The 144,179-nt window shown below is 42.1% G+C and overlaps 4 protein-coding genes across 12 annotated transcripts in view; 1 reads left to right on the forward strand and 3 right to left on the reverse strand.

Moving 5' to 3' along the window:
- Positions 1 to 337: 337 nt before the first annotated feature.
- Positions 338 to 17,863, reverse strand: PLA2G4F (phospholipase A2 group IVF). 2 transcript variants are annotated; one of them, XM_019968591.2, is made up of 20 exons: positions 15,670 to 17,863; positions 13,807 to 13,879; positions 13,097 to 13,233; positions 12,879 to 13,007; positions 12,417 to 12,457; positions 12,161 to 12,203; positions 11,627 to 11,693; positions 8,969 to 9,135; positions 8,769 to 8,873; positions 8,539 to 8,576; positions 8,214 to 8,349; positions 6,488 to 6,624; positions 6,042 to 6,264; positions 5,198 to 5,312; positions 4,835 to 4,972; positions 4,636 to 4,743; positions 3,469 to 3,663; positions 3,035 to 3,201; positions 2,328 to 2,514; positions 338 to 2,034 (listed from the first exon to the last, which is right to left on the reverse strand). In XM_019968591.2, the coding sequence occupies exons 1-20, from the start codon at positions 15,778 to 15,780 to the stop codon at positions 1,814 to 1,816; spliced, it is 2,538 nt and encodes an 845-aa protein (XP_019824150.2). In that variant the 5' UTR covers positions 15,781 to 17,863; the 3' UTR covers positions 338 to 1,813. The 2 variants fall into 2 exon arrangements, with proteins under 2 accessions (XP_019824150.2, XP_070653446.1); XM_070797345.1 differs by lacking the exon at positions 338 to 2,034 and having other exon boundaries at positions 2,372 to 2,514; positions 3,469 to 3,598.
- Positions 17,864 to 18,018: 155 nt separating this feature from the next.
- Positions 18,019 to 64,975, reverse strand: VPS39 (VPS39 subunit of HOPS complex). The gene is made up of 25 exons (XM_019968592.2): positions 64,756 to 64,975; positions 56,734 to 56,799; positions 48,013 to 48,077; positions 47,679 to 47,721; positions 46,194 to 46,288; positions 45,138 to 45,236; positions 44,455 to 44,547; positions 41,864 to 42,047; positions 36,511 to 36,631; positions 36,278 to 36,398; positions 31,693 to 31,822; positions 30,273 to 30,415; positions 27,668 to 27,811; positions 27,063 to 27,204; positions 26,308 to 26,394; positions 25,905 to 25,978; positions 25,485 to 25,583; positions 24,780 to 24,897; positions 24,143 to 24,271; positions 23,427 to 23,529; positions 23,174 to 23,219; positions 21,924 to 22,073; positions 21,625 to 21,759; positions 21,280 to 21,371; positions 18,019 to 20,067 (listed from the first exon to the last, which is right to left on the reverse strand). The coding sequence occupies exons 1-25, from the start codon at positions 64,826 to 64,828 to the stop codon at positions 19,992 to 19,994; spliced, it is 2,628 nt and encodes an 875-aa protein (XP_019824151.1). The 5' UTR covers positions 64,829 to 64,975; the 3' UTR covers positions 18,019 to 19,991.
- Positions 64,976 to 67,409: 2,434 nt separating this feature from the next.
- TMEM87A (transmembrane protein 87A) lies at positions 67,410 to 105,476 on the reverse strand. 2 transcript variants are annotated; one of them, XM_070797348.1, is made up of 20 exons: positions 105,333 to 105,476; positions 103,986 to 104,046; positions 101,408 to 101,493; positions 99,021 to 99,134; positions 96,906 to 96,959; positions 96,778 to 96,822; positions 93,874 to 93,991; positions 90,234 to 90,295; positions 89,289 to 89,472; positions 87,948 to 88,047; positions 83,771 to 83,864; positions 82,246 to 82,318; positions 80,379 to 80,483; positions 79,394 to 79,452; positions 78,549 to 78,652; positions 72,634 to 72,707; positions 72,141 to 72,202; positions 70,555 to 70,610; positions 70,026 to 70,056; positions 67,410 to 67,962 (listed from the first exon to the last, which is right to left on the reverse strand). In XM_070797348.1, the coding sequence occupies exons 1-20, from the start codon at positions 105,474 to 105,476 to the stop codon at positions 67,921 to 67,923; spliced, it is 1,668 nt and encodes a 555-aa protein (XP_070653449.1). In that variant the 3' UTR covers positions 67,410 to 67,920. The 2 variants fall into 2 exon arrangements, with proteins under 2 accessions (XP_070653449.1, XP_070653448.1); XM_070797347.1 differs by lacking the exon at positions 82,246 to 82,318 and adding an exon at positions 82,937 to 83,012.
- The window catches only part of GANC (glucosidase alpha, neutral C), a 66,711-nt gene continuing 27,923 nt past the window's right edge, over positions 105,392 to 144,179 (forward strand). The window contains exons 1-15 of one of the 7 annotated variants that reach the window (XM_070797342.1): positions 105,659 to 105,882; positions 106,539 to 106,847; positions 108,126 to 108,188; positions 108,513 to 108,616; positions 110,097 to 110,205; positions 117,843 to 117,970; positions 123,658 to 123,840; positions 129,301 to 129,346; positions 131,354 to 131,420; positions 133,154 to 133,250; positions 134,554 to 134,734; positions 134,962 to 135,115; positions 138,833 to 139,068; positions 142,160 to 142,286; positions 143,157 to 143,236. In XM_070797342.1, coding sequence (XP_070653443.1) covers positions 108,528 to 108,616; positions 110,097 to 110,205; positions 117,843 to 117,970; positions 123,658 to 123,840; positions 129,301 to 129,346; positions 131,354 to 131,420; positions 133,154 to 133,250; positions 134,554 to 134,734; positions 134,962 to 135,115; positions 138,833 to 139,068; positions 142,160 to 142,286; positions 143,157 to 143,236 — 1,497 coding nt within the window. In that variant the 5' untranslated portion in view covers positions 105,659 to 105,882; positions 106,539 to 106,847; positions 108,126 to 108,188; positions 108,513 to 108,527. The other 6 variants (XM_070797341.1, XM_019968594.2, XM_019968596.2 and 3 more) reach the window with 6 other exon arrangements.

The raw sequence follows: 144,179 nt of genomic DNA on the forward strand, positions 1-144,179 counted from the left end.
GAATAGTGACTTGGGCCCTGGACAGCATGCCTATCTGTGCATGTGTGATTGAGGGAGAGAGAGAAGGGGAGAGAGAGAGACAGATCTAGGCAGAGGCAATAGCCAAAGTGAGCAGTCCTGGCAGCAGGGGATTGTTGAATGAGCAGTGAGTACAGTAAATCCCCAACGTACGAACAAGTTCCATTCCGAGAGCATGTTTGTAAGTCCAATTTGAACGTTAAATCCAACAGAGTTAGCCTAAGATACCCACCTAACACAATTGGCTATATAACACTGTACTCTAATAGGTTTATAATACTTTTCATACAAATAATACATAATAAACAAACATAACAAATAAAGAAAACCTTTTTAATCTTACAGTACAGTACCTTAAAAAGTACATGACAAAAGCTGGCATACAGGGGTGGGCATTGAGTGAACAGGCAAAATGAGTTACTGACTGGATGAGGAAAAGGAGGTGAGAGACAGTGGAGCAGAAGGATGGTCAGCACTAGGAGATGGAAGGCAAGCTGCAGTTTCACTAGGGCCTGATGCTGATGGAACGCACATTCGTATCTTTGAAAGTTCACAACTGGAAAGTTCGTGTGTCGGGGACTTACTGTATGGCAGCTGGGCCATGGAAGGGCCCCAGGCGGCTCAGCACTGGGTGGGACAGCAGGAGGAGAAAGAGGCCACAGAGGCCCTGGCCAGAGGGAGAGGGCCTGAAGACCCCCACACCAAGCCCAGTCATTGTGGATCTCCTCTCCACAGACCAGAAATCTGCCAGTGCTAGAGAGGCTTCGGGTGTTTGGAGGGTCCCTTGTGGGTCAGAAGAAATGATAAGCAGAGGGAGAGGGAAGTAGATGGCCCAGATGGCAGGACACACCTGTGGAAAAGGTGGGAACTCAGGCTCTGAGTTCTCAACTAGGCTCTCTCTGCCCCTGCCCATCCCTGGCAGCTGACAGGCGCTCACAGGCCAGAGCCACAGGCAAGTTCATGTTTGCTCTGCCCCGATAAGTGGGTATGCCCTCTAGACATACTCATTTAACTTCTGGGAATGGTGAGACTATTTGCTCAAGGTAGCAGCTGTACACCTGATAAGAGGATGTGACCCAAGTTTAAAGAGCAAAGATGGGGAATTAGCATGGGGAACCTCCAGCTGGAGCCCAGCCAGGAGCGGAGATCATCCCACAACCTTCAGGAGGCTGAGCACAGAAGGGTGGGGAGCCATGGGGCAGGCAGAGGAGGCTAGAGGTGAAGAGGGATTAACAGACAGGACCCTGGGGTGAGTGACCCAGATGGGCAACCAATGTGGTCCCCCTTTATTCTGGATGCCGTTAGCATCCAGATGCAGTGGGGCATGGAGGGATGGTTAGGGCTGGGGCTGTTTGCAGGAAGTGTGGATTGGATGGACACATCTTTGCTTCTGGTGTCAGTTCAGGGCAGTAACCTGCACTCAGCTCTCACAGTGCCCCTTCTGTTGAGGGTCTAAAGACCTGGTTCCTGTGAAGTCCTGTGTTTGGTGTGCGTTCTGGGCCACGATGGTTGCCCGAGTCCCTCCACACACTCCAATGTCAGATGAGAACTGTTCATGTCTGCCATACATCCCCTCCCCGACACACTACCTCCTCCCAGAAACACAGGGGAGAAGGGACCCCCAAAAGTCCAGGTTGCACCTGGAGGAACATCCCGAGGTCCTGGGGACCTCAGTGCAGGTTCCAAAGAGATGAGAAGCAGAAGCCCCGCAGGGTCCGCTGCCCCTCCCCCTACCAAGCCCTGGTCTGGAGCCCAGGGTCCCTCCTCTGTCCCAGTCCGCCAGCTCCAGCCTGGGTCAGCCTCCAGTCCTGTCCCCAGTCTGTCGCCGGTCTAGAGCCAGCTGGAGGGCCTTCCGCACTGTCTCCACATTGTTCAGGACATTGTATCGACTCAGGGCCACCAGCTGCTCAAACTCTTGGGGCTCAAAGGTGAAGTTCATCATGCCATAGGGAGTGTCTGGCCCATTGATGACAAAGTCCCCACCAGCCTTCTCCTCAGCCGTTTTTCGCTCCACACCTGTGATGGGACATGGAGAGAGGCTGGGCTAGGGTACTCTGTGGCTAGGAGTTGCCAATCCAAAAGCCCACCTCCCCAGGACATCCAGCTGGTTCCATAGGTTCTGCTTGGGCCCCCATCTCAGCTCTCTCACCCACCAGGAGGAGCCGGGCCAATGTGCATGCTGAGTCCAGGAAGCAGAGGCCAGATCGGGACCTCCAAGAGAAAGGTTTTCATACGTTGTCCTGGGGACAGCATCCCCCTCACCAGCCCAGGGCTCTGTGGACCAGACCCAGACCCCAGGCTCCCCTCACCTGGGGCCAGGTGTGTGCGGAAGGTACGGTTGACCAGGGGGAAGTGCAGTATGATGGGTGAGCTTGGGTCCTCAGCCTTGGCAAACAGGTAGCACTCGTGGGGTTCCTTCATGTCCTCCGGGGACACCTCAATCCTGGGGAAGGAGATGCCTCGGTCCAGGCAGTACTTCTCTGTCATCTGTAAGACCTGAGTAGGGATGCTGACTTGTGCACTTCTGACCCTCCCTGAGGCCCCCTGGACTCACACAGGCCCAGGCTTCGACGCCAGCTCTGCCTCCCACCAGCCAAGTGACTTCAGGCAACACAAACAGATCCTACCTCCAAAACCCCACACGGCTGGAGGGAGCCGCTGACCGAGACTCCCTGGGGGGGGGCCCTGCTGGCTCTGTGGTTACCATTGTAACCAAGGGACAGCACACCAAGACCCAGGCCCAGACAGGAGCAGGGAATCCATCAGAAACAGCATGGGCCAGAGCAGCAGTCTCCTCTTTACCCGGATAAAGGCTCCCGAGGACTCTTTTTGGCCGCCTCTCCTGACTCTCACTCTTCCCCATCACCTTCCAGATGGGGAGACCAGAACTGCTAACAGTGTTCACAAAGGTGCTCACCCACAGCTCAGAACCCAGGCCCTCCTTAAAGGGCGATCGCTCAACGCCCAGCCAGGCTGCTGTAGCAAAGACCCATCCCCCACCCGCCCTGCACTTTACCTCAAAAGGGGCATCCAAGGAATAGTCGAAGGACAGAATGAGGTCCACAGCTCTTTGTGGCTGCAGGCTCAGCAGGAATGGGGAGTTGATGGCAAAGCCTCCGTCCACCAGGTATAGACAGTCTCTCATGGGAGTGAGCTGGTTGGGGAAGGCGTCTGGATGCAAATCTGCACAAAGACGAATGCTTGCGTTTGCAGCACCCCTCTTCTCTTCGCCCCTCTCTGTCGAGAGCTCTCCTCTCTGACAGCCACGGGGTCTCCCATCTCAGCTCCCAGCCCTGCCTCCCCAGCACAGTCATCACAGTCCTTCCCCTGCCAGCCCCTCGGGGCAGCCAGAGCTCCACCCCAACCCTCATCATGGTCAAAAGGCAGAACTGGCCTCAGAGAGCCACAGGCACAGGCAGTAGGTGGGACCCTGCCCAGAGCAGCACCCACCTTTCCAGGCCACAAACTCCCTGCCAGACACATAGTCCTCGTGCAGGTAGAGGCCCCGGGTGAAGTTGGAGTTCTCGGCTGAGGTCAACCGGGAGGTGCATATGTCCAGCACAGCCTGATAGAAGGGTCCCTGAGGGGTAAAGAGCCTGGTTCTCAGCCGCCCTGGATCGTGAAGCTGGAGCTCTTGGGAGCCATCTAGGTGGAGGTGGGAGGGTGAAATACAGTGAGAAGTGGTGCCCTCCTTTGCCCAGTGGTCCTTGTGCTTCATAGAAGCCCGCTTCATCTCCCCATACCCTTCCTCTTCCCCAACCCCAACTCCCAGGCCTCTGACCACGGCTTCCCAAACTTAAATGACTTTTTCTTTCATGGTCCCCACATTTTGAAAGTTGCCTATGACACAGCATGTATTAAATACCACCTACCCTTGAAGCTGCATATGCAACTTCCGGTTAGAATTTCACCCTGCTGAGCAATTATCACATGTCATGCTGGCCACTGTGCCAGGCACGGGTTTGCAGAGGTGGACAGGCCCAGCCCTGGCCCTCCAGGGCTCACAGCGTACCAAGGGAGAGTCACATAAAGAGGTCATAATGGTGACAGTGCCCTGAGATCAGGACCACATGGGATGTGCGTACAGTTCTACGGGACTCTGGCAGTCAGACCCTTTATCAACCTGGGGGGATGCAGGGGAACAGAGATGCCTCCTGACAAAATAATGTCTGAGCCGAACTTTTAGAACAGGGCAAAAGTTACCCAGGAAAGAAAGGTGGGGAAGGTATTCTACATAGCAGGAAGCTCATGGGCCATTTAAGGAGTGGGCTGAAGGGGAACCCTGAGGTGGGTGAGCAGAGGATCAGCCAGCTGCCTAGTAGCCCCAGATTGATCTAATTGAAGCTCAAATGGAGAATTTTAAAGGCATAGGCTTATCACAGAGCACTCACAGCTCCCACTCCATTTTCTGACATGGGCCCCCCATCCTCCAGCCTCTTTATAGACCTCTGGGCATCCAGAGACCCTAAGCTAGAAGATATCTTCTCAGTACTTCTCTGAACTGAATGGGACATCCAAGTCCTTCTCCCTCATTCCTTAGGCCTCTGCCAGGGTCCTTTGCTGGAAAGAGGTATTGGGGGCTGGGGGTGGGCTTGGTTGGGGGATCTCTGTCCTCACCTGTGATGTTCACACTGTCTTTGAGCCAGTCTAGGAAGCTGAGGCCCCGGCCAGAGGTCTTTAGGAAGATCTCATCCAGGCTGGCTGCAAAGGCGCTGCCCCACATACCTAGGGAGAAAGGCAAGGCCCCAGGCCCTTACAACACCTCCACCCACTTCACAGAGCCTGCCCTGTCCCCAGCCCTCCCACCTAGACGTACCCTGCAGGTAGCAGATCCGGGACTCGGGCCGGAGCTGCAGCAGGTGCCCCATGAAGAAATCTGAGCCAAAGAGCTCGGTGGGAACATACGTGCCGTACTTGGGGAAGCCGACCTCATAGGGGGTGAACTCGCACCACTCTGGGAGCCAAAGTGAAGGGAATGTCACTAGGGGCTTCTGACTAGGAGCCCATGGTTCCCCACCTCCCTTGTGCCAGAGCAGGAATCTTTGCCTTGTCCAGAGCAGGGTGCAGGAGGCCCACTGTGCTGCTCCAAGGCACCCACCTGTACACCAAGAACCCTGGCCTCTTACACCCGACCCCACCATTGCCTCTACCTGCTCCCTAGGTCCCCACACCCTGGCACCTGCAAAGTCCTCCCCACTGATGTTGCTGCGGACGTTGATGCTGGCGTAGATGGGGTAAGGGTTCTGGCCCCGGCTGACTGCCTCCTTCTGGTCAGACAGCTTGGCAGGATTTTCCTGGTCGGGAAAGAAGGGAGACCGCTTGGCCTTTTTGGAGTTCCCTTCCCACACCCCGTGCCACCCTGCACAGTATGGTGTGACCCCAAGACTTCGCTTGCTAAGGGCTGTAATCTAGGGACAACTCTGGAAAGGACAAGCTTTGGGGTGCAGCAGAGCAGAGGCCACTGTGGACTTTGTGTGGTTCCAGGGCCTGTGGGAACATCCTCCCCCTTTCTTCCCATTCAAGAAAGCACATCAGAACCCAAGGGAGTCAAGTGACATTTTTAAAGGAACAACTGAAAATCCACTCTACTTTCTTTTAAAAAGTAAATCACTAGAAAACATGTATTCCTTTCTTAAAAATAAGATATCACTTTCACAACTAACAGCCACACAGCACTGGGCCAGGACCCATAGGTCCCCAGGGTCCTAAGAACTTCACTCAGCTCTCATCTCACTTCCTAGTGTCTGCTGGGCCTGCAGTTCCAGGAGAAATCCCCAGGTGATGTGCATCATGCCTGTTTGGCCAGTGGGCTGGAGTGGCATTCTTCCTCAACAGCAGGTTGGAATCATTTGGGACACTTTCAAAGCAGATCTGAACTAGGGCTTGACAACTCACCAACCAAAACCACCGTCTCTGGAAGTGAGGCTTAGGCACTAAGTTTTTGGAAAGCTTTAGTGGAACTAAGTGCTGATGGGGTAAGGTGGACAGGAGCCACATTCATTTATTACCTACTCATCTCTTACCTCCTGGTACAGGAAATATTCAATGAGAAGGCCCCAGAGGTCAACGAGGGAAGTGCTGTGGCCGTGGCTTTCCCGGATCCCCAGTTCCTGGGCGTAGTACTGCAGGCGCTCCGTGGACATTGCCCCCATCTTACTGCTGCACACCCGAGCCTGGGCACGCTCAATAGGGCCCTGCAAGGCCACCTGGGACCAGGCGGGGTCCTGGTAGAGTGTGGAGATGCACCTGGGTATGGAGGGAATTAGGGACAGGGAGGCACAGCAAGGGGTTAGAGAGATGCAGGTGTCTGTGAGTCACCCCCTCCCCCATCCCTTGCACTGACCTGCACCACCCACTCAGAGGGCCCTGTGGACTCTGTCCCTTTCTGCTCCTCCTCACCAGATCACCAGGTCATGCCCCTGCCCCTTCAGAGCTCTCCTTTATTTTGCCCTGCCCCTACCTCACTTACCAGGTGGACCCAGAGACCCCGCTCAGGTAGGTCACAGTGTCCAAGAGGCCGAGCTCCTGTAGCCCAGCCAGGCTGCCATACAAAGACGACATGGCTCGGGTTCCACCTCCTGAACCCAGCACGGCCACCACCGGCACCTGGGCACAATGATAGTCATGATACCGTCTACTCCCACTATTGCTCGTCTGTTATTGCTTTAGCGTATCAGACACTGGTCTAAAAGTCTTGTGTTATCTCACCGAATCTTCAAAGCAACCCAATGGCATCCCCACTTTACAGATGAGGAAACTGAGGCTCAGGATGTTTAGATACTGTGTCCACAATCATACCAATAGTAAGTACTAGGCTATCAAACTGATGCAGTAGAGCCTCAGAGATGGCTCTTAACATTATACCAGGAAAGTATGTACCTGAGAGGGATATTGGATTTGCTCAAAACAGCAAGATCAAGGTTTCTCAACTTTGGTACTGTTGGTGATTTTGGGCCAGATCATTCTTTGTTGTAAGGAACTTATCCTGTGTGTTATAGGATGTTGAGCAACATTTCTGGCCGTTACCCAGCAGATGCCAGTAGCATCCCCCTCCCCTCCCCCAGTGGTGGTGACAAATGTCCCCTAGATGGGTGGGACATGAAGTTACCCCCAGCTGAGAATAAGAACTGAAGTGACAAAGGCAAGCATGCGGCTTGGACCTGGACCAGACACAAGAGGTGCCCAGATGTCTTTTTAGGATCAGAGGGGCCTGGTGGGATCAGACTAGAAACTTTTTGGCTCCTCAAATTTTCCAGGAAGGTCTGGTTCATTCCATCCCAGGCTTCTGGTTCCTTTCACTGTTTTTCCTTTCTTCTCCTGTCTTGAAAGAAATGCTCTGTGACTGCATTCCAACAAGGTCACTGTGCCTTCAGAGGGCTGGAGGAGGCAGAAGGCCTGTTGGCAGGCCTGTGCCCTTTCTACCCTCTGCCCACAGAATGGAGACCAGGTGCAGGGCAGGCATTACCAAACCAGAAGTCTAGGCTTGCTCAGCTTGTCAGCGCCAGGCACAGGAGGAAGCCACTGCTCATTCCTAATCTACCCCAGGTCTCCCCCTCAGCACTGCCTTTCCCCTGCCTCCCAGACACAGGCTCCCACGGAGCCTCCGCTTCCAAATCTCTTTGTCTACTCTTACAGACTGCATTGTGTCCTTGCCCCCCATCTCCATCTCCCGCGGAGATGAGGGGGAGGCCCAACAAGGAGGTAATATAGATTATGTGAGGTGATAAGGGTGGGACCTTCATCGCATAGGACTGGTGTCCTTGTAAGAGGAAGAGAGAGAGACTCCCCCAAACCCTTGCACATACACAGGGGAGAGGCCATGTGAGGGCCCAGCCAGAAGGTCTGCAGTCAGCAAGAGCAGCCTCATCAGATGCCAACCCTGATGGCTCCTTGATCTGAACTTCCAGCCTCCAGGCTAGATAATAAATGTCCATTTTTTGAGCCACCAGTCTGGGGTGTTTTGTTATAGCAGCCGGAGCAGACTAATAGAGCCCCCTCAGCTCCCATTATGTACGGGGTCCTGACTCCCCCGAGCATGCCCGTCAGCTCAGGCAAACAGGCCGGCTGCCTTCCTCCGCTGGTCCCCACGCTTCCTCAATGCTTCCTGTCACCTCCTAGCCACACAGTCAGTCCTCTCAAGGAAGAAGTTGGAATTGGTCCCAGCCACTCTGGGGCCCAGCGCCTCCATTCCATACCTGGCTACTATCGGGAGCGTGGCTCAACCCCAAAGCCTGCTGAAGGGCCTTGGACACGAGCCGCTTCCTCTTCTCCAGAAACTCCTTCTCCCCATCACAGAGGTCGAAGCCAAGACGCAGGTCAAGGTCTCCAGAGCTGCCTCAGATGAAGTCGGGGGTGGGGTATTGGGTGACGGTTCAGTGGAGGAGAGCTTCCAGCCAAACCCATTTTCACAGGAGCAGACAGATGCACACTCCAGGGAACCTCTCAGGAAGACCCCACAGGAACCAGACACCCCCAACCCCCAGCTGAGCTGAGTCAGCAGAATAGCCCCCACTGCCTCACCTCATCTCTGCCTTCACACTCATGGCCACCTCCTGGCCCTGGAAGAGACAACGGCCCATCACCAGAGCACTGAGTGGGACTCACAACACTGGTTGCTCTGGTAACTATGGCCCGGATGTGGACACTATGACTGAGCCCCAGGCTGGCCTTATCTTGACCTCCTCCCCCTGACCCTTTTTGGTGGTGACAGAGCAGGCAGGGATCCCTCAGGCACCTGGACAGGGCCTTACCTCCCCCAGGGCCACGACACACTGCTGCTCCTGGCCTAGGGCCAGAGATGAGAGCAGGATGCCAGGCTTGCTGGTCTGGGACTCCTCCTTGGCCCTCGGGTCGCCCTGCAGAGAAGAAAACACTCAGAGTGGAGGGAAAGGGGCCTCGTCCAGACTAGACTGATTTTGTCATTCGCTCCTTCCCAGGCCACGTCACTCACCTGGACCATGAGCTTCTCTCCTAGGCCCACCTCCAGCTTGGAGCTGAGTACTGGATTCACGTGGAAGGTGAACATGGCTGGGACGCCCATCTCCGTGGGAGGCTGCAAGGGCAAGAGCTGGGGCTTCTCGTAGGCTCCAGGCACTGCCAGCTGAATCTGCCTAGGGCCTGAGAGCAGAGGGCCCAGGTGAGTGCCAGGCGAGGGGGTGAGGGTGGGGTGTGTGTGGCTCATGATGGCGGCACCCCAGCAGCAACTCCCCTTTTCTTCCCCTTGGAAATGTCAGCTCGTCACCCTGCTCACTCTCTGACACGGTGTCCCACAGACAAGGTATCACAAAAGACACTCAGGGTCCTATAACCTGTCCTAGTCAGAACTGGGAGCTGTCATTGAGTGCAGAGCTCCTGCTCAGGGCTTATGGGGCTGATGATTTTGAGATTATCGTATTAAGTATATAACATGCTGCTGCTGCTGCTAAGTCACTTCAGTCGTGGCCGACTCTGTGTGACCCCATAGACGGCAGCCCACCAGGCTCCCCCGTCCCTGGGATTCTCCAGGCAAGAAAACTGGAGTGGGTTGCCATTTCCTTCTCCAATGGATGAACGTGAAAAGTGAAAGGTAAGTCGCTCAGTCGTGTCCAACTCTCAGCGACCCCATGGACTGCAGCCTACCAGGCTCCTCAGTCCACGGGATTTTCCAGGCAAGAGTACTGGAGTGGGGTGCCATCGCCTTCTCCGATATAACATGAGTGCATGCTAAGTTACTTCAGTTGTGTCCGACTCTTTTGCAACCTCATAGACTATAGCCCAGCTGACTCCTCTCTCCACAGAATTCTCCAGGAAAGAATACTGGAGTGGGTTGCCAATTCCTCCTCCGAGGAATCTTCCTGACCCAGGGATTGAACCCAAGTCTCTTATGTGTCCTGCATTGGCAGGTGAGTTCTTTACCACCGCCACCTCGGAAGCCTGGTATAAAACACATATTTTTAAAATATATATATGGGATCATATTATAATGCTGCTGCTGCTAAGTCGCTTCAGTCATGTCCAACTCTGTGCAACAGCCCACCAGGCTCCTCCTGGGATTCTCCAGGCAAGAGTACTGGAGTGGGTTGCCATTGCCTTCTCCTCATAATGATCCTATATTAATTATTACATTAATTACCAGTTTTCAACAGGTACTTTCCCCTCTGTTGCCCTATTCAAGCCCTGTTGACTGTTTTGGGGCAGGTTTGTGGCCAGAGAGAAAGCAAATAAAGCTTCATATTGTTTCTGAAGCATAAGACCTTGTGAGAACAGAGAGGGTTTGCAGGGGAGGTAGGAGGAGGACGTGGGTTCATGGCACAGAGAGGACAGGATTGGGGAAGCAGAGGAGAGCTGGCCCTGCCTGGGTGAGGCCAGCCCGGGAGGAGGCAGGGAGAGGCCTGGAGGCCCAGGAGCAGCAGGGCCTGCCCTCGACTCTGCAGCTTTCTGGAGAGCAAGCGAGACCCCAGACAGAAAGAGCTACAAATGACAACCATGAAGAAGGGACCAGACAGACCCACAAAAGAGCCCCAGATCCCAAACACTCAGGAGCAGAGGTCCAAATGGAATCCCTTTCCCTATTTGCCTTCTTTGGCACCAAATGAGACCTGAGACTTGACATGAGCAGGGGTGGAAGGAAATTAAAGAATAAGCGATACTTCTATTCACACCACAGTTTTCAGGCTGAGACTAACATGGACTATTCACAGAAAGAAACAATAAAAGCTGTGGTGGGGGGAGCATACAGGTCCTGGGCCCGGGTCTGCTCCATCACTTATTGACTGTGTGACTTTAAGCAAGCTTCTTTGAGCCTCCGTCTCATGAATTAAAAGAGAGTAATGACTGTACCTATTTTGCAAGGTTGCTCTGAGGATTCAAAAATAAAACACTATAAAATGCTTAGCCCAGTGCCTGACTCATAGAAAGTGCCCGATGTTACCTGGGCAGCACTTGGCCCGGAGGCCCAGACTCCCAGCGTCGGAGTGACCTTACTGCCACACAGGCTCCGCTCCCTTCCCACACCTGGGCCCCCTCCTGAGTGCCTGCCTTCTGTGACCGACTGCAATGGCCCCAGTTCTTCACTTCTAGAGGTCTCACTCTTTGCCATGTGACCTCAATTCCTCCCACTAAAGAAGCCACTGTATTCTTTGCCCTCCAACTTAGAATCAGCCTTGTGCTTGTTTTGGCTAACAAAATGTTAGTGAGTGGCTGTGATGTAACCAAAGACTCGAAAAGCTCTTGCTCATCTGGACTTGCTCTCTTGCACCTCTGCAGATGTCTTCAGGACATGCCCAGGCTTGTCCACTGGTCACAGAAGGCAGACGAGGGACATGGGAGCCGAGCCAGGTCACCCCACCAAGTCCAGCCTAGATCAGCCCTGCCCCAGCTGACCTCCAGATGTGTCTGCCACTGAGATTTTATGGGTATTTTTTGTACATCAGTAGTTGAACAGATACAGCCACAATACTTGAATATTCCCAGAGATTCACTACTTTCAGAGGCAATCCATTTCATCCTTGGTCAGCTTTAAGCAATGAAAGATTAAGGATTTTCTGCCTAAGACCCATTTTCTTGAAACCAGCAGCCTCCAATCCCCCAGGAGAGAAGGCAAGACCCCCAGGCCCCTGGGCAGACTCACCGTGCCCTAGATGTGGGGCTGTCCCATCGCCCCTGAGGGTGCCCTGGATTCTCAAACACGGCTGAGCCTGAGGAAAGCAGAGGGCTGTGGGAGCCAGAGCATCTATGGGGCCCTGAACAGGGCCTCAACCAGGAGAGAGGGATGGAGGGCTCTCTGGGGAAAGGTTGAGCTGACATCCTTCCCAGGGCCTGTGCCTTATGAGCAGGGGTCTTCTGTCACAACCCCCTCCCAGGACTCAGAGGCAGTGGCCCCTGGAAGGAAAGCAGGAGGAGAGGAGGGACCCCGGCCAGTGGCTCCTTGGCAGTCTCAGAAGCCAGGGGCCTGAGTGAGCAGAGTGCTGTGCCCAGGAGGGAAGGCTGGCTTCTGGGCTATTCCCTCAGGTGGAGGCAAGGTGCCCCCTTGTCCCTGGAGATGCCTCCCCCACATGTCTCCCCTTGAGTGCCCTTCAGGCAAGTGGGCATGATGGGCTCAGTCATGGACTCCTCAAAGCGCCCCCAAGCCCTGAAGATCCCCCAACTGGTCTCCCCTACTCACCACCAGGACCCCATTAGTGATGACTTCAGGTGCGGGCACCTGGCTGCAAGGAACACATGAATCCCTCAAGATGGCTGTTATTATAATAATGTAACCAAAGCAGTTGAAGAACTTAGGGAGCAGGGCAGGTCTGGGGTAGGGGTGGGTGTCAGGATCAGGACCTCCCCTCTAAAGCCAGGTCAGTGCAGGACCTGGTAATCGGGAGCTGGGAGGGTCTCAGCCTATATGGGAGGGTATGGGCTCCACTGGAACTCACCTCTTCTCCAAAACAAATTCCACCTGCAGCTCGTGTGACTCCTACATGGAGGGAGCAAGGGAGCACCAGTTTTCGAAGTACTCCCAGAGCTTCAGGACCTTCCCGCTACCCCCAGTCCTACTCAGCTCCAGGGACTAGAAGGGAGACTGCTGTCGTGGCTGCTCATGGGCCCTGGGGTAGTGGCATCACCACCAGGAGCTCCATCCATTCAAGGCTGTGGGCAGGTATGTTCTAGACACTGAGGATTCATGACTGACAGAGACACACAGAGTCCATCCCCTCGAGGAGCCCACGTATCAGCTTCACTCAGGGAAGGAGTGTTTGCAGGAAAGCTTTGTGGGACCAGGGCTGCAGGATGGAGGAGGTTTGTCCTGGAGGCCTGGCCCATGCTGACCTGGAGATCCCTATGCCCAGCTCCTCATCTCCTCGGGCTGAGCCCACTGCCCAGGTGGGGTGGCTCACCTGCTGGCTGAGGGGGAAGGTGTGTGTGTGTGGTTGGCCTGGCTTGAGGCTCCTCAGATCAAACAGCAGCAGGGAGAGCTGGTCATTGTCCAGGATGTCCTTGTCATAGAGGGTGAGCTCCAGGACGTTCTGGGGACAGTGTCAAAAGGGGGGACCTGAGACGGGGCAGAGGGCAAGCATCTGGGAGGAGACCTCCCCCTCCGCAGCCCAGCCCTCACCTTCACGGCACCATGGATCCGGTAGTGAAAGGTCTCATTCCACTCAGGGTCGCTGCAGTTGGCCACCACTCTGGTCCGGGAGGGGCTGGGGGATGCCGAGGGCAGCCACAGTTGCACATAGCAGTCAGCTTTGGATACTGTTGGTAGGATGGACAGGGGTCCTCAGCCTCTAGCTTACGGCAGGAAAGGTTTCCTGGAGGAAGCTGGGGCTGGGTAGGAAGGGCAGAGAGGGGAGGGGAGGCTGCCCATGGAGCAGGCTGGGGTGGGGAGATGGGGAGAGCCCGTGTCTTTGACTTTGAGTCCATCTCCACCAGGGAGACTCCTCCCATTAAACAGGATGGAGATTCTGTGGAGACCAGTTGAAGAGATTATGTGACAGCACAGCCCATGGGGTAATTCCCAGAAAGGGCCTGATCCAGGCCTTGGAATGGAAACCCCTAGAGAGCAGACAGTGACTTCTGGCAGCAGCGGGCCTCACATGCTCACCCAGGCTGGCATTGCTCCATGTGCTAGACTCAGGGAGGAGTCAGTGGTCTGCATATTCCCCTCCCCTCCAGCTCCTGGCTGCCTGACCCTTGGGCTCCCTCACCAGACAGACCTCCATCCACTAGACTCTAAATACACATGTGCACTTCTGACCAGCCCCTGTTGAGCTCTGGGGAGGCCCCAGGGAGAGGAAGGGAGAAAGCGTGGCATTAGGGGTCACTCACGAAGGTCTGTGCCCTGGATATTTTTGGCCCTCAGCACCTTCACCTGGAGGTCATAGAAGGGGTGGGTCTCCCGCTGAAAGGACAGAAAGACTCAGTTCCAGGAAGCCAGCTGTGGGGCCCACCTCAGGTTTCCCTCATCCCATCACAGAGCGTCAGGCAGCCTGGCCCAGGGTCACTGATGTCCCTGCACCAGGAACCCAGGAGGCCTTGGCAGGTGAAGCACTGGGAGCTGAGCACATTGGTGATGAATGTGACCTTGAAATCAGTCGGGCCAGGATCAAAATGAAGCTGCACTACGGACTAGCTAAATGACCTTGGGCAAGTAACTTCATTTCCCTGCTCTTTAGTTTCCCTGTCTCTAAAGTGAGTGTTATCAGAATGGCTGCGATCCAAAAGTCTACAAGCAATAAATGCTGGAGAGGGTGTGGAGAAAAGGGAACTCTCTTACACTGTTGGTGGGAATGCAAACTAGTACAGCCACTATGGAGAACAGTGTGGAGATTCCTTAAAAAACTGGAAATAGAACTGCCTTATGATCCAGCAATCCCACTGCTGGGCATACACACTGAGGAAACCAGAAGGGAAAGAGACACGTGTACCCCAATGTTCATCGCAGTACTGTTTATAATAGCCAGGACATAGAAGCAACCTAGATGCCCATCAGCAGATGAATGGATAAGAAAGCTGTGGTACATATACACAATGGAGTATTACTCAGCCATTAAAAAGAATACATTTGAATCAGTTCTAATGAGATGGATGAAACTGGAACCTATTATACAGAGTGAAGTAAGCCAGAAAGAAAAACACCAATACAGTATACTAACGCATATATATGGAATTTAGAAAGATGGTAACAATAACCCTGTGTACAAGACAGCAAAAGAGACACTGATGTATAGATCAGTCTTATGGACTCTGTGGGAGAGGGAGAAGGTGGGGAGATTTGGGAGAATGGCATTGAAACATGTATAATATCATGTATGAAACGAGTCGCCAGTCCAGGTTTGATGCATGATACTGGATGCTTGGGGCTGGTGCACTGGGACGATCCAGAGGGAGGGTATGGGGAGGGAGGAGGGAGGAGGGTTCAGGATGGGGAACACAGGTATACCTGTGGCGGATTCATTTCGATATTTGGCAAAACTAATACAATATTGTAAAGTTAAAAAAAAAAAAAAAAAGATGATAATCTCATAGGGTTATAGTGAGTTTTAAATGAGAAGTCATACAAAGTGCCCAGCATACGTGCTTAATACATTAACTAATTATGTTTATTGTGCATCACAAGCGTGCAGCTCCCCTGACTATAGTACCGCTGCTATAGCTGAACAGCTGAAGTGAAACCTCGAGTGAAGTGTTTAGGAGATTATCAAAAGAGAAAACTGTGATGAGCTGCACCCGCCAGCTCCTGACAAAGGCTAAACGATGGCCCAAGAAGGGGTGGGAGGTGAAGGGAAACCTAGAGTCATGCAACTGGTACTGGTCTGACAAGTCACTAAGGAGACTTGGGCAGCTTGGGCTCAGGAAAGCAGACTGCAGCCTCCCAGGAGTGAGAATCTCCTCCAGACCCCAGCGAGCCCCTCACTCTCACCACCCCCTCAACCACCAACCCCGCAACTCTACAGCCAGGCTAACCCAACCAGCTGCGAGTGTCACATCACCTCGCCCTCCTCTTCCTAAGCAGATGGGACTATTTTCAGATTATTGTTTGGCCAGGTTCTCTAAGCTCTACCAGGTAATATGGAGCGAATTGGTCCTGGCCCAGATCCAAATGCATTCCCAGGGTTGGCCCCAGTCTCCACAGCGGACTGGGCTCCCAGAACTTCTGTCCACACCCCCAGGGAAGATCAGGTACTTTACCCGCCACTGCTCGCACTGAGGTCCCCTCTTCTCTCGCTTCTGTAGCTGCACCGCACCCAGGAGGGGCAGCCCCTTGCTTGTCAGCCACCTGGGCCAGAGCACCCAGGGCATGGCCAGGCAGCCCAATTCCTGGCAGGAAACGCTGCCTGCACTCTGGCCACACTGGCTGCTGGCTTAAGTCTGACAGGTAGCTGGGGTGGGGAGGGTGGAGCTGGCTGCTCCACTGAGCACTCTTAACTGGGGCTGGAGGTGGGGTTTGACATGCTCCAGGAAGTGCCTGGAGCCCAGTTTCCTGTCAGAAGGGACTTCGGACCCTTTCCAAGAGGATGCAGAACGGGCAATCTGGTTCCCAGTCCCAGCAGCCCCTGGTTATCAGGGGGCTGCTTATGGAAAATAGATGCCTGAGCCCTAGCCCCAGATGACTTGATTTAGTGGGTATGGATAGAACCCAGGTGTTTGCATTTCCAACAAGCCTTTGAGATGATGCCAACACAGGTGGTCCAGGGAAGAGCAGCCAGAAAGTGCTGCATTAGGGGCCCAGTCTCCACCAAGCCACCAGAAAATCCTAAAACCAACACCTTTCAAGTCCCACCTTCCACGCAGCACTTAAGCAGAAACTTGGAAATCTCTGGTGTCATGTTTCATCTGAACTCAAAGTATTTCTAATCTCTCAAGGTCCCCCTCACTTGTTCTTCAGACCCTGAGGGGGCACTGCACTAGGCCCTGGTCCAAAGGTGAAGAGGGCCCGACGTCATCCTGGACAAACTCAGACTCCTGACTCCCTGTGGCTTCTGCCCAGGTGCCCTTCCTGAATCAGTGGAAATGCCTGGATGGTCCAGGGACAGAAGCAGGCACATAGCCAGGTGGTATGGATAAGGGCAGGCCAAAACCGGTCCGCTTGTCCTTAAGCTACTGGAGATAAAGAGGCTTCAGAGTCCCCTCTGACCATCGTGAGCCTGAGGCTGCAGATGGTGTGTGATGTCCCCCTTTCCGTGGACCACAACCACCGAGGTGTCCAAGATAGGCACCTTTTCTGGACGAAAGGATCTCTAGGGCAGTGAGTTGTTGGGAGATACATTTCTCTTCCTCAACCAAGATCATCTCCTCTCTCTTTCCCGTGGCACAAGTTGGAGACTGAAAAAATGACATTCCAAATGAAGTGATTCAACTCCAAAATGAAACCCACAGGCAAGTGCTGACCAGAAACTCCCAGAACGGCTATTGGCCAGGTCCCAAAGCGGAGTGCCTGTTTCTGCTCAATTGGAGCATGAGGTCAAGAACCTATGCTGGGATCTCAGAAATGGTGTCCCACCCTCTTGGTGATCTGTACACAGCAGGGGAGACTGAAGAGGGCAGGGGGGATGGAGCTAGCTGGGGGCAGAGTCAGCCAGGCCTGGCAGCCAGGGCTCCTGACAGATTTTCTAGGCTGTTACCACACCTTCTCCTGGAAGCCATTGGCCCCATGCCTCAAGAAAGTCAAACCTCTTAGTCCCAGATGTTTTTCGACAGAACTCAGGGTGGCCAGAGATGGCTCTCAAGGACACAGAAAGAACAGACTGCTTTGTTTTGAAGCTGGTCAAAGGGGACCCACACTTCACTTCTCAAACATCCCTCAGTCCCTTACTCCCACCAACTCCACACCCACCATGCACTTCCCAGTCATTCTCAGCTGCAGGAAGAGGCATGAGGCCGTAACATGTGAAGTGAAGGGGAAACAGTTTGGATCAGCTACAGCTGCGCTGTGTCTGACACTTTGTGATGAGATGTTCTCCATGCATAGAACGGCAAGCCACTCCAGTGCTCTTGCCTGGAGAACCTGATGGGCTGCTAATGGGGTCGCAGAGTCGGACACAACTGAAGCGACTCAGCAGCAGCAGCAGTTCTCCATGCATGCTGTCAACGCAGCAGCTACACACTAGCTGAACTGGACAACACAGATCAAGACAGTGTTACACTGATTTTTTTTCCTTAGTCACTAATCGGATTAGTCTTTCCAATTCTTTTTAAAATAATTTTTTAAGCTATAGTTTCTTAATTAAAAAAATTATTTATTCACGGCTGCACTGGGTCTTCACTGCTACTCTAGTTGTGGTGTGTGGGCTTCTCTTGCGACGCTCAGGCTTCAGTAGTTGCAGCGCGTGAGCTCAGCAGTTTCAGCACATGGGCTATTTCATACTCCACAGCATGTGGGATCTTCCTGGACCAAAGATCAAACCTGTGTTCTCTGCATTGTCAGGCGGGTTTTAAACTAATGGACCACCAAGATTTTGATTGTTAAGTTGGCATTTCATTGTTATTTTCATCAAATCCCACAGGAAAGGGGTTGGGGGAGAAGAGACCCAGACAGGCTTGGTTTCTTACTTAATGATGTTTATTATGAGAGCTCTGCCAGTCCTCACTGTAGTGCGTTTATCTCCAGCCTTCGCCACACCTCCGTGGAGGGCAGAGTGTCTAGGGCAGGAGAATGGAGTTCGGGAAAACTGGGTTGTTTATATACTCCAGCAGGGAAGGAAACACGTTTTTTATTCTATTGCTTCAAACACGTGTGCTGCACAGGTGGTGGGAATGGAAGGTGCACACGGAGGCCAGGAAGGCAGGGCGTGTGGGCTGGGGCCAGTTTCAGCTGCTGCTCCAGAGGAAACTCAGCCTGGTGCTCAGAACTGGTGCAAATAGGGCCCAGGGCGGCCCTGCTTCTTAGCAGGGGCATGGCCAGTGGGATGTGGATCTTGTGATGTGCTGTTTGGCCTCCCAAACCTGAGCAGGGTCCCCCATCTCTGTGAACAACGTTGATGGCTCTTACTCTTGTCCCTTCAGACCCTCCATGGAGGGTGGGCCTGTAAGGAGCCTCGTCTACACCACCAGCAAGTCAGGCTACAACACAGGCCCCAAACAGCACGATGCTGTGGTTTAAAAAGGATCTCAGCGTATCAAGGACAGGCCACCAGAGCAGTGTCAGTATCGGGCACTGTCACCTACCCTCAAAACTGTTGGACTCTGGGGTCATGGTGAGTGTCTAGGCCCCCAGCGAGGACAGGACAGGGTGCGCTCCCTGTGCGTCTTCAGCCTGCAGTGCTGGGGACTCCGCCCGTGGGCTCTGGGGCCCTACGGGAGGCGGGGTCTCCCCTGAACAAGGGCTCCCCCAAGTTTGGCGGTGAGTTTTGTCAGGAGCTCCTGCACTCCAGCAGCATTCTCGGCTCTCCCCAAGCCCCCTACAAGCACACCCAACGTTATCATTGTCAGTTTCTGATCTGATCGTTTCCTGTGTGCAGCAGGGATCCCCCTACCATCCATGTCCCAGCGCAATCCTCCAACCCTTGCAAAACAAAGCTGAAGAACAATGGTCAGGCCAAAGTGGGTGGATGACATGGGCTGGAAAGAGAAAGGCGCCCAAAGCACGAAGCACTCTGCTCAGCAAGCCTAAACCAACCTGCCCTGGGGGGGCTGGAGGATGAACCTGGAGCAGGAGCCTCTGCAGACATCTGCCAAGAGGCAGATACCCAGGGCAGCCCACCCTGAAAGCTACTGTCATACTCTGCCCTGAGAGCGATGCTCTTCTAAGCTTCTGGGCATGGAGTGTACAGTCCAAGGAGGTTCTATTTACAACACATGTGACAGTCAGTTATCAATGTATTCCTAGAAATCAGGAATTCCTCTTGCTTCTCATTTTACCTTGTTCAAAATTCCTGGTATCAGGAGAATGGGAGAGAAAGCCTGGGTGGAGCAGTGAGGGGAGAGATAAAGGAAGAAAATAAATAGAAAGAGAAGGAGACTGAAAAATCAAGAGCTGATGGAGGACACTGGTGAGGGGATGCAGGGTCAGCAACTACAAAGTGACCAGCGTTACCTAGAGGGCGGACCCATCCGGCCTCTGCAGTCAGAGGGGCTCTGGGGCTTCTCTGCTCAAGGGACTCCAGGCAGCCAAGCTGAAGGCTCCTGTGAAGTCCTATGCACATCCTAACAGAAAACTGAATAAACAACCCCCAGGAGGGTTACAGACACTTGACAGTTTCCATATTTGGGTGACTGGAATGCAAACGCAGGATGGTGCCTTTCCCATCTCTTCCTGTCCAAGCAGGTATCCAATTCTCTGAAATTGCCTGCAACATAATGGTATAAAAGGTGTAACTAATTTCTTTTTCTATCAAAAATCTGGCAACATCAGAACACAAGTCTGAATAATTCAGAAATGTTCCAGGGCTCAAGGTAGCCAGCGTCCAAACAGGGAGACTCCCAGCGGTGGCAGCAGTCCCGATTCCCAAGGCCGGGGCTCTCCCCTCTGGGGTAGCCGAGCTGTCCGCTGCTCAGTCCTCGGCCTGCTGGGCTCAGGTGTCAGCCGGGTTGACCTCTTTGGAGCAGAAGTAATGCACGACCACCCCATTGGGGTATCTTGCAAATGCGCTGCAGGGAAGGAAAATGACCTGGGAGTGAGGGCTGCCTCTAAGAGAATACAAGTTCTTACTGGAAAAGGCACCTTACCAGGAGCCACCCCAGAAGCTACCTACTCTAACCATAAAGAGCAGTGTGGCCACCATCTCGGTCACATATCCAAACAGAGGATGAGGTCCACGCCGTTCAATTGCATGGGGATTTTTTTTTTAATTTATTAAATTAAAAAATAATTTACTGAAATATAGTTAATTTATAATGTACCCATCTCTGCTGTATAGCAAAGTGACTAAGCTATGCACATATACACCTTCTTCTTTTATATTCTTTTCCATTATGGTTTATGCCAGGAAACTGGATATAGCTCACTGTGCCATACGCGAGGACCTTGTTTATCCATCCTGAATATAATAGTTTGCATTTACCAACCCTAAACTCCAGTCCATCTCACTCCCCCCCACCGCCCTCTGGTGGCCACAAGCCTGATCTCTGTGTCTGTGGGTCTATTTCTGTCTTGTAGGTAAGTTCATTTGTGTCAGATTTTCGATTCCACGTTTAAGTGGCACTTGGCTTTCTCTTTCTGACTTCCTCCACTTGGCATGACACTCTAGTAGCAGGGGATATTTCCTACTGCCATCAGTGTGTAATACACAGCCAGACAGGGCAACGCACCAGCCTGGCTCAGCAGCAGTTTACTGAGCGCCAACTGCCCTTCAGAACAAATTTTGGGCTAACTCTAACAATGGGCAGTGGGTCTTTCTGAAGGGAAGCATTCTTCCAGCCATAGAAGTAAAAGGACAAATCACTCTTCCTTGGAGGAAGGGGCACTAACTAGAGTATATGCCTTAAAACAGAATGATGCTGCTTTAGGATTTTACTCAGATCATGAGGCAGCAGGTTGAAAGACCTTTTTCTTCTTTCAGAGGTGTATCCTTAAAAGATAAGAACCTCCTGGCCACATACAGCTCTCACACACCCCGTGGTACATGTCACTGTTAAGCAGCCAGAGGGAAAGGGCTTTATGAGCAAGAAGTCAAGAGCCCCATGCTACACATTTCAGGCCTTTAAATTCTCAAAGCACCCCACCCCACAGATACACCAGAAAACATGGCCTGCCCTCTGGAGGCTCAAGTACTAAAAGCGGCCCAGATAGCCCTCAGCTGCTCTCTCCTCTGGGGTTAAGGGGCTGAAATCTACCCTGAGCAAGCTATGGGTGAGGCTCACCTGTTCCCAATCTTCTTCTTACACACCATGCACACCTTCTCCTCTGTGATGATGCACTTCACCTGCTGGTGCAGGATGCGCTCTTCCTGGACCTGGGAGCAGAGAGATTGGGGGGGAGGTCCCACTGTCTGGCAGGCAGGACAGGAGGAGGGGCCGGCACTGCCTCACCTCCCAGCCCACAGGGGCTCCCTAACTGAAACACCCATAGCTACGTGCCCAGCTGGTTACCGATCAGTTTGAGCCACAGAGTTAAAAAGCACCAAGCTCTGCCTCTGTCTCAGGGGACATGGTAATGGCCTCACACTGAAAAGTACAAGCCTTCACTCGCATCTGGAAGGCTCATACCCTCAGGAACTCTGCATGGAGAAGGTTCTTGAGCACTTGGTTGAACCGTTTCTTCTGTGCATTCTCTTCTAAGACCTTTTCCAGAAAGATGCGTATGTCGTTAATCTGAGTGTTCGCGGGCAACAGGTTGATGGCCTGGGGACGGGAAGAGAGACGGGAACAGGGAAAGGTGGGACAGGAGTGAGACAGAAAACGCCTGACGTCGCGGAGCCCTCAAACCCCCGTCCCTCCTGCCAGCCCCTCCTGTGGTTCCACGCTCCCCACATGCGCCCTCCATCTCTGCGAGGAGAGCTGCTGACCTTGGTGGTGTCCAGCTTGCTGTGGTGCAGCTCTAGGACCTGCAGGGCGGCCTGGAGGTTGGCTTGTGGCTCCAGCAGTTCCAGCTTGATCGGCCCCAGGCAGTGCACGCTGGGGGGCGACAGGTACATCCGGAGCAGGGACAGATACACCTGTCTCATACACAACAAGCCATGCACGCATCAGGCCGGCAGCAACCCTCCCCAAACCCTCAGCGTGACCACACCTAAAGGCAAGAGGGCTGGTCTGGAGGAACTTTAAAACGCAGCATTTTTCACCTTTTAATAAATTTTGTAAAGTCCGTTGACTGAAGATGTCAAAAATTAAAGATTGTGTGGGACCTCCTGGGTGGTCCAGTGGCTAAGACGCCAAACTCCCAATGCAGAGGGCCCAAGTTTGATCCCTGGTCAGGGAACTAGGTCACACATGCTGCAACTAAGAGTTCATAAGAAACAACAAAAGATCCTGCATGCTGCAGTGAAGATCAAAGATCCCAAGTGCAACAACTAAGACCCGGTGCAGTCAGATAAAGAGAAATAAAATATTTTAAAAGTTAAGGATCGTGTTCTTTCTGAGAGGAAAAAAAAATCAAATGCCTTGTATTGTTTAGCATTATACTGCTAACAAAATGACTCCAAGAGACTCCTCATTTCCTTTGGCTTTGAAGGCTGAGACCTTGCCATGTATAAGCCGATGCAGATGAGCCCGAGATGAGATGCTGCATCTCCTACTGGACCCACACTAGTGTTTCTCAACATTCTGGGCTGTGCTGTACATCGATAAGCAGCAACTCTGGCCTCTACCTCCTAGATTCGGGTAGCAAACCCCACCCCCCCAACCACTGCCAAACAATGGCCATCAAAAATCTCTCTACACATTGACAGATCCACACGGAATTTATGCAGAGCACACATGGGCACACTGTAAGAACCATCAGATGTTCCCTCTCAACAGGCTGGCCAGGAAATTTATTGTACAAGTTGAGACTGTTTTAAGAATAAAGTGGCAGGGGCACTACAAATAATCACACGGATGACAACAGACCAAGCCAGAACCACCCCGAGCAAACCAAGACTGCGGTCACCTTGCCGCTCTCTCAGCACGTGTGCGCAAAATCCATCAGGGCCCTAACCCATGCCCTGTCTTATGTCAGCAATTCCTGCCAGTGCACCTGTGGCCCAAACCAGAGGGCGCTGGCTATGCTAAGAGGGGCAGTGCAATGCCCGTGTGCGCCCTGGGGCCGACTACTTACATCTTTGTTGCCATCTTTGTTTTGGTCATAATGCTTGTGGCAGTACCTGTAAGGGAGAGAGTGATCAGACAAGCTCACATGTAGAGGGCATGGATGCTGCCTGAGTGAGCAGCCTAATGACAGCACAATCGGGGGCCAGCACACGAGGTGACCTCGCTTCAGCTGCAAGTGTAGGGGCGGCTTTCTCAGCCTCTCATCTCTCTGCAGCGCCTCTTTTACACCCCTGGGAGGTGGGACGGCAGGGTCAACGTACTCTTCAGCCATCCTCGTGTCTTTCAGGACGTGGACGTAAATGAAGAGAGCTTGTTCATGTTTCCCCATGCGTCCCAGCAGGAGGGCACGTTCTTCCAAGAGGCCTGTGGGGGGAAAAGAGTGGAAGAAACCATCATCATGACCAGGCAAGCCCAAGGCCAGGGGCTAAGCTATTAGAGGAATGACAGGGATTCTTTTCAAGGAGGAAATTACTAAAATTTTTAAAAGTGAGGAGGAATAGGACTATTTTAGGTGGTACTTTATCTCATCTTTTCCTGTGATCATTTATAAATGGGAGAACAATACTTGATGATCAGCTAAATGCATAATAAGCACCTACAATGTGCCAGGCGCTTCAGCTAAGGGAAGCAGACACCTGGTCTCGGCTCTCATGGAGCTTATACATCAGGCAGATGTGTCTTTTTCAGACAAATTATTCCAGATTACAGAAATTGCTAAACAAGGAACTTGGCCAAGAACATGTACTGAAGCAACGAATAGGTTTCAACCTGGCTAACAATTAGCATGTGGTTCACACCCAAAAGAGACTTCTCATAATCATGGTTCAAAAGTGAGTCTTCAGAGAGGACAGAATAGGAGCACAGGCCTGAAACACATGGTTTTTCCCAGGCCCAACTTTTGGGAGGATTGGGGAACTGGTATAAGGGAAGGATCCATTTTGCATTATCTTTTGCTAAAGTGGCTAAAGATACCCACCATCAAAAGGAAAATCACAGATGAGCCGGCCTGGGTCATAGTAGCTGGAAATTTCCAGGAACATAAGGAGCTTCCGTCGGTATTCTCCCAGTTCTCCTTCCTCCTCACCAGCAGGGACTGGAGCTTTGCCTTTAAAAGAAACCATGCTCAACATGAAAGGATGCTGTTGGGCAGCAATGTGTGGTGTCATCAAGAAAAAACGAAGGGGATGGGGTTCAATGATGTCACCACCATGATTAGAAAGAGCCTCCGTGATGCTTTCCAGTTGGCCTTCTCTTAGTTTATGGTCTCTGTATGGCCCCAAAACATCAGCTTGAGAAAAAAAAACCCACCAAGCTGCTTAGAGAAGCATTCTGATAGACAAATCTGTTCCTTACCAGCACAGCTGTCACTCTGCATACAGATCTACTCCCCCTCCTCCATAGGTGATGCCCAGGGAGGCTCAGAGATGCCCAGATCCAGACACCAGCCCCCAAATCTCACCTGTGGGGTCACTTAGCTGCCTTGGTGCCTCTGAGGCTCTTCCTGCCCACCTGGGCCTGCAGAGAAAGTCTGCTTCTCTACCCCACCCATGGCCCCCTCGGGTCCCAGCTCACCTCTAAGGCCTGGGGCCACCCCGCATGCTGAAAACTGGTACCTGCAGGGAAGGACAGGAGATACTCCTTCATCAGACCTTGCACCTTCTCGCAGTACAACTGGATCAGGCAGTTGTGGAACCGAGAGCCAGTCTCCTCCCAAACGTGGATGACATGTTCCTGGGGCGAGAATGGTCTGCCTGGTGCCCTCCATGCTGTGGCATGGCGCGGCCCAGCCCATTCGCCCAGGCACCCTCACATCTTTAAGGCCCAAAAGGTCCCATCCAGACTGTCCCCTAATTAAGATTACCATGGGACAGTTCTACAACCCAGCAATATCACGAATTAGCATCTCAATTTCCAATCTAAGCTCCTTTATTAATTCTGTCTCATAATCATCCAAATCAGCCCATGTAATTAAGGTTAAATATTTACATTTTGGTACTTAGGACTGATTTGGTCATCCTGTGGTCACAGTCAAGTCTGGCTGTACAAATGTGGCTCTGGTATGTTTTTCTCCAACATGTTCTCTCCTCTTTTATCTCTCTGTACGTCACCTAGGTTTAGAAGGTAGCATCAAAAAGTGCCATCTCCAGCTTGGTCTACTGGGCTGTCTTCAGAGGAGACTAAAAGAACCCTCTTCTTTACAGTCCTTCCAATCCCCAAGGGACACAAACCCTAATCTGAACTGGCTAATCACTGTCTCTTATAGTCATAGATCCTGGGTTTGATCGAAACTTATTAGTTCAGATCAAAAAATATCTTACCAGATATGGAATAGCCAGACCCTTAAAATTCTCCACTAAGAAGCCCAGCACTCGGTCTCGTGGCAGAGACTCCACCTCTGGGAGGTCCTCAGTAAATATCTGTTGGAATAAAACCTGAGTTCCAGCAGCAGAACCACCTGATGGCAATCCTTCCAAACATACATGCACACAAGCGTAGGGTCACATGGACAGACAACGAGGCGGGAAGAGCACCTGTGGCCAGTCGGTGTGGGGCAGACTAGGTCTCCTGGCGTCCGCACCAGGCTCTTTCTACTGCACTCCACTGCTGTCCCATGTGTTCCAGTCTTGGAAACACCAGAGAAGTGCACAAACCCTTCCTAGCCCTCCACCCACAACTGTCTAAAATAAAGTCAGAACCAACCGTGGTACCCAATAAATCCAAGGGGCTCCGTGATCTACCTTCAGACCATCCTCTGGGAAGTCTCTCAGCACCCACACCGAGTAGGAAAAAATTAGATGCAGATTTTCTGTGCCTAGAGGGAAAAGGAAGACTTGTCAGCAGGTGAAGTCCACCCACTCTGCCCACAGGACCAGGAAGGCAGGTACCCAGGTTGCCCAGGATTTATCATCCAGTGAAGTTAGCTCTGTCCAGTCACTCAGAGATGCTTGGACCTACCAGACTGGCTACACACCAAGGGGCTGTTGTGGTTCCACCACTGGGGGTACTTTCACCCCAGGAGGAACCCAGCTGGGTGAACACAAGGAAGGGAGGGGACTGACCAGCCAGAATCAGGAAGGGAGAGAGGTCAGGTTCACTTGAACACAATCCCCTCCCCTTGCCCCTTCCTCGAGCTGGACTCACCCAGATGTTGCAGGTACTGCACTGTCCGCTCATGGCCTTTCAGAGGGGAATTTGCTTTTTTGGACTGGTCCACCAGCACCTGCAGAGCTGGCCATGAAGCCCAAGAATAAGGTCATGAGCCCCTTCCAGAAGGTATATCTCCTTGGAGAGTCATCACACTGTACACAGTTTTCAGCGGGAAAGAGGTCTTTGCAGCAGGCCCCTTTGTCTTGTCACTAATGTTAAACCAGGCACCTATACGCTTACTTATCTCCAGCCCTCGCCCACCTTTCAAATCTTGTGATCACAAAGTACTTTGCCTAACTTGTTTCTTTCAAAGAAGTAGAAATGAAGACTAAGTAAAAACAGATGACCAGATCTCCTCCCTAGCTTCCCCTTCAGTAACCCTGTGAACAAGATGGTAGCTAAAGAAAAATCACAAGAAGTCGACAAGCCCACACACAGTAGGGGATAGGGGGGACTCTGACTCCCTATCCCAACGAGTAACCGATTACATCCCTTTTTCCTTTTAAAAGCTTTCATGGCTGAGCTTTGAAAATCTTCACATGTGGTTTTTGGGGCACTCCACCATCTCCCCAGATTGCCAGCATTCTCATTAAAAGCAACTTTCCTTTGTAACATTTGCCTCTCTCTCGTGTATTGATTTTTCAAGCGGTGAGCAGCCAGACGTGATTCCACAACAAACACCTCAGTAGGCTTCCCCCAGACAAAATACAAGAGACCCTCTAATCACGGATGACCCCTGCCCCGGTCACCTTTCTCGTGGAGCCCCTTCTTCTCGTACAGGATGATCAGCTCGCTGTACTTGTGAGCCTTCTTCAGCACGTGCTCGCTCTCTTCGATGTGGCAGTGATTGTTCTCCAGACGCAGCAAGGGGGCCACCAGGGCCACGTTCGTCTGCAGGAGAGGCAGGACTTCAGCAGGAACTACTTCCTGGGGAGGCCCTTCCTCCCTCAGCCCAGGCCTGCTTCAGGCTGAAACACCAGGCATGCTACACAAGCGAGAGAGAGCACACAACCTTTCCAGGACTACAGGTAGGAGCTTTCATAGCCTTTATGCTCTTTCACACAACATTCTGTAAGAGTGTGGGGTGGGGGAGGGGGAAGAGGGGAAAGAAAGGGGAGATTTTCTTTGGGGCACTGTCCCTATTCACCTTGTAGCACCAACCCCAGTCTTGGCAGAGAAGACCAGCCCACTCTAAGACTCTGGGTCAACATCTCGTCTTAAGCCCTCAATTCTAAGAAGCTCAGGTCAAGAGTAGGTGGTTCCTAAGAGCAAATACTTCACTCTTACTAGTGGCAGGGACCCCGGGCTAGGGAAGAGAGAGGATGGCAGGGAGCCGAGTGCTGGGAAAACTCACATGAAGGTAGCACTTGAGCAGGGTGGTGTCAATGATCTGCAGCAGCTTTTTCTTGGATTTGATGGTAGGAGTCCCTTCCATGAGAGGGGAGGTGCTAGACTGGTGATCAGAGTCATTCAGCTTCTTTACCAATTGGCTGCGTTTCTGCCAAGGGCAAAAATGCAGGGTCAAGGCCAGGCTTAAAACTTCCTTTATCATCTGAGCTATCAGGCACTTCAAAATACCTTCAAATCAGCTCACACCTATCCACCCTGATCCCACATTGGCATTTATCAGGGATCAAAAATAAGATGCCTACCAAATCACCAGATACAGTAACAATGATCTACTATTTACTACACACCAGGCACTGTGTGTAGTGAGTGTATTTTAAATCTAAAACAAATACAGGTATTATTAGCCCCATTTTATAAGCGAAGAACCCAAGGCACAGATGTTAGCTACCTCATTAGTAACAGAGGCTGACTTCAAATTAGGGTCGGATTCCAAAGGGCTTGTTTTTATTTTTTTTTAATCAACTTTATTGAGGTATGAGTTATATACAATAAAATGTACCCCTGAAAAGTATACTATCAGATGCACTTTGACAGATATATACATGCATGTAGCCACCACCCCAATCAAGGAACAAAACATTTCTACTACCCTTTAAAGTTCCCTTGTGCTCCTCCCAAAGAATCTCACCCACTCCCTATATAACTGATCTGATTTCTATCACTAATGATTACTCTTTCTCTATTTTAGAACTTCAAATGGGCTTTCCAGGTGGCTCAGTGGTAGAGAATCCACCTGCCAATGCAGGAGACACAGGTTTGATCCCTGAGTTGGGAAGATCCCTTGGAGGAGGGCTCACTCCAGTATTCTTGCCTGGAAAATCCCATGAGCAGAGGAACCTGGTGAGCTACAGTCCATGGGATGGCAAAGAGTCAGACTGACTTAGCGACTGAGAATGCATGCTTTCTAGAACTGCATATAATGGAATCATTCAATTTGTACTATTTTGTGTCTGGAATGCCAATGGTCTTATTTATTCTACCATCTCTCTGGCACAAGGCTGATGTCAATTACCTCCACACATTCCAAACTCAGTGGAGAAGGTCGGGGAAGACTGTGCTTGGGGTCCTAAAGCTAAGATATTGGAAATAGAGGGTCTTCTGTGATGCTACATGCTTGGGACACTTTCTGCCCCAGGAACCTTTTTCACTTGGCTCATGGACTGTGCAGTGTGCAGAGAGAGGCAAGCTGGTGTGCTCTTTGCAGGCTGCCAGCCAACCATGGAGCCCAATGTCAAGCAAGTGCCAAGATGACAGATGCCTGAGTGGACCTGTGGGACACCCACTGACCCAGAAGCAGGTAGTGGGTAGCTGGCTTACAGTTTTCCTAGCAATACTTATGCTCCTCCAGGACACCCCTTACAAGTCTGCAGAACACTTATGGGAAAAAATTTTAATAAGTTCTCTGACTCTGAGTCAGAAAGGATGACATGGTTAGATAGCATCACCAACTCAGTGGACATGAATTTGAGCAAACTCCAGGAGATAGTGAAGGACAAGGAAGCCTGGCATGCTGCAGTCCACACGGTTGCAAAGAGTAGGACATGACTTAGAGACTGAATAACAACTGACTCTGAATGGGTGCATAGGAAAGAAATAACAGCCTTAAGCACAGAAATTTAGGGTTCAGAGACTTCAATGGAGATATTAGTTTTAGTGCTGATCTGAAAATTTCACTTATCTGCCTGTAACAGTAAAGTGAAAATAATTTAAGTCTAAGTACTCCCTCTAAAAAAACATGTTATAGAAGAATACTTAATGACATGGAAGGACTTTCCTAATATATGGCTAAATGCTTTAAAAGTAAGCTATAAAACAGTATATATCTTGATATCCATTTGCAATTTAAAAAATCGGATAAATAAATAAACAAAAATTATTCACAAGTACATATTAAACTCTAGAAGGACAACACTAAAATGTTAATTACTTTTCTCTGGGTGGTAGAGCAATAAGCGATTTTTTATTTTTATTTTATACTTTTCTGTGTTTCCCAAGTTTTCTGCATAGAGCAGGTATTTTTTTCCCTAAAATATAACTTTTCCCCCAAAGTTTCTTTAAAACGCTTATTCTTTTCAATCAATTAAACTTTTCTCTTTTTAGTTCCTATAAGAGCTTAGTGTGAATCTACCAGGAACTGAGTATGCTTCCTGGTACTAGGATTTGGCAAAAAAGAGCTCTAATCTATTGTTATAACCCAACAGCCAATACAGGAGACCTAAGAGACACGGGTTCAATCCCTGGCCTGGAAAGATCTGTGGAGGAAGAAATGGCAACCCAGTCCAGTATTCTTGCCTGGAGAATTCCATGGACAGAGGAGCCTGGCAGGCTACAGTCCTTGGGGCTGCAAAGACTTAAGTGACTTAGCAAAATGTGCATTCTACAGTTAAGCAAGGAGGTGAAACAGAAAAAATGCACCCCCCTCAGACTTCTACAGTGTTCACTTCTGGAACATCTGTGGCGTTAAAGAAGCCTCCCCCTTCCCTGCCATAGAGAAGCAGGTACTGAAACTCCCAGGTGAACTCTTCCATATGCTTTGGGATCACACCTACCTGTGTCAGGTAGTCAATTAGAGCTAAGTGAGCCTTCTCCAGCTCAGCCCCAGACAGCACAGGCAGTGGGTTAGGATACTGCAGCTGCTTCCTGTAGTCTGTGGGCAGCAGGTCTGGGTACAGGCCCATCACATGGGTAGGATCTACATGGAAGGTGAACATGATTCCCCAGATAGAAGCACAGCAATTTAGAGAGAAACTAAAACAAGACTATCACTACAGCAAAATAAGTTCCAGATTGACTTTTTTTTTAAATGACTCTTAAGTTTACAAAAACTCAAGCTATACACATATATTTTGAACACTAAACATTATAATGATTGCACGACGCTATTCTAAGACATATATAGAATTAAAAATGAAAATTCATTAACTCACTAAAAGTAAAGAAGTAAAAGGAAAACCTGATAAGACAGTGAAGCTGAAAAGATCACTAGACTTAAAAAATAAGAAGTGTGTGTGTGTGTGTGTGTGTGTATAAAGGAATATTAGTAAAACAAAAACACCAGGCAATAGGCTATGGAATACACTGGTAGCATATATGGCAGAAGATAATAGGTTGATTATATAAAATTAATTCACACAGATTGGTTTAAAAAAACATAGGATTTCATTTGATTAATGGGCAACAGACATGATGACAAGAGAATAATATAAATAAAGGGGAAAAATCTAATCCTGGCCAATCAGATTCCTTTGATCTTGAGAAACAGATTTAAGGATGACAAGCAGTATGGCACACACCAACATATACTCAATCTGACACGCTTCTTTTACGTAATGTTGATACTCCTCCACCATGAGGTTCCCTTGTGTGTTCCCTTGCCCTAACTTGGAAAGCCCTTGTACATCAACGGAACATGGGAAGAAGTGATCACCCTAAAAGGCACTAAGACTTCTGGCTAGGTCTCTTGGATCACCAACTCCAGGAAAAGCCAGTCACTCTGCATAAGGACATTCAAGCAGCCCTAGAGAAGCCTGTGTGCTGCAACTAGAAGAAGCCTGCACACCACAACAAAGACCCAGCGTAGCCAAAAAAAAAAAAAAAAACCTACTGTTGTATCCTACTAAGCTCAGGTCAGTGACTTTTGTCTAGAACTGCAGTCAATAATCTGATTACTAGATGACAAAATACACGTCTGTTGTCTCCAGTGACTTTCTGTTACCTTCCTCTAATGGCAAGGGCAAAGCATCCTGGAAAACTGGAAGTCTGTGTATGTGAATGAAACCAGAGTCATAAGATCAGGGCTGTAAATATATAGTCACATGGCCACCCACAGGATCCTGTTAAGTACAAAGACCAATCTAGATGAGGTTAACTTTCCGCATTCTCAGAAGTCTGATATCATTTCTCCCCATTCTTTCCAGTTTCCCCTCCCTGAGTGTAGTTCCTCATCCCGAGGCCATACCCGCTTGTTACCTGTGCCAAGTTTAGCAAAGACCTGCATGGACTCATCAAAACGCTTCTGGCAGAAGAGGTTGAAGGCATACAAGTTCTTGATGTGATGGATCTGTTGCTGCTTTTCACTGTCGGAATCATCTTTCATTTCCTAAAAAGAGAGTAGAATAGGGAGGCGCTCACTCACTCAACCAACATTTTTTTAGTATCTACCAGGTATCAGACGATATGCTGGAACATGTATATGCCAGAGGGTACAAAGCAGTCACGTGGCTCTGACCCACAGATTGCCCTTACAGTCTAATCATAAGTAACTATGCAATGAAAACACATTAGGACTTCTACAAAATACCTGACCAGTACTCCTGAAAACTGTCAGGATCATGAAAAACAAGGGAAAACTAAGAAATTTCCACAGGTCAGAGGACACTAAGAATGTGTGACACCTAAATCCCTGTGATTTCTGGATTTGAACCTGGAACAGAAAAGGGGACAATTAATGGGAAAACTTAGTGAAATCTGAATGAAGTTTAGGGTTTAGAGAAGAAAAACTGAAACAAAGCAGAGTGAGTGACGATAGAACCACGTGGGCGGGGTGTTCAGGTCAGCCCAGTGTGAACAGTGGGTTCAGGAAGGTTCCCAGGAGGAATGTAAGCTGAGACACAAAGGACGAGCTGGAGCTGGCCAGGTGAGGGTGGCAGGTGACAGATGGGGAGGGGAGGGCATCTGAGGCCAAGAGGACAGCACATGTGCAAGACCCTAAAATGACAGAGAGCATGGCGTGCTCACAGGACAGAAGATGTTGACCATAGCTGGCATGATGTTCACAGTCCTGTTCACAGTATAAGCCAAATATCTCTGTTTCTTCCTTTAACCTTCCCCCTCTTCTATCCTTCTTAGCCTCTTCTATCCTTCTTAGCCAATCTTTACCACATTTAACTTCTTCCTTCAAAATGTCTCTCCACGTTTTCCCTTCCTTTCTTTTCCTCTTCTGTTGCTGTCATCCTAATCCAGGCCATCATCAGCACGTGGCTGTGCTTGGGCTAAGCTCTTCTGTTTGGTGCTTTAAAGGCTCTCAAAGCCTGGCACAGTCTCCTTACCTAGGTTATTCCCGTGCCAGTCAGAATGGGCTCCAAGTGTCCTAGAAATACTCGTTTCCACACTTGTTTTCACTTCTAACTTCCCCAGGCTCTGTAACTCTCCCTGTTTCAAGCTCCTGGTCTGACCTATCTTTAAAGAGTCCAACCTTAGGATTCTTTTTCTGGCCTAATAGCAAAGTTCAGTATGTAACTGCCCTCTGAAAGTTTCGTGTATGTCCTCTGATTAATTTAAATGAAAGGTTCCTCAAGAGCCAAGATGACATCAAGCAACCTTCTTTTGTCATAGAGCAGAACACCTAGTAAGTACAGGCCTAGAGAAGAGAAGGGAAAAAAGGAAACCCACTTTCTTCTTCTCTGTTTCATCCGAAGATGAAACAGACAACCAGCAGCAGAAAGAACACTGAGAAGACATTCCTGTTAAGAAAAACGGATGCTAAAAAAGCCATGTGCTACATAATACCCTTTTCATAAAGCTCAAAAACTAGACACATACTCAAGCACACAAATATTTGTAAAATACTATCAAAAAAAATTTAAGGGCATGATAAACACAAAGGTTCACTTAAGAAGACTTTCTTCTCTCTCCTTGCTATTCTCTGGATCTCTGCATTCTGTTGGGTATACCTTTCCCTTTCTCCTTTGCCTTTGCTTCTCTTCTCTTCTCAGCTACTCGTAAGGCTTCCTGAGACAACCACTTTGCCTTCCTGCATTTCTTTTTCTTGGGAATGGTTTTGGTTACCACCTCCTGTGCAATGTTATGAATCCCCGTCCATAGTTCTTCAGGCACTCTTATCTACCAGATCTAGTCCCTTAACTCTAGTCATCACCTCCACTGTATAATCATAAGGGATTTGATTTAGGTCATACCTAAATGGCCTAGTGGTTTTCCCTACTTTCTTCAATTTGAGCCTGAATTTTGCAATAAGGAGCTGATGATCTGAGCCACAGTCAGCCCCAGGTCTTGTTTTTGCTGACTGTATGGAGCTTCTCCATCTTTGGCTGCAAAGAATATAATCAATCTGATTTTGGTATGGACCATCTGGTGATGTCCATGTGTAGAGCTGTCGCTTGTGTTGTTGAAAGAGGATGTTTCATATGACCATTTTGCATTCTCTTGGCAAAACTCTGTTAGCCTTTGCCCTGCTTCACTTTATACTCCAAGGCCAAACTGGTCTGTTACTCCAGGTATCTCTTGACTTCCTACCTTTGCATTCCAGTCCCCTATGATGAAAAGGACATCTTTTTTGATATTAATTCTAAGAGGTCTTATAGGTCTTCACAGAACCGTTCAATTTCATCTTCTTTGGCATTAGTGGTTGGGGCACAGACTTGGATTACTGTGATGCTGAATGGTTTGCTTTGGAAACGAACCGAGATCATTCTGTCATTTTTGGGACTGCAATCAAGTACTGTATTTCAGATTCTTTTGTTGACAATGAGGGCTACTCCATTCCTTCTAAGGGATTCTTGCCCACAGTAGTATAGTGGTCATCTGAATTAAATTCACCCATTCCCGTTGTTGGACACAACTGAGCGACTAACATTCCTGTCCATTTTAGTTCACTGATTCCTAAAATGTTGATGTTCACTATTGCCATTTCCTGTTTGACCACATCTAATTTACTTTGATTTATGGACCTAACATTCCAGGTTCCTATGCAATACTGTTCTTTACAGGACTGGACTTAACTTTCACCAAGAGATATAACCACAACTGGGCATCATTTCCGATTTGGCTCAGCCTCTTCATTCTTTCTGGAGCAATTTCTCTGCTCTTCCTCAGTAGTATACTGGACATCTACTGACCTGGGGGGTTCATCTTTCAGTGTCATATCTTTTTGCCTTTTCATACTGTTCATGGGGTTTTCAAGGCAAGAATACTGAAGCAGTTTGCTATTCCTTTCTCCATTAGTCATGTATGGGTGTAAGAGTTGGACCATAAAGAAGGTTGAGCACCCAAGAATTGATGCTTTCGAACTATGGTGCTGGAGAAGATTCTTGAAGGTTCCTTGGACAGCAAGGAGATCAGTCAATCCTAAAGGAAACCAACCCTGAATATTCATTGGAAGGACTGGTGTTGAAGCTGAAGCTCCAATACTCTGGTGACCTGATGCGAAGAGCCAACTCATTGGAAAAGACCCTGATGTTGGGAAAGACTGAGGGCAGGAGGAGAAGGGGACGACAGGATGAGATGGTTGGATGGCATCATTGACTCAATGGACATGAATCTGAGCCAACTCAGGGAGATGGTGAAGGACAGGGAAGCCTGGCGTGCTGCAGTTCATGAGGTCTCAAAGAGTTGGACATGACTTAGCGATAGAACAACAAAAAAACACAAAAGTTAGGATAATGGCTGTGTCTGGAGCATAGCCAGAGGGATGGGATGGGGAGGGATGTACCGGTTACAGAAGTTATTTTGGGGGGGGTTAGGTGGTGGGTTTATGGGTATTCATTATTTTAAAAATGAAAAATAATTTAGGGCAATAAATGAGTGGGGAAAAAAACAGTAAGATGCTAAAATTAAATGGCGCAAGAAAGAAACAATCTATGGGATAGTAAATGTGTCTAAGTAATTAAGACTGGATTTTTGTTTTCAGTCTAGAACTTATACACCCAAAATAAAAGTTCCTCTTCAAAAGTATCCACCACATATGATTATAATCATTGTATTCCAAAATTTATGATCACTGTTTCCCTTTCAGAAATAATTTATAAGATACTCTAAAAACTGAGTTTTCCTACTATTACCTTCATAACAATTGCTTCTCTTAGTAAATTAGCACTGTCTGGTATTAATGCCTAAGTGAGGCTCAAGATGACTTTCAGTTGTTTCAATAAATTCAAATCCACTCTTTCGAGATGACAATAATCACCACTAGGGATGTTTTAAAGAATAAGGCAAGACTTGAAAGTCAATCTTCAAGAAGCATGTTGGCAATAAGAGCACCACTGAAACAAGAGCACGGTCACTACTCAGCCAAGAGCGCGAGTAGCATCCCATGTGAACATTCAAGCGGAGTGACAGCCTGAGGACTGGGGCCCTGCCGCAGGCAGCAACCTGAGGCGGGTTCAGAGTCCCTCAGGAAGGCCTGCTTATCCAAGCCCAGGAGCCTACTTGTGAAAGGGACTCGGGGAGGCTTTGGAGCTGTTGCATTCAACCAAACTGTAACCTCGACAGTTACGATTGTTATTTTGCTGTCTGTCTTTAATTTTTCAAGGCCATACCACATCTATTCAATTATTGCACTGTCCTATTAATTCTATGAAATACTATTAGTATAATTGGCATTCATTCTACATTTGATAGAGACAGTGAGATTACTTAGAGTTACATAACATAGATACTTTTATGGCAGGGTCTGATCCTGAATCCAAGCCCTCTGACTTTCAGTTCTGTGCTTATTCCACCAGTCCAAGCAAAACATGAACATCTAAACCAAAATCACCTGCCTTGAAGAGTGATGAGGAAGGCAAACTCACACCCAAATCTCAGAAACAAGACTTACTGCGAGCTGCAGAGCCAATTCAAACTGCTTGTCCTGGAGAAGCTGTTGGATTTGGGTCGCCATGGGGACTGGAATGAGTCTCCAGACAAAGTGATTACTGGCCACATAGATAATGTTTGATCTGGAGACAGGGGTAAGAGGATTAGCAAGAGAGGGCCAGTTTTATGATGACCCAGATGACTTTAAAATTTTGGAACAAGATGGCAGCTACAGTAAAGAAAGGAATTCCTTACCCGCCCGAAGTAATGAAACGGGGTCTTTGCAGTTCAATGCTCTGGACCAGAAGCCTCGGCTCAAATGTCCGGATTTCCACATATCGAGGCAACACTGCAATGATGTAGGGAGGCTGGTGCTCTGCGCGAGAGAGAACATGTTGAGTTGAGGTTCTCTCTAAGGCTTTAGATTATAGATGTTTCAGCTTCTCATTTCTAAGCTGCACTTGGATCTCCAAGTGGTCCACTAGTCAAATACCAAGCCAGGATCCTGTACTGTGATATACAAAAAAAAAAAAAAAAAAAAACTGCTTGTCTCAGTGACGCTAAGAGAAATCTCCTGCACAAAAAGGATGCATCTTAGCTTTGCTCAGAGTGACCGGACTCCATTTCTACCGTTTCCCTGAGAGGACTGGGTGAAAGTCAGCGGCTCCTTTCTCATCAGTCACGAAGCCAGGCCAAACCAAGGCCAGTGGCAGCTCCCCTAACGAGTCAGTTGGAGAACAAGGTGACATAACTTCTTTTCATCCTCTTAGGAAAGGCAAGAGGAGGGCAACTTCTTTTAATTTTTTCCTGAAAATTATTCTAAAGAGAAAAATCCACATTTCTGGTCTATGCTATCTCTGCTTGAGATCATCACATTGAAAAGATGCAAAACTCCACGTGATGCTCAATGGATCACAGAGAAGGCAGCTGGATGGCATTCTCAGTATAACCATTTTCTTACAGGAGGTAATGAGTGTGTCAAATTCATAGGAACAGAAAGTAGTATGGTGCCAGGGCAGGGGGAGAGGAAATGGGTTGATGTTTAATAGGTATAGTTTTAGTTTCACAAGAGGAAAGGCTTTGAAATCTGCACGACAATGTAAAGTAAAGTGAAGTCGCTCAGTCGTGTCCAACTCTTTGTGACCCCATGGACTGTAGCCTACCAGGCTTCTCTGTCCATTTTCCAGGCAAGAGTACTGGAGTGGGTTGCCATTTCCTTCTCCAGGGGATCTTCCTGACCCAGGGCTTGAACCCAGGTCTTCCACATTGCAAGCAGATGCTTTACCCTCTGAGTCATCAGGGAAGCTCAGCACGACAATATAAATATACATAATTCTACTGAACTGTGCACTTAAAAATGGTTATAGTGACAGATTTTATGCTATGTGCTTTTTCTAGCTACAATTAATTTTAAATTAGTAAAAAAAAAAAAATGAACCTCTAGTTGGGCTCCAAAATCACTGCAGATGGTGACTGCAGCCATGAAATTAAAAGATGCTTAGTCCTTGGAAGGAAAGTTATGACCAACCTAGATAGCATATTCAAAAGCAGAGACATTACTTTGCCAACAAAGGTTCGTTTAGTCAAGGCTATGGTTTTTTCTGTGGTCATATAGATGTGAGAGTTGGACTGTGAAGAAGGCTGAGCGCTGAAGAATTGATACTTTTGAACTGTGGTGTTGGAGAAGACTCTTGAGAATCCCTTGGACTGCAAGGAGATCCAACCAGTCCATTCTGAAGGAGATCAGCCCTGGGATTTCTTTAGAAGGAATGATGCTAAAGCTGAAACTCCAGTACTTTGGCCACCTCATGCGAAGAGTTGACTCATTGGAAAAGACTCTGATGCTGGGAGGGATTGGGGGCAGGAGAAGAAGGGGATGACAGAGGATGAGATGGCTGGATGGCATCACTGACTCGATGGACATGAGTCTGAGTGAACTCCGGGAGTTGGTGATGGATAGGGAGGCCTGGCGTGCTTCGATTCATGGGGTCACAAAGAGTCGGTCACGACTGAGCAACTGAACTGAACTAGATGGCATAACTATTATATAAAAATTTAACTTCAAAGAATATATCTATAAGAATAGCTTCTTGGTGTGATTAACTTGCTATAAATTTACTTTCTTGTCATTTACTTTCAGATAAAAGGCCTTTCATATTATACATGCTATTCATACTCTAAATGAATAGTACAATAAAAGTTCAAAACCAGAAAGGAACTCAGAAATGAGGAAACTGAGGCCTTAGTAATTCCTTCATCAGTTGAAATGCTAGTTATTATGTTGATATCTTTCATCTCACCAAAAAACAGAATTAAATAACATATTTTCCTTTTTTAATGCTGGCCTCATCTTAAAAAGCTATTACAATTTTCAGCAATTATCCTTCAAATAAAAAATAAATAAAAAATTTTAAAAAGCTATTATAATTTTTTTTCATGTTAATTTATGTAACTATGTAAAACTTCTGTCCTTGTAAAATCTGGCCTACTTTAATGGGGTCTAATTTAACAAAAGAAGCAATCTATTACAGAAACCCTTTTGGTTGTCACATTATGTCATTCATTCAGAGATGGTTTGAATCTGAGTCGTCAAACAGGGCAGACTGGTTGGCATCCAGAAGGCACATGATGAAGGGCGGACAACAACAGTGACTCTTCTGACAGCAACCACTTACTAAGAGGCTAGGATGTTTCAGGCACTGCTCATAGGGAACCAAGACATGAGCACAGAGCTCACAGAGCTCCCACAGGAACAGAGGAGACAGACAACTCATTGCATCCAGTGGGACATGCAGCTCGCATGACAGAGAAACCCGAAGGGATGGTAGGAGCGCCCAGGGGGAAGTGACTAATTCCGCCTGCGGGTCGGAGAGGACCTCTGAGAGGAAGTGTCACTGAGCAGGGGACTTGTCATAAGAGCAGGATGCTGCTGGGCAAAGAAAGGAAGAGGCAACAACCAGACGAAAGCACAGGAATGGGGAGTCTTTTCCAAATGACTGGAGCAATTAGGAAGGAAATCCAAAAAGCAGGGGATGTATGTCTACATATGCGATTTGAGTTGGGAAAGAATCTGCCTGCAATGCAGGAGACCTGGGTTCGATTCCAGGGTTGGGAAGATCCTCTGGAGAAGGAAACGGCAACCCACTCCAGTACTCTTGCTTCTTGCCTGGAGAATCTCATGAACAGAGGAACCTGGCAGGCTACAGTCCAGGGGGTTACAAGAGTCAGACACGACAGCGACTAAACCACCACCATGGCTGATTCCCTTTACTGTACAACAGAAACTAACACAACACTGTACAGCAACTACATGCCAATAAAAATTAAAATTAATTAATAAGATAGTACAATAAAAAAGAATGACTGGAGCCAAGGTACAGCAGTGAAGAGGAGAGCAGAAATACAATCCAAGTTAAAATGGACTCCATTCAGGATGAACGGAGAAATATGTACATCAACATATATATACTATCAGGTATAAGATGGATGATAGCCGGTGAGAAGCTGCTGTGAAGCACAGGGAACCCAGTCTGGTACTCTGTGATGACCTGGAGGGAAGGGATGGGGGGAAGAGAGGGAGGGAATATATGTATAATTAAGGCTGATTTGCCTTGTTATGGCACAAATCAATACAAAAATTAAAAAGAAACAAAAAAATATGTACTCTATTCAGAAAGCTAAGTCTTCTTCCTGTTGAAGGGTATTCTCTCACCCTACCTAGGAAGAATGTGTCCTCCCTGCTCATGTTAAGCCCCTAAACTTGTGAATATACATAACCTTTTTGTTGTTCAGTCACAGTCGTGTCTGACTCTTTGTGATTCCATGAACTACAGCGTGCCAGGCTTTCTTGTCTGTCGCCTATCCCAGAGTTTGCTCTAACTTATGTCCATTGCGTCAGTGACGCTCTCCAACCATCTCATCCTCTGTCTTCCCCTTCTCTTCTCGCCCTTGATCTTTACTAGCATCAGGGTCTTTTCAAATGAGTTGGCTCCTTGCATCAGGTGGCCAAAGTGTTGAAGCTTCAGCATCAGTCCTTTCAGTGAGTCCCATAAAATACTGACCTTTTGCTTTATCTTCCTTCTGGTCTGTTCATCTCTAGTCAGCACCAGAATAACCGCTGACGCTTTTATGAATTGTACCATTTAGAAATCTACTGGCCTCTTGGACCTGCGCGTGGACCCCTAACAACTGGCCCCCTCCTCATCCCTCCATAATCTACCCCACCTGTTCCATCAGGTCAGTTTCTGGATGCCTGCTCACAAACCAGCATGTCTTCTGCATTTATGCTCATTTTTTCCTGCTTAAAATGAAAGAAATTTTCCTTCAAGCTAGATCTTAAACTCCCTGCCTAGTCTAGTCCAATTTTAACAAAAATTCTTACTGACTAATTGAACAGTGAACTTCCCCTTTCTCAACTACCAAACCTCAACTCATCCGATTTCATACCCGAAGCAGCGTCTCATTTTGTCTCTTTTCCCAAGATGTAATCCTGGCCTCACGAGCGAGGGCCCTTAAAGACAGCAGGCTGGTATGCCCCTCCACAGCAGTAACTAAAATATTTAATATTCACTCTCCCAACTAAAAATGAATTGCTGCGAGCGCGGTCATGGGCTTCTAGGCAGTATCACTGCATAGTGCTGGGAGCCTGAGGCAGGCACAGGAGCAGAAACACCTGATGTGTGGGGCAGACATACTTTGAATACAATCTGTAGCCTCTAAGCTACAAAAACAAAAGCAGCAATAACCACCACATCAAAAACCTTTTAATGCTGTTATACATACCATAGGACTAAATAATTTCCAATAGTTTACAAGCTTAGTCTATTTGGCAGCAGACAAAATAAAACCATTAAAAAAGAAGGCAGGGTTCCCTGGGGGCTCAGTGGTAAAGAATCTGCTTGCCAATGCAAGAGACACGGGTTCAATCCCTGGTCCAGGAAGATCCGACATGCTGTGAAGCAAATACACCTGTATGTTACAGCTACTGACCCTGTGCTCTAGAGCCTGGGAACCACAACTACTGAAGCCTCTGGACCTAGAGACCCTGCTCTGCAACAAGAGAAGCCATGGAAATGAGAAGTCCACGCACAACTAGAGAATAGCTCCTGCTTGCTGCAACTAGAGAAAGAAAAAAAAGCCTGCATAGCAGAGAAGCCCCAGCACGACCAAAAATAAAAAATACATAAAAAATTTTTTTAATGAATGTAAAAGAAAAGGAAGTAAAAGATAAAAATAGCAGTGGACAATCACTTCCTAAAATGTGCAATTCTGTCTACATTTTCCCCCCTTTAGTCAGAAGTTGGCAAAACCCAGCTTCCTACAAAAGCCACAACAGTCTCCTTTTTTTGTGGGGGGGCCACACCGTGTAGCATGTGGGGCCTTAGCTCTCCGACTGGAGATCAAACCTGTGTCCCCTGCAGCAGAAGCATGGAAGTCCCCAGAATATCCCATTTTTAATAACCCAGAAACCCTTTTCTACTTACAAGAAGGGGAACTGAGAGCAAGTGACGCTGGAAACCAGTCTGCTAAAACTCTGAGTGGAGCCCCAATCTGCGAAAGTGGCATGGCCCCAGCCCAAAGTGGGAAACAGCAGCCATGCAGGTCTTACCCATGGCCACTGGGATGTCTGTCCAGTTCAGGGCACACTTCTGCGTGCAGATCCCCTCCTCATTGAGCACCACAGTGAGATCATCCTGACCCACAGCTACTTTTCCATCCGCCAGAGGTGCAACTAAGGGTTCCAGCTGTTTTCCTGTTGGGAAGAGCTCTTTGTTGGCCCCCTTTCCATCCACCTACAGGAAGACACAAGTGAGTCACCCAGCATTCTCCAGCCAGAGGTATGAACAAGGAGGGACGGCCTAGAAAAATCAAGTTAAAACCCCAAACCTACAGAGGCCAATAATAGTCCTTATTTGGCATAAAGAAATATTATAGTCTGTTATGACAATTTTTGAACCAGTTCTTTTTTTCTCTAACATGGAGACAAGCATCTAGCTCGGCAGCTAACAGTGTCAAGTGCTAAAGTAACTGGAACTCTCATACGATGCTGGTGAGAACACAAAATGGTATAGTAGCTTCGGCTGTTGGCTTCTTATAAAATTAAATATACACTTACCGTGGGACCCGACAATCCCATTCCTAGGCATTTGCTCAGGAGAATTGAAAAACCCATGTTTACATAAAAATCTGTGTGCAAATGTTTATAGTGGCTTTGTTTATAATGGCTAAAAATTGTAAACAACTTTGTCCTTCCATGCAATGGAAGTCATAAGAATATACTGACCCACACACAACACAGATGGATGTCAACCGCATTATGCTAAGTGAAAGAAGCCAGGCTCAAAAGGCTACATACTGTATGATACTATTTATAAGACATTCTGGAAAAGGCAAACTATAAGAGAAGAATAGATCAGTGGTGACTAGAGGTGGGGGTGTGGGAGGAAGGCTGATGTCAGAGGGAGAACATGAGGAAATTTCTTGAGGTGATGGAACTGTTCTGAATATTTTTTTTGGCTTCAAGGTATGCAGGATCTTAGTCACTCCCTCGATCAGGGATTGAACCTGAACCCCCTGCAGTGGAAGCGTGAAGCCCTAACCACTGGGCCACCAGGGAAGTCCCCAGTTCTGAACCTTGATTGTGGTGGTAGTTACACAACACTAGGCATCTGCCAAAACTCAGAACCACATATCCAAAAGAATGTTACTGTATGTAAATAAAGGAAGTAGTTTTGAATAAACTGGTCCTAAAGCAAGATTCCTCACCCTCAAAACACTCCACTCTCAAGAAGGAGACAGCACACCTAAGGCAGTCAGAGGAATGAGAGCCCTCCTCCAACTTCGGCTCCGGTCCCCCAGCCCGCACAGACTCCTCTCCGGAGCCTGTCTGCCCAGGTGCTATATACTGAGTTACAAAGCACTAACTCACCTGGTGGTGGCGGTTTAGTCACTAAGTCATATCTGACTCTTGCAACCCCGTGGACTATAGCCTGACAGGCTCCTCTGTCCATGGGATTTCCCAGGCAAGAATACTGGAGTAGGTGGTCATTCCCTTCTCCAGGGGATCTTCCCAACCAAGGGATAGAATCCACATATCCTGTATTGCAGGCAGATTCTTTACCATCTGAGCCACCAGAGAAGCCCAGTAACTACCTAGGAGCTTGCAGTTCTGATGCTGATAAAATGAGGCCAGCCCAAGAACATAAATATGGAATGAATACATTCACTAGATAAACAATGAAGAGCGAACACAGCCGAAGTAGGGAAGTAGGAGGTGGGGAGAATCTAGGATTGATTGCCAAGTCTAGATTACGAGAGGGGTATGAAGATAAGGAATTTATATTATTCTATAAAATGAACAGTATACCAACCTGGTCTACATACATATGCACACTGGAGGGAAAAAAACCAGTGTTGTGGATATTTACCACATAGGTTAAGAGAAAAAGCAGGTTACAAAACAATGTGTATAAAATGATATTTTTTGTAAACATGGAAGATGCCCATTACTAAAAGGTTAACAGTGAGTGGGAGAATTATAGATGACTTACACTTCCTTTACTGTCCTTATCTATTTTCTTATTTTCTATAATAAAAACAAAAGGCTTCCGAAATTAAAAAAAAAAAAAAATGAAAACAATTTTTACAACAAATATACTATAAGATTTGGGAAGGCAAGAAACTCAAAGTCTCAAAAATACTTAAGTTACTATTAAAATCAGGGCGTTTCCTGGTGGTCTAGTTGTTAGGATTCAGTGCTTTCTCTGCTGTGGTTTGGGTTCAATCACTGGTTGGGGAACTGAGATCCTGCAAACCAGGCAATGCAGCCAAAATTTTTAAAAAACTAAAATTAGTATATAATTCCTAACACGGAAGCCTCAAGACAGCAGCCCATGCTAATGCTACTGGACAGAGCCAAGCAGTCCTAATTATCTAGATACAGCATGTGGATAATTCACTATGTAGAGAACTGAGAGTTGATGCTGTCTGGCTTAAGATACATAGACATCTTATTTGCAAAAGACATTTAGAGCATGGAAAAGAATCAAACATACAAACATAAACCCTGTTACAGCAAAACTCTACCTAACACAGTCTCTCTACCTGCAGTTCAGAAGCATATAATCATCTCCCCCAGGTAAATTCACAGTCAACTTCCCCAAAGTAAACTGACGATATTTGCAAAATGGTAAGGTTTACCCTTATTAGGTAGTAGTCTCTCTTGAAGCCCACACAGATAGAATTTTCGCACCATGCCATGGACTTGGGCACATCCGGTACACTAAAGTCCCCCTGGAGAAGAAGAGCAAGTGTTCAACTGGAAAGATGTTAAAGGGGAAAAAAAAACAGGTGACCTTCCTGTTATTCTACTCCCATTCTGCAAAATCACCCTCACCCTCCTCTGAATACAATTCTGTTAGCACAAGACCAGGAAAGCACCCATAATAAAATATGATGAAATGGACAAGGTGCATTTAAGAAGGCTGGTGCACTGGGATGACCCAGAGGATGGTATGGGGAGGGAGGTGGGAGGGGGGTTCAGGATGGGGAACACGTGTACACCTGTGGCAGATTCATGTTGATGTATGGCAAAACCCATACAATATTGTAATTAGCCTCTAATTAAAATAAAAAAAGGTGAAAACCCATTTTGATATAAATCAATCTGTAGAGATGTAGGGCTGTGCTTCCCTTGCCTCTGAAGACCAGGAGACTGACAAATGTGCACGAGTAACTCTTAGGTATTCAGAGCGGAGCATTCATCTGGGGAGAACACTGGGTTCCTGGGCTTCAAAGGAACTGAACAGCCAATCTTTCAAGCTGTGGGTCAACTTAGCAGCAGCTCCAACCCAACCCACAGACCAGGTAACCGTGGACTTTACCTGCAACTCATGAAATTCCCTGTCTTTCCAGAAATAGAGCTGCAGCTTCTTTTTCACGGCAACACACATCCGCAACACCTCGTCCCCAGTCTCTGCGTGCTGGGAAGAGATACCCAGAGCAAATGAGGATGCGTACACTGATGACTCCAGAACGCGGGGGCGACTGATTCAGAGATTTTCTACCTTGAAATGGCTACTCATCTGAACATTCCTGTCATACAAACTCACGCTGCCAGAGAAGCTGAGCACAGCGCACACCATTCTCTCAAGATGGACTCACACCCAGCGTGCTGAGGAGCGTGTCCTCCCCATGGGCTGCTAGTGAGAGACACCGGCCCCAGCAAACCTCACAGACAGAAGTGGTTTAGAGAAGAAAATCTACACAACTGCTTCCTCCTTTTTTCCTTAAATGTTTCTTGCTCATGGCTGTCAATACCCGCAGGGGCAGGGATCAGCCTGTGGCAGTGACGGCAGGCCCGTTTTCAATCCTTTAAAGGAGCTGGGGTGGGGGGGATAGAAAATGCCTACATAAAGCAAACCGTGCAGTGTCAGTGTAGACCATAAGTGTTAATAAGTGATCAAAGCTGAGTTAGAGGGGTGAGGCAGATTGTGAAGAAGCTAAGAATGATGAGCTGGCAAAAATCGGGAGAAATGTCTTTTCTAAACAGCGAAAACTCCCTAATGACGAAGACTACAATGATACATTTAAAATATGAGTCAATTAATGCCACAGAGCTATGTTCATGTACTGTCACAGTCCTGATTCCTCACTAATGGTTTGTCCATGGCAAGTGTTTTCGGCTTTGGCTAGCTGCCTCCTGAAATACAGCGGTCCGTTGCTAATTAGCACACAGCCAGGGAATACGAATATTCTAGCATCAGGTCACATACTAAGGGGGAGGTTTCTCTAATATGATCCAAAATCAAATAGTCTCTTTGGAGCCTCTGCTGAGTTTGGATATCAATATTACATTCTTCCCATCTGCTGGGAGGGATGGTGAGGAAAGACTGTATTGATCAAAGCACAAAGTCAAATTTTATCTTCCTTGCACTTACCTGAAGGTCACATGTGAACAATGATGCTCCCTTTGCCTTGGAAACCGTAGTGATTTGTTGAAATGTCAACAGGTCATGGACGTAAATATTATTTTCTGTTTGGTAGGAGATAAAAACACCACTATAAATTATCACAATTCTCTAGGATAGCCAACTTCAAGACAAAAAAAAAAAGAACTAAATGGCAAATGTTGGTTCAAGACATTATCTTCAGTTTCACTAACATGACTTATTCTGGTCCATGAACAGGTCAAAAAAACAGGTAAGAGGTCACTTAGTCTTCTAAACTTGGATATTTTGTTTCTTTCAATTTGGGCTAGCTTGAGTAAAAGAGCTCTTTAATTTCCAAACAGCACTCTTACACTTGGTCTTTCTCAAATCTGGAAACTCCGGATGTAATATTTGTACAAAAAATTCCTTTTAAAACTACTCACGTTAGGAGGCTCCAATAAGAGAAAGGAAACACCCTATGGATTCTGTAAAAATACATGGCGAGAATTTTTTTTCCTAGCAAAGCAAGCACAATAATTTCACTTGGGCCTTCTAGCTAGTTTTAGGTACTTTAAATGTTTCTCTCTTGACTAGAAACTAAGTTTAAAAGGATTCTACTATTCAGGCCCTGGGCTGAACAAACAGCATGAGGCAAGTTTCTTCTGCTTGTCAAGAAAAGGCCTTTCTGGCCACCTCCCATGAAACTGTGGCTTTTCAAACAAGGCCTTTAATAGTCTGGCCCTGATCTCTCACCTGTCTCTAGCCACTCTCCACCATATACCTGAAGTTTGGCCACATCTCAGGGCCTTTGCTGAAGCTGTCTCCTCTGCCTTTAATGCTCTGCTGACCTCTGTCTTCCTGCTAAAAATTCTAATCACCCACTAGACACTGCTGCCCCTCCTGTTATTAAGACCCTGTACTTTTTATAAATTTTCACTGGGGCTTGTGTGCCTGCATGCTCAGTTGCTTAGTCATGTCCGACTCTCTGCAACCCTATGAACTGTAGCATGCCAGACTCCTCTGTCCATGGGATTCTCCAGGCAAGATACTTGAGTGAGTTGCCATGCCCTCCTCCAGGGGATCTTCCCAACCCAGGAATCAAACCTGGATCTCCTGCATTGCAGGTAGAATCCTCTGTTAAGTCACTGGGGAAGCTCGACTGTAACTTATCACACTGTAATATGAGTACTTTCTGTCATTTTGGTCTCAGAATCAGAACCTAAGTTTTAAAGATGGAAACCGTGTCTCATTAAATTTATCTCCCATGTCTAGAGTAAGGCACAATATATACTGAATGAATGAAATGACACTTCTTGGAGAACAGAGCTCAAGATATGGAGGATGTACTTTACCACCTGTGTACCCTGCTGTATCTGGTGAGGAATGTGTCAGTTTCACTGTTAAATAACAACTATCAAATTAACCATGAAAAGGTTAATCAGCACAGTTTCTGTTTCTTGCTATATGAAATACAAATGCAACCCCTTTTCTTACCTAACAAGCTGACCAGAATCTTAAACTGGGAGACCACATGGATCTGGAAAAGAGCAAATCGTTAGATTCAGTTAAACATTTCTGACAAGGTTCAGCGAATGTTCATTTTAACTAAAACTAAAAAGGGACTAAAAAGCCAACATCAATGGCAAGGATCTGACTTATATGCAATCACAATTTCTGCTCATGAAAGAGGATTTCAGGTATGTGATGGATGGACAGATATCCCTGCAGAAATAGGAGGACAGACAGCAGAGGATTCAAAGACGAGTAAATAATTTTACCCAAGTTCTAGCTTTGATCAGGCCTCTTAGACGTCAATATCATGACTTACCTGCTGAATCTTTTTGGAGAAGTTCTTATTGGATTTCTCTAATGTCACTTCAAACCTGTTGCAACCTATGGAAAAGAAACAAACACAGGAATACCTATAAAAAGAACCATGACAAAAAAATGCTGCTCCATGCTGCTCTCCTACATGAATCATAAAACAAAAAAAAAAAATCCTGAAAGAACAGAAGTTGGAGATCTAAAAGAGACAGTTGTCTTTACTGAGGATAGTAAGTTGCTTTTAGCTCCAATTTTAGAACAAAAGGTTTCATGCACCTCTTCCTGGCATTAGCAGAAAGGACCACACCACAGTTTACTGAAGCTGCAAGGTACTTATGAGGATTTTATCCCACATAATAGTACCTTGGCAAAGTATTTCATCAAAAGAGTGTAAAAAGTAACAGTCAAATATGGGAGCCCAAGCAATGAATCCCAGCCCAAAGTGTTCTTAGATCTAACTAACTCCCAGCAGCTACCATATGTCCTGCATCAAAGGACAGAGCAAATACCACCCCCGGAGCTAAAACAATTTAATGCTTCTACACTTACTGCCACTCTCGGGTGATGCTACACCTGCTGACACTGTTACAAAAAAAGCGGGGGAAAGTTATAGGCCTTAAAAACACGTGAAGCCCATCTTGCTGGGGTGACCAAAACACTTAGCGTCAAAAACCACCAAAGGGTCAAAAGGAATAACTATCACAGCGATAATAGCAGCTATGATTAACTAAGCAACAACTCTAGATTTTAAAATTTATGTGTATTCTCTGTGACCTCATGACCACCCCAAGAAGGAGGATTATTCCAATTTCATCTCTGAGAGACCTGACAGGTCAAGCAGTTAGAGAGCAGCTGGTGAGAGACCGCCCAGAGGCAAACTCAGGGCTGACTTTCCGTGGAGCCTGAGTAAAGCCTGCACCCTGTCACCTGCCTCCCAGCTAGAGGAGAGATTATGTACATTGCTGACCGTGCAAGTCAAGTCAGTGGAGATTCTCTGAGCAGCCACAAAGGCCCACGCCACCAAAGCCGCTCTTACTTCCTCCACATGTCCCTAAGAAGAGGAGATGAAGACGGGGCCCTGAAGTTGTGGGCGATTCAGAAACCTACTCTGTATTACGTCATTACATTTCACAAGGGAAAAAAAATCAGCCATTACTGCTTGATAAAGAGTTCTGTATTTGAAAAGGACATTATTACCTCTAACAATTCTCTTTCTAGGCAGAATTATCTAGGACAGAGAATCTCACACTTTTTGATCTCAGGACCCATTCATCTTAAAAATTACTGAGGATCAAACTTCTACATAGATTACAGCTATCAGTGTTCACTACATCAGAAATTAAAACTGAGAAATTCTAAGAACATGTATTTTGGTGGGGAGGGGTGCTATCCTGCGTCTTTGTAGCTGCACAGGTTTTTCTCTAGTTGCGGTGGGTAGGGGCTAATCTCTAGTTGTGCTGTGCCAGCTTCTCATTGTGGTGGCTTCTCTTCTTGCTGAGCACAGGCTCTAGGTAGGTGGGCTTTGTAGTCGCAATTTCCAGGCTCTAGAGCACAGGCTCAATAGTTGTGTTGCAAGGGCTTAGTTGCTCCCCAGCATGTGGGATCTTCCCAGGTCAGGGATTGAATCTGTCTCCTGCACTGGCAGGCGGATTCTTTACCACTGAAACACTGAGGGAAGCCCCTCAAAAACATGCATTAACTGACTTATAACAGTAATAAGTTCATTACATATTAGCATAAATAACATATTTTTATGAATAACAACTATTTTTCCAAATTTAAAAGAAAAGTATTGTTTTACACTTTTGTAAATCTCTTTAAGGTCTGGCAGGAGACCCTGGTTCAATTCCTGGGTTGGGAAGATCTGCTGGAGTAGGGGTAGGCTACCCACTCCAGTATTCTTGGGCTTCCCGGTGGCTCAGCTGGTAAAGAATCCACCTGCAATGTGGGAGACCTGGGTTCGATCCTGGGTTGGGAGGATCCCCTGGAGAAGGGAAAGGCTACCCACTCTAGTATTCTGGCCTCGAGAATTCCATCGACTGTATAGTCCATGGAGTCACAAAGAGTTGGACACGACTGAGTGACTTTCACTCCACTAACATAAGATAGCTGGCTCTCACATTTGTTTCTGCATTTAATCTGTTTTGCTACACTGTATGGTTAAGGTATATGACAAAAATCTGTCCTCATGTGGACATGTAGTTGAAAAAGGGAGGAATAGCTTTTTAATAGCTTTTTCAGATAATTGTGGATCTTTGATGCTAGACCAAAACTTGACAAATGGAGATTCTTGCAATCTGGAATCTGAAACCTATTAATGAACTTTTCTGTTACAGTCCATTGGTGTATTTTACATTTTGAATGGCTCTTTTATTCATGCTTTGTTTAGAAAATATTGGTTCACATAGTTATGCAGATTTTCCAAATGTTGACACATTTTGTTACAAGATTGAGAAAAAAAAAAAATCACGCTCAGTGCCCCAGTCTCATCGGAAAAAGCTTTCAGTACTGAGAAGCTGTCAAGTTCATGGGGTTGGATACAATTTTTCCACAATTCTGATTTTCTCTTGAAAGCTCTAACTTTATCATCAGTAACACTACTGCCAGTTGTTTTCTTTGAAGTGAGAGACTGTTCCATTTTTGAGAAAACATCTACCAAACACCCAAATGCTCTGAAAAACCACAATCTATCTGTTAGTCATTCTGATGCTCCATTAAATAGACGGTCAGCTCAGCTCATTTCTCCCAACAATCACATGAGAACTCTTCCATGAGATGGTCACTGGGCTGCATACCTTGCATGCAGCAGAAGTGCTTACTTGTACTTCCCATTACACCACAGAGATTATTGAAGAGGTGTTCTCAACGGCAAGATATAATAAAACTAATACTTTTTACTGCCCCTCACAGAACATGTATGCTTAGTCGCTCAGTCATGTTCAACTCTTTGCAACCCCATGGACTGCAACCCACCAGGCTCCTCTGTCCATGGGGATTCTCCAGGCAAGAATACTGGAGTGGGTTGCCATGCCCTCCTCAGTACTGGAGTGGGTTGCCATGCCCTCCTGCAGGGGATCTTCCCAACCCAGGGATCAAACCCAGGTCTCCCACATTGCAGGCAGATTCTTAACCATCTGAGTCACCAGGGGTGAAACTGGCAAAAGAAAAAAACCACTGTGAGCATACACGGGGGAGAAATACAACTGCTAGGTCAGTGTGGTGCCCCAGTTTTTTTGACACACTGTCATGAACTTGTTTTAAGGGGCAGCAGTTTTAGCTGCCGCTACTTTTAGACCATCAGTGCAAATGTCAATAAACGTCAATGAAAAAATGATAATGCTTTAGTGTTACGGTGTGAACTTAAGTTTTGACATTGTGGATCCTCTGAAAGGATTGTGGGAAACCTCCTGGGGTCTGGAAACTGTCGACTGAAAAAAAATGCACAACCTAAAAGTTGAGAATTATATTTTATTCTGTACACTTGCTCAGGACCTCAGGAAGAGCCAGGATATATAGGCGTTCAGACCGAAAACAAAACAAAACCAGGTGGTCAAACATCAAAAGAACTGCTATTTAAGAAAACCAGACTTCTCAAATTTAGTGCTTTTCTATGTATGGGAAGATACAAGAGTCTGCTGCTAAGTCGCTACAGTCATGTCCGACTCTGTGAGACCCCACAGACGGCAGCCCGCCAGGCTCCCCCGTCCCTGGGATTCTCCAGGCAAGAACACTGGAGTGGGTTGCCATTTCCTTCTCCAATGATGCATGAAAGTGAAAAGTGAAAGTGAAGTCGCTCAGTCATGTCCAACTCTTAGCAACCCCAAGGACTGCAGCCTACCAGGCTCCTCCATCCATGGGATTTTTCAGGCAAGAGTACTGGAGCGGGGAGCCATCGCCTTCTCCAAGTGTCTGGACTCACTGAAATCATTCCTCTGATATGCACCTTAACCATTTAGGGCCAGTATACTGTTTTTCAGGCTTCCCAAGTGGTGCTAGTGGTAAAGAACTCACCTGCCGATGCAGGGGACATAAGAGACGTGGGTCGATCCCTGGGTTTGGAAGATACCCTGGAGGAGGGCATGGCAACCCACTCCAGTATTCTTGCATGGAGAATCCCATAGACAGAGGAGCCTGGCAGGCTACAGTCCAAGGGGTTGCAAAGAGTCAGAAATGACACAACTGAAGCGATTGAGCACGCAAACACATATACTGTTTTCCTCCCTTCTGAATCCCCTCAGGGTGCACAGTTTGAGGCTGCAGTGGCTGATGGCTTGAGGGTCACACATCCTTTGTCCACTGTTATGGCACGTAACATTTTTCCTTCACAAGACCAAACTGTGCAAACTACTGCTCTAGGGTGAAGCATCACTGAAGTAAACATAAAATTGTTAAGACCTTAGATGAGAAGTAATCTAAAGCCTCTGTTTAAGATACCAGTAGACTGAAGTTTCTGAGTCGACTGAAGCCGAGAGATGTTTGTGAACTCACAGGATGGGGAGGGCTCAGATCAGATTGGAGTCCAAGTCCCGTTCATCCCAGTCTTTCCAGGAAATCTTATTACCCACTCTGTCCCTTTCCTCAGAAAGATAGTCTAGTTGAAAACTTATCAAGGGTTTGATAGGGAGAGAGTAAAGGGACAAACTAGGTAATTCAATAGTTAATCCCAGTAGGGGACTGTGAGTAAAGAAAAAAGTATGGGAGACCCCCGTGTAAACTAAAGACCATGCAAGAAAGCAGGTTTGTTTAAGCACATGTGTGTTAAGCCCCCTCAGTCATGTCCAACTGTTTGCAACCCCATGACTGTAGCCTGCCAGGCTCCTCTGTCCAAGGGATTTTCCAGGCAAGAATATTGGAATGGGTTGCAATGTCCTACTCCAGGGGATCTTTCTGACCTAGAGATCAAACCATGGTCTCTTATGTCTCCTGCATCTGCAGGCGGGTTTTTTACCACTAGCACCACCTGGGAACCACAAAATCACCCAAGAGAAACAGGAAACATGCCTCCAAACAATAAAACAATGGTGCATGAGACACACATCTTGCCCAGTGAGCTCAATGAATTAATGATTCCTAGGTCACACTCCTCTGCAAATACTAAAAACAAAAATATGAGGAAAAAGTGACATTATATTGAAACCTCAGATATGTTGCCATTTTTAGCATATGTTATTGCCTATTTTGTTCCCTTCTATCGCTCCATGATAGTCCCAGTTTGACCACAAAGGACAAGAAAACTCCCCGACCTGGCGTGGAGGAAGAGCAGATGACGGAAGTGTGAGATCTGCTCAAGAATGAGAAAGAAGGTGGCTTTTTCCCCTCTCCCCACTTTTCCTTTGATTAGAGAACTGTAGCCCACTAAGTTCTTAAGGTACAGCACCCTCTTGCCCACCCGACTGTAAGTCTCACAGGTGTCCTATTCTAATAAATCACTCCCTATTTTTTACTGTGCTTCTCGCTGAATTCCTTCTGTGCTGAGATATAAAGGACTGGAACTCCCAAAAAATGCCAACTAGTGGTTTTAGTTTGGAATATCTCAAATGTAGAAATGCAGCTAGTTCCATGGCTGATTCATAGAGGCCCAGGTCTATTTCTGGCTGATAAACAGAACAGAAGTGGCTTAGAACTGAGCTGTTCTCTAAGGGTATACGGAGAAGTGAGGCTTCTAATTAGAGTTTGATTTCCTAACTAAGGTAAGTTAATATTGCTATCCCAGTGACCTGTGGGGAAACTGAGGAAAAGTAACTAACCTGTCAAGGGTTACATGATGAATTGGGGAAGGAACAATCACCACCAGGGTTCCAAGTCAGATTAACATTAACATTACCAGTTTGAGCCTATACTATGTTGAAAAGTTTACTTTTAGAGTCCAGTTTTCAATTCCTCATCACTTATACAGAAATGATATATTAAACAAGTTACTTTATCAGAATGATGGCACAAAGAAGTGATTATCTTTTGGGATAAGAATATTAGATTCTCTTATCTCCCTGCCTTGTACATCATCTGAGCCCACAGTAAAGGGTCAAAACAGAGTTGCTTAATGTTGAATAAAATCAAAGGCAGGTTTAATGTTTAAATTATAGACTGGGTTGGTATCACAGAATACAAATATTCTGGCTTTGAAAAATGTAAAGCAAGGGCCAACAAAGTACTGTCTGGGGGTCAAACCTAGTCCTCCATATGTTTCTATAAATAAAGCTTTGCTGGCACACAGCCACATCCATGCTCTTTTGCTACAGTAGCAGAATAACAATGACAGAGACCTTATGACCTGAAAAGCCCCAAATATTTACTATTTCTGTAAGTAGATAAGATAGGGGCTCCCAGAGAAAGAGAATCAGTCATGGTTTTCTTGACATAAAAGAAGCCATTTTTCTTCCCCTAAGCCATTGTGTAATGTAAACCTGACCACAGTGCTTGTCCCTGCCAGGTCTCAGTAATAATGGTCTTAAGGGAACAAAAGAACAAACCTTTATCAGGCAAGAAAAGTCACAACAGCAAAAACAACAAGCAGGTATCAAGACTCCCAGTTCTGTTTCAATGGTAAAGATTAGCCTACTTTCTTGAGATTTTGCAGAATTTAACACCTGTCCCCACTACCCCTCACCCCAAAAGGATAATGATATTGATCTTCTCAGACCCTCTTGACTTCACTCAACTAAAGCTTCAACTCTCAGCTACCCAAGTCCCTTAACTTAAAAAAACTTTCCCAATTTTGCTGCTTGGGGATATGCTGCTTTGGGAAAGATCTCCTGTGTTCTCCTTAGTTGCAACAAGTAATAAATCCTTCCTTCTTCCACTCTCTTTCTTGCTTGTGTCTTTTTGCTCAACACCCACCAAGAGGCGAACCCAGTTTTGGGGTAACATTTAGTCCTTTTTTGGGAACAAGTTGGCAGACTATTGATTTAAAGTTAAAAAACTTGAAATATAGGATGTCTCCTACATACGAACATTCAAGTTGTGAACTTTCAAAGATGCAAACGTGCGTTCCATCAGCGTCAGGTTGTGCTGAAATTGCAGCCTGTGCCCTCCAATTGTGTTAGTTGGGTACCCAGGCCAACTTTGTTGGTCTTACAAACAAACAGGACTTACGAACGTGCTCTTGGAATAGAACTCGTTCATGTGTAGGGGCCTATTTTGATCTTCTGGTTTCCTTTCCTACCCCACCACTGAACTTGACTACCATCCTCCTTCCCTATTATACCAGTGAAGGGAAGCAGAATATACCACCCTGACATATGCTTCTCTGACACAAAGATTATTTTGAGCTGAAGGTAACTGAGGTGCAGCAGATACAAGAAAAGCTCTCTACCCTCCCCCATCTGCCAAAGAGCAAGACATAAATTTACAAAGGTCCCTTCTCTCCCCTCTCTACCAAGGGCAACATTTAATTTAGAGACAACTCTAGACCCTTATCAGCCTAGAGACTACACCAGAGCAATCTACCAACAACTTTATCTCCAGCTAGTTTCCCCATATATTTGCCTTCCCATAATTTGCCACTCTAGAAACTCAAAGTCCTCTTCCTTTGTCTTGGTGCTTCTCTGATTTACAGCTCCTCATCCAGTCAACCTAAGATGGGTAAGAGTAAAAAAGAATTCTTTCCTCCCTTACACCCGGTAAGATGCTCTTTTTCTCCAATATGTTACCCTTGTTACAAGCTCCAAAGAGAATGCTCTATTTCCACTCTTACAGTAAGCTATTTACTATGGAAAGTTATATACCAGGTTGAAAGCCATGAAATTCTGTTTCTTCGAATATAGCCAAATAATGACAATTTTATATGGTTCAACCTACTCTGGCTTTAACAGCTTATTCCTATAGTATGTATCTCCAGGGTATAATATACAAACATAAATTTTCTACAAACAGAACAGAAATAAAATTAGGAAAAGGGAGTGAGATGCTTCTTCCCCACTAGAGGGCACTCTAACAGAATAAACTTCAAATACTTTTAGAGGCTTCCCTGATAGCTCAGTTGGTAAAAGATTCTGCCTGCAATTCAGGAGACCCTGATTCAATTTCTGGGTTGGGAAGTTCCCCTGGAGAAGGGAAAGGCTACCCATCCCAGTATTCTGGCCTGGAGAATTCCGTGGACTGTATAGTCCATGGGGTCGCAAAGAGTTGGACACAACTGAGCGACTTTCACTTTCTACATTTTTACTGACAGAAATATTCAATTAAAGTTTTAGATTTCCAAGTCCTTGCATCCGACCCCAGGAATTTTGTGAGATACTTTATAGAAGAGGAAACTGACCGCGGAAAGGACCTACTCAGAGTCACATGTCAGAGAAGTAAAGCCTGACTAAACCCAGGTCCTCTCTGCCCTAGCCTGCCCCGAAGAAGTTTAATAAGATCTTTAAAATCAACAGCTCCTAACTTTTCTTCCCCTTCTATCACACCATTTACACAAGAATTCTATTCCTGTAATATTTCTTATTTCTGGCCTGAGTCTCCAACAAGTGAGAAGGGAAAACACATCCAGCCCCACCTCCCAGAAGGTGATATGGGAACATAGTCTGAAAAAAAGAGAAAACCCTTGAGAGTCTCACAAGTTTCTCCCCACTCCCCGCTCTTCCACTGTGCTACCACCAACCCCCACTCACCTTTTCAATGGTCCAGTAATCATTGATTTCACAGCTGTATACCAGTTGACTACCTTTTTTTTTTTTTTAACTTGAGTAGTAAGCCACTTCCTACTTGGTTCTGAAAAGTTGCCACTTACCAACGTCTTTCCGAATCCTATAGAGAAGAAGATGACCTTGTTTTGTTCCAACAAGCAGCCATTCCTCTGAAAAAGAAAAGGACCATCAGCTTTAGTAAGACCCTGTTTCCTTAGTTGGGGCTTATAATCAGAAATCAAAGGGTTGAGAAAATGAGTTGGCTTTGATAATATGTGTTTTGCAAAACTAAGAAATGTTTATATTCAAGAAATGTTTGAGAATCAAATAATTGAAAACAATATTTATTGAAGTAGGTGAGACATATCAGAGAATGAAAAATGCCGCCAGCTTCATTGTTTCAAAATGAAACTGACTAAAAATATGATAGAAGTTTATAAAATCATCAAATGGGTAGCATAAACATAAGACGAGGTATGTTTCCCTGTGCCATAGCACATGAAGCTTACAGGACTATCTCAAAAGATGGTCTAACAGATAGTATCAAGTGTGACAAAGATGTGAAGAAACTAGAATGTTCATACATTGTTCACAGGAAAATAAAATTGCAGCCCTATGGAAAACAATCTCACAGTTTCATAAAAGACTAAACACAGAGTTACTGTATGACCCAGCAATTCCAAAACCCATGGGTATACACATCATAGAAACGAAAACATATGTTCCCACAAAAAATTGTACATAAGTGTTCATAGCAGTGTTATTCACAATAGCCAAAAGGTGGAAACAGCCTAAGTATCCACCAACAGATGGGTGGATAAACAAAATGTGGCATATCCAATCAATGGAATATTCCAGTCATTAAAAGAAATGAAGTGGTGACATATGCTACAATGCGGAAGGATCTGACAATATTATACTAAATGAAAGAAGCTAGACAAAAAAGGCTACATGTTGCATGCTTCTATTATATTACATGAAATGTCCAGGATAGGCAAATCGAGAGACAGTAAGATTAGTGGTTGCCTAGAGCTGGTGGGCTTAAGAAGAATGGGGCTAGTGGGCTTGGGGAAAAAGAAATGGGATTTCTTTTCAGGGTTACAAAAACGTTTTGAAACTGACTGTGGTGATATTTGCACAACTCTGTGAATGTACTGACAACCACCAAATTGTACACTTTAAATGGGTGAGGTGTATGGTATATGAATTATATTCAATAAAGCTCTTACTGAAAAAAAAAAAAAAAGAAAGAAAAGATGGGCTTGGTTACTGGTTCTTAAATTTTGATGTGCATCAGAATTATTTGAGGATTTATTAAAATAGATTAGTAGCCCTTGCCCTCAGTTTCTGATTCAGTAGGTCTGGAAGTGGGCCTGGGGATCTGCATTTCTAATAAGTCCCCAGGCAATGCTTATAATGTTTGTCTAGAGATAGCATTTTGGGAGACACTGGTCTTGGCTAAAAGTCAAAAGGTTCTAAAAGGACTTAAATAATTACCCTGATAGATTTATATTAAATAATTAAGCTAAATTAAGCATGTGCAGATATTTCCTTGGCTTTTTGATGTTGTAACATAAAGGTCACTCATTCCCTTCATAAACTTCTAGATCCTTTGTAAAAGAAAATATTGGATAATGGCATAGACAAATTTTACTGAGGATGCATTGTATTCCGGGAAATGCTAAGCACTTATCACATGCTATAACAACTATCCTTTGAAGTATGCCTTTTTCTTTTTTAAAAGAACTTTTGGCCATACTACATGTGGGATCTTAGTTCCCCAACCAGGGAACTGGTTCCCCTTGCAGAAGAAGCATGGAGTCTTAACCACTGGACCGCCAGGGAAGTTTCAGTATGTCCTTAACTTAAATCTCTATTTTATAGATGAGGAAGTTGAGGCCTAGGGAATAAGTAACTTGTCCAGAGTCACACATTTAGTAAGACATGTGTAGCAGAGACAGGATCCCAACCCCAATTTGTCTTACCCTTAGCCATATGCTGAAAGTTGCTCAGTCGTGTCCAGCTCTTTGCGACCCCATGGACTTTCCATGGGATTTTCCAGGCCAGAATACTGGAGTGGGTAGCCTTTCCCTTCTCCAGGGGATCTTCCCAACCCAGGAATCAAACCCAGGTCTCCCACATTGCAGGCAGACTCTTTACCAGCTGAGCCACAAGAAAAGTCCAAGAACACTGGAGTGGGTGGCCTATCCCTTCTCCAGGGGATCTTCCCGACCCAGGAATCAAACCAGGGAGATTTGCAGGCAGATTCTTCACCAACTGAGCTATCAGGGAAGCCCTGATATGAAGCACATGTTATGATGCACTTATTAAGGCATCTCATCTCAAAACAATGGGTGTTAGCCACAGGCTATCTGAAAAGTACGGTTATGTTTATAAAACAGGTCTGGAGCCACTCCAGGTTGATGTCCTTAGTCTTCCAGAAAAAGATAATGACTCTGTCCTCTTTTAGGTTTTAAAGTAAAGGCAGGACACAGAAAGTAAGATAGTGTGCTCTCAATGACGTAAGTGGAAACGAGAAATAACACTAGCTCCAGTGGAACACTGGTGATGTATGTCAGAGCAGAACATGGGGCAAAAACGAGTGCAGTTCACAAGGCCTGCTTTGAAAAATGCATTACGTTTAGAACTTTACTTACATTAATAGATATCACTGTACCGAGCAGTTGATAATATTAAAGTTGATTTTCAGGACACCCACTAATATTTCAAATACAAATAAAACAAAATTTTTTAAAAATTCACTTACACACAAAAACCTACAGCAAACAGGGCAACATAACGTTCACCATCTTCCCCATCCTCTCCACTGTGACCCCCAAACACCTGCCAGTGTCCGTTTTTCTTTACCTCTTTCAACAGGTGCATCAACTACCCAGGTCTGCAAGGCCTATCAACTCTACCTCTACAAGGTACCTGGCAGCAGCCGTCTCCCAGAGTCCCCGGGGACCCCTCGGCCGGTCTCATGCTGTGTGTCCTTCCGTGTTTGCTGTCTCGGACCTTAAAGCACATCTCCAATGCTGTCAGATCGGGGTTTAAAAAATCCTCATGAAGTTGGACTGCCAAAATATGAAGCCAAACTCCTAAGCATGGTTTCCAAGGGTGTGTTTTCCATTTGTACTGAAATGTTTATTTGCCAATAGACATTTCTATCAAATGTCTACTCTACTGGTGATTAAACGGAATCAAATGCATTTATTGAAAAATTAAAAAAAATTTTAATTGAGGGACTTCCTTGGTGGTCCAGTGGTTAAGAATCTGCTTTGCAAGGTAGAGGACAAGGCTTTGATCCCTGGATGAGGAACTAGGACCCCACATGCCTTGGAGCCTGAGAGCTGCAACGGGAATCCCACATGCAGCAACTAAGACCCAATGCAGCCAAATAAAATAAATATTAAGAGAAAAAACTTCTTAAAAAAATTTTTAATTGAAATTTTATTTGACCCTTCTCAATTATTCCTCTGGAGATGCTGACGAAAATGCATTGATCATACATGCAACGTATTGAAACACTTTCTTTTAACTAGTAAAAGCACCACACACATATTCATTTCTAATATTCAAAGTCAAGGAAAACGAGTGCATCATCCAGACATAACAATGGCATAGAGCTCTGACGAGGCCTGATTTGGTTACAGAAGTCAACAGGGGTTCTGGTGGCCAGAGAACCAACTCAAGGCCAGAGGACCAACCCAGGCTCAGGTGACCAGAGGACCAACCCACGCATGCTCTATGTCACCAGACAACATAGCCGTGCGTGCAAAACACTGAACGTGAAAAGCCTGCAGGGCAGGCAGAGCATGGGGTAGGTGGACAGTCTCTTCTGGGACTCAACACTGCACGTCAGAAAGTGGAACACACTACACAAACGGGCAACACAGGCAAAAACAAAGGAGAGTCAGCCCTAGAAAACTCCCAATGGCCTAATCCTGAGCCACAGGATCACAGACACCATTCCTCCTGGGAGGGAAGGTGGAGCCCTATAGCTCACAATTACCCTAGCAAAGCTCCCCATTCAATAGTGCTGCTGCTGCTGCTGCTAAGTTGCTTCAGTTGTGTCCGACTCTGTGCAACCCCATAGATGGCAGCCCACCAGGCTCCCCCGTCCCTGAGATTCTCCAGGCAAGAACACTGGAGTGGGTTGCCATTTCCTTCTCCAATGCATGACAATGAAAAGTGAAAGTGAAGTCGCTCAGTCGTGTCTGGCTCTTTGAGACCCCATGGACTGCAGCCCACCAGGCTCCTCCATCCATGGGATTTTCCAGGCAAGAGTACTGGAGTGGGGTGCCATTGCCTTCTCTGATCCAACAGTGCCGCTCAGTCCAAATGCATGCGATAAACCCCCACTGCTGAACATGGCAGGGAGTACAGAGATGAACAGGGTAGTGCTCACTTCCCTTCTTTGAGTCACAGGGCAAAGAACAGTGTTTCTCAAAGCAGCAGCCCCTAATTCGCAGTGTCAGAATCACTTGGACTTATTAAAAATGCCCAGTCCTGAGCCAAGCTCCCAGAGATTCTGATGCAGTGATTCTGCAGTGGTGCCCTGAAATTTGCATTTTTAAATTTTTTCATTATATGAGAAATTTACCTAATTCCAAAGCTAAAACTATGAAAAGTCCATCCTGTCCACTTCACCTTGTTCTCTTCCTTCTGCTGTAAGTAACCATTTTAATCAACCTTGACTTATTTTTCCATTGTTTCTTTGGAAAACAAATACAAATGATTTGGTATACACACATACAGATACACACACACATACCTACATTTTTTTTATAGGCTCTTAATATACATTAAAGTTTGAGAACCAAGCTCTAGAATCAGATATGATTTACTGAATTTACCTTGGAAAAACTACTTAAATTTTCAGGTTCTTCCTCTGGAAAATGGAGTTGTTATTAGTACTCAACAATGAAAGCCCTTACTATTAGTCAATTAAACAAATATTTAATAAGTATCCATTATGAGTCAGGAACTCTTCTAGGCACAGTAAATAAACCTATGTACAAAATGAAGTTGTTGCTCTGAAGGAACTTATACTCTAATATGGAATGACAGAGACAATAATAACATAAAATAGCAGTAAGAGGCTTCTATGATAAGAAGATAAGGCTGAGCAAAAGAGTAGCACATTGATGGATGTGGCATTTTCTTTTATACACAATAGCTCGGGAAGGTCTTGCTGATTTATGTGATATCTCAGCAAACAAAATGAGGGATGAGCCATATATCTAGGACAAGAGACTGTCAGGCAGAGGAAGCAGCAAGTGCAAAGGCCCTGAGATAGTTACATGCTTTTTGTGTTCATGGAACAAGAACGACCATGTAACTAGTAGCAGAGAGGAGCAAGGGATAAGACCACAGGGAAAAACCAGGAACATAACTAGAGGCCTGATCATGACAGGTGTTGCCAGTCATGTTAAGGACTTTGGAACTTATTCCAATTGTGATGTGAAGCTACTGGAGGGTTTTGAGCAGAGGAGAGATGCAAATAGATGACGTTTTCAAAGGATCTCTCTACCTCTATGTGGATAGAAGACTGCAAACAGCACAATGGCAAACCCAGGGTGATGAGTCAGAAGACTATTATAGTCATTCAGATGGGAAAGACTGGTGCCTTCATCAACAGCAGTGAACAGTAGAGATGGAGAGAAGCAACTGGATTGTAGAATTTCTCAGGAGGTGGAACAGATAAGATTTGCTGATGGATTGGATGTGGTGTATAAGAGATTAAGAGAAGTCAAGGATAATTCCAAGGCTTTGGGGTTTAGCCAAATGGGTAAACAGAAATGCCATTTCTGTTTGGAGAGATAATGGGATACAGGGGGACGGGCACGTTTTGAAGTCAGGAACTGTTTTGGCCATGCAACCAGATATCCAAATGAAGATGCTGAAGAGGCAGCTGGATTCTACAACTCTGGAGTTTGTACGGATTCTACAACTCAGGAGAAGTCTTCCTCCTCCTCCTCATCACCATCAGTATCTTCCTCACTTCCATGTCCCAGAAGATGGGATTATGGTGGCTCTATGACATCATCCAGCTCAAATACTGTCTGGCCCTCCAGAAGCCTGGAGGTTCCTGGATGAACTTTCCACCTAAGGTCACAATGTAGACAGAAGGGGTAAAAACTAGAAACAGCACTATTTACTGCGGCTAAAGCCTGAAAATAAAGTAGTTTTGAGGCACAAGGCAGTAAATGGCCTCTCACAGCCCAATACCTAGGGCATCAATCTCGTAGGCAACAGGTGTTTCTCCTGTTTTGCTGGAGTTTAGACAGGCCAAAAGCTACCTACCATTTCAAAAGCTGTTTCTGGAAAGCACAGGTACAGAAAATCTTTATGGTAACAAACTGCAGTTGGTAAAAGAGCCTGAAATATGTGGACTACTAGTCCCACAGGGTATCAGGGTCAAGGATTCTGACAAGCTAAGTGGAGTGTGGCAAGCGGCTGTATCCATCCTTTTCAGAAACATATGTCCGAGGCTGAGTGGATTAGCCTTCCCTCCATGATCACATATTAGGCAGCATAAGTCTCTGTTATCATTTATCTTGTATTGTAATCTGTTCACATTTCTTTGTCTGCCACTGTGTGTCCCAGGAGCACAGGCACTGTTTCTTACTCATCTTTGGGTTCCTCTTTCTAGCAGAGAGACTGGCCCATGCAGGCACTTAATACACACTTGACAAAGAAACAGGGGAGTGATCCCCTTTGTGCTGAGTGTCAGATCTTTCATTTTTTCAATTTCTTTTTTTTTTCCTCCTCTACTTATTTTAAATTTTTACTGAGAGCATTTAATGACAGAAAAGTGGAAGTTTTCTTGAGATACCTGGAGGAAGTAGGATTCTCTCCTTAACCCTAGGGCAGATTGCTATGGAGGTGGTGACTTTAAAAAGTCCCAGAGCTAAACAACCACACTGTTACTGTATAGCACAGGGGCCTATATTCAGTATCATGTGAAAACCATAACAGAAAAGAAGATGAAAAATAATGTATAATATATGTAAAACTGAATCATTTGCTATACAGTAGAAATTAACACAACAGTGTAAATCAACTATATTTCACAAAATAAAATTGAAAAAAGAGGTCCATGGCAGCTGGGGGAGAGTGGGGGCGGGGGTGCACACATTAATAAGATATGTAGTGAAGGTACCTTACTGAAAAGGATGTGAAGAATTCTGACTGAGTGGCACTGTCCATGACAATGAATAGATGCCAGCTACCACCAAGATTCCACCAAGCCCATCATGATACTCAGCTCAGTGTAAGATCTGATTAAGGTTCTGAGCCACCTTGATTTCTAGGACCTGGACATTAACAGGAAAGACTGAAATTACTTCTGTTTGGTCTTTGGTTATCAGACACACAAACACTTGTGGATAGGAGCATAATGTTCACAGGAGTCAAGGTTTATTTCAGAAACCATTTGTATTCTAGAACAGAGACACCTGATCTTGCTTTCTGTACTGGCCAATCCCAAGTGGATCATGCAACGTTTTATGGGTTAGGTTTCCTGACAGCCTGAAATGACCCTCTTCTACTTATAGGAGTTAGGTAACTTGGGCATTTTGATTATGAGACAATCAACCACTTGGCTAGATTAAAAGTGGAGAGTAACAAGTTAGCTACAGTAGTTAGAAGTAAGTGATGAGTGGCCATTAAGGGGAAAAAGACATAGCTGCTAACTTGCTCAATGCAAAACAAGCAAACAAAAAGCAAAACAGTGTTGTCTTTCATCTGGAAAACAACACAGTCTGGACGAGTTCAAGCCCCTAGCAGTCTGAAAACTTCTGTGGAACTTTGTTACCCAAACTAAAGACTTATTGGGAACAGAAATGAGCCAAAACTGAGTAGTTAATAAGGAAAGTTCCACCCCCAACTCCCTACCGAGAGCAAGGGCAGGTGAACATCCCTAAAATGCCTGGATCCCCGGAGATCGCCCAAACAGCTCCACCGCCCTCGCTGTCAACAGTGCTCTGCCTCCCCTCATCCTAGGCCCCTCTTGGAGGACACCCGACCAGAGTCCACACAGCCAGAGGCCGTCCACTTCCTTAGCCTCGTGAAAGGTCTCAGCCGCTCCCGCGCTGACCCCACCTGGCCCCTCGTCTCACCCCAGGCAGCCAGACAGTCGATCTGCAGAGGCAGCTTTTCTAGAATCGGCACCGGCTCGAAGGCGTCGTGCATGGCGGCAGGCGCAGTCGCCGCCACAGCCTCAACCGGATTGTGCCGGGTCGGGTGTGGGGCCGGAATCAGGACCAGGGAAGAGTGGGGACCTCGGCTACTGGCCCTTGGGCAATAGAGCCATCAACAACACCGGACTTCCTGCAGAGTTAAGCCCGCCCCTTCCGCAGCTGAAGTTCCGCCCCTTCCGCCCCGGTTCCTAGCGCAATCTCCAGGAGTGATCTGGTACCTGGGTTCGCGTTTTTCGCTGGACCATCGTGGAGCCCGAGTGGTCATGGGTTTAACAAGGTGGAAAAGGGATCTTAATCTTTGAACTGTTTTGGGCATCAGAGCATGATGAAGAATTCAGGCTTTGGCGTTAGTTAGACTTGGGATGGAGACCTGTTACTTAGGAAATGAGCTCAGGAGCTGTGGCGTTTAAGAAACAATCTCTAGAAGCCTTAGTTCTGTATCTGGAAAGTGACGGTAGTGTTGTGTACCTAACCTTGTGAGCTCTTAGCAACAGCTGACATTCTAAGCACTCAATCAATGGTACTTTTAGTATTACCATTATAAACCCAACTAATTCGCAGTAACTTTCCCTTATATTTTATTTTAGGGGCTTATCGAGGCCAGTGGTTCTCAAAGTATGGTCCCTAGGTCAGCATCACCTGGGAACTTGTTAGAAAGGCAGTCCCAGACCTCATCCAGCCCTACTGACTCAAACACTGAAAGCGGGAGGGGTGGGTGGTGATCCAACTGTGTTTTATTAAGTCCCCAAGGTGAATCCATGAACTTTTATTTAAAGTTTGAGAATGAATGCAAGAATGATCTGTATCTGGCCGTTTACCCCCAAGAAAACAGCTAGTATGCTGTGAAGTGAAGCATTTGGTTTAAAGTAAAGTGTAAAAGAAAAAAGGAGTGAGTCTGTGATACAACCATATTAAAAAACAAAAACCCTACAGCCCTGGTCACTTTTAGTTTCTTCATCTGTAAATGAGGAATACTGTCCCATCTTTATCAAATACTGTTTCTGATAATCAAATGAAGTATTTTCAAGTAGTAAGAAACACAAAAATTGCTGAAGAAATCTTGGGGCTAATTTTCCCCATAGAACTGAACACCTTGAAAATGTAGAATTACCAGCTGTTCTGCTAGAAGGCCTGCTCCTTGTAGTTCCAGTTCAAGACCAAAACAAACAATGTAGACTCTTAAGTTGGTTACAGGCCAATGTGATAATATAAATTCCTTCTGAACCTAGTCTAAGAACTGATACACTACAGCCAATCACATTAACACGTCATGAGAAAATGGAATTACCAGGCTATAGAATTTGTGCTATACACCCCTGCTTGTAACAGTAGGTTTCTGGAAATTTCCAGGCAGTCTGGTGCTTAGGACTTAGCACTTTCACTGTTGGTGGGGGAACTAAGATCCTGCAAGCCATGTGGTGTTTCAAAAAAAAAACAAAAAATGGGGGTTTTTGCCTTGTTTCAAATTGATATCTAACCAGTTTCAAAAATATATGACCAATTATCCTGCTGCATTATGACCACTATTCACTTGCTGAGTTTTGGTGTGGAAGAACAGAAGCACACAAAGTTAATACCAGCTGTTTGCAAATAGGTTAACCCGAGAATAGGCAGTTTGTATTGTTTCTTAAGAGATACTATCTAGGTGATTTTTGTTGTTGTTGTTGTTAATCACCATACCAAACAGCTAGAGAAATGTTATATAAACACTTTAGTGAAGATTGTAGTCACATGGTCACTGATTTTAACAGAAAATAAGACAATATAGAATAAAAACCAAGGAAGGAAAATTCAGTGAGAGTGTGGAGAAAGAAGGGTCTTCAGAGAAAGTCTTGGAAAAAAAGTGACAAAAACATGAATTTTGTTAAAACTTTTTAATATTAAAAAGTGGCATGAACTTTCTATGTAGAACAAAAAATCTTGGGAAGGCAAAATTGGACAAAATCATTCGAACAAATAATAGTGCTTCAAATGAATCCCATCACCTTGTGATGTTTCTTATAAACCATCCCTAAGCCAACACCAGATACAAGTACAATCCTAAAAAATGAGCAGCAGTCCAGGGCCTCCACATTATTTCATGCAGAAAAAACTGTTTAAGAAAAGAAGGACCTGTTCCTTTATATTAGCTCCTGCTTCTGAAGCATTATGACCCCTTTAGCAGGGTGCTCGCTCACATGCACTTATGATGGAGTGCCTTTCTGCGTCTAGTGCAACACCCAGGGAAAGGCATGAAGGCAAACAGAGCACTGCCCAGGACTCCACAACGCTGCCCCTGAAGGCTTACAAAACAGTAGTTAAAAGTTCTGGAGTGTGCACCACATTGCCAGCAATGGGATGTGTCACAATAGCAGATGTCAAAAGAGTTAAGCTAATATTTCTCTCTAAAGTACATCTGAAATAGAAAAATCTTTAATATACACCATTTGTAAACAAAATTGCACTTGATTTTGCTTCTTCAAATGATCTAAATCACACTGTAACAGTCTCTCTCTCTCTCCCTTTGTTGTCTGTTGTTGCTCTTTTAATCACTGATAGAACTGTGGCTCCTTAACGCAGGACTTTTCTTTCCCCCCCCCCTCTAAACTACCTCTGCAAGATTTAACCTTGGCTTCCCAGGAAACGCAAAGATAATTAACAATTTCACCCATCACCTATGTAATTCCCTAAATAAATAAAAATTACAGGCAGTTGCTCCTGGATATTACATATTATGGCGTTGATGTCACAGTTCTTCAGAGGATGTTAAATTTTTTAGTTTGACAGATTAAACAATTTAAACATTATAGAAGGTTTAGGAACAACATACACAAGTTGCATAAACATCCATGTCAGGGTGTGGGAGGGAAAGGGGCATCAATGCTGCAAATAAAGAACTTGTAGATTGTTTTCATCCTATGAACTTGTTTTCAAGAGAATATTCTCCTTGTTCCAACACCTCTCACCAGCTCCAGTGCACAAAGATCAAGGAACAGATCAAGATCTCATTGCCTCCTTTAATCCCATGGAGCAGTGCAGTGACTAACATAGAAGCTGATCTCTTTTCAGGTCCTAGCGATCCTCAGTTGCAAATCTTCCCATTCTTTACTCCATTTTGGATCTTTCGAAGTGCGTGATCATTCGTTCCTAGGGAGGAAAAAGTTATTTTAAGTATATTAATTTTAAATGGTCTACATTCCAAATATCTTTTACAAAAATGATCCCAGGTTTTCTTAAGTACTTGCTTATGTTCATTAGCTATTTAGAGCAATGCTTCCTAATCATCTATGAAGATTTTGAAACATACAGATGTCCAAGTCCAAAGATTAACTGAAGCAAAATCTCTAGGCTTCTGGACAACAAGCCACAAATCAAAAGGAACTGTGTATTTTAGAATCACTTAAGCCTTAATAAAAATGTGTACCTCCTGTGATTCAGGAATTTAACTTAACGAAAGAGTCAAGGATATGGGCAAAGATTTAGCTTCTACCATCTCTGCTATTGTAACAATGTTAGAAAGAATTGTGTCCAAAAATATAAGACTGTATAGACAAACTACAGTATATCCTGATTAAAATTACATTTGATGAAGAAGTTCTAGACATCTGTTGCACAACAATGCACATATAAATTAACACTTTGCACTTGAGAAAGGTTAGAATGGTAGATTTTATGTGTTTTCCATTATAATTTTTTAAAATCATGTAAAGAATTACATTTGATTATAAAACTATTTATAATATGCTGTTTCAATTGAAAGGATTAATGTAATACTATTAAATTTCACAGTAACTACACAGGAATTTTACTTTAGAATAGTCTTCATTTTTCCCAAACTCTGACAGAACTGTAAATCCCTTTGCAATATTATCAATTACATCAGAAAATCTATCCTTTTCACATTTTTTTCTTAGAAATACCCCTCCCTGAAGCTCTGTTCTCCTGTTCCATTCTGGACTAACTGCTCTCCAAACCTGTTGCTCAGCTGTCACTGAGAATTTCTTACATCATCATCCTAGGAATTTATCCCTGCCTCTGTGTCAGATCCTTGATTTCCTGGATCCAAAGTCTTTCTCTTTATAGCTCCCTCATATTCATATATTTTATGAATAAACATCTACATATTAATTTTACTTTAGAATACTTTCTGATTTTATTTTAGAATACATTTCCTGGGAAAGCACACGTAGGATGTCAATTATTTTATTTTTTGCATGACTGAAAACATCTTTATTTTATCCCCAATTGATAATTGAGTATAGAATTCTAGTTTGAAAATAATTTTTCTCAGAATTCAAATAACATTGTTCTATTATCTTCTAGCTTCCAATGTTGCTGAAGAGTCTGATGTTGTTGAAGAGTCAGATTCTTCAACTCTAGTCCTTTACCTGTTTCTCTTGTAATTCATTTAAGTTCTTGAACCATTTTTTTATACAGGAAAATATAAAACCATGAAGTCTGCCACCAAAAGTACTACAATAAACACATATTCCCTGAACAGCACAGCTGGGTTTCACATCCTCAGCCCTCTCTGGTTGAAATATGGACATCCAGAAAGTTGAAGCCAAAAGGGAAGTCCTGAAGGCCAACCCATTATAAGCAGAAGGTGGCGCCCAAGAGAAAGAACTGAGAATACACCACAAAAAGCCAAATGTTCTGTAAGCAGGCTTGTCTGAATGGTAGAGTTCTCAGTTAATTGAATGCATAGAACAGCTAAGGCATCTGACACTGTGCTGCACCACACAGCAGGTCAGTGGGAAGTGAAGAAACCATTTTTTAACAGTCAATCCAATACAGTAAGTCACAATGGGCAAAGGCTTTTAAAAGGCTTTCTGAAATCAAGATAACCTAAACATTCAGAACATGTCTAGAAGAGGTTTCCATGAACTCAGACTGCAAGTCTTATATAAGACTTCATGAGAAACCTTCTAGACGAAGTGTATGGAACCATATTAGAAGACTAAAAATCAACATAAACATTTTGTTGTTGTTCAGTCTTGAAGTTGTGTCTAACTCTTTGTGACCCCATGGACTGCAACAACATAAACATCAGAAGTATACTAATTATCCTCATTATCTGTAAATAGTGACACAGAGTACTGATAGTAGGTAACAAAACCAGGCCATTACTGAGTCAAATAAATCAGTGTTCTTGAACAAAAGACTGATGAATGACACAAAGTTTATGTGTATATTATTTGATTACTAACCTCATCTGAATCCAGAAGGGCTGGAAGTGCTCTACAGAGAGAAAAACAAACTGATAAATGTAAAATAAAGCCATAAATGGTTCATAAAGAATAGTGGAATAATGAGTACAATTTAATGACATTTCAGGAAAAGACAAAAAACCCCACAAGAATCAGTTACTAAAATTGTATGGACTTTAATAGGACCAATGTTTAATTAACATTATAGACATCGAAAGGAACTCAAAAATTCCAAAAGGATTACCCCACTGATTTTAGGAAGACCTATAGCTAAATCTTTCTGAGCAGAAATGTCATCTGAATGAACAATCTGGATTACTTTCATTTGTATTAATACATCAATCCTAGTTTTTAGTTTCTAACATCTTTTAATGTTTTTAATACTTTAAATTATTTCCAATAATTTAATCTTTTACTTTCAGAGTTAACTACAAGCATTCTCATTACTATGTTCTTCAGCTCAATTCATTTAAAATAATAAAATACTACTTTGAGAAAGTATTCTTGTGGTAATGATTCAAAAACTTACACATCTGTCACAGAAGAAGGAACATTTTCTTCTACCCACTTTAAATCATCTTCCTGCTGAGAACACATAAATGCCAGATGTTACTAAAATGCACCAAAATATACATCTCAAGTAAGGATCTAAAGAGGTCTCAATTTAATCTTCTGTCACTCTGAATTAGTATATTCACATAACAGGACTGAAAACATAGAAGTCAAATAATTTAATTTGAAAAAGTAAACTATATATATGAAATATAAAATGGTATCTTATATCCCTAAATGCTTTCTTTTCAATAGTGTAATACCTAGAGTTCTTACTTCATGTAAGCTTTGAGCCTTAAAAATCAAATAAATTGTAAAGTCCTTTTAAATGTTGAGTGAATGCACAGTTCTGAAGAAAAAAAAAAGCTGATTGAAGAAATCTTGATCTTTTTTCTTTAAAAAAAATCAAAGTATAGTTGATTTACAATGCTGTGTTAATTTCTGCTATATGGCAAAGTGTTCAGTTATATTCTCTCCATTATGGTTTATTAGAGGATTTTAAAAAATGTTATACTGGAGTATAGTTGAATTTCAATGTTGTGTTAGTTTCAGATGTACAGCAATGTGAAGCAGTGATACATATATCCACTTGCTTTTAGATTCTTTTCCCTTATAGGCCATTGAAGACTAGTCAGTAGAGTTCCCTGTGCTATATAGTAGGTCCTTGCTGTTTATCCATCCTATATATAACAGCTTGCATTTGCTAATCCCCAACTCCCAATCCTTCCCTCCCCCACCCCTCCCCACTTCCAACCATAAGTCTGTTCTCTATGAGTCTTTTTCTGTTTCATAGATAGGTTTGCTTGTATCATATTTTAGATTCCACATTTAAGTGACATAATACGGTATCTGTCCTTCCCTTTCTGACTGACTTAGTATGGTAATCTGTTCATCCATGTTGCTGCAAAGGCCGTTATTTCATTCTTTTTTTGGCTGAGTAGTATTCGATTGTGTGTATGTACTACATCATCTTTAGTCATTCATCCGTTGATGAGTATTTAGGTTGTTTCCATGTCTTGGCTATTGTGAATAGTGCTGCTATGGACATGGGAGGGGGAGTGCCTGTATCTTTTTGAATTATGTTTTGTCTGGAAACATGCCCAAGGGTAAGATCCCTGGGTCATACAGTAACCCCTTCAGGAGCCTCCATACTGTTCTCCATAGTGGCTGTACCAATTTACATTCTCAACAACAATGTAGGAGGGTTCACTTTTCTCCATACCCTTTCCAGCATTTGTTATTTGCAGACTTTTTTATGGTGGCCATTCTGACCAGAATGAGGTAATATCTCATTATAGTTCTGAAAAAATCTTGATCTTTACTACAAAAAAAGACCACCTTAGGTTATTAATGAGGCTATGATTACACTGATGAAAACCATTACACAAAAACATCAGTATGGTCTGGAACTTTTTTAGGACATAGCAGAATCTCTTGCTATCTCTGTTTTTAAAAATGTTAATTATACAATAGGTTAAAAAAAAATCACTAAGACCTGTACATAACTGCTAAGCTCCACCAAGAGTTAGAGGAGAGGGCAAAAAGAAAAGATATCATACTTACTGCTTTATTTACTTTACTATTTCCATTTGGTTCTTGTTTGGTACTTCTCATTTTCATCCCTTCTGTAGAAGAAAAAAAAATAAATATGGTTAACTATGTCAGTGACCACACTGACAGCAAAAATATATCAAGACCTTCATTTTAAGCTTACTGATACTAAATTATACTACAGGTAAGTTTCTTCATCTTTACATTTGTGCTGGAAAGTTCAAAGTAAAATTTTCAGCTCATCTATAGCACTGGACATTTAATGAGCCATTAATCACTGAACATCTTTAGATGAAGTTTCATCTAAAGACTGATACCCTTACTTTTGCTTTCCTCTAACTTTACCACATACCCAACGGAAGAATAACATGTTGTAAAAGAGTAAACGTACTTATATCAAAGTCTCTTGATTTTGATACTCACAATGTTATACTTCATTTACTGTATTTCTAAAAACCAGAAAAGAATATTAAAAGCACAAATAAAAGGTGAATTTTATCACTACCAAAGCTTTCTTTCAGCATAGGTTCCTTTTGTTCATCCTCCTCCTCTTCCTCAGACAATGGTGAAAAGGCAAACCTGACAGAACAAAGGTAGAACAGAAGGAAAAAATCAGAAAAGGAAACACACTATTCCATTATCTGGATTTTACAGGACTAATTATGGAAACCTCAATCACAGTCATTCATAATGTCAGTTTCATGAATAACACAACAGTTCCCTCCCTTCAGAAAGCTCTCAACTGCTGCTCTGAACAAGAGAGAAGCAGGATGGTATCATATTCATGACTGCAGGCTCAGCCACAGGCTACTTGTGACCTTAGACAAGTTCCCTATTCTTCTCTGTGCCCCAGGTTCCTCATCTGTAGATGGGGATAATAATAGAACATTACTGTCATAAAGGAGATAAGTTATTTCAAATAAAGGGCTTAGAACAATACTTCACGGTAAGCAATCAATTAAATGTTCATTTATAAGCATATGTACCACACAAGGGTAAGCATGTAATTCAAAATTTCAGCCTTCAAACTGGTAGTTATGATTTGGAAAGTCTGATCGTGTTGTGTTCCAAGTAATTTATCTTCCTTCGCAACTTGCAAGAGATTCAGCAAAGCTGCTACTGGATAGGTAATTCTCAGAATGCTTAGCTGTGCACTCATTCTGCACTTTTAATTTTACTGTTGCTTATTATTTTTATTTTCTTGTTTTAAAGTCTCTTACATTCCTATAAGCTAGGAATAACAGGGAACACCTAAAACCTGTTCAAGGGTAACTAACAAAAATTCACAATCCCAGCAATCCCAAGGCACTCACTAGTACCGAGTATATGCTGTGTGCCAGTATGTTCTTAAAAGCTCACCTTGTATACACACAGAGATCTAGCCTTTGCCCCTGACTGATGGGAGGTGATCTCTATGTCCCTGGCATGTCCTGCCTGATACGAGTGTCACTGGTTACCCACTCTGGCTCTGGCCACAGGACAGTCTAACAATGTGATTTGTGTTAAGCTCTCTGATGGTCAAGAATCCACCTGCAATGTGGAAGACGTGGGTTCAATCCCTGGGTTGGGATGATCCCCTAGAAGAGGGCATGGCAACCCACTCCAGTATTCTTGCCTGGAGAATCCGCACAAACAGAGGAGCTTGGCGGGCTACAGTCCATGGGGTCGCAAAGAGGCGGACACAACTGGGTGACTAAACACAGCACATACTCTGGGGCACACAATATCACTTCCAGTCTCCAGAGGAATTAGCAACTAAAGATCACAGGCTGACCTCCAGGCCCTCCTTGGAGACTGAAGGTTAGCCATACAGGCAGCAGGTAATCAAACCCCAGTAGTGGCCCACAGGCTCGGGTGAGTTTCCCTCAGCTGGCAATACTCAGTATGTACTGTCGCTGTCATATATACAGTGCAACCAGGAGGAAGGAACACCCTCTGTGACTCCATGGGGAGCAGACAATTGGGAGAGATGCATTTGGACCCCTCCTGGACTCTGTATCGTAAGTCTCTCCTCCAAGCTGATTTTAATGTTTACCCCTTTTCTGTAATAAACTATAGCCATGAACGCAACAGCTTTCAGTGAGTTCTGAGTCCTTTTAGTGAATTATCAAATCTGAACTGGTTCTGCAAACCCCTGAACTTACAACTGTGTGTCAAAAGTGAAGACAGTCTTATAGGGACCATTCCCTCAGATTTTTGCAGCTTGGCTAACTCCATGTAGCCAGGAACTTTTCTTGGTCTTTGTGGAATGTACTTCTGGTTTGAGGGGTGGGGTATGGAAAGAGAAGGTAGATAGTTCACAATAAATAAAGTATATACATTTTAGAAGATAATAAATGCACTGAGAGAAAAAATGGGGCAGAGGAGTATTGGAGGATATAAAAATAAATGTATGTAACTGAGCAGGACCCTCTACCATCTTCCTGGGATAATTCCTCCCCCCACTGGCCCCCTCCTCCCTGGCTCCAAATCCTCTGCTGGCCTTTTGTTTGTAGAAAAACTTTAGCTTCCTGGGCCTTCCCCGAATTCCAAAGAAAAAATTTAATCAGAGAAATGAGAAAACGCGGAAGCAAAGGAAAACAGTCAAGCAAGACAAAACAATAATATTTCAGCCATTTAACAAAGTCAAAGACACTTAAGTTCCTCCTTACGGGCTACATATAATAGTCTAAGCCATATCCTTTGAGCTGTTTTTCAGATACTGAAATCCCCACCAGGTGGAACTATGTGCTGCCAAAAGTATAGATCCCAGACTGGTTGGAACCAGAAGGTTGATGGGTACCAACTCCCAATTACCTCACCTCTAACCAATCAGAAAAATGTCCATGAGCTGATCATGCACCCATACCCCTACTCCCTATCTTTAAAAACCTTTCTCTGCTCTGGAGTAGGAAATGGCAACCCACTGCAGTATTCTTAGCTAGAAAATAGACAGAGGAGCCTGGCGAGCTAAAAAAACAAAACAAACAAACAAAAAAAACAAAACCTTTCTCTGAAAACCACAGGGGAGTTTGGGTCTTTTAAGCCTGGCTGCCCAGACTCGTTGCTTGTGTTCTGCAATAAACACTGTACTTTGCTTCACCACAACCCAGGGTCAGCAGATGGGCCTTATTGTGCACAGGCAAGCAAGCCCAAGTTTGGGTTGGTAAAATGTACAAGGGTATTTAAAACATTCTTATAGCTTATTCCTATTTTTAATGTTCCTGTGCATACAAGGTATTTATTTACAGTAATATTTACTATTATAGTAATACAGTAATATTTACTGTTTATTTACAGGCCATTATTTAGATTGAAGCTGGGTTTTTTTAAAAGTATCCATAATTTTTATTTTTCTTTTATCAAGTATAGATTACAATGTTGTGTTAATTTCTTCTGTAAAGAAAAGTGATACAGTTATACATATGTATACGCTCTTTTTTATATCCTTTTCCACTATAGTTTACTATAGAATATAGAATACAGTACCCTGTGCTATACAGTAGGACCTTGCTTATCCATTCTATATATAACAGTTTGCATCCACAGCAGGTCTTTAGAAGGATCTACTTATAATGATGCTCCATGGCTGATGTTCAGTAAGTTGGTACTTGAACTGTTGCCTAGCAGGTTAAGGGTGGACACTGTACCTAGGCTGTCTGTACAATGCAGTCTATAATAAAATGTGCTTTGCTTCTGGGCTTTCGGAATTTTGGTACATATTAGGTACAAAGTGGGGCTTCCCAGGTGGCACTAGTGGTAAAGAACCCACCTGTCAAGGCAGGAGACGTAAGAGACACAGGTTCGACCCATGGGTTGGGAAGAGCCCCTGGAGGAAAGCATAACAACCCACTCCAGTATTCTTGCCTGGAGAATCTCATGGACAGAGGAGCCTGACAGGTTGCACAAAGTCAGGTATGACTGAAGAAACTTGGCAGGCAGGAAGGTACAAGGTGCTTACGTGGCCAGGCCCCAATAATAACCTGAGTGCTGAGTCTCTAATGGTATTCCATGGGCAGAAACATTACTGTATTTTTTGTGTTGGGAAAAGAAGCACGCACGATGTATAAATACTTCCTTAGAGGAGGAGAAGAACATCAGCAAACAAGGATTCTTCTATACTCTACCTGTGTCTTTTTCTCTTGCTGATCTCACCATTTTGCTGTAATAAACTTTGCTCTGGGATTTCCCTGGTGGTCCAGTTGTTAAGAATACCCCTGCAAATGCAGGGAACATGGGTTCCGAACACTGTTCTGGGAAGATTCCACATGCTGCAAGGCAACTAAGCCTGTGCTCCACAACTACTGAACTCACACTCTAGAGCCCACAAGACGCAACTGCTGGGCCTGCACACTCTAGAACCTGTGCTCTTCACAAAAGAAGCCACCGCAACGAGAAGTCCACGCATGACTAGAGAAAGCCCTTGTGCAGCAGTGAAGACCCAGTGCAGCCAAAAATAAAGAACAATTAATCAATTTTTTTTAAAAAAGTACAACTGTATACTGAGTCTCATGAGTCCTTTTAAACATATGTGGCCTTGGGAACCCTGAAACACCCAAAGTGGAAATAGGCCAAATGTATTGTATGTACTGTATTCTATCAATATGAAACAAGTTAATTAATTGTAGTACATCTGTACCATGTAATATAGATAATGCCATCCATGAAAATAGATGGTTTAATTTAAACCAGTTGTCTTGTGCACTCCATAGTGCACTTTGAGTGAGTAAAAGAAGATTCCACATGTGAACAAGGAATATAATGTGGAAGAATACATCACATTAGGCTATTAACACTGCAGTTACAGGGACTGTGCACAATGTACTTTTAAAAAAGGAGAAAGGCAGAGAGGTAAAGCAAACATTTTTTTTTAAAAGACTGAAGGGAAAATTCTTGTGTATAGATATAGCCAGCAAATGAGCAGAAGATCAACAGATCAATTTGTAGAGGGAGGTGGCAGCAAAGACTGAGAAGCTGCCAGAAATGATAGAGCAGTGGCCTGCGTAGCACACTAGAAGACAAAGCTTCCAAGGCGGTGGCCTGCAGAGTCTGACCCAGAGTACGAGGAGGCAGTCAGCAGGAGGCCCTGGTCTCTGCGCAGCCTCATTAAGAAAGGCGGCAGAGCCACATGGAAGCTTAACACTTCCTGAGCCCAGGTCCCTTCAGCTCAGTGCAGCCACGAATGCTGAGATAAACGTGCCAAGGGAGAACGAAGAGCAATTTCTGCTCCTGGCCAAGTCAGTCAAGGGGGCAGCACCAGCCACCCTCATCCACCAGGTGCTGATGTCTATATATTTGGGGAATTGCTGGGTATGCCTAACGTTAGAGAGCTGGTTAAGGGGAACTCTGCTTCCACATTGCAGCTGCTGATGGCGTTTCCTTGCGGGACATATGCTGAGCACTGAGCTGACGCTCAGAATCTTCCCCTACTCACTGAGGCTCAGAAGGATAAGTTTTGACACCTATCAATCATCAGCCTGGCTGCCAAAGGCGAGTATATTCTACATGCAATACTGTGGAGGCCTGCATCCTGCAGAACGTGTGGCATCTGGAAGGCTCTGAATGTGAACATGCTTCGCCTTCCAGCACAACCAGAGGCTAGAGGCTGATGATATCCAGGCACCAGGACCTCATTATCCAAATATAACCATGTTATTTTGAATTCAAATAAATTTCTATACTGACAATAAAAAGAGTATATATACATATATCAATACATAACATGACAGAGAAATAAATCTATGAGACATCTATTAAAAAAAAAATTAATGTAAAGCAGGGTCACCAGACCCTTGGTTATACCATCTCAACCTTTTCCCTCTTTGGTGGTACAGTTGTATGATATAAACTCATAACTGTCTAAAGCACAAGAAGAGAGGAGAAAAACAAGGAAAACAAAGGTATAGCTAATAACAAAATAAAGACAGCTAATTCCTAAATAATTGAGATTAGCCTACAGTTAAATAAAGCAAATTCACATATCAATTTTTATTCCACAGTCACTTAAGTTCTCATTTTACCCTTTCTGTTGTTACAGTAAGCTGAGCTAACAAACTATAGAAATTGTTTTCTCCTGGAAAGTAGATAGGTGATACTCCCATTAAAACTGTCACAATCTACTTCCCTTTTATTTACCCATACAAATATTAACAGAAGATGTCAGAACTGACAAGGACCTCCTATCAATAGGTATCAATTTCCTCCCTCATTATATGAAGAGAAAACTAAAGGCTCAGAGAGATGAAGAGAGGCAGCATGTCAAAAATCACAGCTCAAATTAACAGGAGAGCTAAGACATGAGCCCAATTTCCTAAATATGGACCCACAAAGTATCATTTCCATTATATGACACAGCCCTAACAGTGTCACTCACTGAACCATGCCTAATTGATAACACATTCATTTAGTGGTTATCAGCTTGAATAAGAAGTGTCCCCAAACCTTTGGTTATTCGCTGATGGTCGCCAGAGAACCATGATGACAAAAAGGATCATGGAGAATAGCAACCGCCAAATGGCATCATCCACCCACAGCTCCCGCCAATCCTACCAAAAGGGGAGAAAAAATTTATATATTAATATATCATCTTAACCAGCTGTTCGCAAAGCCCTTTGCAAAGAACAAGAACCACTTATTTATTCATTCAGCTTATATTTACTAAAAGGGCCGGTTATGTGCTAATAAGCACTGTGCCACGTGCTTAGGATACAAAGTAAATGAACCTAATTTCTTTCCTTGTAGTGTTTACTAAAGAAAAGGCACTAAGCAGACAGAGTACCTGTCAATGCTTCATTATAGCTGAGAATCTTTAGGGAAGGGTTTTTAAACAAGGTAAGAGAAAATAATATCAGATTGTTATTTTTTAATAATTTTCACTTCTATTTATTTAATTTTACCAAAATAGAGCTTTAGCTCCCTCCAAAGAAATGTTACTGGCCATATTCTTTGTGCCCAGATCTTAAGGACATGGTTTTTACTCAGATCAGCATTATTCACACAAACTTAATGCTTAAGACTCTGGATTTCTTGTTTGAGAATCTTCAGTTAAGGCAAGATTGGGTTATGAGAGTCTCTGGTTATCATTTATAAAATTCTCTTGAACTACTGGTATATATCATATATGGTATATATAAAATACTCAGGAGGAAAGAAACATTCTAACTCCCAGAATGAAGACCTAACCCTAATTTTTTATAAAATGCAAACCTTACCACTGTCATCAACATAACTGTCTGTGTACAACAAACGGTACACTGTTCCTAAATGTATGTTGTTTGTTAACTCACCGACTGACAAGTCACTATCCTGAACTTCATGGTTGTCCAGATGATAAACACAATAGATGCTAAAAGGAAATAGAAAAAACAAACCTGGTCAGTGTGAATGCTGGTTTATATCCCCCATTACATCCTTCAATTCTGGTTAAGTGGAATCTCACACATCCTGAACCCCCAAACATGATCACCACACTTTGTTATTTTAACATACTTATTCAATACAAAACTACTTAACTACTCGATATAAGGCCCACGATATGCACTCTTGTCAAAAATTTCTGTACTTAAAGAGTAGTATTGTTTAGTATCTAACTACTTCAGTAACCCTGAGAACTGGAAAAGACAGTAGTGAAAATATGGCTTTTCCCAGCAACATCAATAATTTTTTCCCCTTCCTTTATCCTTAATATTGTAAATGTTAATTTTTTTGTTAGCCAGTCAAATGGGGGGAAAGGGTTGATAAAATGACTGTAAAACAAACACAACTGTTGGTTCCAGTCATAGGCCAGACCTCACTATACTGGTTACAAGAGCCAAAAGGCAAAAAATAAGCCTACTTTGGCTATGGTCTACCTAATGCCTATATTTTACGCATGCTTAGTAACAGACATGGAAGGAATATAAAGGCAGCATATCCTGACCTAAAATTCTATAACAAGGAAGTATTAATTAATGTCTTCTAAAATAAATATGAATGCTATATGGCACTGAAACTAACTTGCCTCAAGAAAAAAGAATGAATACAGGATAGAGATATACTAAGAACTATATAAGAAAGTAAATGCAATTATTCTTCATCTATTATACTTAAACTAAGTGATTCTCAATCTCTTCTGAACCACAGACCCCTTGGAGAATAACAAAAGCTAAAGACCCCTTTCCTAAATAAAATGCACAAAACTCTTCTATGTAATTTTAAAAAGCCCACCTATGACCTCTCAGGTTAAGAATCTCTACTCTAAAAGGATCCCATTTAAACATCAGGAAGACTTACCTGCCACTGCCAAGATAAGTGTGTTGGTGAAATGTCGATACAAAGAGAGTTTTACGATGTTCCTCCTAAGTTTTAATAGCTTCATTGTTTGAGTCAGGCTAATAAATATGTGTTTGAAGGTCAAGGAAATCAACATTCAGAAAAAAACAATAAGCTAGTAAATTAATTCTCAAGTTTCTCTGAGGATCTTATCTTAATGATAAGAGGCCTTACAGCTTGCTTATTCTCAATCTCACAAACACTCCCAGGCCTCACCATGATTAATAGGAAAGTCTTCATTTTCAATGAGATACTGAAGAGAAGATAAAACCAGGATAAAAGGAGAATGGAAAAAGAAAAAAAAAGAAGAGAAAAATTATTAAAAATTGAGAAATTAAGATAGGAAGCAGCTTTCTAGAGAAAAAAAAATGAAAACGAAAATGAAGACAAATGGAAGAAAATGAAAATGAGTCTCAGGCAAGGGAATAGGAGTCAGCATTATTTTCTCTCTTCCTCTAAGGTTAAGTATCTCTGTTCTCACTGTCCCAGCTAATCCAGCCTAGGGTCATAAATACTTATGACTACAACCTTCTACAGTTCTACACTTAGATTCCTTGTGTAATATTAAGAAAACTACCATCCGCTGCTAGATTGATCCTGAATTAAAAGGATGGTACAATTACAATTGGCTGAGTATTCCAGGCAATTGGCCTCTAAAAGTAATGACTTTCCATTTTCAGAACATTATTCCCAAGGAGGAGTTGCCACAGAAGACAGAAGGGGAACTGATGACTACTAAAGAGGATAGCTGCCCTCATGTCTAACTTTCAGAATGAACAGACACAAAAATGAGTGAGCTGGAGCTTGGTCTGTGCTTTGACAAATATCTAGCTGCTACCTAAACACTGCGTTGTCTCACTGTTTGGTCTTGTCCCACTTTCCTCTTCATTCCTCCCAATATTTATAGAGGTTCACAAAGCACACTTGAAAGATACTGATGTAGGAAAGCTTGATCATTTGAACCAAAACACTTTAATTTCAAAGATCTTTGATAAATGACAATCTACTTAAATTCATAAAATTATTTTTTTATATTCAGCCTTTTATGACATTAGTTTATTAAGACAATAATATTGCACAATTATACCTAGGAGCATATAAATAAAAACCAAAAAAAAAAAAAAAAGACAGAAATCCCAAAACTCAAGTCCTTCATTCAATAGGCCAAATCTCTAATAAATAGTATTTATTTTTAAGAAGCAGGAGAAAAAGAAATTTGTCTGTTGTGTGCTGGTTGACTTCACCTGTAAATGAATCAATATTTACTTCAAAGAGTGGAAGCCTTCAGACAATTCCAAGTCACCTTCTGAACAGGGGTTCAAAACATTTGACCTGTAAGGACTTAAATCTGCTAAACTCATACAGAATTTTAAGAGTCAAATAACCTTATGGAGTTTCAAAACCATATTTTAAGAATCAAAATTTTTTCATAGTTTTCAAAGCATTTAATATTCCTAGAGGCTGAAAGAAATGGCAGAGCAGCCAGTTACTCTAACACTAAGTGGGATGCACAAATTAGTCCAAAATCAAAGTTCATTTTTTAAAAAAGGAGGAGAGGTAGGTGTAAAAAGTAAATAAATAAAAGGAAAGCCAGAAGTTTGTATTTTGTGCTCAGATACAGTCACTGATTTCGGATGCAATTTGAAAAATTAAGAACAAAACAAGAAAACTGCTTACCTCAGGCCTCAGGTTGTTAGACTGAAAATTCCCTAATCCCAGACTAAGGAGTAATCAACAAAACTGGTTAAAAAAAAAAAAATCCTTTACAGAAAGATCATGTTCTCCAAAAGGAGAAAATGGATGGCCATCAAAATAGCCAATGAGAAGGATATCCACCAGCAAAGGGCAGTGTCTAGGAAAGCCAAGGGGATAAAGGCCAAGGAAGCAAGATCAGTCTGGGCCTGCAGACAAAGAAAAAGAGATGGTGAAAAAACAGATGTCCAGAGAGTCATAGAGAAGAAATCAGCACGTGATTCTGCATTTATATAATCAGCTGGAGTGATTTTTGCATTTGAACTGAAAGAAAACAAAGTGGAGTAACACGTGGCACCTACACCATTCTTCCCTTCTGATAAACCATCATGCAGAACATACAGCTGTTAGCACTTCACACAGCCTGTTGACTACAATCTCAACACAGTGAAATATGTTGCTAACTAATAAGGGACAACCAGCATAGAGTTCTTAGCATATTAAGATCCACGTTAAGAAGTGACTATACCAAAAATGTTATGGCAGTATATGCTCCCATCCCAACCTATCATTTCCCATCATTTTGATTTTGGCTGTAAATCAAAGACCCTTTTCACATTCAAAACTTTCTGCATCATTTATATACTAAGAATTACTGGTTTCTAGAATTGTATACAATGTATTTTACGAAAAAAGCTCATCTCAAAATAAGATGTAAGGCAAGTAAGTATCTGTCCCCAAAATTATGCTGCTTGTTTTCCTAAATTTAAGATACTATTTACTTATTCAATCCTAATTACTCAAATCACCAGGGCATTATTGAAAGGATATCCATAAAATAATACAGGCATCAATTGCTGAGAGGGCCAGGTTTATTACCAAAGTCAAGGGATAAGAAAAATACTACAGTAGTAGGAGAAAGAAAATGAAATTGACAGAGGGTTAAAGTTGCTGAAAGTCTAAGAAAATTACATACAGAGGACAGTGCAACTTGAAAACCAAACGTGCATCCACAGTGTTTCATTTGTTGCAAAACTTACTAAGCTCAGTTTAATTGAGAGAAAAGTTTACAGCATTTACCATCTTTAATCTGACAATTTATAACAGAGAGTAATGACCTAGGGAGGCCCACTTCTTCAAATTAAACCAGCTCTAACATAAATTTCTTTATCATATATCTCCGCGCTTTGGTTTTCATCCCTGATAAAGGCATAATTATGGAATTCTCAATAATTATATAAAACATAATCAGTTCAATTTTAAGAAACCTCTGAAATGCACGTCTTGGTTAAGCAAAGAGCACTGTCACTTTAAAACAAAAATTAGATTAACCAGAAAACGCATGATTACAATGCTTGTCACTTATGCAAGAATGGAGCCCACCGCTCCATTGCTGCTTCCCATTGAGGAACTAGTAAATAAGCAGTAATTTGGGGGCAGGTGGGAAAGCATTCACTCCTCATCATACATTAAATTTATAAAGCTCTAAGAGATTAAAAAGAAAAATAAATTATACATACGTTTTGGAAACCAGAGCCCAAAGGTGACTTAGAGGAAAACAGTAAAGAAGCCCACAGACACTTCTAATTAACTTCAAGGCAAAAACAAAATGATCACAAAATGGAGAATGATCACAAAAAATCAGATTGAGCAATACTGACCCCAGTAACTCTGAGGACCCCTTCCATGCCAGAGAACAAAAGATAAAGGGCCCCTGCTACCACAACCTTGTGAAGAGTGACTCCAAGGCGAGGCCTAAAGAGGAAGAAAAGAGATAGCTGAGTACAAATGCAACAAACCCCAAGACAAGCTAAGTAATAGAAACTCATGTTGATTAACACAGGCTAACAACTTAACAGAGATAAGCCAGACATACCTGATCTACCCGAAAAAAAACCTCAAATAGATGTATGGTTTTAAATCAAGACAGTAAACACTAGAACTTGAGATCCAGTCCCTTATTACTAAATTTTTCAAAACCTTTTTATTATAGAGAATCCTGAAATATATTCAATAGTATAATGAACCCCTATAAACCCATTATCCACCTCCAAAAGCCATCAACCTACAACTAATCCTGCCTCATGAACATCTCATCCACTTTCCATCCCCCATATTATCCTGATACAAATCCTAGAAATCTTACCTTTTATATATATGTATTTCTGTATATTTTAAACAGATATGGACTTTGAGAAAACATAACCACAATATCATTATCAAATCTAAAATTTTTAACAGTTCTTTAATATAGCCAAAATCTTATTAAAACTCATTAAATAGCCTGTTATTATGCTCAAAATTCAACAAAATATGAAAAGTCTGAGTAGCTTCAGTGTCATCCGAGGAAAAATCTTAGACTCTTGAAATTCAAAATACCTTTTAATCGAAATATACATTTTAACAAGACCCCAAGATGATTCATTAGAGCATTATAGTGTGAGATGCACTACCTTAAATCATGTCTACCTAAGCCTTACCAATGCCTATTCTTACATTTTGTTACATGCTAGAAAAACTGCAAATGGACAGGAATTTATCTCCCCACTGGTATTATCTTAGAAATCCAGAATGTTTCCTGGCCTACAGGAAGCAACCACATGCATTAAACAAATAAATAAATTGCAAAAGTGAGAACCCCAATCCCATTTAAAGCAAAACTCTCTTAAATAAACGAATAAATTTTAAAAATTAAGGTCCCCCATTTCTTTAATTCCACTTAAAGCAAAACTCCTTGAAAATAACTACCTATAAAGGAAAGTTATGACCAACCTAGATAGCATATTAAAAAGCAGAGACATTACTTTGCCGACAAACGTCTGTCTAGTCAAGGCTATGGTTTTTCCAGTGGTCATGTATGGATGTGAAAGTTGGACTGGGAAGAAAGCTGAGTGCCGAAGAATTGATGCTTTTGAACTGTGGTGCTGGAGAAGACTCTTGAGAGTCCCTGGGACTGCAAGAAGATGCAACCAGTCCATCCTAAAGGAGATCAGCCCTGGGTGTTCTTTGGAAGGACTGATGGTAAAGCTGAAACTCCAATACTTTGGCCACCTCATGCGAAGAGTTGACTCATTGGAAAGACCCTGATGCTGGGAGGAATCAGGGGCAGGAGGAGAAGGGGACGACAGAGGATGAGATGGCTGGATGGCATCACCGACTCAATGGACATGCTGCTGCTGCTGCTGCTAAGTCGCTTCAGTCGTGTCCAACTCTGTGCGACCCCATAGACGGCCTCCTACCAGGCTCCTCTGTCTCTGGGATTCTCCAGGCAAGAACACTGGAGTGGGTTGCCAGGGAGTTGGTGATGGACAGGGAGGCCTGGCGTGCTGCGATTCATAAGGTTGCAAAGAGTTAGACACGACTGGGCAACTGAACTGAACTGAACTGATACCTAATTCCTCTCCCCTATTTAAAAGAATTCCTCCTATTTTCTCTTAAACTCACTCCAATCGAGCTTTCTGTTCTGCTCCTCACCAAAACCATTCTTATTTAAGGTCACTAATATCATTCATGTAGTTAAAGCCCATGTTCACATCTCAATCCTCTTACTTGACACAATTAATCACTCCCTTCTCGAAACAGTCTTTAGCTTCGTCTCCCACTTCACTGGTCACTTCTATATTTCCTCTGCCCTGAAAAAACCCCGAAGCTGGGGAAGATTGAAAGCAGGAGGAGGAGATGAAAGAGGATGAGATGGCTGGATGGCACCATCGACTCAACGGACGTTGAGTCTGAGCAAACTCTGAGAGACGGTGAAGGACAGAGAAGCCTGCTGTGCTGCAGTCCATGGAGTTGCAAGAAGTTGGACATGACTGAGTAACTGAACTACAACAATTCTACTTCACTTCGTTGACTTCTAAATAATAATAGTTCAAGGGATCAATCCTTTGACCTCTTTATATACACTCACTTCCTTGATGGTCACATCCTATCTCAAGGCTTTAAATAACATCATCTGACCTGTCTCTTGAGAAACCAGTATGCAGGTCAGGAAGCAACAGTTAGAACTGGACATGGAACAACAGACTGGTTCCAAATAGGAAAAGGAGTACGTCAAGGCTGTATATTGTCACCCTGCTTATTTAACTTATATGCAGAGTACATCATGAGAAACGCTTGGCTGGAAGAAGCACAAGCTGGAATCAAGATTGCCGGGAGAAGTATCAGTAACCTCAGATATGCAGACCACACCACACTTATGGCAGAAAGTGAAGAGGAACTAAAAAGCCTCTTGATGAAAATGGAGGAGGAGAGTGAAAAAGTTGGCTTAAAGCTCAACATTCAGAAAATTAAGATCATGGCATCTGGTCCCATCACTTCATGGGAAATGGATGGGGAAACAGTGGAAACAGTGTCAGACTATTTTTTGGGGCTCCAAAATCACTGCAGATGGTGACCACAGCCATGAAATTAAAAGACACTTATTCCTTGGAAGGAAAGTTATGACCAACCTAGATAGCATATTAAAAAGCAGAGACATTACTTTGCCGACAAACGTCTGTCTAGTCAAGGCTATGGTTTTTCCAGTGGTCATGTATGGATGTGAGAGTTGGACTGTGAAGAAAACTGAGCACCGAAGAATTGATGCTTTTGAACTGTGGTACTGGAGAAGACTCTTGAGAGTCCCTTGGACTGCAAGAAGATGCAACCAGTCCATCCTAAAGGAGATCAGTCCTGGGTGTTCTTTGGAAGGACTGATGCTAAAGCTGAAACTCCAATACTTTGGCCACTCATTGGAAAAGACCCTAATGCTGGGAAGGATTGGGGGCAGGAGGAGAAGGGGACGACAGAGAATGAGATGGCTGGATGGCATCACCGACTCTATGGACATGAGTTTGAGTGAACTCCGGGAGTTGGTGATGGACAGGGAGGCCTGGCGTGCTGTGATTCATGGGGTTGCAAAGAGTCAGACACGGCTGAGCTACTGAAGTGAACTGAACTGATGCCCTGACTGCCAAATTTATCTCTCTGCCCTAATTTTTTCCTCCGACTTCCCTCGTTTGGATATCTGAACTCTTAATCCTGGCTCTACTCCAAATTATTCCACCTAAAATCTTCCTGAACTCAGTTAATGTCACTTCCATCCTTCTACTTGCTTAGGGCAAAACATTAATCGTTGGCATCATCCCTGATTCGTTTTTTTCATATATTTGCTCTATCAGCAAAGTCCATTTTCTCCATCTTCAAAATATAAAAGAATCTGACCACATCTTAGCATCTCTTCCCCTGGGTGTATATATAGTTCTTTCACTAACCTGGATCTTTTCTTAAATGTCACTAAGTGAAGCCTTCCTTGACCACCATAATTATAATTTCAAGTTCCCCCTCCTGGTTAGAACTTTCTATACCCTTTCCCTGCTTTATCTGCTCACTGACACATTAGATTTTTCACTCAAATACCTTTGTCTGTGCACCAGCCCCCCCATAAATGTAAGCTCCAAGTCTTTTGTTTTCTTGCTGTATCCCTAGGACCTAGAACAAAGTCTAATATATAGAAGGCACCCAAGAACACTCTTCCTATTCAAAAAATCTGATTTTCAAGAATATTTTGGAAGAGTAAAGACAATAAGTTTACTCTAAAAATTTGATGTTTCAATGTCATTTGCTAAATTGCAGGTTTCCTGTAGATGCTCCTTGAATTCTAACCAGTGAAATCAAACACTAAGGTTTTTCCAACTTCTGCGAATCTACAAAATTTCAGATGTTTTTGACTTCATACCTATCTCTTATATAAACTCTTTCAGAACTACACTGAGAACCTGAAACACTGTTTCAATTTAATCAGCATTTTAATTTGCTCTTCCGTATAGGAAGACAACACTTAAAGGCAATACTTACTTGACTATGCCATATCCCAGACTGACTATGATGACCAGGGTTCGAGCCAGTGAGCGTTTAACTGCAGAAAGCAGCTCTGCAAGGATTAGGGCACCCTGGACTGTGAGAAAGAAAAAAACAGAGAAACACTGCAGCATGTAATCCAAGTTTGGGAAAAGGTGCAATTGTAGACCCAAAATGTAGATTTCTAACATTCTTCAGAACAAACACTGACATCAGTCCTACTTGAAAAGAATACCGATTCTGCCAATGTTTACCAGTAGAAGCTGATATTATTTAGGATCTTCCTCATGTGGATAGTAATCTGGGTGTGTCAATTTACTTTCCCTCTCCACCTCCCACATCACTAAAACCTCAGAATACCTTACCCTATTTGAATAATTTATAGCATCTAAGGAGAATTCCTCCCATTAAAAAAAAAAAAAGTGTGAAATACAGCACAGAAAACACAAACACAGAATTTTCAACTCTTTTTTACATCTATTATTTTCAAGCCATTTCAAAGACTAGGGAAAGATCTAATTAGTATATCTTACAATAACGGTTACTAATAATTAAATGAAAAAATAATTATATGTATGGTCTGATGAGAGAACTGAAGCTATCAAAAAACACTTCAGCACAAAACAATTTCTATCATTATCTGTTCACCTTATTAAACCACAAATACTCTTCTATTTTCACGGTATTATTATATTTTACCAAATAGATACCACCCCCACACCCCTAAGGTAGCTTTGAAATCAAGGTGTGTCTTACAATCAATGGCATCTTACAATTAAATTAGTAGTATTTACTTTCTTTCTTATTTCTTAGATGCATGTAATAATGGTACCTTAAAAATCAACAGCAACTAAGATTCAATGATGGTTGAATTCCCAAAATGGCCACTACCGTTTCAACATTTTTTAGTATATTTCAACAAAATTATTCTTAAATCTTCCCTGGTGGCTCAGACGGTAAAGTGTCTGCCTACAATACGGGAGACCTGGGTTCAATCCTTAGGTCAGGAAGATCCTCTGGAGAAGGAAATAATAACCCACTCCAGTACTCTTGCCTGGAAAATCCCACAGACGGAGGAGCCTGGTAGGCTACAGTCCATGGGGTCGCAAAGAGTTGGATATGACTGAGCGACTTACCATACCTTACTCTTAAATTACTGACACCACAAGTTAAGAGATTAAAAACAATGTCACAATCACAGTGATTCTGCTTAAGTTGTTATCATAATCAAGTAACTAAAAAGCTACATCTACTTAATGAGTGCTGACCTTGGGAAAATTGTTCTTTAGTCTCACCTACCAATCACTCACAAACTGTCAAACATTTTTCGGTACATACCAGATTCTCCTTTGTATCGGATGTTTTGAAATTCTGCATAGAAGACGGCTTTCTCAAGCATTCCCAGAAAGATGACAGCACCGATCCAAAACTGGATTCTCAGGAGATCTCTCCAATAGCAAGCAGACCATGCCAGCCACAGAACACCAAACAGGACATATACAATACACATCACCATGAAAAACTGTCATCCAAGTGGGTAAAAGAAAAAAAGAAAGATTAGGGCCAAGAGCCAATTTAGAATCTACACATAGTCCTAACATATTATAAAAAATATACATATTACACCTTCTATTTAAAAAATTTTTATTTATTTCTGTGAAGTTCAATACTAAGATGAAAAAATTGTCTCCTCTTGGGCAGAGGGAGACTGCCTCAGGACTTGTCATCAAGAGTGACCACTCTTCTGTATCAAAAGGTTTTTTTCATCTCACAATCAAAAATGATTTAAATGAAGACAACACAGAGAGGAAAAAAGGCAAGGCAGGGTTAGGATACTGCTGAAGGCTATGAAACACCAAAGTGGGAAAACTATAAAAGTACAAGGGAAAAACAACAATCATGAACAAAAAGAAACCTGAAAACAGATTAAGGATGTTTTCAGACAGACACAACTGAAAAGGAGAAAGCATCATCATTTAGTCATACTAAGTGGGATCAGAAACTACAGAGTTTTTTAAGTACTCCATTTTGGATCTAAGAGATGTCAAAAGTGAATCAGGTACTCTCCAACTCTAACATTCTCCAAGTCATTGACTTCTTCCGTTTATAAATGAGAAAACGAGCCATGGAGGGGTTCACTGACACTCCCAAGATCACATTCTAGTAAGAAGTACAGAACTACAAGCAGTATTTTCTGAACTGTTCAGGAACAAGTCTTTAATACTGCCTCAAAACAAATTAAACACATTTAATGTTGAGGTTAAAGAATTTAAGTTCACTTACAATCATCAGTGGGTATTCTTCAAGCGTGAGGTATTCATAGGGACCTTTCACTTCAACAGTCACTGCCAAAACACAGTCCTCAGAATTAATGTAAAGGATGAAAAAATTAAACAGAAACATCATCTGATATTTGTTTGATGAAATTAATGAAAATTCCATTGGGTAATTTACTTTTAACCATTTCAATCATGAAGTACTCTGATGGTTCATGCTGTGTCCTGCACAGGTCTCTGGCTCCATCACCATTTTTAGTAGAAAAGTCCTCTGTTCTCATACTCATGTCCTTTAAAGACCAAGATGAATGTATTTCATCCATAAGGCCTGGTGAGCTGCCCAACTGGAACTATTCCTCATCTCCTCTAAACTCCAAACATACTTCACATATGCTTTTTCTTACATCACTAACATGCTTTGCAAAGTACAGGGCTTCATTTCTTCATTCTGTCACCCTCTTTGCCTCTTCTCTCTCCTGGCCTATGTTTTCCTATTGCTTTATTTCTTTTTTACCTACTTCAATTTTACTTAACTTTCCTACTATTAACATATCATTTTCAGAAAGTGCTTAATAATAACAGTGTTTAATGAAGCAAAACAAATAACAGTACCAACAAGAATGTGACAGAGCTGCCTTACTGAAGTAAACCTATAACTACTTTTAAACTGTAACTGATAAAAACTACTTGGATAAATTTTAGGTATGATTAATAAATAAACTGCTTTATCTGAGAAGTGACATCTATCTCCAGATACAGACAATGCAACAAATATTTCTTACCAATTTTTATCAAGCAAAAGGGACATACCACTATTAAAAGTAAGACCCAATTCTTATATGAAGAAAAGGAGCATCCCATATTAGCAATCACAAAAATTTCATAGCCAAACTGGTTAGTAATCTAAACCTTCTTAATTTAATGGAAGAGTAAATATAAATACTTCGTAAATATCTGTCACATTCTCTATTTACTCTACAGCAGAAGTCAGCAAAATACAGTGCATGGGCCAAATTTGGCCAACCATTCCAAAGTTTTATTGGAAAACAATCACATCCACTTACGTACTGTCAATGGCTATATCTACACCACAGGGCAGAGCTGGGTAGTTGCAGCAGAGAGAACATTTACTATCTGGCACTCTAAAGCTAATCCCTGTCCTATACTAAAATATAACACACATTTTCTGAGCACTTACCATGTGACACACATTATGGAAAATATAGGAGATGGAAAGACGCACGTTTTCTGCCACCAAGTGGATTACCATCCCCAGGTGAGAGGGAGTTGGAAAGCAACAGAGAACTGTCCCCCCTGAGCCAGCCCCAGAAGGATGTATATTTTCTATGACAAAGTAAAAAGCCATCCAGGCAGAGGACATTACATGACGAAAGAAAATGATCATGGTTGTGAAAATGCAGGATACATTTAAAGGACATGTAGTTCTGAGGCTGCACATGGTACTATACAGTAGCATTCTGACACACAGCAGAAGGTAAACTGGAATAATCTGTGAAGTTTTCTAAGTCTTGCTGCAGAATTGGATATTTTATAGGTAAAAGAAAATACCAAAGATTTTAATGAAGGGAAGAAAGAAGATAAAATTGTCTTAAGAGAATTTCAGGGCTCCCACCAAGGGGTACTTAAGTTTTGAGTATCACCTTCTTAGTTCCAAATGACTGATGGATAAAGCAAAAACAAAAAAAGAGAGAGGAAACAAAAAGGACATAAGCTTGAAAAGATAAACAGCTCCACATATCAAAACAGAATAAAAACGCAGAACAGTGACTGAGACTGAACCCATGGTCAAGGTGGACTCTGGGTCCCAAAGTAGTTGAGCATGCAGCTTCTACTAGATCACTGAAAATAGCAGGTGTTCAAGATAAAGGGGGAACAGAACCATCTGATGAATGAAGAGGCTGAAGTGGAGGGAGCAGGGTTTCTTCTCCATCCTTTTCAAAGAAAGAAGGTTCAAAATAAACACTAGCAACTGTTCAATGAGGCTACTGCCCATTAGAAAGCCATGGGTCTGGAGGATATACTGCCAGGTCACCTCTGGTTTGCCTAGATCTGCTATATTCCATATTATTATGGAGAATAAGACCCATCTCTGGTCTTGGGAATTAAACATTCCAGACAAGAATCCATAAAACAAAAGTTTAAAATTAAGTCAAATGAAATAAAAATAAGAATAAAAATTAATGAAAGACAATGAAACAGGAAAATTAACAAAGTAAAAGAGTGGTTAATTGCAATAAAAATATAGTAAAACAGAATCCTAGAAAGATTTTGCAAGTTAAAAAGAGAAGGCATAAAAGCAATACTAAGAATTAAAAAAAATTTTTTCTTTGGTAAAAGAAATATCATTACTAACTTTATGCCAACAAATTTAAAACCTTGAATGAAATGGAAAATTTCTCAGGGGGAAGAAAAAAAGAAAAATCCCAATTCAAGGAAAAATAGAAAAACTAAAATATTTATTACTATTAAAGAAAAAAAATCACTTGATTAAAATCTTCATGGGGGAAAAAGAAGAACATCAGGCCAAAACACTATCATAAGTGAGTTCTATCAAACATTTAAGGAATGGATAATTCCATCCTTACCAAAACTGTTCAACAGAATATAAAAACAGGGGGCATTCTTTGATTCATTGCATGAGATTAGCAATAACTTGAACATTAGAACCCATAGAAGATACACAAGAAATTAAAATATTAGGCCAATTTTACTTTGAACATAGACAGAAAACTCTAAATAAAATTCTGGAAAATAGAATCCAGCTACGTGTGTGTGTGTGTGTGTGTGTGTGTGTGTGTGTGTGTGTGTATCAAGGCCAAAAATGGCATCTCAGAAATTTGAGAACAGTTTAGCACTAAAAAATCAGTTAATATAATGCATCACAACAACAGATTAAATGAGGAATCTATATGATCAATTTAATAAACTCGATTAAAAGATTCCATAAAACTGAGTATTCATTCTTAAAAAAAAAAATCTTGAAACAGAATATTTTGAAAACTCTATAGTAAATATCATACTCAATGGTGAAATGTGCCAATACTGCCAATAAAGTCAGGAGCAAGATAAGGATGTCCACCATCATTGCTTCTATTCAATATTCTACTTGAAAAGGCAGGGAAGGGAAGAAAACTGCAAAAAAGGAAGAAATAAAAAAAAAGAAACTACAGAAAACAAGACTAATTAATAAGTTACTGTAAAATTCCAGGTGATGATTCCCTGAACTGGGTGGCAAAAATAGAAAGGAGAATAGTAAGAAAAACTGAGACATTAAAAAATTATACAAGTCCATTAATTTAAAAATGTCCAAGTCTTGACTTAGTAACTAAATTTTAACTAGTCTATTGAGAACATGATATTAACTGAAAAAGTTAAAAGCAGGAGTATCAAATGAAGGGAAATGAAATCTAATATCTATAATACACAGTAATAAAATATAAGTGGAGTACCTAAGACTGTATCTTGTTCACACTGGATGCAGAAAAATGTTAATTTCTCTCCCTCAATTTTTCTACTTGACAACATTCTTCGTTTATTCCCTCTTTAAAGCAATTTGACACTAGCCACCATACGACACAACCAGACAGTAGTAATACAAGTGATAAAAAGAAACAAAATGTACTTACTGGTAAAAAGAGTACTTCGTGAATTTTCTTTTGATGATTCCTTGGAGGATGATATGCCAACATGTACAATAAAAATGTATGGTGCATCTTGCCAAGTTTTCAATGGATCATGCATTACCTACAGTGGAAAGAAGACATCAAATCTTCCAATCTTAAGAATTGAGAACACAGGTTAATTACAAAATATAAAATTTCATTCCAGAGTGTGCCTAGAAACATGGTCAATTCCTTCACTTTTACTGATTAACACAGTAGGCAAAACAAACAGGCTTACAGTGTGATAAAGTAGATTAGATAATAAATTACTCACATATAACTTTTAATGAGGGAAACCTCAGCTTAAATCACTAAATTGAGTCTCTGTTGTAGCTCAGCTGGTAAAGAATCTGCCTGCAATGCGGGAAACCTGGGTTTGATTCCTGGGTTGTGAAGATGCCCTGGGGAAGGAAAAGGCTACCCAGACGAGTATTCTGGCCTGGAGAATTCCATGGACTGTGTAGTTCTTGGGGTCACAAACAGTCGGACACAACTGGGCAACTTTCACTTCACTTCACTTTTAACCAAGTCATGAAAGGATGCCAGGTTGTATTTTACAGAGATATCCCAAACAAACCAAAGAAATTTAGTTTAAATCACCTGGAAAAAACCACCAATAATGACATCAGTAACTTATAAACACCAATTCCTGAATCTAATTCCCTTCGTTCAATGCCCTTCTCAGGACCACCACAGTTTCTGCTAACAAGGTCTTATATTTATATAAAATATTTGATCTTAGCTAGGCTATATGAAAAGCCAAGAGTCACTGTCCCCCAAAGTCAAGGAAGTAGAATTAATAGCCACCATGCTTGTGGAACTGGTTATCTATTCCAAGGCCAGTTAGTCTGTGCACAGCCTTAGCAAAAAGCCACCAAAGGATTTGTTGCCTTACATACCAGAGAGACTATGGACCTTCAGAAAAGCAAGACTATAACAGAAAGACAAGATAAACACAGAAAATGCTTGGCTGCTTCTTCCTCATGTCTGAAAGGAGGCACCACTACTTAGACTTTCAATTTTTTATTTTCTGGTCTTAAAAGGAAAATTTTTACTTTTAAGTTATTGAAGCAAATGTTCACCAACACAGAATTCTTCTGAAACCAGAAAAAAAGATCTAAAAACAAATACATCTACAAGAATATTCACCACAGCACTGTTTCCAACTGCAGGATAATGAAACATAAAAATGTCCAAAAACAGATAATCCAATAAATTGCAACATATTCATATAATAAAACTCTGCAGTCATTGAAATAACAATGCCATACAATATTTACTGAACTGGAAAGCTGTCCATCTTATATTGCTAAAATTTTTAAAAAGCTTCAATATAGTACATAACATTCTCATTTTTAATTCAATATAAATATGCAAACAGACAAAATACTAGAAGATAAATGTTTATAATCTATCAGTGTGTGGTAGTATTACAGAAGATTATTTTCTTCTTTTCACTGATGTATATTTTCTAAATAGCTGACAGTGAACAAGAAAAAGCCCAATGGATGCTGTTTTAAAAAAAAAAAACAATTTAATGAAGCTTACCATGCCTAACTTTTTAGGTTAAAATTTTGTACAACTATAATCAGGGTAGGGAGAGTGGGGACAAATCCAGAATGGCAGAATAAAGATCCCTGAAAATACACTCACCAGTAAAAGCAACAAGAATATGGGTAAAAATTATCAAAATCAACTGAAGACTTGCAACCCATCTGAGATCTGTTTCCTCAAGAAAAGAACCTGAATTTCAGCAAGAAAAGCAAGCCTGTAGTGGTTTTGTTCACTGTAACTTCTTGACCTTTTTCTAAGCTCCTTAAAACCAAAGTTCTCACAATTTTAACAGCTGTGAAAAACAGAAGTTTGGCAGCCAGTGGAAAAGTCTGGTGGTCCCCTAAAGCCCATTCACTAGAGCTGTCTGGTAGGTGATGAAAAGCTCCAATCTCAGGTGTATCTTTTACATGATCTGATTTCAGAGCTCATTCAGTGGGAAGGACCCTGTACTGAGGGAGTTTTTGAAATACTCAGCAGCAACTGTGAAAGATCACAGCTGCCTGAAGTGACATTACCAGGTGAGGCTATCAAGAGGCTGACTAAAAACTTAAAAGGAAAATTTGGAAATAACATGTCCATAGGGGTTTTGAAAAGCTTCGAGATATTCCTGGAAATCTAGAAGGCTCCAAGTACACTCAGGGCTGGGCACATATGTGCCAAATGGTGCACATGTGCCCAATCAAGACCTGAGTAGGCCCTAATTACTCACCCCCACTGATCTTGAGGCTCTATACAAGAAGCAAGTAAAAGTTAAGACAGAGTTCGAAATTGTGAAAGAAGCCAGACATAGGTCACAAATTGTGAGAGAGAGAACAGTGGTTGCCTAGAGCTGGAGGAAAAGAGGAATGAGGAGTGACGGCTAAAGACTACATGGTTACTTTCTGGGGTGATGATGTTTAGAATTAAATAGTGATTGGTGGTCACAGAACTAAAAACCTCTTAACTGTGCATTTTTAAAGGGTAAATTTTGAGATATACTCTTCCAATTATAGTCTATCACAAGATAATTTTAGACGGAGTTCTGGAGTTTAAGAATCTTTCTTAAAAGTTTCTTACTATTTACAAATAATATTTATAGGGTGGTAATTACAAAGCAATATAGACTGACTGTAGCAAACATGGAAAATATAGAAAACACAAAGAAAATAAAAATCACTCACAATATCATCCAGAGATAACCATTATTAACGTTTTGGTATATAGCTTCCATTCTTAAGTTTCTTTTTAAATGTAAGCACAAGATAAGAATTTAAAGTAAACAAACATAAGAACACTAAAATATGTTTGATGCCCTAAATTCCCTACCACACTTACAGTTTTGTCTCCAGTAAAGGTAAGATTTGTTCCATTTTCCTTAGCCTGAAACAGGAAAAAAGAAAATTAGTAAATTAATTCAGAATTTCTACTTTACTCTCAGAAATATGTAACAAAAAAACAATTACCTCCTGTCTTTCTCCTAACAGAGGCAATCGATGCACAAAATCTCCAGAAAAGCTCTATGAAAGATAAATAAAACTAAAATTAAACAGGTATAATAGCAAAACAAAAACACAGCTCAAAATCCACAGAAAGTTAAAGCAAAACATAGTATAAAAGTAAACAAAATAGTATGACATTAACAGACAAAATATTTCCATTTAACCACAAACAAGTGAATAAAACCTTGCTGGGAACTAAAAAATAACAGCAAACCAAACTGGCCACTCAATTTTTCTGTAAGATTATAGATAATGTCATTCTTAACAAAACCTTAGATGGAAGATACATAAATAGGATAAATGGATATCAAGTTCCCCTCTATTTCCAAGGGTGGGGAAACTGTGACTCAAAGCTATAAAGCTTTAGATACAGAAATGGGATCTGAGCCTGACTCTCAACCCTAGGATCCACTGCTTGTTCCATCACAACACACGCCATGCCTGTTACAAAACCTCCACTAATTATCTTTCTTTCCAGTTATCAGCAGAGGAAGCATTATCCTTCCTGAGTAATTAGGTCATGTTACATTAGACTGGAGGAAGAAACCTTATCAACAGGGATTTATGCCAAAATCCTGGAAAGCTTATAGCAGATACAAAGTAGTGAACCTTGGGAAACAGTATATAATAGGTAACTTTTCACAATCAAATCCAAGAAAGGCCAACCAATCCTCCTAGGCTAAAGGATAAATTTGGAAAACCAAAAGAAAATCCCCTAGTCAACATCATACAGTGACTAGTTTTCTTTTTCTACCTTACTTCCACTATTCTAAAGCTATTTTCTTTTTCCTTCAAGACTGTAAAATCTATACTATGACAAGAACGCAACCGATGTATTGACAGTTCAAATTATCAATTACTTCATTTGCTCATCAATTATTAAGTAAAAGAGTTTTTATCAATAATCTTTATTTGCAGTAGCTAAAGAGAAAAGCCTAACTTTCCATGAGCTCCTTGCCTCTTCAAGGCAAGCTGCTAAATAATTTGAAGCAACATTTAAATGCAATAAGAACAAAGCAAAGGCTATAGCTAAAATAACTATTTTCAAACCTATATAATGTATAATTTTATCCTACCAAAAAACTTGGGTCAGATCCTACTTCTAAGAAAAAAGAATTTTATAATAAACTCCATTTATATGATTACATACATGTAAGCATTAAAATAAATGACATTGGCAATTCCCTGGTGCTTCAATGATTAGGACTAAGTGGTTTCAAAAGCAGGGGTCAGGTTCAATACCTGCTCAAGGAACTAAGATCCCCCAATCAAGTTGAAAAAATAGAATAATAAATAGAATAAAATATACAGTATAATTCACCTCTTCCCCTTTATATAAAAAAGGTGTAAAATTCAATCCTTTGATTTCAGGTCTATAGTAGTAAAATCTAAAAATGTTGATTTTTCTGAGGACATATCAACTAGATGAGATAACAAGAGAATTTAAAAAAATGAAAGTTTCAAAAGTCCATCAATGGGTGAATGGATAATGTAGTATAAATGTACAATGCAATATTATTCAGCCTTTAAAAAGAAATGAAATTCTGATACATGCTATATGGATGAACCCTGAAAACATTTTAAGTTAAAAAAGCCAAAAAACAGTGTATGATTTTACTTCTCTGAGATATCTAGAACAGTCAGATTCATGGCAAAAGAAAGCAGAATAGCTATTACCAGGGAAGTGGGAGTAGGGGGCTGGTGTTATTATTAATTGTTAAAAAGTAACCACTTAAGATGATGAAAAAGTTCTGGAATTGGCTAGTGGTGACAGTTGTACAATAATGTGAATGTATTTATGTAACTGAAAGGCACACTTAAAAATGGTTAAACTGGTAAATTTTGTTATGTATATTTTACTGCATTTTTTAAAAAGTGGGGCATTGCTTTTCACACACAAAGGAAAGCACATCCTCTCTTTGATGAGAATATTTAAGTAGCTGACTATGTACCAATCAGAACGTACTTCTAACCTATTTCTGTCAGAAGAAAGAACTGAGGAGAAATGGACATCACCAAAAATACAGGTATCATATTTTTCACCTCTTCTATTTCCCTTGAACAACTATCAAATATTACCTGTGCTTTAAAGAGTTCACTGCAGTTCTGGAACAATTTTGATGATGTTTCATATTTCCCAGACAACCCTTTTTTTTCCTTAAGGTTTTCCAAGTATGTGTCCACTTCTTCCAACTGGAAAATAGAGAAAATACCAAGTATTTAACTTAGTTTTTACATGAAATATTTAAAAGATAACAAATAGATTGTCTTAGGTACGTATATAGTTTAGGATTTGCTATTTTTAAAATTAATATCAGATAAAGACTGTATTTTAGTATTGAAGAATCTAACAGTACTCAAGTACAGAATTCCAGTCTATGACTCTAGAAGGGGAGGTCCTCTAAAAATTCCAGGAAGATGTGGGAAACTGTCAGAGTCCAGAGGGTTTTGTTATAAGAAAATATATTTACAAGAGTTCCTTGACTCAATCAACAATACCAACAACAACAAAACTTGTGCTTATAAGCTAGATAAGCCAGAGTACAAAACTGCTGCAGCCATTCACAGCCCACTATTAATACTCTGAAAAAGTTCATCATTTCTGTGGCTTCATCAGTTCTGTGATTCTTCTCCCATACCAAGATCTCTAATCTCACCCTCTTTTTTCCTAAGCTGCAATTTCACACTTCCAACTATCTGCTTATTATTTCCATAATTCTGTCCTATGGCAATTCAAAATAATTTTTACATTCTTAACTCTACTACTCATGAGGACTGAATCTGCTAAGCTCTTGACCAGTTTTTATCACAAGCTTCAACTGTATGAACTTTTTAACTATAAATGTAACTAGTGATTGACTGATTAGGAGAAAAGGATCAATGATATTTCAAACCATACTCTAGAAATACTTCTCTCTAAATTTTCCAATCCTTTTGGTCCTCATCACGGGGCTTCCCAGGCAGTGCTAGTAGTAAAGAACATGCCTGCCAATGCAGGAGACGCAGAAGACCCAGCTTCGATCCCTGGGTGGGAAGATCCCCTGGAGAAGGGAATGGCAAACCACTCCAGTATTCTTGCCTGGGGAATTCCAAGGACAGAGGAACGTGGCTGGCTAAATTCATGGGGTCGCAAAGAGTCAGACATGACTGAACGACTAACACACACAGTCCTCATCATACCAACCTTACCCAGTGTTCTATAACAAAAACAAAACAGTCACCACCAAAACCCTAATACTGGGTAGAAATTAAAAATGCTTAAGGTTTAAAAAACCAACTGGATGGTAGATATTTTTTAAAGACTAGTACTTTATTTTTCAAAAGAAACCTCAAGAATGTAGGCGAAATGTAAAAAATGAAATAATACAAACAGCTGGATGAAAACAGAATAAAAAATCTATCCAGGAGCTGTGTATCTTCAATGCTCAAGTACATTGTACTACAGCAATTCTGAAAGTGTGGTCCATGGACACTTCCATGCATCTAAGAGGGCAAAACTATCTTCATTGTCGTCATCTGTTATTTGCCTTGTGCTGATAGTGCAAAAGTAATCATCCAATTACCTGAAAATACTATTAAAATACCATTCCTTTTCCAACTACATATCTGTGTGAGGCCACATTTTGTGCATACACTTCAACCAAAATAACACATCACAACAGACTGAGTGAAGAAGATATAAGAATCTAGCTATCTTCTACTACACTGCTGCTGCTGCTGCTACGTCACTTCAGTCGTGTCCGACTCTGTGCGACCCCACAGACGGCAGCCCACCAGGCTCCGCCATCCTTGGGATTCTCCAGGCAAGAACACCGGAGTGGGTGGCCATCTCCTTCTCCTAGACATTAAATAAGAAGTGAAGTCACTCAGTCGTGTCCGACTCTTTGCAATCCCATGGACCATAGCCTACCAGGATCCTCCGTCCATGGGATTTTCCAGGCAAGAATACTGGAGTGGGTTGCCATTTCCTTCTCCAGATCTTCCCAACCCCGGGATTGAACCCAGGTCTCCCGCATTGTAGGCAGACACTTAACCGTCTGAGCCACCAGAGAAGTTCAGACAGTAAATAAAGAGAATTGCAAAAATATAAAATAACACCACTGTACCCAGTTTTTTGAAAATTAATTATTTTTCATTAAAAAAGGTGCTTTTTATATTAACATGCAATGAGTCTATCATTGCTATTTTTAAATAAATTAATACATATTTATGTATTTTTGTTTTAATTTCTAATATAGTAACCCACATGAATAAAGGCTTTTTGGGTATCTACAGCAATTTTTAGGAATGTAGCAAAGTTCTGAGACCAAAAGTTTTGAGAACTGATAGTACAAGTATGCCTAAAATTGGAAAGTATAATTCCAGTTCCAGTTCTCCTCCATAGCTACATGACACTCCACTACCAGGTGGGGACCCAAGATCTCTAAATAAACTCAAAGAAAAGTCTGTAATTTTATGTTCCATACCTTGAAGTTGTAGATTTCATTGTAACAGTCAGCACTTTTCAGATACCACGTTATATTCAAAGATGCATCACAAGGCTCTCCATCAACTATAAAAGAAATCTCTGTGAATAAAAGATGATTTGATTGCCAAAGTATGTTTCCTAAATTATTACCCCATATCCCATTTCCTGCTAAACCAGGATACTTATAAGACCATCCTTTCTCCAAACAGAAGGTAATGAAGTAATAAATTTCAGTTGTCTATTATCATATAAATTTTTACTAAGCAAAGCACTTAAGTACACAAAGACACATGGCATTGTGTTAGGCCAAAGAGGGGAACAGAAGGGAACAAATTACTGAAGACTCTTAAAAAAAGTCTTAAAAAAGATTCTAGCTGAAGACTCAAGGAATAACAACATTGGAAATGTCACAAGACAATAATGGAAATAATTTCACTGAGGGAAAACTTCAAAGTTTAACCCTTCAGAGACCTTAAATGGATACAGAAGAACTATCAACAAAAAGCAAACCTGGCTGAGGAAGGCAAGAATAGCAAAAGCAAAGATAAAAGAATATTAGATCCTTTTTAAAATCCACCTTAAGAGAAGCCTCAAGGAACCTCATGAAATCACATAAGTCTCACATAACTTATTAAACATAATTTGGAGAACAATATCCTAATGAACCAAAGCATAAGTCTGAAGACTTGGGAGTCTATTAGATTGTCATCCTGGGGGAAGTCAGTATTCCCTTTTATCTTTGTTTCAGCAGAAAATGAAAAAACATACTAACCATACCTACTTTGTGCAAATGTTACAAAGGTAAACACAACTATATCTAGGAACCTACTTTTGGTTCTTAAGAAGCACACCTAAAATTACAACCTTTTCCTTTTCTCTGTTTGAAGTGGTTTTCTCAAACTAATTTTTAAGTGGCACAATTTTATAAGGCTTAACTAAAATACACAGAAAATCTGATGTGTTGAATAGAATTTATGGAAATGCTAAAAAGGATACTGCAATCTCTTTATGAACTACACAGAAGAATCAAGAGAAGGAATTAATTAAAAACCAGTAAGAAAAATCCCCTAAAAAGGAGATTTTCAGGGAAACGTGCCTGCAAAAATACTACTATTTATGTTAAAAGACATAGAATTTTAGGGTGACCACGCCTCAAGGCTTGTGGGATCTTAGTTTCCCAACAAGGGATTCAACCCTGGCCCTTGGCAGTGAAAGCTCAGAGTCCTAAACACTGGACCACCAGGGAATTCCCAAGACATAGAACTTTAAATGAATGGCTTTAAGGGACAATGAAAATGGTCCTGCCAATTTCAAGGAAATCTATAGTGTACCATACCCATAAAAGCACAAAATCAGAGACAAGATTAAGTATAAGAAAACACAGAAGTAATAAAGTGAAAGACAATTTTAAGCCTCAACTCCTCTAAAAACAAAGAAACATCAACATTTCAAAATACGCAGCTTGGCTAAAAACCACTACAAAAACCATTAGAACAGAACACAGGTAAAAAGAAACCGTACATAATAAAAAGGACAGACTAGCACACAGGCTGTCAGGCTATTCCAAAAGACAAAATACTGCTATCCCTAAAAGCTCTTCTTTTCTAGTAAGAAAACCTCACAAGAAAGACCAGTGTGCCATAGTAGATTTGATTTAAATCAAACTTAAGTCATTAGCAAAGAGATCATATTTTCATGAAAACAGTATATTCTTCACAGAAATTCTACCTGACCCCCCCGTCCCACTAGACTGTAAACTCACTAAAAGAAAAAGTCTTTTCTATCACTTCTTTTCTAAAACAGTGCCTAGCACATTAATATGTGTTCAATAACTACTTACTAAATGATTAAAAGAATAAAATCATCCAACTATGACATAACTTTGCACTTTCACAAGGAGAAATATGCATAGGAACACACATGGACGTTCTGGATTTTTAGTCCTGATCTTGAAATGGAGCTGCCCATGATCATGCATTCTCTAAAAATAAAGCCAGTTTCAGAAATAAAAGGAAGCTTTTCTATAATAAACAATGGGGTATTCTCGATTCACATACAGTGGCTTTCCCACTGGACAGACTGGTTTTGTTCTACATAATCCCTATTTCCTGGTAATTATTGTTGAGCTTCCTCTTTCAAAGATCCAAGTGGTAAAATACTCCTTCTGCAAACAAGAGCTTTACTGAACATATTTGTGCAGAGCCAATGGTCTGACAAACCTAGGTCATATGTCCAATAAACTTCTAACAAGCACACAAAAACAAACTCAGCAGTTACCTCTATGACTCAGAACAGATTAAAACCCATGCAGTCGACCAAAACAACTTATCTACTATATACTGCAAACACCAGAAAAACAAGAGAAGAAAATAAAGTTCACAGAAGTAAGTATTCTGAAGATTATTCAGTGAAGGACCTTAGTCACACTATACAAGTGTATACCTAGATAGTGCTGAACTATTAAATTTCAGAATTTATGTTGAGTGTCAATTATCAGAGGTAGAAAATAGGTAATTTAAAAGTTTAAAGATCACTCAAAAACTCGAATAAAAACTTCATGAAATGCAAAAACTCACATTTCAGGAAGATAGTGGTATTTTTGAAGAGGATCTTTCCAAAACTAAAATAATTTTTCGCCTGCAAAGATAAAGGAGAGATAATTAGCATAAGTATCACCTTAATTCAGAAGGCAGAATATAACTGATACAAAAACATAAATTTATAAAATGTTGAAGTTAGTTTTCTTAACACACACACAAGACATCAATATCCTTCCGTTTAGTAAAATCCAGTCATAACAAAACTGCAGGATTTTGCTGCTTGGTGCAGAGACATGATTTTTTTCCCCTCAGGCCATGAAGCAAGGAAGGCTTGCTAGAAGGAAGGCTACTAAAAATCCTAATCTAACTTCAATCTTTCTGGAAGGTATTTCTTAATCAGTTAATTCCCTTTACTCACTAATCACCGTCCAGAATAACCCTTCAGTGCTTCAAATAAACTATTCTATGAGCAGACAGCCAGGTTTAACTATCAACCATTTTACAAATAACATGTAAATACCTAAAACCGAGAGCCTGAAGATCTTCACAAAATGACCAAAAGATGTAATTCTTGCCCTATCAGAAGCTCAGAAAAGATTTAGACAATATGACCAGTTAGCAGAGCAGAACAAAAAGGCCACTGTGGTTTTAATAAGACTAATGCTTTTGGGCATTTCCAGCCAGCACCTGATCTGTCGGCTCACAGGACTACAGTTCTTACTCAAATGGGGTTTCGAAAGGGTGATAAAAGGCAGAAAGGATCAACCAATCTAGTCAACTGTCCTTAAGAAAGACTAACTTACCATAAGAAATTTTAGCATACTGTTTACTCCGTTTTGAACATTCTCATGTTAGAATACATCATTTTAAATGCCTAGGCTTCCCAATTACATGGCAGAGCTTAGATTAACCATTTCAAAGTCCAAACGAAATCAACCAACTTCGTAAGTAGAACTATCCATTAACAAAAAAGTGCAGAGGAAAACCCCAGAAAGATGTCTATTTACATATACCTCTCATCCAACCCGAGGTCACAAGATTCTGCAAAACTTCAGCTGAAAGAGAAACCATTCCCCACCTATACATCAAGTTTACAGGTCTCCAGTCTGTCAATGAAAAGTTCTCTGACTCTGCTAATAAGAAACCGATCCACAGCCACTCTGAGCTCCAGAAATGACCCTGACATTCCTGCTAATCTACCCACAGAAGCGCACGGCTTCCCGCTCCAGGGAGGTGAGTCCCCGTTAGGCAGCTACACCGACGTTACCGGCAATCCCACCCCTTTGGAAGCGGACTTTTGTGGAACCTTCATGGACTCCTTGGGCCGCCGTAGCCCCACCCCTCGTTCCTCCAGTCTCAGTTGTTCCTGAAGTGAACACTCACCGACGGTATCGGAATGTGCCACTTGGATCGCTCGGCAGCAGCGACAGGTGCCGGCCCTACACTGAAAAGCGACAATGGGGACGTTCGAGCACCTAGGAGAAGAAGAATGACAGGCACCACCTGCAGCCACGCAGCCACCGCCATCTTCACACCCGTGGAGTGCCTACCGAAAGCATTTCACCTTCTTCCGGTTCGTCCCGCCCTCTTCCGGCTCCGCTCTGGGGGCGGGATCATCCGGGTCCTCACAACCTCTGGGGGCTTGTTTGTTTTGCGACTCAGAGGCCCCGCCCTCAGGCAGTCGTCACGGCTTAGAGGCTTTAGACCTACTGCGCATGTGTCGTTCTGTCATGCTAGTCACCTTGGATTGTCAGGATGATCGCCAAAAGCTACCACTGAGACTGTCGGCCCTTCTCTCTCCTAACCCTTAAAAGGGTTTGGGGACCAGGGAAGAACCCAGTGTGGCGTTTGGCTTTCTCCTCCTTCCGTTCGCCCCAGTCCTCGTCCCTTCTGAGTCAAAATCAGACGCTGGGGCCAGAAGTCTGGGAAAGCCGTAAGTCTGGCTGCTTATTTATCGTGTAGCAGTGAGTTCTTCGGAGAAGGCAATGGCACCCCACCCCAGTACTCTTGCCTGGAAAATCCCATGGATGGAGGAGCCTGGTAGGCTGCAGTTCATGGGGTCGCTAAGAGTCGGACACGACTGAGCGACTTCACTTTCACTTTTCACTTTCATGCATTGGAGAAGGAAATGGCAACCCACTCCAGTGTTCTTGCCTGGAGAATCCCAGGGACGGGGGAGCCTGGTGGGCTGCCGTCTATGGGGTCGCACAGAGTCGGACACGACTGAAGCGACGTAGCAGCAGCAGCAGCAGCAGCGAGTTCTTAGATTTCTAGAAGTATTTAAGCAAGCACTGGAGTTTGGCAGTAGTGGAGTATAATCGATTCCTAAAATAGATGGTGTAATCGATAACCCCTTTTAAAAGCCCCTTCTAGTCCAGAAGAATATGATGTAGCGTTTGGCAGGAAAACATCAACCTCCAGCATCAACCGTCAGGCACTTCTACTCAAAACTGAAAGTCAGGAGAGGGCAGGTCCGTTTTCAGTATCTGTGGCGTGACCCTCAGTGAGGTAGATGTGCAGAAGCCTCGCTACAGTCCCGCAGGCCATCTCCATTTCCAGGTTCTCACGCTCTTGATTTTCATCCTCTAGGGCTCTTTGAGTACACGCCTCCTCCGCTGCAAAAACCTTTTTCGATTCCTAAGGGACGGAGCTCGTCACCAACCACTCATAACCAAGAAAAAAATTGCCAAATAAATCTATGTAGAAACGCTAGCTGGAGTCTAGAAATCCCAGGAGAAAGTGTCGATTTGTCACTCCTTAAGGAGCTGCAAGTCCCAGAAACTTGGTGGTGAAGCGCTGGTTATTTAGAAAGACTGACAGTCTAGAAGACCGCCTGAAACCTGAGACCCTGTGAAGTGACTGGGAAGCCATGGAATCAGCTGAGAAAGAGGAAATCAGGTAAAGGTACAGTGGTCCAGCAGGAAATGACTCCAGGGTCTGCGGAGGCAGGGGATAGATAGTACCTGAAAACAGCATTCTGGATTTGAAGATTTTATTGAGTGATTGATTGCACATCTTATTTGCATGTTTTATGTTTGTGTACTTAATTTCTATCTTTCTCAATCCCCAGGGAATTAATTGATATAAATAGCCCCTTATGAAATACTTGCAGGATGGTTAACGAAACTGTGATCAGAACTCTTAATACATGAATTTCAAACATGCTGCTTTCCAAGTTCAGCTAAATACACCTCTTCCTATATCATTGCAGAGTTCATTCTTCAAAACTGAAAAGAGATTGCAAATTTCTCTAATCTTTACACACTTGATTAAAAGAAACGGTGACAAAGATTGAGTCAATGAAGGATTTGATTACTTCTGTGATAAACCATGGCCAAGGGTATTGTCTGGGCTCATTTTCATAATATTTTGAAATTAGTGTTCAGTCATAGCTTTCTACACAATCATGGACATGCTTATTACAGATATGTTCATTATGTGTCTCCATGAAAATCACTGTGGTTTTATTTCTTTACTTAGAGCCAGTAGTTGTTTTAATTGGTGTATGTTAAATACATGTCCTGAAGTATATGTACATCTTGATCATGTTCTCTTCCAGAAACAGCTCTTTTGGAAACTCAGTTTTAAAAAACATTGGCCCCTAAATTGTCAGCATCATCTTAAAAAGCAAAGGATTTTCCTTCTTCATCTGTTTGTATGCTTATTCTAGCACCTTACGCATGCCTCTGTTATAGTGTTTGTCAGATTGATTTATGATGTTGGTTAGGATCTCAAAGAAAGCTTGAATACCGTCCTTCATATGTTCCTCACAGCCCAACACTAAGACAGAATATTCTGAAAGTACTTTGTTGAATAAACAGGTGGGTGGGTTGTTTTTATTGCTTTGGTTTGAGGTTTTTTTGTTTTTACTTCTTCAGATTTTATTGTTTTAATCATAGCCTTCAGTCATTATTTTTAAAGAACCCTTTCTCATAAGTGACAGTGCTCTTTTTCTTTTGCTTTCAGAGAAATCCCAGAACTTCATGTTTTGTTGTCTACCTTGGGTGGTTTACTAAACAATATTATAAACATATTATCGTATTATGTTATGGCCTTGACACAATTTGGTATCACAGTGATTTATGTCCCATGTTTATATTATAGTTAGAGAAGGTACAAAAATTGGATTCACACACCCAGTGTAAAACAAATTTCTTAAAATGTCTTTTTATTTAGTGTTGAAGATGAAGCTGTGGATAAAAACGTTTTCAAAGACTGCAGCAAGATTGCTTTCTACAGGTAAGGAGAGGAAGTGTATGACCTAGGCAAAACAGTTCTAAAAAGATTTCAAAATTGATGTTTATTAAATTTTTGAGAACTGATAGACTTTCTGAGGAAAGAGTCAATTAGAAAATTCAGTGATCAAAGAGTTTATTGACAGGAGACATTGACTTTTACTACTTTAACTTACTGTTATATTATTTTATAATTAATATGTTACTATTAATTATAATTAATTATATTGTATAGTTATATATTATAATTAACATTACTATGTTAATAAATCCACTATTTTTAAAATCAGTGTTTTTAAACTAATATTAAATTTTTGAATCTTTGAAGAAATAATACTTCTACATGGTTCAAAAATCAAATACTATGAAAAGAAACACATTGAAGAGTTACTCTCATTCCTGTCCCCTTTCACACCACTGCACACCTTCCCCGTAAGTAACCAGGTTTATTCATTTCTTATTTCTCCTTCCAGTATTTCTTTTAGTGAATGCATATATTCTTATATCACAACTATTCTTACACCATGTAGCTTTCTATCTATGCATGTATGATCAGTCACTTAGTTGTGTCTGACTCTTTGAGACCCCCATGAACTGTAGCTCACCAGGCTTTTCTGTCTATGGAATTTTCCAGGCAAGAATACTAGAATGGGTTGCCATTTCATACTCGAGGGGATCTTCCTGACCCAGGGATCAAACCCGTGTCTCCTACCTCTTTTTTTCCCCCTGCTTAATAATTTATTCTGAAGGGCTCTGCAAGAATACATGGAGGCTGTCCTTTTCACAGTCCATTGGGTAAATTATATTATAATTTATTCAGTCTCTTTCCTCTTGCTAGACTTTGGGTTGTTTTCAGTCTTTTGCTATAATGTCACTGCCACAGGAAAAAGCTATACATATATCAGGACTTCCCTGGTGGTCCAACGGTTAAGACTCTATGCTCCCAATGCAGGGGGCATGGATTCAATCCCTGCTCAGGTGATCCCACATGCCACATGGTATGGTGTGGCCAAAAACAAAAGAAAGCTATGCATATGTCATTTCCTACACATGCAGGTCTATTTATACGATGAATTTCCAGAAGTGGGATTACTAAGTCAAAGAATAAATTTGAAATTTTCACTATTACTAGGTATCCCTCCATAGAGATTGTGTCATTTTATACTCCCGTCACCAGTTTATGATTGCCTGTTTTCCCAGAGCCTCAACAAATATTTCTTTAAAATCTTTTTTTTTTTTTGAGTGTCTACCCCTATGTGGTCCTAAAACTGAAGTCAACAAACATTATATCATACAACTCTCCAATTTATTCACACTACTCTAGAGGTAGAAAGATCATATCATTTTAATTCTGAACAGGCACCTTAGAAGGAATTCTATAGTGAACTCCTGGTCACCTTGTCAGACCACTAGATTATATTGGATTTCCACTAGAATTTATTAATAAGTTTCTATTAAAGTGTATGTTTCATGGAAAGAGGGAGAGAAATCAACAAGCTAACAAATGTCACCTATGCAAACTGCCCCTTGGGATTTCCCTGGTAGGCCAGTGGTTAAGACTTAATGTTCCCAAAGCAGGGAACACTGATTCAATCCCTGGTTGGGGAACTAAGATCCCACCAAAAAAAACCTGCCCCACCTTCTCAATAAAGGGGACAAAATACCATCCTTGAGCAGTGTTATGGTGAACAATTTTACTAGACTCTTATTTTGTTAATTGTATTAGCACTCGTTAATTTTATTAGCTCTCTAAAGTACTTCTGTTAGTGCTTTATTGAAGTACTAATATACTGCCTGTGCCCAGTTCACTTATTATTGAAGTGAAATCTTAATAACTTCCACATGGTAATATAGTCTTTTGGAGGCTGAGTCACAAATCATTCTCGGGCATCTGTGTATTTCCTATCTGCAGGCGTCAGAAACAGCTGCTCTCCAAGAAGTCTACCTACCGGGCATTACTGGACTCAGTCACACCAGGCGAAGACAGTGCCAGGTTCCAAATCATCAACGAACCAGCAAAGGTAAGAAAAAATATTTTCTACAGACAATTCTTTGTTTCTATATGTATTTGGGTTGAATGAAGTGAATTTCTACAAAGCCTAGTTAAACTATGTTTGCTTCAAAAATAAACTTTGTGAGAGAAGTCATGCTATCTCTTTACTATCTTCACAATGTTACTTTAAAAGTCATATGACTGTCAACATATAGATTGCCTTGTAGCAGATGCTTTCTTAGATGTTTTACAAATATTATTTCCTTTTAATTAAACTTTAGAAAATATCCAAGAAGTACATTGTATTGTCCCCAATTTTTAGATAAGGAAATTGAAGTCTAAAAGACCACCCGCCCAGAGTCATAGCTAGTAACCAGAATTTTCACCTGTGACTGTAGACTCTGTCAAGTACCTGTGCTCTTTCTATCACTGTTAACACAATTTATACTTAAGCAAGGCCCAGATTCAGTGACTGTCCAAACCTCAACATGTGAGTGAACAAGAGGAACGATGGTCTCTGCTGTTGAATAAGTCTCAAATGTTCCCTTAGCAAAGCTGCTTCACTCACAGATCACCACAGTTCTTACATACTGAAACATTAGAACAGTGTCCTAAGTGCTTTTTCTCATGTCGGGTTTTCACACTACTTCCCATGGGCCAGTCACAGAGGAAGTGCTGTGGGCTGAGCTCAGAAGTGTGGCTGAGCTCACAAGTAGCTGATGCTTCCAACTTGACCCTCGCTTCAGATCTTTTCCCATCTTCTAAAGGTGTCCTAAGCTTCTAAGGCCTCCCAGACCAATCTGGTTTAATTGGTAATTCACTGAAGAACATAGGTAAAGACATGCAGTCTCGGTGCCATGCCAGCTTAGATAGTAACTCCATCAGCTCCCTAACAAAGCCCAGTTCTGCGGAGCAGACTGAGAAGACATCCCCACTTTCACTGCAGCGTTGTGAGCAAGCTCCCTGTGGTGCTGTGTCACGTGCTGTGCAGCATTACACCAAGGAATCCCCTCAGAGAAGACAGAACCAAAACTGCCCCACAACATTAGGGCATTCTCTGTAACATTTGTAAGGCCTTTAACTTACCCTTCCCTTGTAGCTCAGTTGGTAAGTAATCTGCCTTCAGTACAGGAGACCCGGGTTTGATCCCTGGATCGGAAAGATCCCCTGGAGAAGGAAATGCAACCCACACCAGTATCCTTGCCTGGAAAATCTCATGGACACAGGGGCCTGGTGGGCTGCAGTCCATGGGGTCGCAAAGAGTCAGGCACAACTGAGTGACTAATATTTACTTACAGTTAACTTAGCCAGTGAAGTGAAGTGGAAGTGTTAGTCACTCAGTCATGCCCAACTCTTTGTGACGCCATGGACTATATAGCCTGCCAGACTCCTCTGTGCATGGGATTCTCCAGGCAAGAATACTGGAGTGGGTTGCCATTCCCTTCTCCAGGGCATTTTCCTGACCCAGGAATTGAACCCAGGTCTCCTGCATTGCAGGCAGATTCTTTACTGTCTGAGCCACCAGGGGCAGGAGGAGCAGTGGCACAGTGAGGAAGACTACTTTCCGTATGAAGTTATAGAGATTTTAGTCATTTCAAAGATGTAGAATCTGCTGACATAACTTTCTTGCCTGAATTCGAAACAGGGGCTAGAGTCATGTCGGCAGTTCTGTGTTCTCTGTCACCACCCCCTGTTCCCAACTTCTGGTTATGCAAGGATGCATTTGTGGTAGCAGCACACTTTGTCCATTTCTCCTATCTACACTGATGGGATGGTTAGCCTTTCTTCAAAACCTAGTGCTGCTTCTTATACCACTCATCTCTTGGCATCTGTGAGACCTTTGAGTTCACAGCTAATGGTACCCTCAAAGTCACAGTTCCTTGACTGCTGATCCAAGTCTCCCAAACTTGGCATCCTTTTGTAGCCGAGTTTGAAAGCTTTTCATGGGAAAACATGGGATAGCATTAATTTATTTCCTAGCGAACCAACCACCATTTGCACATGGTTTAATAGCCAGTACCCAGCCAGGACCCTGTATGCAGCATCAGCAGAAGCAGCTGGATCCAGGAAATGCAAGGAGTCCACAAGAGACCTTCCCGGAGTCAGTAGCCCTAATACCAGCAGCCAGGTCACTTCCTTTCGCATTTTTCCTGTCACTTGCTCTTTTCCCTACTTGTCTCCAATGTGTCTGGCCCCAGAGAGCTGCAGCTGTGCTGTGGTCAGGGCAGGAATCCCTTTCCATTCTTGGGGAGGTTCAGTCTGCTGAGCACCTTAACAATCCACTGTCTAGATGACACATGCTGAGGCAGAGTATATTAAGGCACTCAGAATACCAATGTGGGCCAAAGTGCAGCTTCTCAGTGCAGCTCCATACCAATGAAGTGAGTGGTGGACCCTCTCACACGGCTTATTAGAAGACTCTTGGTGAGTTTTTTTGTACACACCTCTCTTTGGATCCTGAACATGAGGGACAGTGCCGTTCAGGTCAGGTGCTAGAACCAGAGCCCACCAGATCTGTATGCTTTCAAAGAAAAAGAAGCTGTAGTCCAGGAAGACGCACGGGAGCTTAGCACAAGACAGCACGGGACTCAGAAGGGAGCTGAGGAGTCAGACAAGCAAGGGCAAGTGATCTGGGATGTCAGCAGCACGGCTCCCAAGACTAAGAACTTTGAGGACCTCGTGAAACAGACTCCACGTTCAGTTATTGGAATTAACAGGGCTGTGCAGGAAATCCACACACTCTGATCTCAGACAAATGCATGCAAGTGTATGTTTGGGGAGATCACCCTCAAATTCTGAGCTGAACTTCATTTTAATGTATTTTTAATGTCCTCCTTGTCACTTAGAATTGAGATGACTAATAGGACAGAGGATGAGATGGCTGGATGGCATCACCGACTCGATGGACGTGAGTCTGAGTGAACTTCAGGAGTTGGTGATGGACAGGGAGGCCTGGTGTGCTGCGATTCATGGGGTCGCACAGAGTCGGACACGACTGAGCGACTGAACTGAACTGAACTGAATAGGAACTTAAGGTTTTTGTACCCTCTCTGCTTGTTAGGGACAACAGAGATTCAGATAGTAATTTCTAAAGTTGTCTGAACCTTGTATCCTGCTCACTGCATAGTCAGGGAGCCACCACTAGTGGTGGTTTCTGGGACGAGATGGGTGTTTCACGGGAGATTTCAATTAGGATATGGTATGGGTGTAGTCTGGAGGTTTTTTAAAAAGCTGCATACATCCACTTGCTCAAAATGATAGCTTTTTATTTCAGGTTCAGAGAGACAGAGCCCCAAGTCTAGGAGGATCATATTCAGCTCACAGCTGCAGTTCTCAGATTTCACTGATGAGGCAAACCCAGCCCTCTTCGTGCCTGCCTACCCCACCCCATTAAAACTCTTAAAGCAATGACTTTGTTGTCGATGTCTGTTGTTAATGTTTGAAATTTTTCTTCCCAATTCCCTTCCCCCAACCTGTCCCTTTATAATCAACCAGGAGACAGAACCAAGGTTCATTCAACCTTTTTCAGCTCACACTGTCATAACACTGGGTGTCTCAACAGACATTTCTTTCTCACAGTTCTGGAGTCTGGGAAGCCCAAGATCAAGGTTCCACTCCTGGGTGCCACCTCCTTTCTGTACAGTTGACCCTTGAACATATAGGGCTTAGTGGTGCCGACATCCCCATGCAGTGGAAAATCCAAGTATAATTTCACAGTTGGCCCTTAGTATACATAGTTTTGCATCTGCAGATTCAACCAACCAATGACCATGTGGTACTATAGGTTTATTGTTGTTGTTGGCCACCCCACTCAGCATGTGGGCTATGGGGTCTTAGTTACCTGACCAGGGATTGAACCTGCACCCCTTGCAATGGTAGCATGAAGTTTAACCACTGGACTGCCAGGGAAGTCCCTGTAGTATTTATTATTGAAAAAAAAATTATTATTGAAAAAAATCCATGTATAAAGCAGACTCACACAGTTCAAATCTCTGTTGCAAGGTCAACTGTATATTCACATGGTGGTGGTGAGTATACCTAAAAAGCACTGCTAGTGAGGCTATTTGGAACCGACCTATGTCTTTGACCTATTATGTTGCTAATTTTTGCTCTTTTATGACATAAATGACCATTTGGCAAAATGTTTGCTTTGCAGTCTGTTTGCAAATTTTCACCAGAGACAACACTTCTAGCAGCTTTTCCAAGAATGCAAGGAAATCTCTGAGCACCTCCATGAAATTACCCCTTGCCTCTTCATCTAAGCCTCATAAAAATGAGACTTTGCCCAACAAGCCACCTCCTCAGCTGATGAGGAACAACTGCCACTTGTTATCCAGGATTATTTCTACAGAAATGGCCAGGAACAGGCAAAATAGTTTGGAATCTATCTAAGCAATCAGAAACACACCTGGACAGGCTAATTGTCCTTGAAGACAGGCTAATATCCAGTTTAACTTGCCAGTGTTCTCTGTAGAAGATCAGTGCTTACAATAAACCAATCGGCTGCAACTGAGGAAGGAGCAATAAGTCCCCTACAGCTATTTTAATGAACTCTTAAACCATTCTCTGAATCCTGGGAGATCTTGACCAATAGCTGGGAAAGGTCCTTGCTCACTCTTCCATGCCTTTTACATTAGCTTTCCTTACAGTGTAGTAGAGAGACCTAGTGCCAGAGGAAAAGCAAGATCCACCCATCAAGGAATAGTTGATGAGGTCATAATTTCCTTTGTTAATACCCACCACCATTTAAATATGTGTTGTAGGGCTCTTCTGTTAACTCAGTCACAGTCTCTACTGGTTCTGGGTGAAATTTTATTTTTTAAATGTAATATAATTGTGATAACTCTGCTGCTTGAATATATAAACAAGGATGTTTTTACCAGTGATTTTTTTATAATTTGTCTATTTTTTTTTCTTATAACCAAAGAAATAAAAACTAGACTTATGGATTGCAAAATACCAGGTTTTATTTTTATTGAGTATGGGAGAAATAAGATAGGAAATGGGAATTTATACTCTCCAGACTACAGAGGTAAGCCTCAGTGAAAAACCAAGTAGAGACTTGTAGTACTAAAATGAACTTCCAAAATGTATTCCTTTCTCTGATAATTTATTTCACTTTCTCTGGTAGGAGAGATTTACATATCTTAAATGTTTCTAAGGGAGCAAAACCCATGCTGTCTCACCTTATTTAAAATGTTTAAAAGTTTTATGTTTCTTATTTTCCATAAATCCATCTTGCTGTAATTTTTATTGCTGTAATCTGTGTATCAACACTAAATAATTCTGAGTTTAAGCAATCTAACTTCTGTAACAATGTATTTTTCATCATTTTAAATCATTAATAGAGATTTAATAATTTATTTGGAAATTATTTTAAAATAAATGTCCAAACAAGTCTCTAGAGAGCAGGAATATTTAGAAATTCTCAATGTTTTAGACAGAAGGATATAACATTTATGTCCAGACTTTTTGATGGCCAAGTTTTGGTGGAAGAATTGGGCAATAACTGGCAGTTAAGAAGCCCAGGAAAGTGCTTTATAAACTGTCATCCACAGAGCCCTGAGGTTTCCGTGGAGGTGTCTCAGGACTCAGTGCAGGGAGGGGAGGGGGCTCAAAGGTTGAGGCTCTGAGCTTCTTTCTGCTGTCTTCAACCCAAGTAGCTTTACTTATTGGACTTCTGAGAGTACACTACTGTTAATTTTTTTAAGCCAGTAAAAACAGATTTAAGGTCTAAGGAAATGAAGCTATGTTGATGATAATAAGGAATGTGTTGGTAATAAGAGATAAGAATGAACTTGGATATTGACTTTGAAAAGGATTACCTATTAGCAAAATTGGTTTGCTTAAGTTAAAATGAAAACAAAATGGGGCTTTGACACTGATACATGTGTTTGCTTGCATAAGATCATATGGGAAAAGCAGGGTTATTGCTACTTTTTCTCGTATAATTAGGATTCTTTCCTAGGCTGTAGCCTCAAGAACAGAACATACCAAAGTCTCTGGTTTAAAACGTAAATTTTTAAAAGAAAGTTACTTTACTAAAAATTGGAGGATCTCTGAGTGCATAAACTGGATTCAATATTTGTTAATCACACATAGGCAGACAACCTGTGTGCCCTCTGCTTAGGATGTTCTTGCCCCGTTTTTGCCTACCCAGAGTCCTGCTAATTCCTGAAGGCCCTGGTCAAGTCCTTCTTCCTCCAGAGAGATGCCCCAGACCCCTCTCCTTACAGACAACAATATTGCCCTTCCTTGTCCTGGCACAGCACCGTTCTTGTCCTGTCTCAGCACTTATCATAAAATACTTTATAGTTACTACATATGTGTTCCATCTCCTTTAAATTGCACTCTCCCTAAGAGTTTAGCCATCCTTTTCACAGCCATCAGCACATTACATTATTAGATTCCAAATAAATGTTAGCTGAATTAAATTTGAGAGACTAGTGGAAATATACGTCTAATTTGGGAAAGAATACATACTCTAATAGGATTTCAGTCTTACATTTGAACACATTTTCAAATCTTAGAATCCTGATGGCACACTTCAAGTAAAGATATACAAAAGAACATTAAGCATATAAGCAGTATTACATATGATCGGGGGTGGAAGAAAGGGGGAGGTATTGGTCAAAGTGTACAAACTTCCAACTATAATATGATGAACAACTTCTGGAGATTTAATGTACAGGCTAGTGATTGTAGCTAATAGTACTCTGCTATATACTTAAAAGTTGCTAAGAGAGTAGGTCTTAAATGTTTTCACCACAAAAAGGAAATGGTAATTATGTGACTTGGTGCAGATGTTAGCTAATGCTATGGTGGTGATCAGTTTTGCAATTTGTAAGTAACAAATCAAGGAGTTGAGCAACAAACTTATACATGTCAATTGTTTCTCAATAAAGCTGGGGAAAATAATTACTGATAACTACTGCATCATAACCCTATTTTATAATAAGAATGTCTGTAAAAGAACTCACAGCCTATTTACCACTTATACCTGGTCACTCCTCAGTGTCCTGTCACTGCTTAAGGGCCCTATTTCCTGTACTCTGAAGAAGCAAGGTTCCAGTAACATCATTCGGGGGATTTTATTTTGCTTTGTTTTTGGTTTTTGATGCTGATTTAATATTCTCCCAGCTTCCTATATCTTACTTGCACCACATCATACGTGTTCTGTATTACCTCACCCAGCCTACCCTTCTTAGCTTTTCATTTAACAGACATTATAGTAACAATACATGGGGCTTCCCAGGTGGCTCAGTGTTGAAGGATCCACCTGCCAATGCAGGAGATGAGAGTTTGCTCCCTGGGTCAGGAAAATCCCCTGCAGGAGGGCATGGCAACCCATTCCAGTATTCTTGCCTGGGAAATCCCATGGACAGAAGAGTCTGGTGGACTACAGTCCATGAGGTGGCAAATAGTTGGACATGACTGAACAGGCTTGCACGCACACAGCCCTGGAACACATAGGAGGTGTTTGTTTCTACTATAGGTAGAGCCAGGCAAGTACATTTATAGACTAGAAAGCCTTTTCCTTCATGATTGCCATTGTTCACCAATTAGCTTGCCCTGTAATAATCTAAACATAGTTTTCTAATTATTGTAATTTGTAGAGCTGACCTAGGTAAGCTGTTGAAACCAATCTCATGTATGTGTTCCCAGGTTCCACTCCTGGCTGAAGTTTGTGGCATAGAGGGAAATATTTTCAGACTTAAAATCAATGAAGAAATACCCTTGAAACCCAGGTATGAAGTTCCTGATGTCCTCACAAGCAAGCTAACCACTGTAAGGTAAGCCAAGAAACATGCTTCCTGGAATACACCCTCAATATGTTCTTCTATCATACCTTGAGTAGCAGCTTTTGTATGAGTCTCATATTTTGTGTTTCAAAGATCCGCCCATTTGCAAAGTTAGTTTTTAGTTATTTTGGAATAAATTTATCCATTTTAACGTTATCCATTCTGTATTCTCTTCCTCTGCCATTTGACTCATCAGTACTTATTAATGAAGAGAAGCAGAGCTTCTGATCTCTTCTCTCCTCCCCACAAAGTAAAAAATTTGTCAACAGCAAAGCAGAAAAGCTATTTAATTGACTCACTCAGATGAGCAGCAGGGCTCCAGGGATTGAAGGTACTAGCTGAACTCCCAATGCTTACAGTCATTTATACAGTTAGACTGGCTCACTTTTAATTAATGGCAGTCTCAGAAGTCTAACATGTAATTTGACTTAGAGTCAGAGTTAAATTAATAATAAGTTTCTAGGTGGAAAAAAAGTCTTTGGGGATTAAAGGATTTTTCATGTACCTGCAGAATCTGCCTCAGTTCTCAACACATTTTCCTGTGATATTTTTACTTGGTTCTGTCTGTGGGTTTGTTATTTTCTTTGTATCATTGTACTAAGGGAATATGACATTATGCCAGATGCTTTAATTTTCACTACATCATTATCATAGTTTTATGTGGATTATTTTTCCATGAAAAATCTAATAAATAGTTAATAAATTATAAGGGTAAATTAATCTAGCTATGGTAAACTATCATAAACTTAAAATATATCACTGAGCCACTACTATATGCCAAGAACTTAGGAGACAGATGCACACCCATGGCTGATTCATGTAGATGAATGGTAAAAACCACCATAATATCATAAAGTAATTATCCTCCAATTAAAATAAGCAAATTTCAAAGAAAGAAACTGTTCTCAAGGCTTTGCAGTTTGGCAAATGAGAGTGTGTATGTATGTGTATGTTTCTTCTTGGTCACATTAGTTTTTACTCTCCTGGATGATTCATTTTACTAGTAGATCTTTAACATTTTTACATCTGTGTTCATAAGTAAAATCAGTCTGTAGTTTTCTTTTTCTGTGGTATCTTTGCCCAGGTTTTGGAGTCAGGGTGATATTAGCTTTGTGTAGTAAATATGTTATATTAGTTTTAGTTTTGCTTCTATTTCAACCTCTTTCTAGAGGGCTTTTGGCTACTGCAGTAACTAGAAAGCTAAAAACTGCATTTCTCCATTTCCTAGACTCACAGGTAGCTAGTTTCTGGTGTATTTTAGGTTCCATCAAGGTATCTTGATTTGAGAACTGGGTTTCCCATTATGCTGGTATGCATTGGCAGCTCTGGAATGACTCTAGAGCCACTACTTAGGGTAGTGGTTTCTTGTTCTCTGGATTGCATCTAAGATGGCATGATCCTGGAGTCCAGCCATTGCCACATTGACTTCTGTTTACCCAACTTCCTGCTTCCAGCTGAGAGAGAAGTTCTGTTGGTCTACAGTTATGTGGTATTGTCCTAGGGGTTATTACTGGGCACTCAGCCAGGAACCAGCTACTTCAAAACTTCCATGATATTGTAAGCTCATAATTCCCCCATATTAAGTCATTTCGTTTCTGCTTAAAATGGCCAGAATTGTTTCCGTTATCTACAGTTGAATCTTAATTGACATAATTGTTGGTATCAGAAATGAATATAAGTAACAGATCCTCAGGGATTGAAACATGAGCTTAATTAGCTGATCTGGTTGGATCTGAAGGTAGTGAGATTTTCTGAAGGTAGTGAGGTTTTCATTAGACAATGTGATATTAGTGTTTGGGGCTGAACACTACCCTCCCCCCATATGTTGATATGTTGAAACCCTAAGTCTTTATACCTCAGAATGTGACTGTTCAGAGATAGGGCCTTTGAACATGTAGTTAAGTAACAACAGGGTCGTTAGGGTGGGCTCTGATCCAATGTGACTGATGTTCTATAAAAGGAGACGATTAGGATACAGATAACACAGAAGGATGGCCTTGTGAAGACACAGCAAGAGGATGGGCATCTGCAAGCCAAGAAGAAAGGCCTCAGAAGAAACCAAACCTGCTGACACTTTGATCTAGGACTTCCAGCCTCCAGAATTGTGAGAAAATAAATTTCTTGTGTTTAAGCCACCCAGTCTGCGGTAGCAGCTCTAGCAAACTAGTATAACTAGCAATAAACCACAGCATTCTCTGGCAAAGTCACTTAACTTACTACTTGTGGTCACCTGAAATCGAGTGCCTATTGAAAGTGTGGCTCTGGCAGACCAAGTGGTGGGGCCATCAGCATAGCCTGATTGTCATACAAAATGCAAAATGCTGAGGTGGCCTGGCTGTTACTAATTTCACTGAAGAACTTAAAGAAAACAGTAGTTTCAGGCTTTTAAATTTTTAGCTCAAGATATTGTCAGAAACCTTAGGTTTTATGACCATCTTACACATCTCTTATATCTATAGAGTCCTTGTAACTACAGAGTCCTTGTAGCTGAGAGTCAAATACAGGGTTAGATTCTATGGTTTGCTGAATTGAAGTGTAAGTTGGATTCAGAGCTTTATCAAGTCTATGAATTTAGGGCATCAACTGTGAAAAGATAGGACTCCTCAAAATTGAATAGCAACATCTGGGAAGATTTGGATAACTCTGAGTACCTAAACCTCCGAATTTCACCAAGCCTCCCAGTTCAGCTGAGGACTCGCCGTCTCCTCTGATGAGGCTGGCATTACCTTGCTGGGACACTCCATGTTGACCTCGCCTGAAATATACTATGTCAGGGGATTCCAGTGCTCCCTGTGCTTCTCTCTTACTCCCTTTCACTGCCTCCAGATCCACTGTCAGAGTCAGACCCCAACATTCCCAGGGAGCCAATTACAGTCAAACCTAGGAGGCACCTAAAGAATTAGAGGCACCTAAAGAATTAGAAGATGTTATATTGGCAAAAACCTCTGAGATAGGCATGGTAATGGTTTCTGAAGGACTCCTAGACTGGAAAGAAGCAACATAATTTTAGGATCATGCTAAATTTACTGACATAAATTAGAGAATTCAGATTTGATATGCTATCTAGGACAGCTGAAAGAGGTTCTAATTATTTGCTTTATTGGCTAAGTGTAATCTGTAGAGTCAGCTATGGACTCTGCTGAATGAAGCTGAGATACCAGAAATTCCTTGGCACAGTGTAGAAGAAATGATTCATAGACTTAGGGAAATAGAAATGTTGAAGTGGGTATGTCATATACAGCCACCTCATCTAGCCCCTAACTCTGTTCTCCAAAGAACCCAAAAGAAACTACCTTCACTGAGAAATATATTGGTGAGGGAACACTCGGAAAACATTATAGTGAGTGAATGTCTTTTCTGAGCTAGAGACAATGGTGGAAATGGTACCATTAAGACAGACTTCCTGGTTTCAGTGGAGATGATGAGACTCTAAGTAGCAAAGTCAAAGTAGCAGCATTTAGTTGTTGGAGACAAGGTGGACACATTTCCTTAATGTGCAGCAGGGCCTGTGTGGTACTCAGAATGGCTCAACCCTCAGGGCAGTGAACAATATATCAAAGAGTCCATTAGACTGAAATAGATGGGCTAAAGTCCTACTTGATAGACTAATCAAAAGAATTCTATTTAGATTTGATAAACAGTGAGAGACAATCTCTCAATCAATGGAATTAGTTTCCAGAACCCAAGCATCTTACTTGAGGAGAAGGCCTAGAATCCATGGAGGAAGATTCTGCAAGGATGTAATAAGATTATAACCTGTCCCTTCTAATCCCCACTAAACTGTGCTGCGATGAACATTGGGGTACACGTGACTCTTTCAATTCTGGTTTCCTCAGTGTGTATGCCCAGCAGTGGGATTGCTGGGTCATAAGGCAGTTCTATTTCCAGTTTTTTAAGGAATCTCCACACTGTTCTCCACAGTGGCTGTACTAGTTTGCATTCCCACCAACAGTGTAATAGGGTTCCCTTTTCTCCACACGCTCTCCAGCATTTATTGCTTGTAGACTTTTGGATCGCAGCCATTCTGACTGGTGTGAAATGGTACCTCATAGTGGTTTTGATTTGCATTTCTCTGATAATGAGTGATGTTGAGCATCTTTTCATGTGTTTGTTAGCCATCTGTATGTCTTCTTTGGAGAAATGTCTATTTAGTTCTTTGGCCCATTTTTTGATTGGGTCATTTATTTTTCTGGAATTGAGCTGTAGGAGTTGCTTGTATATTTTTGAGATTAGTTGTTTGTCAGTTGCTTCATTTGCTATTATTTTCTCCCATTCTGAAGGCTGTCTTTTCACCTTGCTTATAGTTTCCTTTGTTGTGCAGAAGCTTTTAAGTTTAATTAGGTCCCATTTGTTTATTTTTGCTTTTATTTCCAATATTCTGGGAGGTGCCCCAATGTTCATCGCAGCACTGTTTATAATAGCCAGGACATGGAAGCAACCTAGATGTCCATCAGCAGATGAATGGATAAGAAAGCTGTGGTATATATACACAATGGAGTATTACTCAGCCATTAAAAAGAATACATTTGAATCAGTTCTAATGAGGTGGATGAAACTGGAGCCTATTATACACAGTGAAGTAAGCCAGAAAGAAAAACACCAATACAGTATACTAACGCGTATATATGGAATTTAGAAAGATGATAACAATAACCCTGTATACGAGACAGCAAAAGAGACACTGATGTATAGAACAGCCTTATGGACTCTGTGGGAGAGGGAGAGGGTGGGAAGATTTGGGAGAATGGCATTGAAACATGTAGAATATCATGTATGAAACGAGTCACCAGTCCAGGTTTGATGCACGATACTGGATGCTTGGGACTGGTGCACTGGGACGACCCAGAGGGATGGTATGGGGAGAGGAGGGAGGAGGGTTCGGGATGGAGAACACGTGTATACCTGTGGTGGATTCATTTCGATATTTGGCAAAACCAATACAATATTGTAAAGTTTAAAAATAAAATAAAAATAAAAAATTGTGGGGGGAAAAAAAAATCCTCCCTAAAGAGGCCTGTGACCATTTAGCAGGGTAACTATGCACTAGAAAAAGAAATATCTAGACCTAGGGTTTTAAGTGCTGCCTCTGAGCTTACATAACTCCTGGGGGATCTAAAACATCCCCAAAGTCTACCTGTCAATTGGGGGCTGATGGAAGTCAGGTAATAAACAGATGAAAGTTTGACCTTTCCATCTCACTGTGGACTGAGTGGATAATAACCCAATCTGTGTTATTTCCTCAGTTTCTGTATGTATGGTTAGAATGAGAGAAGGAAAACAAAAATGTTTAGTCTGTGCACCAAACAGTTTTCCTAGACTGTCCAGACCAAGGTATAATAATGGTGATGACAGCCAACATTTACTGAGCATTTACTATGTGCCAGGCACTGTGTGATCTCGTTTACATGTGTGGTCTCATTGAATCCTCAAAAAGCTATGTTTGTTCTCGCTTTTATCATTTCCACTTCACAGATGAGGAAACCAAGAACTGGAAGAGATAAACCTGTCCAAAGTTACACACCTAGGGCATGTTAGAGCTATGTTCAATCCAGGCTTTCTGACACCAAAGCTCACACTCTGAATTACAGCTTTATTGATTTACTAAGTTGAACTGAGACTTTCGCTGAGCCACATAAACTTAGAATAATTTATTTTTCTCTCCCTGCCTTGTTTTCCAGGCTGACTTCTTGCCCAGGGGATACAGGCAGTCTGGTGTTGGCAAGTGGAAAAGGAGATCTGAAGTGTCACATCACGGCAAACCCATTCAAGGTTGACTTGGTATCTGAAGAAGAGGTTGTAATGAGCATAAACTCCCTGGGCCAATTGTACTTTGAGCAGCTGCAGATTCCTCCCAAGCAAAGGTATTTTTGCACATTACTTAATACATACAGAACTTAAAATCTGATTGTGACTATGTCTCCATAGAAAATTGATTTGCTTTATTTGTTGGAATATTCTGAGAAATTTCATCTTTTTCACCTGTACAGACTAATGCAGACTTGATGACAAAAGTTATTCCCAGACATTTGCAAAGATGATACTCTTAACACATCCTATATTTTTGACTGATTACATTCTCTACCCTACACCTTCTAAAAAAAGACCCTGTTAACTTGATAGATGTTAATGTGAACTAACAAAATTTCACTTTATCCCCTTTACAATAACATGAGTTACCTTAGACTTGAATAGTTGTCTAGGAATTTTCTGGAACCAACCACTTGATCAAAGCTGTTTGTGTGTGGATCACATGAATTGGAAGATAGTTGCAGAAGGAGATTTTTCATCCATTTTTACCAATATTGTTTTTAAATCCTCCAGTCTGTAGTTCTCTTTTTATTCAAATAATGAACATCTAACATGAGCTTCAGAAAGCATTTAACATAGTGATTTTTTCCTGAGTCTCAGCTAATTTCTATTTTTAAAGTTTATTGTTAAATTTTTTATTTTATCACAGAAATGTGTTCACTATAGGCTAAATAGAAAATATTGAGAAGAAGAAAAAATTAAAATACCCATAATCCTGCCACCCCTACTGTTAGTACCTTATGAATTTAGTTCAGTTTACTTTTTTTGACTGAAAATACTAACAGCATAACAAGTCCCTGTGTGTCTGTTACTTATATTTTGTTGTTTATTTATATTAAATACATTAATTTTAAAGCAGTTTTCCTTTTAATAAACTCCTATTATTTTGTTTTAGGGGTGATTGCTAAGTTGGGCTTTTTAATAAAGCCCAGTAAAGTCTGCCTCACCATTTGTCCTTTGAGCTACCTAGTTCCATGTTTGAAAATAATCAATGTTTCCAGTTTTCTATGTATCCTTCTAGAGATAATTTATGCCTATTCAGTAAAACTAATGTATTCTTTGTTTTTTCCCTTTCCTGACGCAAATGATACACATTATTCTGTACCTCCCTTTTTTTTCTTTAGCAGTGTGGTAGTTTCTAATTTCTTTAAAGCTGCTACATCATTTCTATTATATGGTTACACTATGATTCATTTAGTAAATCCCTGCTGCTACTGCTAAGTCACTTCAGTCGTGTCCGACACTGTGCGACCCCATGGACGGCAGCCCACCAGGCTCCCCCGTCCCTGGGATTCTCCAGGCAAGAACACTGGAGTGGGTTGCCATTTCCTTCTCCAATGCGTGAAAGTGAAAAGTGAAAGTGAAGTCGCTCAGTTGTGTCCCACTCTTCACGACCCCATGGACTGCAGCCCTCCAGGCTCCTCCGTCCATGGGATGAAAGCAATAGTACTGGAGTGGGGTGCCATTGCCTTCTCCGAAATCCCTACTGCTGCTGCTGCTAAGTCACGTCAGTCATGTCCAACTCTGTGCGACCCCATGGACGGCAGCCCACCAGGCTCCCCCGTCCCTGGGATTCTCCAGGCAAGAACACTGGAGTGGGTTGCCATTTCCTTCCCCAGTGTGTGAAAGTGAAGTCGCTCAGTTGTGTCTGACCCTCAGCGACCCCATGGACTGCAGCCCTCCAGGCTCCTCTGCCCATGGGATTTTCCAGGCAAGAGTACTGGAGTGGGGTGCCATCGCCTTCTCTGAAATACCTATTAGTGGACTTTAAAATCATTTCTGATGTTGTTTTACAACTACTTCATGAATAACCTTGTATATGTGTCATTTTGCATACATGCAAATATATCCATAGACCAGAGTCATAGAAGTATAATTTCTGATCAAATGGTTTGTACATCTGTTATTTTGATAGATGTTTCCAAATTGCCTTCCATAGAGGTTGTGTACTAGTTTATATTTCTATCATTTTTATTTATATTTGTGTTAGGAAAATTAGATTATCCACCTAGGGGGAAAAATATAAGTTAGATCTTAACCTCAAACCATTTAGCAAAAATGAATTCTAGGACTTTCCTGGTGGTACAGTGAATAAGAGTCCACCTGCCAATGCAGGGGACACAGGTTTGATCCCTGGTCCAGGAAGATTCCACATGCCGTGGAGCAACTCAACCCATACACCACAACTACTGAACCCATGCTCTAGAACTCATGAGCCACAACTACTAAGCCGGTGAGCCATAACAACAGAAACCCAAGCCCCTAGAGCCTGTGCTCCACAAGAAGAGAAGCCACCACAGTGAGAAGCTCACACACCACAACAAAGAGCAGCCCCGGCTTGCTGCAGCTAGAGAAAGCCCATGCACAGCAATGAAGATCAATTGCAGCCAAAAGTTAAAAATAAATAATTTAAAAAATTAATTCCAGGTAAATAAAAATTAAACACACACACACACAATAAAAATAAGAGAAAATATAGAATATTTTTAATTGTATTAATGTGATAGAAACTGAAGAGCTGTAAGGAAAAAGATGGATTTGATTACCTAGAAATTTTAAACTTTATTATAGCTACAAAAACAAAATACAACAACAACAACAAAAAAAACTTGAACAAAATGAAAAGGCAAGAATCTATAAATTCCAGTTTGGCATATGAGGAGCTCAGAAGTTGCCACAAACAAGAATGAAAAATCAAAAAATAAAATTACTCAAAATATAATATAGTCCTAAATGTAAAATCTAAGACCATAAAACTTCTAGACAACATCAGAAAATCTTGATGACCTTGGATTAGGCAGAGGTCTTAGATATTACACCAAAAGCATGATCCACAAAAGAAGAAATATGGTTAAATGAACATAAACAAAAGTAAAAATGCCTGCACATTCAAAGACCATATGAAGAGATATGCAAAGATAAGTCATAGACTAAGAAAAAATATTTGTAAACATATATATGATCAAGAAGTTGTATGTATAATATAGAAAGAACTCTCAAAATTTAACAAGAAAATAATATATTTAAACAGATATTTCACCAAAGATGTACAAGTGACAAATAAGCACTTGAAAAATATGTCCAATGCCATTAGTTATTAGAGAATTGCAAACTAAACAACAGTGACATACTACCACACATATTAAAATGGCTAAAGTTTAACAGGCCAACCATATTGTTAGAAACATGACTGGAGAGCGAGGGGCTTTGATAGACATTGACTCTTGAGCAGAGTTATTTATTTTGTACTCTGTTACTTAGTGGAACCCTGCAGAAGGGATTTCCTGCCATTTAATTATTTATATTGCTTCTTCCTGGTGGCTCAGATGGTAAAGAATCTGCCTATAATGCAGAAGACCTGGGTTCAGTCCCAAGGTTAGGAAGTTCCCCTGGACAAGGAAATGGCAATCCACTGCAGTATTCTTGCCTGGAGAATCCCATGGACAGAGGAGCCTGGCAGGCTACAGTCCATGGGGTTACAAAGAGTCAGACACAACTGAGCGACTAACACTGTACTATATTGTTAATGTAAATTGACCAAATAAAAGTATGTCCTTCATAGGCAGGAGCTGATAAACTGATATTGGGTTTGGATATGTTAAAAAAAAATTTTTTTTTTTTCTATAGACAGGATGAGCTGAAACCAGGGAACAGTGAGTGCACTAGACAGGAGGAACATGGCTATTTGAAGTAAAAAATCAATCCGCAGCATCATAATAAACAATTACTACTGATCTGTATATTCACAACAAAATAATGTCACTACATTTAATGAACAGCACCAAAAAATAGACATAGATGGACAAAAGTTCCCTGATATAAATGGTAACCTAGACTTAATATCCTTGTTCATCTTTGGGAGTCATTCTTGGAGACCAGATTGAGATTGGTCTGTGGCAGAATGTTGTCCCCTGTCTATTGAACTTTCATGCTGCAAGAAGAGGTAAGAGCCTTGTTCGAAGTACAGACAAACATTGTCCTTGTGTAATGTCCTAAAGGGGAACCATAGTTTACATGCAATTTGGTGATCTTCTGCTGTGAAAAGTGTTTATTTTGCCTTTTTCAATGTGTTTGCCTGTCTTAGACACTTTGAACAAGGAAAGGAAAAATAAACAACCTCTGAACTCTGATCTTCCATTGCTTTTGTACATTCCGATTGTGAAGTTGAGGGTAAGAATGGTTCAAAAGCCCATGGGAAATTTATATGTCTTCAGAATATTGTGCCTATTCTAATATGATGAGCTTTTAAAACACTTTTCTTAGAACAAGAATCAGTTTTTGTAATTGTATAGATACTCAGCTAATTTTGAATGCTGCTGATGGCATAACTATGTTTTTATATCCAAAAATATATTCTTGTGTGTTACATTAAGATACTCTTTAATATAATAAAGATTGTTTTCTTTTTAACTAACTCATTTCAAAGAGAAAGAATTTTACTTGTAAGTAAGCTGTTTTTTCTTCTAAATATCACAAAACGATTCTTTTTTCCTCAAATAAATGAGAGCATTGTGATCTTTAAAAAAAAAAAAAGGAAAAAGAAAATAGAAGTAGTTTTATTAATTTCAGAAAGAGCTTACTTCAAAACAGAGGAAGTTATTAGGGATAAAGTATGCCATTACATAATGATAAAGGGGTCAATTCCCTGAGAAAACAACAATCCTTAATGTGTATGTGCCTAATGACAGAGTATCAAAATACTTAAGGCAAGAATATAGAACTGCAAAGAGAAATAGATGAATCCACTATTATAATTGGGCTTTCCTGGTGGCTCAGCTGGTAAAGAATCCGCCTGTAATGAGGGAGACCTGGATTTGATCCCTGGGTTGGGAAGATCTCCTGGAGAAGTGAATGGCTACCCACTCCAGTATTCTGGCCTGGAGAATTCCGTGGACTGTATAGTCCATGTGGTTGCAAACAGCTGGACATGACTGAATGACTTTCACTCACTATTATAATTAGAGACCTGCAATGGCACCCCACTCCGGTACTCTTGCCTGGAAATTCCCATGAACGGAGGAGCCTGGTAGGCTGCAGTCCATGGGGTCGCTAAGGGTCAGACACGACTGAGCGACTTCATTTTCACTTTCATGCATTGGAGAAGGAAATGGCAACCCACTCCAGTGTTCTTGCCTGGAGAATCCCAGGGACGGGGGAGCCTGGTGGGCTGCCGTCTATGGGGTCGCACAGAGTCGGACGCGACTGAAGCAACTTAGCAGCAGCAGCAGCAGTTAGTATTATGAGCATGTATTACAATAAAAAACTGATTAATGCATTTTTAAAAGAGTTAACAAGAAAATTCAAATCTGTCTACATTTTTATAAGATATCAAGCTCTTGGTAATGTTCACCATAAATGTTTAATTTTGTAAACTTATTTTTATAATGATGTTATTTTTAGTAAGTTAAAGGATATAAAGTATGGGGTCTCAAAAGTTGGAAATGAAAATCTTTTATCATTGAGCAAATTGTCGGTCCTGCCATGAGTGAAACAACTTTTTTGCATTACAACAGAGCTACCAAGAAAAATGAGGAGGATGCATCAATTGACACCACTCAGGTAATCTACATAGAGCAATTTATCTTTTAAAAATCTTTTCCACTATTATCATCATTATACAAATATAGTGGGTCTGTTCTTCCCTTATACAGATGGGTAGTTGGTCAATGCTCTACTATATATAAATGGGACCTCCTGTAGGCCAGGCACTGTTCAAGGAGTTGGTGGTATATCATCGAACTAATCTAATTCCCTCATTATCATGGAGCTTACATTCTTCCAAGCCACATTAACCTTTTTGGACTTTAAGAACAAAGAAGAACTGCAAAGGTCTTCAGCAGAGATGCATGGTCTGATTTCTGTGTCTAAAAGATTATTTTGGCTGAATTCTGGAGAATGGATGTTCCAGAAACCTCTTCATCCAAAGCCACATGCATCTTCAAAGAGTCTCTGACAGTAGCTATGGTCATCAGGAAGGTGAAAAATATTTCCAGTTTAATAATACAAATGCTTCTTCCTCTTGAGAACTGACTGAAACTGACCCTTCAGAACAACTAACATGGTTATTGTGCCTTACACATGTTTGCACTAATACATTAGACCAGCTTTGGGGAGACCTCTAGTCAGATAGCCTAGGTAGTGGTTTTGAGTCAAACACCCCCTTACAAGAATCTGATGAAAGCTATGAACCATCTCTGTAGGAAAAAAAAATTTTTTTTCATACTATTTCAGGGCGTTCACAAACTTTAAAACCTATCTAGACCTCAGGATGATAATCCCTGCATCAAGAATCCAGGCGTGATTTTAAAGAACCAAACACACAGACTCATTTTACAGAGCTTTCATTATAAAGAAATAACCTACAAACAGGAAAATAGCTCACTTTTAAAAAAGAAATGTGCTTTTTATATACACACACAATTCTTTTATAACTTTTCATTTTACCAGAGAAAAAGAGACTTCTGTAAAGGTAGGACATTCATAGCTCTAGGTCAGAAGATTGCGAACCTGAGCAGTCACCATCCCAGTTGACCTCTCCACCCAGCATAGTAACACAACCTGTAGTCTGGCTAATTGAAGCTGGTGAGAGAAAGTGCTCATCTCAGCCAAATCTTTGCTTAGAGTCTCTCAAAAGAGACCCAGGTTATTTGACTCTAAATGTTTTGCTTTACCTATATAAAAACTACATTTTTCAAAGTGCTTTCCCATCATTTTGGCTCTTGTAAAGATATTCATGTCAAATGGTGTGGCAGTTCCTAAACAATTAAACATCGAATTACAATATGATCCAGCAATTACATTTGTGGATACATATCCAAAAGTAAAAGCGGGACTCAAACAGATGTTTGTGTACCTATGTTCATAGCAGAATAGTATTCATAGTAGCCCAAAGGTAGAAGCAATCCAGCAATCCAAGAGTCATTGACTGATGAATGCACACACAAAATGAGGTATGTACACACAGTGCAATATTATTCAGCCTTAAAAAGGAAGGCAGTTCTGACACATGCTACAAAATGGATGAATCTTGAAGACGTTATACTGAGTGAAATAAGCCAGTCACAAAAGGACAAATACAGTATGATTCTATTTATACGAGTTATCTAGAGTTGTCAAATTTATAAAGACAGGAGCTAGAAAAGTGGTTGTCAGGAGCTGGGGGGAGGGGAGATGGGGCATTACTGTTAATGGTTGTAGTGGTTCAGTTTGGAAGGATGTAAAAGTTCTGGAGTCGGATTGTGATGTTGGTTGCACAATGATGTGAATGTACTTAATGCCACTTAAAAATGGTTAAAATAGTAAGTTTTATATATATATATAAGTTATATATATTTTACCACAATAAAAAATATATTCATGTTAGCTGTAGATCATAAGGATGATTAATGGCATTTATATAGAACACAGATCTAATTTTGTATATTGATATCACAAATTGGTCTTTTAAAAGATGAACTCATTTCCTCAGTCTAGTATTCTAATCAGATAAATGTGCTATTGCGGTAACCACATGTGTTGCAATATATAGCCTTAGTTTACTACCTTTTTTCTTTTTTGTACCAACAGGAAAATCAAGAGGAACTGGGCCTCTGGGAGGAGAAATTTGAAAATTTTGTGGATGTCAAAGTTAACGGTACAATTGAAATTGGTGTAGTGTTCTTTCCAAACAGTTCTTTCCAAAATAGCCAAAAGTTTCTATCTAAAAGTCCCTTGAGCTTTGGCACCTAAATACGTGACTTTTGTAAGGTGAACAGAAATCTCATATTTAGGACCACGATTCTTCAGTAATGCATTGCAATAGAGAAATAGTGAGCGTATGACTTGTGGGGAGTGTAAGAGAAATATAGGCCTCATGAAGCTTCTGGTCTCATAGAGGGACCTAGGTCGGCATACTGCTTGCACTCTTCAGTGAATCAATTGCAAATTCTACATTCTGTTTTTATGAGAGTCAAGTGATGAGAAACCCAGCTCATTAGCCCCAACATTTCAAGCCAGTGGTTCTCAACCTTTTCCAAGCCTCCTCACTATTCATGTGAGTGTTGAGTGACCATCTATGACATTTCTCACTAAGTGATGAGGGGAGACTTAGGGAATGTAGGTGGCAGGGAGGGAATTTGTCTCTTTAGGAGATAACTTTTCAAATACTTGGGGCTTGTTTAGTTGGAAAAAATACTGACTTTTACCCTCCTTCCTCCCTACCCTGTAGAATAACAGACCTTCTCTTAACTCCTTGAGAATCTCTGATCTAGCATCTATTTCTATAGCCTAGTATACTGATATACTGATATATAGTCCTGGTCAGGACTGACAGTGTAGCCCAAAGTTATAAATAGGGGAGCCCTAAGGCTCTCCTGTCAGAGAAGGCAATGGCACCCCACTCCAGTACTCTTGCTTGGAAAATCCCATGGATGGAGGAGCCTGATAGGCTGCAGTCCATGGGGTCGCTAAGAGTCGGACATGACTGAGCGACTTCACTTTCACTTTTCACTTTCATGCATTGGAGAAGGAAATGGCAATCCACTCCAGTGTTCTTACCTGGAGAATCCCAGGGACGGGGGAGCCTGGTGGGCTGCCATCTGTGGGGTTGCACAGAGTCGGACGCGACTGAAGCGACTTAGCAGCAGCAGCAGCAAGGCTCTCCTGTATGTAACATTATAATCCTTTCTGTGTCTTATCTATAGCAACCACTTTCCATAAACTCCTCCAAACAAGGACCGTTTGATGTCAAATACTTTTACCCAAGAGTAAATTTAAATCAATGTTCTTTCTCCTAGTTACTTTCATTTTCCCCATATCTCTAAAATAATTGTTAAATAAAGGACTTTGTCTTCAGTTAAAGGAAATTTTTACATCTACAGTCACAGGGAAGGGGGTGTATATTGAGGAGCTAGGAGAGGTACCCTTGACCTCACAGTTCTTGTGTGCAGTAAGAATGAACAGGCAGGCAGAAGACACCCAGCCTTTCATCTGGCAAGCATTAAAAGTGATCACTACCCTTTTCTTCCTAAAGCAAACAAATATGCAGTATAGTTCAGGAAAATTTAGGGAAAAAATCTAAAACTTTGTAATCATATTTTACAGATAGAAAAGAAATATACTGTAAATGTGGGAACACAGAGAACTGTAGCACACAGCTAAGAAAACGTAACTAATAAGTGACCAGAACTTTGCCTTGTGCATTTTTTGTATCCCCACAACACCTGAATACAACAAAGTACAAAGAGTCAGCATATGTGGTTGGTCAGGGCAGGCTCGGGTCTCTTGATCCGTAGTCTAGTCATCTTGCTATTCCTATAGTTAACTGAATCTCATTAATTGATTGTCCTATTGAGAAGCAAAACTCAGTCACTCTCCTGGTCCCTGTAGGTCCTGCCTCCATTGGTTTGGATTTCTCTTTGCATGGTTTTGAGCATCTCTATGGAATCCCGCAACATGCTGAATCACACCAACTTAAAAACACAAGGTAAAGTGAAAAGAATTCATACAGGAGGCTCTGGTTTCTGGACTGGAAAAGTTTGAAAAGAAAATATGTGCGATATCTGAGTCAGTGCTAATATGTGCCTGGCCTTTCCCTCTTTGATATTGCTTGTAGAGCTTTAAGAATTTCCCTTTAATGATCACTCAGAACGATGGTTTTCAATTTTTATTTTGTTTTTCAGCAAAAATTAGACAATGTAATTGTAATGCTGAACTTAAAAGTATAGAAGACATAAAAACACGGAACTGAGCAACTGAGCATGCACACACTCATGGTTGAAGTAGCAGGAAGATCTTCGTTACATCACCTTCCTGGGTTCTGCTTTTGTCTCTCAAGTCCTTTCTGGGGAACCCTGGGAAATATACTGTGAAGATCAGTGACCTAGAAAAGGCTTTTACTAAAAAAAGGACAGTGAGCTGGAGTGGAAAAGTGTGGCATCTCATATTGCCTTGGATTCCCTTGGGGAGATTATTTCCAACTAACACCATTGACTGAAAAATGCCAGAGGTATCAGACAAAGAAGCAGCAGAACTGAAAGATCTGGTCAAATTTGCCTGGTTCAGATGCTGTTTAGATGATAGGTAGACATAGTGACAGGTGAATCAGAAACTGTGTTGCTCTCACACCAGTCTGAGCTCCATGCTTCCTACCTCAATTCAGTTCCTAATCTTTCCTTACTCAGTGCTGTGGAGGCATGTTAGGATACTATTGTTTTGTTTTAGTGACAGAGAAATACTCACCAAATCTGTCAATTTAGTTTTTGCATGCTACTGTGGAAGATTCATAGGAAATGGTCCTCACCTTATAAGAGATATTCAGAAAAGATATCTAAGACATGAGATACGCATGCCAATAGTAGCATGAAGAAATGCCAAAAGAATCAAAGGAGGAGGATCATAGTTAGCCAGATTGAGTCAGGAAACCTTTAGAGAAGTGGTAAAGAGTTGAGCTTTGAAAGATGTATAGGACCCAAGTCTTTGCAGGGGAAGTAAGTAAGTAAGTAAGTGTTAGTCGCTCAGTTGTGCCTGATTCTTTGCAACCCCATGAACTTCAGCCCACCAGGCTCCTCTGTCCATGAGATTTTCCAGGCAAGGATACTGGAGTGGGTCACCATTTCCTTCTCCAGGGATCTTCCCAACCCAGGGATCAAACCTGTGTCTCCTGCACTGCAGGTAGATTCTTTACTGACTGAGCTATAAGGGAAGCTTTGCAGGGGAGAATGGAGCTATAATATTCACTAATAATATATACATGATGGTCATTTGTAATCCTTCTTTGTATGTTTCAGTGATAGTGATGCTTACCGTCTTTATAACCTAGATGTCTATGGATATAAAATACATGACAAAATGGGCATTTATGGTTCAGTGCCTTATCTCCTGGCCCACAAACTGGGCAGAACTCTAGGCATTTTTTGGCTAAATGCCTCAGAAACACTAGTGGAGATCAAAACAGAACCTGCTGTAAAGGTGAGCTATGGATCATGACTGCATACCATACTTACAGGAGAGACAAAACTAGTGAAATGTAATCATAGTTCAGGGATTTCTAGTGGCAGTCTTCTGCCACTAGAGTCTTTACAGTATAACTAGGGAAGGCTGTTGGTATGTACAAAGGAACAGACTATTATACACATAAGGGTGGGTCTTGAGGGTTAGAGGGACATTTTTCAGACTTTCATTCATTCCTTTTTCAGTACACACTGACCCAGACGGGCCCAGTTGCTGCTAAACAAAAGGTCGGGTCTCGAACTGATGTGCACTGGATGTCAGAGAGTGGAATCATTGATGTTTTTCTGTTGACAGGACCTACTCCTTCTGATGTCTTCAAGCAGTATTCATACCTTACAGGTACTTTCATGTGGACATGTCAGTTTTTTGTTCCATGGTATTTCCTCTAAACCGTGTAGAATCACTGTAAATTAACATTTTTTGCACATGATATAGCATTTGTAAACAACTTACCCAAGCTTTTTAAGAAGCAAGCATTTATCCTCCCACTCTCATCCCATTCAGCATCTCATCCCATTCCCTTTAACCAGCGGAATGGTTAAACATTCCACTGGGGCTGGTAATCTCCATTCTCTAGTCACTAATGTTCACCCATCTGCCTTCCTTGGAGCCTTAAAGGCTCCTGGGCTTTCTTTACCTTTAACCCCTTTAATCCCTGGGCTTTCTCTATCTTTATCTCAGGTAACCAGTATCCCAATCTGAACTTCTATATGTTCTTTTCTCCATTAAAACATACCGCTGGGATTAGCACTAAAGCATTTTTATCTTTAAAAGGTATATGAGATCATTTTGATTAACGCAGAAAAAGCATTTGACAAAATCTAACACTATTTAATGATAAAAACATTCAGAAGACTAGGAATAACAAGAAGCTTCCTCCACATGATAAAAGGCATTTATGAAAAATTCACAGCTATCCTCATACTCAATTCTGAAAGATTGCAAGGTTTCCCCTAAGATCGGAAACAAATGAGGTTTCCCACTTTCATCACTGCTACTGAACATTGTAGTTGAAGTTCCAGCCAGAGAAATTAGGCAAAAAAAGAAATAAAAACCGTCCAACTTTGAAAGGAAAATGTAAGATTATCTCTATTCACAGACAATGTGATTCTATATGATATAAAATCCCAAAGAATACATATACACACACACAGTTAACCTAAGTTGTATGGTACATGATCAACACACAGAATTTGTTGTGTTTCTATACACCAGAAATGAACAACCTAAAAATGAAATTGAGAAGACAATTCCATTTACAGTAACATCCAAAAGAATAAAATACCCAGGAAGTGGAACTTAACCAAGGAGGTGAAAAACTTGTATGCCAAAAACTACAAAAAAAAAAAAAAAAAAAATACCCAGGAAGTGGAACTTAACCAAGGAGGTGAAAAACTTGTACGCCAAAAACTAAAAAAAAAAAAAAAAAAAAAATACCCAGGAAGTGGAACTTAACCAAGGAGGTGAAAAACTTGTATGCCAAAAACTACAAAAAAAAAAAAAAAGTACCCAGGAAGTGGAACTTAACCAAGGAGGTGAAAAACTTGTATGCCAAAAACTACAAAAAAAAAAAAAAAAACCAACAAAAAAAACCCTGAACCAAAGGCCAAGATACATAAGAAGAAATCCCATGTTCATGGATTGGAAGATTTAATATTATTAAGATGGCAGTCCTACTAAAAGCAATCTATAGGTTTACTACAATCCCTGCCAAAATCCAATATCATTTTTAAGTAATAGAAAAAATGATCTTCAAATTCATATGGAATTTCAAAGAGCCTGAGTAGCCAAAAAATCCTGAAATAAAATGTTGAAGGACTCACACTTTTCTAATTTCAAAATTATTACAATGTTAAAGTAATCCAAACAGTGTAGTACTGGCATAAGGATAGACGTATAAGCCAGTGGAATAAAATTGAGAGTCTAAAAATAAACCCATAGATCTTTGGCCTATTGATTTTCAATAAATGTTCAAGACCTTTCAATGGAGAAATAATTATGTCTTAACCACATGGTACTGGGACAACTGGATATCCACATGCAAAGAATGAAGGTGGACCCTTATCTCACACCATATACAAAAAATTAACTCAAAATCAATCAATGGAATAAATATAAGAACTAAAGTCATAGAACTCTTATAAGAAAACAGGTAAATCATGACCTTGGATTTGGCAACAGATTCTTAGCTATGACACCAGAATCATGAGCAACAGAAGAAAAAAACAGATAAGTTGGACCTTTTTTTTTTCCAGCTGTGCCACTTGACATGTGGGGTCTTCCCAACCAGGGATCTAACCCACACCCTCTGTAGTGAAAGTAGGGAGTCTCAACTACCAGACCACCGGGGAAGTTGCAAGTTGGACTTCTTTAAAAACTTTTGTGAGTCAAAGAACGTTATCGAGAAAGTGAAAAGCCAGCCTATAGAATGTGAGAAAATATTTGCAAATCATATATATGATAAGGGTCTAGTATCCTGAATATATAAAGAACTCTTATAAGTCAACAGCAAAAAGGAACAGTCTAATTCTAAGATGAACCAAGGGCTTAAATAGAGATTTCTCAAAAGAAGATGTACAAATGGATTAACGAGCACCGGAAAAGAAGCTCAACAGCATTAGGTAAATTAAAACCACAATGAGATACTGCTTCAAACCCACTGGGATGGCTAAATCAGAAAATAAGAGAGAGAAAAAAAATAGTAAATGTTGGTGAGGATGTGGAGAAATTAGAAACTCATACATTACTGATTGGAACATAATATGGTCAGCTGCTGTGGAAACAGTTTGGCAGTTCCTCAAAAAGCTAAACATAGAATTACCATATGACCCAGCATGATGATTAATTTTGTGTGTCAAGTCATGGTGCCCAGATATTTGGTTAAACACTAGTGTAGATGTCACTATGAAGGTATTTTTTAGATGAGATTAATAATTAAATCAGTAGACTATGAGTAAAGCAGACTAACACTCTGTAATGTGACTGGGTTTCATCCAATCATTTGAAAACCTTGAGAAAAAAGGACTGAGGTGTCCCCCTAAAGAGGGGCTTCTCCGGTGACTCAGAAGTAAAAGAATTTGTCTGCAGTGCAAGAAACACAGGAGACACAGGTTCGATCCCTGGGTTGGGAAGCTACCCTGTAGGAGAAAATAGCAAAGCACCCCAATATTCTTGCCTGGAGAATCTCATGGATAGAAGAGCCTTGCAGGCTATAGTCCATAGGGTCACAAAGACTGAGCACACACATCCCCTAAAGTAAAAGGAATCTGTCTTGAGACTGTCTTTGTATTCAAGCTGCAACTTCAACCCTTCCCTGGTTCTCCAGGCTGGCCTACCTGGAGAATCCAAAGCTATAAGCCCCTACAATCACATGAACCAGTTCCTTAAGATCAATTGATCATTTTCTTTCTCTGTATATGTATAAATACATATATACATATATACATATCCTTTTGATTCTGTTTCTCTACAGAACCCTAACTAATTCATCCAGCAGTTCCACTCCTAGATATATACTTGAACTGAATGGAGGCTGAACAGGTACTTGTATGCCAAAGATCACTACAGCATTATTTACGAGAGCCCAAAAGTGCAAACATGCTAAGTGCTCATCAGAAGTGCATGGATAAACATGGTCTTCCCTGGTAGTACAGTGGATAAGAATTCACCTCCCAATGCAACAGACATGGATTCGATCTCTGGTCCAGGAAGACTCCACATGCTGCAGAGCAACTAAAGCCTTCGTGCCACAACTACTGAAACCTATGCATCTAGAGTCTGTGCTCTGCAACAAGAGAAGCCACTGCCATGAGAAGCCCGTGCAGTGCAACGAAGAGTGTCCTCCACTCACCACTAGAGAAAGTCCTTGTGCAGCAACAAAGAGGCAGCACAACCAAAAATAAGCTAATTCTTTTTAAAAAAGATGAATGGATCAACAAAATGCTTTCTTCTTGATGCCCTAAGTGTGAGACTCAGTGCTTAGACCTTGTAGATATTCAGGAATGTACAGTTATCATTGTGGTGGTTCCTGGCTCAGTTGTCATCTCCCCCTTTTAGGCACACAAGCCATGCCCCCTCTCTTTTCTCTGGGGTACCATCAGTGCCGCTGGAACTATGAAGATGAGCAGGATGTAAAGGCAGTGGATGCCGGATTTGATGAACATGACATTCCTTATGATGTCATGTGGCTGGACATAGAGCACACAGAGGGCAAGAGGTACTTCACCTGGGACAAGAAAAGATTCCCAAACCCCAAAAGGATGCAAGATCTGCTCAGGAGCAAAAAACGTAAGGTAAAATAAGCCAGTGGGCTTACAGGTGGCACAAGTGGTAAAGAACCTGCCTGCCAGTGTAGGAGATGTAAGAGACACAGGTTTGATCCCTGGGTTAGGAAGATCCCCTGGAGGAAGGCATGGCAATCCACTCCAGTATTCTTGCCTGGTGAATCCCATGGACAGAGGAGCCTAGCAGGTGACAGTCCATGGGGTCGCAAAAAACTGCACACAACTGATGTGACTTAGCATGCATATACGCACAGGACAGCATTCTGAATCTTTTCATTGCAGAGCATTTAAAAATGTTCAAGTTGCCTTGGCACATTAGTAAATGAGAACCATCTTGTAAAAAAAATGGCCGTAAAATAGTACTTTCAAGTGTAACTGTAATCGTGATCATAGAAAAGCTTTCGTGAAAAGGTGATAACGCTATCCACCCCTCCCTTAGTGGGTCTAGGTCCCCACAAGGATGAAGGGGCCTACCATTCGGTTCCATTCATTGTGACCAGCGTGTACTAATGTGATGGGTGCACCTCACACAAAATTTGATTTGATGTCAAGATTGATGATATCATACTGGCACCAAAAGGGTATGAACAGGTTAATTAGTCCCATGGTGAGGCATTTTAGGGGTGCAGAGCTGCTCCCAAGCTCCTCTGAAAATGGCCTAAGAGAGCTGGGAAAGGAGACAGGCTCAGGTTTTAAGTGGTTACAGTGTTGAACTGGGGTGAGGGTTCCTGTGCGTGCACTAGGGCTTGTGTGGTTTGAACTTCTTGTTGGCCCCAAAGAAGGAAGCATCAGGGCTTTGTCAGCATGCACAGATCTGGGCAGAAGGGTAAAGGGCCTGAAGATGTGGTGGGGCTTGAAGCTCTTAACAGTTGGTCAGAAATGAAGTCAGATTCTTTAGTACACTGTTTTTCCTGCATGCTTCCCTGATGGACTCAACCTGTCCATATGGCCAAGGAAAGAACTAAAATAGAAAATGAGGACAGGGAGATGGCACTGGGAAGTATATAATGCAGGTGTGATGGTGGTGGTGGTCATGGCAATAATGAAAAGAGTGAAGGAGAAAAAAAAAACAGAGGAAAAAGGGAAGAATCCCGTATATATATCTCGTGAACAGATCCCTCAGTCCCTATCTGTGAGATTCAAGTTGCCTTTTCAACCCATTCTGTTGATCCCCAGGCCTTTTACAAATGTTCAGAGCCAACGCTGTTAACTCTTAATCTTCCAATTAATAAACATTTATTGGTGTTTATTATTGAAGCAGCCCAAAAGCTTGGAGAAGGCAATAGCACTCCAGTACTCTTGCCTGGAAAATCCCATGGACAGAGGAGCCTCGTAGGCTGCAGTCCATGGGGTCACGAAGAGTCGGACACAGCTGAGTGACTTCACTTTCACTTTTCACTTTCATGCATTGGAGAAGAAAATGGCAACCTACTCCAGTGTTCTTGCCTGGAGAATCCCAGGGACAGCGGAGCCGGGTGGGCTGCCGTCTATGGGGTCGCATAGAGTCGGACACGACTGAAGTGACTTAGCAGCAGCAGCAGCAGCAGCCCAAAAGCTAACTGACAGATGAATGGATAAAGGAAATGTGGTATATACAAATGATACAAAATTACTCAGTCATTAAAAGGGAGGCTGTTTGTATACATGCTACTACAACATGAATGAACCTTGAGGACATTATGCTGAATGAAATAAGCCCATCACAAAAAGACAAATACTATATGATTTCACTAATCTGTAATATCTAAAGCAGTCAAAATCATAGAGACAGAAAGGAGAAGGGTGGTTGCCAAGGGCTAGAGAGGAGGAGGCAATGGGAAGTTGTTTTTAATGGGTATAGAGTCTCAGTTTTACAAGATGAAAAGAGTTGTACACATTGACTGTACAACATTGTGAATGCACTGTTGAACTGCAAGGTCTCCTATGTCTTCTGCATTGCAGGCAGATTCTTTATCTGCACACTTAAAACTGGTCAAGATAGTGAATTTTATGTTATATATATCTTACCACATTTTAATATTTTAAAAGTTTTTTAGCAATGGAGAATTAAACTTCAGTGTGTAGAGTAGATTTTAACAGACATGAAGGATGATTTTTAGAAGATTATTTTAGCCAAATAGATGGTTTTGATGCCCTCAAGTAGGTGAAAGTGATGGTATTAGAAGGGCAAGGAGAGATGATAAAGATGCTAAAGACATGGGGCTCTGATCATAGCTCTTTTCAAACCTCCTTCCTAAATGCTTCCCTGGTGGCTCAGATGGTAAAGAATCTGCCTGCAATGCAGGAAACCTGGGTTTGATCCCTGGGTCAGGAAGATGCCCTGGAGAAGGGAATGACAACCATTCTGGTATTCTTGTCTGAAAAATCCTGTGGACAGAGGAGCCTGGTAGGCTACAGTCCATGGGGCTGCAAAGAGTTGAACGTGACTGAGCAATTAACACTTCACTCCTTCCTAAATATGGCTGTACCGTTGGATTTGGGTTTTTTTTTGTTTGTTTGTTTTTAATAATTCTGTTTTCTCTAATGTTTGCTTTTGTGTTATCTTAGCCTCTTAGGTATCCAGGGAGCAGAGACCTTGCCTACTTAATCCTTATGTAAAGCACTCAGCACCACAGAGAGAGAGAATCTTAATAAATGTGATCTTTAGAACATGTATTGGAGGGACAGCAATCACTGTGAAAAAGAATAGACCTGGTTTTGATATCAGTTTATATTCCCATGAGCACATGAAAGGTGACAGGATTTTACTGGTGTCTGAAATATCTCAGTAATAGTAGTTGTTATGGGCTTCTCCGATGGCTCAGCAGATAAAGAATCCGCCTGAATGCAGGAGACACAGGTTCAATCCCCAGGTCGGGATGATTCCCTGGAGAAGGGAATAGCAACCACTCCAGTATTCTTGCCTGAAAAATCGCGTGGACAGAGGAGCCTGATGGGCTACAGTCTAATGGGTTGCAAAGAGTCAGACATGACTGAGTGACTAAGCACAACACAATTGTTTTGAGTAAAATGTGAACTCCAAAACTATGATGAAAACATATAAATGAACATATGACTTATGTGAAACTGATGAGATCTTTAAACTTTTATGTCCTGACAGCTTGTGGTCATTAGTGACCCCCACGTCAAGGTTGATCCCAACTACTCAGTGTATGCTAAGGCCAAAGAACAGGGCTTCTTTGTGAGGAATCATGAAGGAGGAGACTTTGAAGGTGTATGCTGGCCTGGTAAGATGTCATTTTTTCACCTGATACCCACTGTTTAGCCCCAATTAATGAAGGCTGCATTAATTTCTTATAGATGTCACATGCTATATTTTAGGTGCCTTTCCTTAAAGGTATTATCATCTTTTATATCTTTCATCTAACACCTGGTCTGATGTTCTTTGTATACATTTATAAGTCAGTGAATGATTGAAAAATAAGCAAACCTCAGTGACATGCTGTTTCCCTTAGCAAATAAAAATTAAAAGCCAGAGAATTGGAACAGAAGAAGAGGAAGAAAGAAGAGTCCTGCATGTCTCTCCCTGTGCTTCTTTTTTGCCTCAACAGCCCATAGGTTTGACTTTACAGCCTTTCATGAGTGATCTCAGCTGCCCCTGACAACTCTGAAGCCTTCATTTTAGAAATCATTAATTTAAAGCCTTGGTACAAACTCCTCACAGACAAAAGGGAATTACCAGTCTATCATCTGATAGCACTCTATCACAAATTCACACACAATGGAGAAACCCCATGCATTCCTCTTTTCCCTGTACCACTTATAAACATGTCTCTGCCCTCATTCAGAACAAAGGGTTCACTCCCGGATATCTGCCATAATCCTTACGGGGCTGTCTGAGGCCATCAGTGAACGATAGGCTCCATCCTGATGCTGGTTCATTGGCATTCCCCTGCCCTCTGGGTCTGAGAGGACTAGTGATTGTCACTGGAGTTCAGCATTGACTTCTTCATTAGCTTCTCACCAGACTATGCTTCTGTATTGGCTATCTTTTACGTTTGCTGTAAGACACTCATTCATTACCCAGCTTTCTCATCTTACCTATTACCATGAGGATCACTGTTCCTAACAGGCTGTCTACTCTTCTGCCTCTGCAGGTCTCTCCTCTTACCTGGATTTCACCAACCCCAAAGTCAGAAAGTGGTATTCTAGTCTTTTCGCTTTCTCTGTTTATCAGGTTTGTTTTTATTCCTTTGCCCTTTCCTAGTTACCTGGAAGGATGAAGGAAAGAAGTGACTAAATAGAATTACTCTGCTTCACTGAGTAGCTCTTGATAAATAATACTTATATGAAGAGGCAGGGATGCCAACCACATATCAGATTTTGGTGGTGCCATATGAATGGCATATCAGGAGAGGCACCATATGAACTACCAAATGCACAAAAGCTGTGATTTTGACTTTCATTATGATAGACTGTATGATATACCAAATTGCTTAATAATAGAGATTTATTATATTTTCAAATTGGAGAAATTTTTACTTCGTATGGTATTATTAAAAATGATAATGATATATGTGAAAGTATCTTTCAGAATATAACATGACATTAAAAGTAAGGTATAATAATAATTCTTAAAATCTTATAAAAATCACAGAGAAAACTGGAGAGGCCACATCTAGACAACTGTTTTCAACCAATGGTGGTAGTGACAAGAATGATGATTAATATAAATTGAGTACGGCTATGTGCCAAGCACTGTGCTAATCACTTTGCGTGCATTATACCATTTCATCTTCACAATAACTCCTTGAAGTTGGAATTGTAATTAACTCTAATCCCACAGACAAGAAAATCAAGGCATGGACAAGTATAAAAATCTGCTAAATTCACCCATCTAATAAGTGGTAAATCCAAGATTTTTAACTTAGGTCAACTGTCTCCCAAGCCTGGCTCTTAACCACTAGACTCTAGTTTCTGAGCATCCTGTATTAGGATATAGAAATAGGAGCTTCCCTGAGGTTAAGAATCTGCCTTGCAATGCAGGAGATGTGGGTTCCATCCCTGGTTGGGAAGCTAAGACCCACATGTTGTAAACCGTCACGCCACAGCAAAAGATCTCACGTGAGGCACTGCAGATCCATGTGCCACGACTAAGACCTGATGCAGCCAACTAAATA

Source organism: Bos indicus, chromosome 10, assembly GCF_029378745.1.
Source record: "Bos indicus isolate NIAB-ARS_2022 breed Sahiwal x Tharparkar chromosome 10, NIAB-ARS_B.indTharparkar_mat_pri_1.0, whole genome shotgun sequence".
Lineage (NCBI taxonomy): Eukaryota > Metazoa > Chordata > Mammalia > Artiodactyla > Bovidae > Bos > Bos indicus.

Coding starts and splice junctions, on each gene's coding strand:
- PLA2G4F (XM_019968591.2), bottom strand. CDS start 15,780: ATGCCCTGGGTGCTCTGGCCCAGGTGGCTGACAAGCAAGGGGCTGCCC. Junction 8,577..8,768: donor GTGTCGTGGCCCTGGGGGAG/GTAAGGCCCTGT, acceptor TGTCTCTTCCAG/GGCCAGGAGGTGGCCATGAG. Junction 6,625..8,213: donor ACGCTCCCGATAGTAGCCAG/GTATGGAATGGA, acceptor CATTGTGCCCAG/GTGCCGGTGGTGGCCGTGCT.
- VPS39 (XM_019968592.2), bottom strand. CDS start 64,828: ATGCACGACGCCTTCGAGCCGGTGCCGATTCTAGAAAAGCTGCCTCTG. Junction 46,289..47,678: donor GATTCTGGTCAGCTTGTTAG/GTAAGAAAAGGG, acceptor CCTACCAAACAG/AAAATAATATTTACGTCCAT. Junction 21,372..21,624: donor TCCATGCAGAGTTCCTGAGG/GTATGAGCCTTC, acceptor CTCTGCTCCCAG/GTCCAGGAAGAGCGCATCCT.
- TMEM87A (XM_070797347.1), bottom strand. CDS start 105,476: ATGGCGGTGGCTGCGTGGCTGCAGGTGGTGCCTGTCATTCTTCTTCTC. Junction 93,992..96,777: donor CCTTTACTGGAGACAAAACT/GTAAGTGTGGTA, acceptor TTTCCACTGTAG/GTAATGCATGATCCATTGAA. Junction 72,203..72,633: donor TATGCTGAAAGAAAGCTTTG/GTAGTGATAAAA, acceptor TTTCTTCTACAG/AAGGGATGAAAATGAGAAGT.